Source organism: Callithrix jacchus, chromosome 22, assembly GCF_049354715.1.
Source record: "Callithrix jacchus isolate 240 chromosome 22, calJac240_pri, whole genome shotgun sequence".
Taxonomy (NCBI): domain Eukaryota; kingdom Metazoa; phylum Chordata; class Mammalia; order Primates; family Cebidae; genus Callithrix; species Callithrix jacchus.
The window spans coordinates 2,816,004-2,949,632 of record NC_133523.1 but is presented as its reverse complement, the minus strand read 5'-3'; the positions used below and the strand labels follow the sequence as shown (position 1 = coordinate 2,949,632).

The 133,629-nt window shown below is 56.7% G+C and overlaps 5 protein-coding genes and 2 long non-coding RNA genes across 11 annotated transcripts; 2 read left to right on the top strand and 5 right to left on the bottom strand.

Annotated features, from left to right (window-relative positions):
* Positions 1-3,598: 3,598 nt before the first annotated feature.
* S1PR4 (sphingosine-1-phosphate receptor 4) lies at positions 3,599-5,168 on the bottom strand. Its single transcript, XM_078361477.1, has one exon. It carries the CDS (start codon positions 5,145-5,147, stop codon positions 3,993-3,995), a length of 1,155 nt encoding a protein of 384 aa, XP_078217603.1. The 5' UTR covers positions 5,148-5,168; the 3' UTR covers positions 3,599-3,992.
* Positions 5,169-12,572: 7,404 nt separating this feature from the next.
* GNA15 (G protein subunit alpha 15) lies at positions 12,573-42,151 on the bottom strand. Of its 2 annotated transcripts, XR_001909002.4 has the most exons (8): positions 41,797-42,151; positions 30,014-30,198; positions 28,080-28,234; positions 26,536-26,664; positions 23,724-23,853; positions 20,522-20,675; positions 13,033-13,558; positions 12,573-12,613 (listed from the first exon to the last, which is right to left on the bottom strand). XR_001909002.4 is itself a non-coding variant. In XM_017968181.4 (7 exons), the coding sequence occupies exons 1-7, from the start codon at positions 41,939-41,941 to the stop codon at positions 13,332-13,334; spliced, it is 1,125 nt and encodes a 374-aa protein (XP_017823670.1). In that variant the 5' UTR covers positions 41,942-42,151; the 3' UTR covers positions 12,573-13,331. The 2 variants fall into 2 exon arrangements, 1 of the variants encoding a protein (XP_017823670.1); XM_017968181.4 differs by having other exon boundaries at positions 12,573-13,558.
* On the top strand, positions 12,869-14,836 carry LOC118151052 (uncharacterized). The gene is made up of 2 exons (XR_008478464.2): positions 12,869-13,890; positions 14,468-14,836. It is a non-coding gene; the product is annotated as an uncharacterized LOC118151052 (long non-coding RNA).
* Positions 42,152-44,272: 2,121 nt separating the features above from the next.
* Positions 44,273-50,009, bottom strand: LOC118151051 (uncharacterized). The gene is made up of 3 exons (XR_004739196.3): positions 48,471-50,009; positions 45,414-45,595; positions 44,273-45,268 (listed from the first exon to the last, which is right to left on the bottom strand). It is a non-coding gene; the product is annotated as an uncharacterized LOC118151051 (long non-coding RNA).
* Positions 50,010-52,307: 2,298 nt separating this feature from the next.
* GNA11 (G protein subunit alpha 11) lies at positions 52,308-84,170 on the bottom strand. 4 transcript variants are annotated; one of them, XM_002761572.7, is made up of 7 exons: positions 83,727-84,170; positions 65,087-65,271; positions 62,032-62,186; positions 60,714-60,842; positions 56,554-56,683; positions 56,265-56,418; positions 52,308-55,098 (listed from the first exon to the last, which is right to left on the bottom strand). In XM_002761572.7, the coding sequence occupies exons 1-7, from the start codon at positions 83,860-83,862 to the stop codon at positions 54,908-54,910; spliced, it is 1,080 nt and encodes a 359-aa protein (XP_002761618.1). In that variant the 5' UTR covers positions 83,863-84,170; the 3' UTR covers positions 52,308-54,907. The 4 variants fall into 4 exon arrangements, with proteins under 4 accessions (XP_002761618.1, XP_035146054.1, XP_078217601.1 ...); XM_035290163.3 differs by lacking the exon at positions 83,727-84,170 and adding an exon at positions 81,683-81,905; XM_078361475.1 differs by lacking the exon at positions 83,727-84,170 and adding an exon at positions 81,777-81,905.
* A 19,883-nt stretch (positions 84,171-104,053) lies between these two features.
* On the bottom strand, positions 104,054-110,377 carry LOC128930549 (uncharacterized). Its single transcript, XM_078361472.1, has 3 exons — positions 109,487-110,377; positions 108,391-108,483; positions 104,054-104,191 (listed from the first exon to the last, which is right to left on the bottom strand). The coding sequence occupies exon 1, from the start codon at positions 110,349-110,351 to the stop codon at positions 109,536-109,538; it is 816 nt and encodes a 271-aa protein (XP_078217598.1). The 5' UTR covers positions 110,352-110,377; the 3' UTR covers positions 104,054-104,191; positions 108,391-108,483; positions 109,487-109,535.
* On the top strand, positions 109,984-120,925 carry TLE5 (TLE family member 5, transcriptional modulator). The gene is made up of 7 exons (XM_054250548.2): positions 109,984-110,376; positions 111,219-111,316; positions 115,245-115,308; positions 116,656-116,700; positions 117,624-117,686; positions 119,639-119,713; positions 119,791-120,925. Exons 1-7 carry the CDS (start codon positions 110,350-110,352, stop codon positions 120,010-120,012), a joined length of 594 nt encoding a protein of 197 aa, XP_054106523.2. The 5' UTR covers positions 109,984-110,349; the 3' UTR covers positions 120,013-120,925.
* The last annotated feature ends 12,704 nt before the right edge of the window (positions 120,926-133,629 follow it).

Here is a 133,629-nt window from a genome sequence, read left to right as displayed (position 1 = left end):
AGGGGCGAAAGTTGGGGGGGCGGGTGGGAAACAAGACGTGACCTTGCGACCTGGAAAAAAACTGAGGATAAAAGGAAAAGGAAGTGCCTGTCTAGCGCGCTAGGTCTTCTGGGGGTTGTAGTCCCATCAAACAAACACAAAGTGTCACGGGAACTGTAGTCTTCCTGGCAGAAATTGCTGAGAAAAACAAAAATCACTTAAACTCCCCCAAGATATAGATGTGAAAGTCCACGAGGGCAAATACTTACGTCTGTTTCGTGCATATGATGTATCCCCGGCACCTAGCACAAGACTTGGCGCACGACGGGTGGCCTGTGCCATTTTTGAATGAATGAATGAAAAATAGAAAGTCATGATAGTCAGTTCCTAAGGCAGGACGCAGTGGGTTATGGGACTTGTAGTCTGGAGCCTGCGGTTTATGCAGGGGTTTGTTGCAGGCTTATTTATATCTATTCACATTTGGGGCATATTTGTAGTAAAAAGGTATTCGTTGTTCACCAGAAATTTAAAGTTAATTTCTGGGTATTCCACGTTGGTTTTTCTCTAACCTGCCAACCCTAAGACCCCAGTGTCTCAGGACTGGAGGTACCTAAGGAACGGTCCCTTTGTACAGATGGGAAGACTGAGCCCCAAGGTTCAGCAGACAGTAGCCCTGAATCGCAGCATCCCAGGCTCTAGACGGTGGCCTAAGGAGTCGGGGCTTCCTTCCTGTCCCAAGTGAGAAGTGGTATTTGTGCTGATTAAGAGCCTTGGCTAAAGTCCCAACTCCTCCGTTTCCCAGCTGCGTGGCTTTCGGCAAGTGGCTTCACCTCTCTGAGCCTCAGTTTCCTCTGATATAATGATACAGAATCAAGCTCTCCCCGCCGTTGGCATGTGAGAATTCTATTTAATTCGTTTATTATTATTATATTATTTTTAGAGACGTGGTCTCCGTCACCCAGGCTGGAGCGCAGCAGCTCCATGTCAGCCCACTGCAAACTTCGCCTCCCGGATTCAAGCGATTCCTGCGCCTCAGCCTCCGGAGTAGCTGTAATTACAGGCGTGAACCACCGCGCCCAGCTGGAAAGGGGGTTTTTGAGCGTGGTGCTGGGTCACCGAGCACTTACTGTGTGCCAGGCCATGTGCTGGGTGCTGGGGACAGAGCCGGGACCCCAACAAAGCCACAATATCCACCGACACGGAGCTCGAAGTCCGAAGGAGGTGATGGATGTGTGACCAGGGGCGATGGGAGCTGCGATAGAGGACACACAGGCAGCTGTGGGAAGCCCAGAGGAGACCTAGGGAGGCGAGGAAATCAGGGGGGTGGCTTTCTGGAGGAAGTGACACTTGAGCTGAAACTCTAAAGATAAGCTGGAGCAGTTGAGTGAAGAATGAGGGAACGCTGTGCCCAGTAAAAGCAGAGCTGTCATGCAGGAAACACAGGCAGCCGTGGGCGTCTAGCGGAGACCTAGGGAGGAGAAATCAAAGAAGGCTTCCTGGACGAGGTGACACTAAAGCTAAGGCACAAAAATGAGCAGACAGAAGTCGAGTGATGAATGAGGGAAGGTGATATCTATCAAGACCAGTCTAACAAGGGCAATAAAGTTTAAATGAAAAACCCCCAGAAGGGAAGGAGCAAGAAATAGTTCAGCTCAGCCAAAGCAGGGCAGAGGGGACAATGGAGTCGGCTTACACAGGCCCAGAAGGCAGACGGAGAGATCCGGGCCTGCCCAGACTCCACTCATCCCAAATTCCACCAACACCCCACCCTGCCTGCCTGCTGTGATCCCCACTAAACACACACAGAACAGGAATCAGGAGCGGACAAGTACCCCCACTCGTCATGCATGCAGAGGGGTGTTTAGGACACGCTGGTGAAGTGGCCAGCCACGGTTCCATCTGTCTGCAATTGGCCGGTCACAGTAGCTCATGCCTGTAGCCCCAACACTTTGGGAGGCTGAGGCGGGAGGATCACTTGAACCCAGGAGATTGAGACCAGCCTGGGCAACATAGCAAGACCCTGTCTCTCTCTCTCTCTCTCTCTCTCTCTCTCTCTCTCTCTCTCTCTCTCTCTCTCTTTTTGTGTTGGAGTCTTGCTGTGTCACCCAGGCTGCAGTGCAGTGGCAGGAACTCGGCCCACTGCCACCTCCACCTCCCGGGTTCAAGCGATTCTCCTGTCAGCATCCTGAGTACTGGGATTACAGGTGAGCGCTGCCACACTTGGCTAATTTTTGTTTTAGTAGAGACGGGGTTTCTCCATGTTGGTCAGGCTGGTCTTGAATTCCTGACCTCAGGTAATCCACCCGCCTCAGCCTCCCAAAGTGCTGGGACTACAGGCGTGAGCCACCGCGCCCGGCAATTTCCATGAATTTTCAATAGCCACGCATGGCTCACGGCTGCTGTGTTAGTGGGTAAATGGCCCGTCCACACCGCATCCCTATCACACGGTGGAGAAGAATTATGTAAAGCAGAGCTGCCTGAGCCCAGGCGGTGGGCGCGGTGGATTCTGACTCTTTGTCCAGACACTGGACTGGGCAGGGTGGCTTGGTCCTGGGAGGAGGAGGGCGAGACCTGTCTGGGAGCTGCAGGTGCCAGAGGCTTCTGGGTTTACATCTGCACCGGAACCACAGCCACCCGCCCCGTGGGGCTACCTAAATATAAACGGATTCAAATTACACACAACCTACACTTCCAAGTCCCGTTCTCCAGTTCACCGTAGCCCCGTGGGGCTGGCGTCTCCCGTACGGAATGCAGTGGAGTTGAACATCTCCACGGAAAGTTGTTTTTTTTTTAATTTTTTTTCTTTTTTTAGAGACGGGGTCTCGCTATGTTGCCCAGGCTGGAGTGCAGTGGCTATTCACAGGCGCGATCCCACTACTGATCAGCACGGGAGTTTTGACCTGCTCCGTTTCCGACCTGGGCCGGTTCACCCCTCCTTAGGCAACCTGGTGGTCCCCGCTCCCGGGAGGTCACCATATTGATGCCGAACTTAGTGCAGACACCCGATCGGCATAGCGCACTACAGCCCAGAACTCCTGGGCTTAGTCGATCCTCCCGCCTCAGCCTCCCGAGTAGCTGGGACCACAGGCACGTGCCGCCACTGTGCCCGGCTCTGCGGGAAGTTTTATGGGACATGGAGTCCCCTGTGGCTGGCCCTGGGCGCTTACCGGAAACCTTGTCCTTCATCTTCAGTGATTAAACCATTGTACAGATGGGGAAAGTCGAGGCCATTCATGCCAAAGGGGACATGAGGGAAGATTTCCCAGGCCAGGAAGCCAAGGCCGCTGCCTCTGCCGGACCCCAGACTGGGTCCCCAAAAGATGCAGAGGCCAGAGCCGGGGTGTGAGCCCTGCCATTTGTAAAGGGGAAGTGAATAAGGAGAGGTGGCATTAACTGTCACTGTCACCCCCACTTCCCGCAATGCCCAGAGGTTGTCCACACACACACACACACACACGCACACACACACACACACGCCACTCTCACAGCCACGCCTCAAGGGCACTGGCCCTTGGCCCTCTCTAGCAAAGACACACCCAGTTGCCCCTGATCCACAGCCCCCCTGAGCCGCGGCCCCCACATGTGCACGCACCGCGGAATAAGAGGCTGTGACATCATGTACCACGATGGAACTTCAATGTTGCCAGGGCACGCACCCTACGGCCCACCCCTCGCAGTCTGGGAGCCCTACTGAGGCCCAGAGAGGGGGCGGGACTTCCCCAGGATCACCCAGAAGTGGGGGCGTGGGGAACCCACTTGCCCCCACATCAGGGCGCTTCTCTGCTCCTACGGGGAGCGGGGGGTGCCTCCTTGCCCAGGGTGACCACAGGAAGCCCACTCAGTGTCAGAAGCCCTGACAGGCCACCGGGAAGGCCAGGGGGGCCTGCCCCGTCCTCTGCTCCCCATGCAGGCGGAGCTGCTTGCACATAGCTTCCTGCCCCCCAGGAGGGCCTGCCTGGCGCACACCGGCGGCTGCCCCGTCCGCTGCCCTGTCCGTCCACAAGGCTGCAGGCTCACATGCTCCGCACGCTGGAGATGCTGGATAGGGGCTCCCGCATCCGAAAGCTGAGCGACCGGGAGCCCCGAAAGCTGTCCCTCGGCCTGAGCGAGCTGTCAGTGGTGGAGGCTGTGGAGTGAGCCTCGACGGCCCGGGCCAGGCAATCCCCGGGGCCTCGCATGCCCAGCTGGAGACACCCGCAGCAGAGGAAGCTGAGCACCGCCTGGCACACCTCCCTGCTGCGGAAGGAGTAGATGACGGGGTTGACCGCCGAGTTGAGGACGGCCAGCGCCAGGATCCAGTCCATGCCCCGCAGGTACTCCTGGGCCCAGAGGTTGGAGCCGAAGACGTCGGCCAGCAGCAGCCCGAAGAGCGGGCCCCAGCACACCAGGAAGGCCAGCAGGATCATCAGCACCGTCTTGAGCAGGCGGCGGGCTTTGCGGCGGGCGGCGGGGCGTGGGGCTTTCTGCCCGCTGGCCTGCACCAGGCGGAAGATGGCCCCGTAGAGGGCCATGATGGTGGCCAGGACGCCGGCGAAGATCACCAGGCAGAAGAGGATGTAGCGCTTGGAGTAGAGGGGCAGGAGGCTGGAGCAGCGCTGGAAGGCGCACAGGCAGTTCCAGCCCAGCAAGGGCAGCAGCCCCAGCAGCGCGGCCAGCAGCCAGCACAGGCCGATGAAGCCGTAGACGCGGCCCGTCTTGGTGGCCCCGCTCTCGGCCACCGGCCGCACCATGGTGGCGAAGCGCTCCCCGGCGGTGAACAGCAGGCTGAAGGTGGACGCGGCCAGGGCGGTGAAGAGCAGCCCCTCGCGCAGGAACCAGTGCACGGGTGCCAGGCGGAAGGTGCGGGCCCCCGACAGCAGCACGTTGGCCAGGTAGGCAGCGCCCGTCAGCAGGTCGCTCAGCGTGATGTTCACCAGGCAGTAGTAGACCCAGCGCCGTGAACGCATGTGGCTCGCGATGGCCGCCAGCACCAGCAGGTTCTCCAGCACCACCAGGCAGCCGGCGGCCACCGACAGCCCCCGCAGCGCCCCCAGGCCGCCGTCCTCCGGCCCCCCGCGCCCGGCCAGACGGCCCGAGTGGTTGTAGTGCAGGACGATGAGCCGGCTGTGCCCGCCGGCCACCAGCTGTTGGCAGGACTCGGGGGCCACCGGGGTCCCCGTGGCGTTCATGGCCTCCCCCGGGGGCTGACTGAGGCCCCGGGGGAGGGTGGAGCCACCCGCCTTGCTGGTCTTGGTTTCCTGTTATTTGAAATTTCCTGTTATGTTCAAGGTACCCTCCGGGGTGGAGGTAAGGCCGAGGGCAGGGAGGGGCACCTCAACGGTCGGCCCCCACCCCGGCTCCCGGAGGCAACGCACTGGGGCTGCCCCGGCTGTGAGGCCCCCACCCCGGCCCCAGCGGCCCCCTTCCTGTCCTCGAAAGCCGGAGACACGCAGGGAGTCTGGGAGCTGTCAGTCACTGAGAGGCAATGGGCCCCCACGTGGGACGGCCACCCCTCTCCAGCGGGACGACTCCTCCCCGCCAGCCCCGATCACCCCCAAAGACCCGTCTGCTCCACTGCGGTCTCGCCAAATGCCAAGCACGCTCAGCACACAGCAGGGTGCTTAATAAATGTCCAGGGCCTCCACGCCCCTGAGCACGGACTCATCACACTTTACCCCCTCAGTAGAGCCTGATGCATTATGCTCCTTTACAGAAGGGGAAACTGAGGCCTGGAGAGGTGGCCTGAGGCTGACTTTCCGCCCTCGGGAGGACACGCACCTCCAGGGAGAGGGACACCCAGGGACAGGCTTGTAGGGTTTCGGGGCCGGCCCGGGTCCTGGGAGTCCTGGTTGCCTCTCCCGCCCCTGAGCTCACCCTGCTGGGAGCGGACCTGCTGGACCCACAATGGGATTGCAGTGCACCCGGAAAAGCAGGGACTGCTCACCCCACCCCCACAGCCCTGCTGACACCCGCTCACAGTGACTCAGCCTGAGGTGAGGTGGCTGCGGGTCTGAGGGGGGAGACCCACCCTGTCTTGGGTCTGAGGGGGGAGGCTCAGCCTTGCCCTGGGGCCTCAGGGGGGAGGCAAGTCCCTGTCCTGGGTCTGGGGGAGAGGCTCAGCCTTTTCCTGGGGCCTGATGGGGGAGGGTTGGCTTTGTCCTGGGGTCTGAGGGGGAGGCTCAGCCTTGCCCTGGGGTCTGAGGCATGTGGGGGCGTGGACATCACCTGTCATGGACAGAGGGTGGGGTCTCTGCTCTCCACCTCCCCCAGTGTCTGTGACTCCCACTTGTCCACACCCAGAAGGCCTTGGGGTGTGGAGCTGTTTGGGAAATAGTGCAGAACCAGAGGTGTGAGCAGGACCCAGGATAAGTCCCTGCTGCGTGCCTCATCCCACCCACAATCACCCCTAGGCCGGGCCAGCTGACCACCAAGGAGGGTCCTGAGGGTCCCCACCTGCCCCTCACCCCCAGGAGCCTGTGGTCTTCAGCCTTCCAGAGACAATGGTGTCCTTAGCCTCAGGGTGAGGACAGCTGCACTCATTCTACCAGCCAGGTGTCCTGGAGGGGTCACAGGTGTACCATGTGGCACAAGCCTCTCATTAGGAGTACAGGCCTCGCAAGAGGGCACAGGCCTCCCATGAGGGGTACAAGCATCCCCTGAGGGCACGGGCCTCCCATGAGGGGTACAAGCGTCCCATGAGGGGCACAGGCGTCCCATGAGGGGCACAGTATCGGTCCTGAGAAGTGGAGGCACCCCAGGGAGGGCAGGGCTGGCAGAGACAGGGGCTGAGGGCGGAGGTGCTGGGCCCCATGGCCTGTCCCTTTGCTTACAGTTCAGCTCTGAAGCAGGACAGTGACGGGAGGCTCCATGTGAGGCATGGCCTGAGGACGCAGCTGCCTTTTGTCCCTGGAGGACACCGAGCAGAAAGGGATCTGAAGAGGGATGTGGGGCTTGAGGAGGAGGGGCCGGCAGCTGGGACGTGAGGCCAGGAGGGGACAAGCGCCCAGGTCTTTCCCAGCGCTACCCTGCCCAGTCAGTAGACAACCGAGCCTCAGTTCATCCCACATGACTCAGGCACCTACACAGAGAGACACTGTGTGTTCTGAGGCTGAGTACCCCATGACAGACTAAACCCTGATCCCAGGCTCAGTCCCCTATGCTTGACTGAGCCCTGATCCTAGGCCCAGCCCCCGAGTCTGCACTGAACACTGATCCCAGGCTCGGCCCACATCCTAAACTGAGTCCTGATCCCAGGCCCAGTCCCCATCCTAGACTGAGCCCTAATCCCAGAACTGAGCCCTTGTCCCAGGCTCAGCTTCCTATCCTGGACTATGAACGTCAGGTCCCAAGCCCAGCCTCCATCCTAGACTGATCCCTGACCCCAGGCTCAGCTCAGACACCAAGCTGAGCCCTGCTCCCGGTTGAGCCCCAGTCCTGGCCTGAGCCCAGATCCCTGGCTGAACCCCGACCCTGACTGAGCCCGGATCCCTGGCTGGACCGTGACCCTGACTGAGCCCTGCCCCTGGTTGAGCCCCAATCCTGGCCTGAGCCCGGATCCCTGGCTGAACCCTGACCCTGACTGAGCCCGGCGGATCCCTGGCTGAACCCCGACCCTGACTGAGCCCTGCCCCTGGTTGAGCCCCAATCCTGGACAGAGCCTGGATCCCTGGGTGAACCCCGACCCTGACTGAGCCCTGCCCCCGGTAGAGCCACAATCCTGGACAGAGCCTGGATCCCTGGCTGAACCCTGACCCTGACTGAGCCCTGCCCCTGGTTGAGCCCCAATCCTGGACAGAGCCTGGATCCCTGGCTGAACCCTGACCCTGACTGAGCCTATGAAGATGGACAAACCCAGTCCCTGAAACCAGATCCTGGTTAGAACTTGCTCCTGGCCTGGACCAGGCACAGTGGCTCACGCCTGCAATCCCAGCACTTTGGGAGGCCGACAATGGCAGATCACTTGAGGCCAGGAGTCGGAAACCAGCCTGGCCAATGTGGTGAAGCCCCATCTCTACCGAAAATACAAGAAAAGTAGCCAGATATGGCACAAGCCTATGATCCCAGCTACCCGGGAGGCTGAGGCAGGAGAATTGCCTGAACCCAGGAGGCGGAGGTTGCGGTGAGACGAGATCGCACCATTGCACTCCAGCCTGGGCGAGAGAATCCATTTTAAAAAAAAAAAAAAGAGGGAGAGGGAGAGGGAGGGAGGGAGTGGGAGGAAGGAAGAGAGAGAGAGAGGAGAGAGAGAGAAAGAGAAGAGAGAGAGAGAAAGAAAGAGAAGAGAGAGAGAGAAAGAGAGAGAGAGGGAAAGAGAGAGAGAGGAAAAGAGAGAGAGAGAAAGAGAGGGAAAGAGAGAGAGAAAGAGAGAGAGAGGGAAAGAGAGAGAGGGGGAAAGAGAGAAAGAGAGAGGAAAAGAGAGAGAGAAAGAGAGAGAGGAAAAGAGAGAGAGGGAAAGAGAGAGAGGGAAAAGAGAGAGAGAGAAAGAGAGGGAAAGAGAGAGAGAAAGAGAGAGAGAGGGAAAGAGAGAGAGGGGGAAAGAGAGAAAGAGAGAGGAAAAGAGAGAGAGAGGGAAAGAGAGAGAGGGGGAAAGAGAGAAAGAGAGAGGAAAAGAGAGAGAGAAAGAGAGAGAGAGGGAAAGAGAGAGAGGGGGAAAGAGAGAAAGAGAGAGAGAAAGAGAGAGAGGAAAAGAGAGAGAGAAAGAGAGGGAAAGAGAGAGAGAAAGAGAGAGAGAGGGAAAGAGAGAGAGGGGGAAAGAGAGAAAGAGAGAGGAAAAGAGAGAGAGAAAGAGAGAGAGAGGGAAAGAGAGAGGGGGGGAAAGAGAGAAAGAGAGAGGAAGAGAGAGAGGAAAAGAGAGAGAGGGAAAAGAGAGAGAGAGAAAGAGAGGGAAAGAGAGAGAGAAAGAGAGAGAGAGGGAAAGAGAGAGAGGGGGAAAGAGAGAAAGAGAGAGGAAAAGAGAGAGAGAAAGAGAGAGAGGGAAAGAGAGAGAGGGGGAAAGAGAAAGAGAGAGGAAAAGAGAGAGAGAAAGAGAGAGAGGAAAAGAGAGAGAGGGAAAGAGAGGGAAAAGAGAGAGAGAGAAAGAGAAGAGAGAGAGGGAAAGAGAGAGAGAAAGAGAGAGAGAGGGAAAAGAGAGAGAGAGAAAGAGAGGGAAAGAGAGAGAGAAAGAGAGAGAGAGGGAAAGAGAGAGAGGGGGAAAGAGAGAAAGAGAGAGGAAAAGAGAGAGAGAAAGAGAGAGAGAGGGAAAGAGAGAGAGGGAAAGAGAGAGAGGGAAAAGAGAGAGAGAAAGAGAGGGAAAGAGAGAGAGAAAGAGAGAGAGAGGGAAAGAGAGAGAGGGGGAAAGAGAGAAAGAGAGAGGAAAAGAGAGAGAGAAAGAGAGAGAGAGGGAAAGAGAGAGAGGGGGAAAGAGAGAAAGAGAGAGGAAAAGAGAGAGAGAAAGAGAGAGAGGAAAAGAGAGAGAGGGAAAGAGAGAGAGGGAAAAGAGAGAGAGAGAAAGAGAGGGAAAGAGAGAGAGAAAGAGAGAGAGAGGGAAAGAGAGAGAGGGGGAAAGAGAGAAAGAGAGAGGAAAAGAGAGAGAGAGGGAAAGAGAGAGAGGGGGAAAGAGAGAAAGAGAGAGGAAAAGAGAGAGAGAAAGAGAGAGAGGAAAAGAGAGAGAGGGAAAGAGAGAGAGGGAAAAGAGAGAGAGAGAAAGAGAAGAGAGGGAAAGAGAGAGAGAAAGAGAGAGGGAAAGAGAGAGAGGGAAAAGAGGAAGAGAGAGAGAAAGAAAAGAGAAAGAGAGAGGGGGAAAGAGAGAGAGAAAGAGAGAGAGAGGGAAAGAGAGAGAGAGGGAAAAGAGAGAGAAAGAGAGAGGGAAAGAGAGAGAGAGGGAGAAATAATTGCAAAAAAGCTTTGACCTTATCTTAGCGCCTTTGCCACTGGGGAACCTAAGGGTGTAGCAATTTTGAAACTACCATGTGTCTCACAGGACTAAGCAGAGTAGCAAATACAGAGATATTATTAGGAAGTAGCGTCTTTGCTGGGCGAGAAAGATGTAAATATGACCCGGGAGAATGCAACAAAGAACGCTGCAGGGGTGGGACAAGACTGCAAGTTTCCCAGGCTGGGCAACACAGCAAGACCCCATCTCTACCAAAACCCAAAATGAAATAACCCGGGTGTGGTGGCATGTGGCTGTGATCTTAGCTACCCAGGAGGCTGAGGCAGGAGGATCGCTTGAGGCTGCGAGGTGGAGGCTGTGCTGAGCCATCCACTACTGCACTGCAGCCTGGGTGACAGAGCCAGATCCCGTCTCTTAAAAAAAAAGGCTGAAGGCTGGCTGCGGTGGCTCAAGCCTGTAATCCCAGCACTTTGGGAAACTGAGGTGGGTGGATCACGAGGTCAGGAGCTCAAGACCAGCCTGGCCAAGATGGTGAAACCCTGTCTTTACTAAAAACACTAAAATTAGCCGGGCCTGCTGGCACAAGTCTGTAGTCTCAGCTACTCGGGAGGCTGCAGCAGGAGGCAGAGGTTGCAGTGAACTGAGATGGCACCACTGCACTCCAGCCTGGGCGACAGAGCAAGACTTCATCTCGGCCGGGCGCGGTGGCTCGAGCCTGTAATCCCAGGAGGCTGAGGCGGGTGGATCACGAGGTCGGCAGATCGAGACCATCCTGGTCAACATGGTGAAACCCCGTCTCTACTAAAAATACAAAAAATTAGCTGGGCATGGTGGCACGTGCCTGTAATCCCAGCTACTCACAGGACTAAGCAGAGTAGCAAATACAGAGATATTATCAGGAAGTAGCGTCTGCAGGAGGCTGAGGCAGGAGAATTGCCTGAACCCAGGGGGCGGAGGTTGCGGTGAGCCGAGATCGCGCCATTGCACTCCAGCCTGGGGAACAAGAGCGAAACTCCGTCTCAAAAAAAAAAAAAAAAAAAGACTTCATCTCAAAAAGAAAAGAAAAAATTAGCCAGGCATGGTGGCAGGCACCTGTAATCCCAGCTACTTGGGAGGCTGAGGCAGGAGGCTCACTTGATCCCAGGAAGTGGAGGTTGCAGTGACCTGAGATCACGCCACCGCACTCCAGCCTGGGTGACAGAGCGAGAGTCTGTCTCAAAAAATATAACACAGAAGAATCCCGACACTTAAATCAGCTCCAGGGACACAAGCTGGCCTGATGGGGAAGCTGGAAAACTCTACACGACTGGCCTGGTTTCTTCAAAAAATAAACACAAGGCAAAGAAGAAAAGAGACACAGCACCCAGCCAGGTGCAGTGGGGCACGCCTGTAATCCCAGCACTTTGGGAGGCCGAGGCGGGTGGATCACGAGGTCAGGAGTTCAAGACCAGCCTGGCCAATATGTTGAAACCCCATCTCTACCAAAAAATTACAAAATCAGCCGGGTGTGGTGGCAGGCACCTGTAATCTCAGCTACTCGGATGACTGAGGCAGGAGAATCGCTTGAACCCGGGAGGCGGAGGTTGCGGTGAGCGGAGATCGCACCATTGCACTCCAGCCTGGGCGACAAGAGCAAAACTCTGTCTCAAAAATAAAAAAAAAAGCCGGGCGCGGTGGCTCCCGCCTGTAATCCCAGCACTTTGGGAGGCCGAGGTGGGTAGATCACCTGAGATCAGGAGTTCAGGATTGCTCTGGCCAGCATGGTGAAACCCCATCTTAAAAAAAAAAAAAAAAAGGACTCGTCACCCAAGTGCCACCCATGGGCTTGGTCTGGGTCCTGACTCCAACCAGCGGTGAAAGGACATCCAAGATGTGTGACCACCAGGAATGAGACATTTTGTGATGAACCTGATCGGGTGACGCCCGAGATGTCTCCGTCATCCCTTTCTGTCACGAGCAAACCTCACACCAACCCAGTCTGAGGAACGGCTCAGAAATGACCAAGCAGAACTCCTCCAACGTGTCATGAAGGAAACTGAGGCACCGTCCCGGAGGAGAGGAAGGCCGCTCGAGGGGGTCCAGGGTCCGGGATTGGATCCTGGCCCGGAGAAGGAAGATGGGAGTGAGAACCCGCCACATTCTAATATAAGGTCGACACACAGGTTTGCTCATAGGATGCTGGCCCAGGTTCATTTCCTGGCCTGAACCCTAGGGTTACATAAGAGGGAAGAGGAAGCTGGGTGGAGGGGGTGTGGGAACTGTGTGGGACTTCCGCAACTCTCCTGAGTCTCAAATTATTACAAAACATCAAGAACACATTCTTACAAATTATCTTCTTAGTGTTTTTATTTTTTTGGAGACAGTCTCGCCGTGTCGCCAGGCCGGAGTGCAGTGGCGCGATCTCAGCTCACTGCAACCTCCACCTTCAGGGTTCAAGGGATTCTCCTGCCTCAGCCTCCCGAGTAGCTGGGATTACAGGTGCTCGCCACCACACCTGGCTAATTTTTGTATTTTTAGTAGAGATGGGGTTTCACTGTGTTGGCCAGAGCGGTCTCGATCACTTGACCTCGTGATCCACTCGCCTAGGCCTCCCAAAGTGCTGGGATGATAGGCAAGAAGTAAAACTTTTTTCCTTTCTACTCCACGTTGCTCCCCGGTCCCCCCCAACGGTAACCACTGCCCCCCTGGGACAGGTAACCCGAGAAGGGAATGCAGAGGGGAGAAACAGGACACTGGCGACACAGCCTCTTAGAAATGTTTAATGTCCTCCACGCCGCACGGGGCCTGCAGAGGGTGACGGAATAAATACAAAAGGTTAAGATGCGGCACGTCCAGCCCCGAGCCTGCGAACCATGGGGGGGGATGCTTGTGCGCCGCGATTTCCCTCGTCTGCAAACCGGGGCGGGACGCGCTGTGAGCCTCGAACCTCCGAAAGGAACAGCGTTTCCCAGCGGTCTGTTAACCCCTTGCAAAGGGGAGTCCCTGCACTCCCGCTGCGCTCCGGGAAGGCGTTCCTTCTCCTGTCCACCAGAGCGCGCCAGAGTCCACGCAAGAAGGCGCCAGAAGGACCCACTCGCCCCGTCCCAGGGTGTGCGTCACCCAACAGAGGGTCCCAGACCCCTGCCCAGGAAGTGACACGCCCGGAGATGGGGCTCCTGAGAGACGCCCACCCACCCAAGTCCTCAATCCCCCGGTGTCTTCACCTTTTCATCCACCCTGGCATCCCAAATGGCCGTTTTGCTCCTTCCCTTTCAAAGGAGGTAAACTGAGTCAAGCAAGGGAAGGCGCGCACCCTGGGCGGCGGGGTGGGTGGGGGGGTGGGGGGGGCTGTCCTGGTGAGAGGCCGAGAAGAGGGCGGCCGACAGCGGGCTTTCCATCCCCGGACTCACTCGCGTGTGGGCTGAGGCTGGAGAGAGAGAGACCAGGGACACTAGGGGTCCCCTGCAGCCACCCCGTCCTCCCACCCGCCCGCCGGTGCCGCCTGCCTCAGGTGGGGCCTGGGTCACAGCAAGTTGATCTCGTCCAGGTAGCGGGCGAGCACCGAGTCCCGCACATCCTTGAAGACCTTGCGGATGTTCTGTGTGTCCGTGGCGCATGTGTAGTGGCTGAAGAGGCGTCGGGAACGCGCGCCCGTCTTGCTGCCCCCGGGGCCGTCCACGCAGCCCGCGTACATCCTCGTGTACATGTCCAGGATGAACCTCTTGGCTGCCTCCGCGTCCTGCTTGGGGCCTGGGGAAACAGAGTGCGGGAAGGGGGTCAGGACCTTCCCTCTTTGGACCTAGGGGGCCAGAGCTGAAAGCTCCCCCAGGAATCGCGCCGGTCATTTCGTCCGCGGATTGGCGCCATCTTTTGTGGACCTCGCTGGTCACATGACTCAGGCCCTGCCAATGGGAACGCAGGAGAGAGGCTCGCAAGAGTCATGTGACCTGAAATGGACCAATGAGACCCAGCCCTGGGACTTGCGGCGGAACTGTTGAAGAGAGACAGTCTGCCAGGCGCCGTGGCTCACGCCTGTCATCTCGACACGGCGGAGGCAGGGGCGGAGGCGGGTGGATCACGAGGTCAGGAGTTTGAGACCAGCCTGGGCAACAGGGAGAAACCCCGGTCTCTACTAAAATACAAGAAATTAGTGGGGCGTGGTTGCGGGCGCCTGTAATCCTAGCTAGTCGGGAGGCTGAGTTGGGAGAATTGCTTGAACCCAGGAGGCAGAGGTTGCAGCCAGCCCAGATTGTGCCACTGCCCTCCAGCCTGGGCTACAGAGCAAGACTCCATCTCCAAAGGGAAAAAAAAAAAAAAACCGAAGCTCGGTGGCTCACGCCTGTAATCCCAGCACTTTGGGAGGCCGAGGCGGGTGGATCACGAGGTCAACAGATCGAGACCATCTTGGTCAACATGGTGAAACCCCGTCTCTACTAAAATTACAAAAAATTAGCTGGGCACGGTGGTGCGTGCCTGTAATCCCAGCTGCTCGGGAGGCTGAGGCAGGAGAATTGCCTGAACCCAGGAGGCGGAGGTTGTGGTGAGCCGAGATCGCGCCATTGCACTCCAGCCTGGGTAGCAAGAGCGAAACTCCGTCTCAAAAAAAAAAAAAAAAAAAAAAAAAAAAAAAAAAAAAACCGAAGCTGTCTTGCTTTGCAGCGGATGGAGTTGGAAGACTGCAGAGACAAATATCCCGGGAATGTGCAGCTGGGGGACCCAAGGCCAAAGAAGAGGAAGAGAGTCCCTGGAGTCAGCCTGGGTGGCTGCTCTGATACGTCGTGTCACAGTGCTCCACGCCTGTGTGCTCAGAGCACTGTGAATTATGAGTTTGGGAGCCCTAGACTTGGCTCTGCTACTCTCTCCCTGGTGGGTTATCTATAATAGTATTTTAATCCCTGCAACCTCTCTGAGCCTCAGTTTCCTCATTTGTAAGATGGGGATCAGAACAGTCTTGGGCCTCACAGAGCTGTCTCGACGTTGTAACATTATGTAGAAGGATCAGTGCTTAATGAACAGAAGACTTCACGATTTTCACCTATCAATGTATTTTCAGAAGGACCAGGTAGTAGCAGCATGGTTAAGTGCAGAGGTTCTGGCTCTGGGTCTGGACAGCCCGGACTCAAACCCTGCCTGTGCTGCTAACTGGTTGTGTGGCTGTTGGCAAGAGACCGCATCACTCTGTGCCTCAGTTTCCCCATCTCTATAACAGCTAGATGAATAGGTCTGCCACGTAGATGTTTGTTTTTGTTTGTTTGTTTTTGAGATGGAGACCTGCTCTGTCGCCCAGGCTGGAGTGCAATGGCGCGGTCTCGGCTCACGACATCCTCCACCTCCCAGGGTCAAGCGATTCTCCTGCCTCGAGTAACTGGGATCACAGGCCCCCATCACCAGGCCCAGCTAATTTTTGTATTTTTAGTAGAGATGGGGTTTTGCCATGTTGGCCAGGCTGGTCTCGAACTCCTGACCTCAGGTGATCTGCCCACCTCAGCCTCCCAAAGTGTGGTTTATTATTATTATTTTTTTTTAAGATGGGGTTTCATCATGATGGCCAGGCTGGTCTTGAACTCCCGACCTCAGGTGATCCGCCCACCTCGGCCTCCCAAAGTGCTGTGATTACAGGCGTGAGCCACCGCACCCAGCCTCGGTGTATTATTATTGTCCCATATATTATTTAGTACAGAGGAGGGAAGGGCAGAGTCTGCACAGGGTGCTCCAGCCACTTGAGCTGGGAGGCAAGGAGGAGTCATGGGAGGTTCCCCTTGACCTGAATGAAAAAATATCCACCTTATCCTGTTCCCAAATTCTCTAAGCTACAATCTGATTCCCAGGCCTGCTCGGCAGGGAAGAGGGGCTGTCCAGGCCACCATCCGGGAACAACTTGACCTCTATGTCCCAGACCCTGAGTCTTGTGGGCACGATTGGCCAAAATTGGCCTCATGAGCTCTGAGACATGACAAGGCCGGGGTCAAATCCCGGTGACTTCAGCAAAGCTTGTGTTTGCTGGCTGTGGACCTGGCGTTGAGCGTGTACCAAGGACTTCATCTTCTATGGCTGCTTGTATATTGAGGTGAACAGTGTTCCCCAAAATTCACGTCCACCCGAAACCTCTGAATATGGCTTTACTTAGAAATGAGATCTAGGGACCGGGTGCGGTGGCTCACGCCTGTAATCCCAGCACTTTGGGAGGCCGAGGTGGGCGGATCACAAAGTCAGGAGTTTGAGACTAGCCTGACCAACACAGTAAAACCCCCATCTCTGCTAAAAATACAAAAATTAGCCAGGTGTGGTGGCACACGCCTGTAATCCCAGCTATTGAGGAGGCTGAGGCAGGAGAATCACTTGAACCCAGGGGTGGAGGTTGCAGTGAGCCAAGATCACACCACTGCATTCCAACCTGGATGACAAACTGAGACTCTGTCTCAAAAGAAAAGAAAAGAAAAGAAATCAGATCTTTGGCCAGGTGTGGTTGGCTCACGCCTGTGATCCCAGCACTTTGGGAGTCTGAGGCAGGCGATCACAGGGTCAGGAGATAGAGACCATCCTGGCCTTGGTGAAACCCCGTCTCTACTAAAATACAAAAAATTAGCCGGGTGTGGTGGCATGTGCCTGTAGTCCCAGCTACTCAGGAGGCTGAGGCGGGGGAATCACTTGAACCCAGGAGGCGGAGGTTGCAGTGAGCCAAGATCATGCCGCCACACTCCAGCCTGGTGACAGAGCAAGACTGCGCCTCAAAAAATAAATAAATAAATAAAAAATAAATCTGATCTTTGCAGATGTAATTAGGTAAGCTAAATTAGGTCATGGCCAGGCACGATGGCTCACGCCTGTAATCCTAACACTCTGGGAGGCCAGGGCAGGTGGATGACAGATGTGTGCTTGGGCCCAGGAGTTCCAGATCAGCCTGGGCAACATGGAGAAACCACAGCTCTACAGAAATATACAAAAATTAGCCAGCTGTGGTGGTGCGTGCCTGTAGTCCCGGCAACGCAGGAGGCTGAAGTGGGAGGATCACCTGAGCCCGGGAGGGTCACCTGTGCCCGGGAGGATCACCTGAGCCCAGAAAGATCACCGGAGCCCGGAAGGATCACCTGTGCCCGGGAGGATCACCTGTGCCCGGAAGGATCATGTGTGCCCGGGAGGATCACCTGAGCCCGGAAGGATCACCTGTGCCCGGGAGGATCACCTGAGCCCGGAAGGATCACCTGTGCCCAGGAGGATCACCTGAGTCCGGGAGGATCACCTGAGCCCGGGAGGGTCACCTGTGCCCGGGAGGATCACCTGAGCCTGGGAGGATCACCTGTGCCCGGGAGGATCACCTGAGCCCGGGAGGATCACCAAAGGCTGCAGTGAACTGTGGTCACGTCACTGCACTCCAGCCTGGGCAACAGAGCAAGACCTTGTCTCAAAAATAAATAAATTAATTGATTAAGGTCATACAAAGTATGGGCTGTAAACAATGATTGGTGGCCTTCTAAGAACAGGAGGGGATACATAAAGACATTGTGAGAAGCCACCCATGTGAACATGGAGGCAGAGATGGGAGTGATACGTCCACGAGCCAAGGGCTGCTGGCCACCGTCACAAGCTGAGAGAGAAGCATTGAATAGATTTTCCCTCAGAGCCTCCAGAAGGTACCAACCCTGCCAGTACCTTATCTGTGGACTTCTGGCCTCCTGAACCATTGTTTTCCGTGGTTTTAAGCAGCTCTGTTTGTGGCACTTTGTTAGGGCATCCCCAGTTAATGAAGGCAGCTATCTCCAAGATGGCTGCTGTCACTTCCTTCCCTCCCTGTATACACGTGTCATTCCTCCATCAACAGGTGGAGCCTCTTTCTTTTGAATTCAGGCTGATATGAACGGTGTGCTTGGTAAACAGAATGTGGCAGACGTACCATCTGACACTTCTGAGGCTATCGTGAGAAGTAGCTTCCACCTGGGCTGAGGTCAGTCTACCCTGAGGCAGCCATATTGTGAGTAAGCTCAAACCATGTAAGGAGGCTATGGATTATGAGGCACCAGATGAACAGAGAGAGAACAGAGGAGGTGGAAAAGGGAGAGAGAGAGACAGAGAGACTGGAAGAAAGGGGAGGAGAGAGACATGAGATGGGAGAGGGAGTCAGGGAGAGACAGAAAGAGAGGCCAAGAGCACCAAGGCACCAGACATGTGGGGGAAGAAGCCATCTTGGAAGTGTATCTCCAATCCCAGGCAGCCCAGCTGATGCCACATGGATCAGAGATGAGCTTACCCAGCTCAACCCTTTTTGAATTCCTGACCCACAAAGTCATATGCAAAGGAAAACGGCCGGTTTAAGTCACTACGTTTTGGGGTGGTTTTTTTCTCAGCAGTATCTGTGGGAAGTAGAAAAGTTCCTCTTCAAAGTTTCCTTTCTTGTTAAAGGATAGTAACAATAATGATAATAATAATAAATGTTAGAAATAATAGTCTCTTTGAAGGACTTTCTGCAAAGCCTTCTTGCTTTTTCCTCGTGACTCTGTTAAGCCCTATGCTACGTAGCTGTTAAACGTGCTCACGGGCACGTAGTACATTCTGTGTCCTCGTACTTTAACTGAGATATCCGTGCTGGACATGCTCACAGGCATGTCCGTGCTCACAGCCTATGCCCGTTCCTTATTTGGATTTCCTTTTTTGTTCTCCACTGCTTTTTACCTGTTTAGGAAAGTTGTAAGTGGTCAGCCAATCAGGTTTTAGTTTAGATTGTGAGGTCTGGCTCCAGCCAATGGAGATCAGACAGGGCAGGAAGGACCACCCCAAATGTGTAAGGGATAAATCTGTCTGCTTTTCCTTTGTGTGTTGTACTCTCATGTCAAGATGGCTAACGAGGGGCACCCTTTCTGCAGAAAGTAGAGATTGCCTTGCTGAGAGATCCTCTGTCTCGGTGCTGATTTTTCTTTGTGGCACGAAGCCCGTTTCCAACAGTAGCTAAGCAGGACACTTCTCCCACCACGCTCTAGCCTCACAGTGGTGTTCGGGGAAAATGCTGGTAAACACACACCTTCCCCACATCGGCCCCTGGATTAACCCCACAGCTTTGCCTCCCCTTTGTAAAACCGACTAAGACGTGCCCAACACTTGATGGTGTTTCTCTGCAGTTGCCCTGGCCTTTTGACTCTCTGGATGTGCTCACAGTTTGTTCCCAAACCTGTCTGTCCCACTTGTACATGTCTTGATTAATATACCGTTAAAATAAGGATTATGCAAACCTAGAGCTGTAAGTGCCACACGAAAGGAGGTCGTTATATTTATAAGAACTAGGCTGTGTGCTTCGGAAAGATTGTTCAAGCCTCTGCTTTTAAAAATAGAAGAAAAAGCCGGGAGTGGTGGCTCGAGCCTGTAATCCCAGCACTTTGGAAGGGCGAGGCGGGTGGATCACGAGGTCAAGAGATCGAGACCATCCTCGTCAACATGGTGAAACCCCGTCTCTACTAAAAATACAAAAAATTAGCTGGGCATGGTGGCACGTGCCTGTAATCCCAGCTCCTCGGGAGGCTGAGGCAGGGGAATTGCCTGAACCCAGGAGGCGGAGGTTGCCGTGAGCCGAGATCGCGCCATTGCACTCCAGCCTGGGTAACAAGAGCGAAACTCCGTCTCAAAAAAAAATAATAATAATAATGGATTTAAAAAAATAGAAATTTCTATCCAATTAGGTATAGATGAGATGAGTATGAAAGATTTAAAAAAAAATTCAGGCCAGGCACGGTGGCTCACGCCTGTAATCCCAACACTTTGGGAGGCTGAGGTGGGCGGATCACCTGAGGTCAGGAGTTTGAGACCAGCCTGGCCAACATGGTGAAACCCGGTCTCTACTAAAAATACAAAAATTTAGCTGGGCGTGGTGGTGCGCGCCTGTAATCCCAGCTACTCAGGAGTCTGAGGCAGGAAAATCCCTTGAACCCGGGAGGCGGAGGTTGTAGTGAGCCAAGATCGCACCACTGCACTCCAGCCTGGGTGACAGCGTGGGACCCTGTCTCAAAAAGAAAAAGAAACATTCTTGCTGGGCGTGGTGGCTCACGCCTGTAATCCCAGCACTTTGGGAGGCCAAGGCGGGCGGATCACGAGGTCAGAAAATCGAGACCATCCTGGATAACACGATGAAACCCTGTCTCTTTAAAATTAAAAATTAAAAATAAATAAATAAAAATTAGAAAAAAGAAACATTCTTCAAACCTGAAGTCTCACTTTGTCACCCAGGCTGGAGTGCAGTGGTGCGATCTCGGCTCACTGCAACCTCTGCCTCCCAGGTTGAAGTGATTCCCCTGTCTCAGCCTCCCGAATAGCTGGGATTACAGGCACCCACCACCACGCCCAGCTAAATTTTTGTATTTTTAGTAGAGACCGGGTTTCACCATGTTGGCCAGGCTGGTCTCGAACTCCTGGCCTCAGGTGATTCACCCGCCTCAGTCTCCCAAAGCGCTTGGATTACAGGCGTGAGCCGCTGCACCCGGCAAAATAAATTTTAAGGTACACATGATGTGCTGGTCTTTTTAGAATTCCTCAGTTTACTCAGTTGCGAGGGCCTCTGCCCTTTCATTCCATTCCACAGAGCGGGAAACGGATTCGGAGAGGTTTGCGGTGCGTGGAGCAGAGTCTAGAAATCGGGTCTGATTCTGTGGAACTTTCCAGTGACTGCAGGAGAGCCTAGATCAGCAGCTCCGAAGAGAGGGGAAGGGTATAGAAGGTTCTAGAACTACTTACCCTGGAAGCTGGGGAAGTAGGTAGCCAGGTGGGAGGTGGGGATTTTCTCCTCCAGGATGTCCGTTTTGTTGAGGAAGAGGATGACGGACGTGTTCTTGAACCAAGGCAGTTCCAGGATGGTACCAAACAGGGCGAGGCTCTCCTTCATGCGGTTCTGTGTTGGGGGCAGAAGCGGTCGGTTGCTTCGGCCAGCAGCTCCGAAGGGGTGCTGGGGTGCTGTTGGCTACCGTCCAGGGGCGTGGCTCACCCCTACCTGCCTGGCTGGGGCTGAGCGGGCTGTGCCCATGTGTCTTCGTGGACATGGTTTTGTGCCTGTGCTGGTTTAAAGGGTGTCCTCCCAAAACTCATGTCCACCCACAACTTCAGAGCGTGACGTTATCTGAAGAGAGGGTCTTGAACTCCTGGCCTCCCAGTGTCCTGGGATTGCAGGCATGAACTACTGCACCTGGCCTGGAGGTAGGGTCTTTGAAGGGGTCGTTCCGGTGAGAATAAGGTGGGCATCCAAGTCTGTGACTGGCGTTTTTATAAGAAGAAAGACCTGGCCGGGCGCGGTGGCTCACGCCTGTAATCCCAGCACTTTAGGAGGCTGAGGCAGGTGGATCACCTGAGGTCAGGAGTTCGAAACCAGCCTTGCCAAAATTGTGAAACCCCCCACTCTACTAAAAATACAAAAATTAGCCGGGCATGGTGGCTCATGCCTATAATCCCAGCTACTTGGGAGGCTGAGGCAGGAGAATGGCTTGAATCCAGGAGGCGGAGGTTGCGGTGAGTTGAGATCGCACCATTGCCCTCCAGCCTGGGCAACAAAAGTGAAACTCTGTCTCAAAAAAAAAAAAAAAGAAAAAGAAGAGGGAGTGTAGGTGTGGTGGCTCACGCCTGTAATCCCAGCGTTTTCGGAGGCCGAGACAGGCGGATCACTTGAGGTCAGGAGTTGGAGACCAGCCTGGCCAACATGGTAAAACCTCTTCTAAAAATACAAAAATTAGCTGGGCATGGTGGCTCATGCCTACGGTCCCAGCTACTTGGGAAGCTGAGGCAGGAGAATCGCTGGAACCCAGGGGGCTGAGGTTGCAGTGAGCTGAGGTGGCACCACTGCACTCCAGCCTGGGCAACAGACTGAGACTCCATCTCAAAAAATCAAAAAGGCGCAGGGGCTCGTACCTGTTGTCCCAACACTTTGGGAGTCCGAGGCAGGAGGATCACTTGAGCCCAGGAGTTCGAGACCAGCCTGAGCAACATAGTGAGACCCCATCTCTACAAGAAGTTTTTTTAAATTATTCGGGCATGGTGGCACACACCTGTAGTCTCAGCTACTCAGGAGGCTGAGGTGAGAGGATTGCTTGAGTCCAGGAGTTCGAGGCTGCAGTGAGCTATAATCACACCACTGAACTCCAGCCTGGGCAAGACTCTGTCTCCAAATAAAAACGAGGAAATTTACACACAGACGTGCACACAGACAGGATGGTGTGTGTGAGGTGGAGGCAGAGATCAGGGTGAGCCACTACAAGCAAGGATCACCAGCCACCACTAGGACCCAGGAGAGGCCTGGGACAGATTCTGAGGTGGACCCAGCCCTGCCTCCACGTCCCTGTGTGACTCCTGGCCTCTGGAACTATGGAGAAGAAATATCTGTTGTTGAAGCTGTCTGGTCTGCGCAGCTTTCTTACCAAAGCCCTGGGAAACAAGTCAGTTTCGTGTGGCTGGACAAGCAGTATCAGGGTGACCTAAAATGCATTCCGTCTAATTCAGTCTGAAAGTCAAAATTATATCGTCTGACCCTCAGGTCCCCAGACTGTGTGGGTGAAACCTCAACCCCTACAGTCACGCCTTGCGGGTAATAACGCCCCCGACCCTTGGGCTCAGGGATTAAGTGGGAAGAAAGTTCACATTCCCAAAAGCAGGAGCGGCCTCGGGCCTTCCTGAACCAAAGCAGAACGGCGCGCCTGCGGGGAGACCTGCTCTCCTGCGCCTGCATGTGTGCAGGCGGCCATGTCTGTCTCGGGCTCGAGTGTTCCTCGGGGGCGGGCTGTGCATCCATGTGTGACTGACTCAAGGATGTGTCTGTGAAGTGTGTGACAGAAGCCCTGGGGTTCCGTGGTGTGGCCAGAGCATGGACAGGAATTTCCATGTGTGTATGTGCACGTGTGTGAGCAGGCGTGTGCATGTGCATGTGTGCACGTGTGTGAGCAGGCGTGTGCACGTGCATGTGTTGTGTGCATAGGTGCATGTTTATGTGTATGTACGGTGCATGCATGTGTATGTGCACGGTGTGAGCAGGTGTGTGCACGTGCATGTGTTGTGTGCATAGGTGCATGTTTATGTGTATGTACAGTGCATGCATGTGTATGTGCACGTGTGTGAGCAGGCGTGTGCATGTGTATGTGTGCACGTGTGGGCAGGCATGTGTACGTGCATGTGTGTGCACGTGTGTGAGCAGGTGTGTGCATGTGTGTACACGTGTGTAAGCAGGTGTGTGCATGTGTGTGCACATGTGAGCAGTCGTGTGTGTGCATGTGTGAGCAGGCGTGTGTATGTGCATGTATGTATGCACGTGTGTGAGCAGGCGTGTGCATGTGCATGTGTGTGCACGTGTGTGAGCAGGCGTGTGTATGTGCATGTGTGCACGTGTGTGCATGTGCATGTATTGTGTGCATAGGTGCATGTTTATGTATATGTACGGTGCATGCATGTGCGTTTGTGTGCGTGTGCGTGTGTGTAGTGCCTGTGTTCCTGTGCACGTGTGTGTGTCGGCACATATTGTGCGTGCCTGTGAACGTATGTGCATGTGTGTGCACATGTGTGCATGTATTGTGTGCGTGTGTGCATGTGTGGTGCATGTGTTCACATGCCATATATTGTGCAGTGCTCGTGTACATGTGCACATGCGTGTGTGTGCATGTGCATGTATCATGCCCATGAGTGTGTGCGTGTGCATGTAGGGTGCATGTGCTTGTGCGTATGTGTGTGCATTGAGTGTGTGCATGTGTGTGTGTGTCTGGGGTCCTGGCCAGACAAATGCTGTGGGTCTGTGTCTTGCCGCGATCTGACCACAAAAGAATGAAAGGTCAAGTTTAAAGCCGTGCTGGGCACACACAGGCCCATTCAAAAGCAGGGACGCTTCGCTTTCTGCACCAGAGCTTCCTGCCCGGATGCGGGTCCCGGGTCAACACGTGGGAAGGTGAAGGAGGCGGGGGCCACGCACCTCCTGGTTGTTCTCCTCCAGGCACTGGTCGTATTCACTCAGTGAGGCCAGGTAGATGAGGGCAATCACGTTCTCGAAACAATGGATCCATTTCTTACGCTCTGACTTCTGGCCTCCGACGTCCACGATCCTACAGGGAACCGGGGCACCCCCTTTCAGAGCTCAGGACCCTGCTCCGTGACACCCCTGACCCCCGTCATGTCTGGGATATGCCAAGATCAATAATGGCAGTAGCAAGAACAGATGCCAGCCTCTGGTGGATTTGCCATGTCATTCACGCGAGGCAGGGATGACTCTTCACGCCCATTTTACAGATGAGGAGACTGAGATGCAGGGAGAAGAGGGGACTTTCCCAGGCTTCTGCTGTGCTGGGCTGCCTGCCCTCTACCCCCACATTAGAGGGCAGCAGGTCGAACAGATCTAGGATGTGCCCTGGTGCTGGCTGGGTGACCCAGCAAGGGAAATTGCCAAACATCTCCAACACTCAGTTTTCCCATCTGTGCCATGGGGGCTCCTGTGCTCAGGCTGGCCATGGGAGTGTCCAGTGGCCACACAGTTGGGAATGAGGTCGGTTCCCAGAGCACATGTCCTCCCCTCCATCTGTGGCTCAGCCCCACATGCCGCAACAAAAGCCTGAGCCCTGCCCCCGCCTTCCTGTTGCCTCTCTTCTGAGAAATGTGGGTCACTGATAATCATCGGTGCGTCATTTCCCTGGGGATGCGACCGTTACTCAGGAAGTGCCAGAGCGGAGGCTTTGGACGAGCCCGGGCCTGAAGCAAGAGGGGACTTGCCCCATTGCACAGGAGGGGAAACCGAGACCGGTGATTAAGCTGTTAGGCTGCCGCTGGCATATGTGTCTCCTGATCCCTGAGACCTGCGCCCCCCCATGTGTTCTCAGAGTCCCTCAAAGCCCACATCCAGAACCAGAAAGGGGCGAGCGGCTGTCGAGAGGGGGCTCTGAGACAGGAGTGGGTCAGCAACTGGCCAGTTGGGTACCGTGGGCATCACCTCCCATCTCGGGACTGTGTCCTCCGAGCCCTCACTCCATTCATCCGCCTCACTCCTGGGCCATACCCGAAAATCACCTCCTTGGCCCAGAATTCCCTGTGATTCCCCAGCCTCTACCTTCACTCCTGAACTTTTACCCATCCACCCACCCATTCATCCATTCATTCACTCATCCCTTCACTCATCCACCCATCCACCCACCCATCTATCCATTCACTCATCCATCCATCCATCATCCACCCACATCTCCACCCATTTACTCAATCCACCCATCCACCCACCCATCTCTCTCTTATCTACTCATCCATCCATCTATGCACCCATCTATCCACTCACTTGTCCTCCCATCTACCCATCCATCCACCCACCAATCCACCCACCCATCCACTCATCCATCTATCCATCACCCACCTGTTCACTCATTTACTCAATTCACCCACCTACCCACCCATCCATCCATCCATCCATTTACTCATCCATCCATCTACCCATCTACCCATCTATCCATCCATCCATCATCCACCCACCTGTCCACCCATTTACTCAATCCACCTACTCACCCACCCACCCGTCTCTCCACGTACTCAGCCACCCATTCATCTACCCACCCATCTATCCACCCATTATCCATCCACCCATCTATCCACTCACTCATCCACCCATCTACCCACACCCCCCCACCCATCCACTTATCCATTCATTCATCCATCCATTCCTCCACTCATCTGTCCATGCTTCACTCACCCACCCACCACCCATCTGCCCATTCATGCATCATTCCTCTACCCATCTACCCATCCATCCACTCATCCATCTTTGCATCCATCCATCCATCCATCCACTCATCCATCTTTGCATCCATCCATCCATCCACTCATCCATCTTTGCATCCATCCATCCATCCACTCATCCATCTTTGCATCCATCCATCCATCCATCCACTCATCCATCTACCCATCCATCCATCCACTCATCCATCTTTGCATCCATCCATCCACTCATCCATCTACCCATCCATCCATCCACTCATCCATCTTTGCATCCATCCATCCATCCATCCACTCATCCATCTTTGCATCCATCCATCCATCCATCCATCCATCCATCCATCCACTCATCCATCTTTCCATCCATCTGTCCACTCATCCATCTTTGCATCCATCCATCCATCCATCCACTCATCCATCTACCCATTCATTCATCTACTCATCCATCTTTGCATCCATCCATCCATCCATCCGTCCATCCATCCACTCATCCATCCATCCATCCACTCATCCATCTTTGCATCCATCCATCCACTCATCCATCTACCCATCCATCCATCCACTCATCCATCTTTGCATCCATCCATCCATCCATCCATCCACTCATCCATCTTTGCATCCATCCATCCATCCATCCACTCATCCATCTTTGCATCCATCCATCCATCCACTCATCCATCTTTCCATCCATCCGTCCACTCATCCATCTTTGCCTCCATCCATCCATCCATCCACTCATCCATCTACCCATTCATTCATCTACTCATCCATCTTTGCATCCATCCATCCATCCGTCCATCCATCCACTCATCCATCCATCCATCCATCCACTCATCCATCTTTGCATCCATCCATCCATCCGTCCATCCATCCACTCATCCATCCATCCACTCATCCATCTTTGCATCCATCCATCCATCCGTCCATCCATCCACTCATCCATCTACCCCTTCATTCATCCACTCATCCAGCTCCTTTACCCCTCCTACAGGAAGCCTTCCCTGCACTCCCAGGCTGGGCCCAGGTGGAACGCTCACCGCAGGTTGGTTTTCTGCACGGAGAAGCAGTATTCGTTGATGCCAGTGGTGGGCATGCGGCTGCGGAGTACGTCCTGCGCCGTGGGGACATAGCCCTCCTCCGTGATGCGCTCCAGGTGGGACAGGTAGCTGCAGAGCAAGGAGTCCTGAGGCCCAGCCTTGCAGCCAGCCTCCCTTTGCTTCCCAGGGCCCTAGAGAAGGCCCAGCGAGAACCCTGCTGGGGCTGCTGGGGGAGGAGAGCTCCCTTGTCGGGGGCCAGGATCCCTGGGGTTGGCAGATGGCCCAGGAATGTCCCCCACCCCAAGGCAATGGAACCTCAAGGAAAGTAGCTTCACACTCAGAGCAGGGCGACCCCACGGATGGCGTGACATGAGGAACGGCCTCACTGGGGAGTGGTGTCCCCCCGGAGAGCTGCTATGCCAGGAGTGGCACTGCCCCAAGAATGCTGGTAGCCTGAGAACAGCCTTCCCAGATGCCAAGTCACCGTGGACATCCATCACGCCTAGAACAGGCTCCCCCCAGGAATAGGGTCACCCTCAGAACAGGGTCTCCCATGGAACAGGGTCCCCCCAGAAGAGGGTCCTCTCAAGAACAGGGTCACCCCCAGAGGAGGATCACCCCCAGAACAGGGTCACTCTGGGAACAGGCTCCCCCCAGGAATAGGGTCACTCCAGGAACATGGTTTTCCAGTAATAGTGTCCCCCAGGAACAAGGTCCCCCCAGGAACAGGGTCACCCCCAGAACAGGGTGGGTCCCCCAGACCAGGGTCTCTCTAGGAACAGCCAGGAATAGGGTCACTCCAGGAATGAGGTCCTCCAGGAATAGGGTCCCTCTAAGAACAAGGTCCTCTCAGGAACAGGGTTCCCCCAAGAATAGTGGCATTCTAGGAATACAGTCCCCCCAAGAATAGGGTCACTCCAGGAAAGGGTCACCCCCAGAACAGGATCCCCCAGGGAACAGGGTCTCCCTGGAAACAGAGTCACTCCCAAGAACAGGGTCCTCCCAGGAACAGGGTCACCTCTGAAACAGGGTCCTGGCAGGAACAGGTTCTTCAGGAATAGGGTTCAGCCAGGAGCAGGGTCTCCCCAAGAACATTACTCTAAAAATACAGTCCCTCCAGCAACAGGGTCACCCCTGAAACAGAGTTCCTGCAGGAACAGGGACCCCCAAGCACAGGGTCACTCTAGGAATGCAGTCCCCCCAGAACAGGGTCTCCCCTAGGAGCTGGATTCCCTCAGAAACAGGGTCACCCCTAGGACAGAGTCCCTATATGAACAGAGTCACTCCAAGAACAAGATCACCCCTGGAACAGAGTCGCCCCCAAGGAACAGGGTCTGCCCAGGAACAAGGTCCCCCCCAGAAAACAGTTACCCCCAGAACAGGGTCCCCCCAGGAATTAGGGATCCCCCCCCGGAAGGACTTCATCCTGGAGCTGGACCATAGCCATCTGTGCCCACAGTATCTCCGGTTGCAGGGAGCCGGCCAGCCTGGCCCCTGCCCTCGACCCCTCCCCACGCACCCATCCCTGCAGACCCCAGACTCACTACACAGCTGAGTCGAGCAGGTGGAATTCCCGCCGCCGCTCATAGCAGGCCCGGATGCCGGCGTCCCTCCACAGCCACTGCATGGCCACAGCGTAGCGCTTCTCAAAGGTGGTCACTTTGTAGGGGTCCTGGCTCATGACCAGGCTGGCGTGGTGCTGGGGAGGGAGGATGGGGGCGGTTAGGGCAGCGTGTCCAAGCGGGGCCTCCCCGGGCATCTCTGCAAGCCCCCCCTCCACCCGCCACGTCCCTCCCTGAAGCACATTCTCTCACACTCCCTTTCTTCTTCCCCGGAGCGCCCTGTGCCTCGGGGTGCTGTCCCGGTTCCTGGGAGAAGAGACCCTGCTCTGGCGGGGATCCAATTCCTAGAGTGACCCTGTTCCTGGAGGGACTGTATTCCTAAAGTGACTGTTCTTGTGGGGACCCTGTTCCTGGGGGACCCTATTCCTGGAGAGCCCTGTTCCTGGGGTGGCCCTGTGCCTTGGGGTCCCTGTTCCTGGGGGATCCTGCTTCAGGGGTGACCCTATTCCAGGGGGACCATATTCCTAGAGTGACCCTGTTCCTGGGGGGACCCTATTCCTGGAGAACCCTGTTCCTGGGGTGGCCCTGTGCCTTGGGGTCCCTGTTCCTGGGGGATCCTGCTTCAGGGGTGACCCTATTCCAGGGGGACCATATTCCTAGAGTGACCCTGTTCCTGGGGGGACCCTATTCCTGGAGAACCCTGTTCCTGGGGTGGCCCTGTGCCTTGGGGTCCCTGTTCCTGGGGGATCCTGCTTCAGGGGTGACCCTATTCCAGGGGGACCATATTCCTAGAGTGACCCTGTTCCTGGGGGGACCCTATTCCTGGAGAACCCTGTTCCTGGGGTGGCCCTGTGCCTTGGGGTCCCTGTTCCTGGGGGATCCTGCTTCAGGGGTGACCCTATTCCAGGGGGACCATATTCCTGGAGTGACCCTGTGCCTCGGGGTCCCTGTTCCTGTGAGGACCCTGATTCCGGAGTGACCCTGTTCCTGGGAGCACCCCACACAGCTCTACTTTGTCCTCCGTCTGTTCCCGGAGGGAAAAGCCCAGGCCGGCACATGAGAGGCTGCAGAGGGCACATGTGCTCGGGCGAGCCCAGGCTCAGGGGGAACAGGGTGCCCAGTCCTGCTCTTTCCACTTGCTGGCTCCCAGGAGGCAAGGCACCAAAGTCCCCCCATTCTACAGATGAGGCGACTGAGGCACAGAGTGCCGAAGCAACCTGCCCCACACAGGCCCCCCGGAGGCGCACGGTCCCCGAGCTGGCCGCCGGGCCCTGGGCTTCCCCGTCTTTTCCCAAACAGCCCTGGCTCCGTCCAGCCACTAGGGCAGTTCAGACCTTTGTGATGGACCCTGTGTTGTGTGTGCATCTCTGTGCACGTGCAAATGTGCTGTGTGTGTACAGATGTACCCATGTGCATGGGTGTGTGGTGTGTGATGTGTGTGGGGCACGCGCATGTATCCTTGGGTGATTTGTGTGTGCATGCAGAGGTGTGCATGTGCTTGTGCGTGCGTGTGCATGAGGGACTATATGGGGGCATGTGTGTATCCTTGTGTGTTTGTGCGTGCATGTGTGTATGTGTGTGCATGTGGGAATTTGCATGCATGCTTCTGTGTGTGTGTATGTCTGTACACGTGCACGGGTGTGTGCATCTGTGTGGTGGCATGTGCAGGTATCCTTGTGTGCATTTGTGTGTGCACATGTGTTCATGTGTGTGCATTTTTGTGTGTATACTTGTATGTGCGTGTGTAAGTATGCACACGTCTGGAGGACATGGCCCTGCCCTGCCCTGGGGTCTAGGGGACCCTGCTCTGCTCCAGGATCTGAGGGACACGACCCTGCCCTGGGGAGTGGGGAACATGGTCCTGCCCCAGGGTCTAGGGAACCCTACCTGGGCCCCTGCCTGCCCCGGGGGCTCACCTTGCTCTCGGGCCTGCTGAAGGGGATCTGCAGCCGCTCCATGGCCTCAATCATGGTCCGCATGGACACGAAGATGTTCTGGTAAACCAGGGCCCGGAAGCCCTTTCGCTCCTCCTCCGAGTAGCCAGTGCCATGGATGATCCGCATCTGCTTAATGAAGGTGCTCTTCCCACTCTCGCCGGGGCCTGGAGACAGAGCAGGGGACTGCTCAGCCTCCACGGGGCTCCCATCCCCGACACCCCCAACCCACACCAGATGCCCCTACCCCATGCCAGGCACCCCCACCCAACCCTATGCCAGGCACCCACAACACCATGCCAGGCACCCCCAATCCCACACCAGGCACCCCCAACCAAACTTCCACCAGGCACCCCCAACTCCATGCCAGACACCCCCAACCCCAGGCCAGGCACCCCTAACCCCATGCCAGGCACCCCACTCAACCCTATGCCAGGTACCCCCAACCCCAGGCCAGGCACCCCCAACCCTATGTCAGGCACCCCCAACCCCAGGCCAGGCACCCCCAACCCAAACCTCCGCCAGGCACCCCCAACCCCACGCCAGGCACCCCACCCAACCCTACACCAGGCACCCCCAATCCCACACCAGGCACCCCCAACCAACCCTACACCAGGCACCCCCAACCCCAGGCCAGGCATCCCCAACCCTATGCCAGGCACCCCCAACCTCAGGCCAGGCACCCCTAACCCAAACCTCTGCCAGGCACCCCCAACCCGCCAGGCACCCCCAATCCCACACCAGGCACCCCAACCAAACCTCCACTAGGTACCCCCAACTCCATGCCAAACACCCCCAACCCCAGGCCAGGCACCCCCAACCCTAAGCCAGGCATCCGCAATCCCACACCAGGCACCCCCAACCCCAGATGTCACTTCCACTGAGAGGCCTTCCCTGCCTGCGTGGCTCTCGTAGTCACGTAATTACTCCTTGCCCTATTTATCCTGTGTTACTTCTTTTGTAAAAGAAATGCTTTTTATAGTTATGGTTCTTATGGGATGTTTTCTGTTTTTTTTTTTTTTTTGAGACAGAGTCTCACTCCATTGCCCAGGCTGGAGTGCAGTGGTGCGATCTCAGCTCACTGCAACCTTCATCTCTGAAGGTTGGAAAGTCGCTCTCAGAAACTTAGCGGGCACACCCGGCGAAGGGAACAGCCCCTACAAAGGCCCTGGAGCAGGGCCACACCTGGAGTGTTGGAGGAACAGCAAGGAGGCCGGTGTGGCTGGAGCAGAGTGAGTGAGTGGGGGAGAGGGAGGAGGGGAGGGGGGAGGGGGGAGGGGGGAGGGGGGAGGGGGGAGGGCAGGCTGTGCAGGGCCTGGTGGGCTGCAGGGAGGTCTTGGGAGCCATGGAGGGCTGCAGGCAGAGGAGGGACGGGCCCTGACTCAGGTGCTCACAGGCGCCCTCTGGTGGTTGCTGCAGGGAGGACAGACTGTGGGGGGCGAGGGTGGGAGCCGGGGACCAGGGTGGAGGGGTCTGTGGTGGTTCAAAGGAGGTTGGGGCGGGAGGGCTGGACCCAGGTGGCTGTCATGGAGCTGGAGAGAAAGGAAGAGAGATTCCGCAGACAGAATCTGACAGATGGTGCAAAATCGGGCAGGGTCCTTGCAGGGCCAGCTGCAGAATTTCTGGGGCTTGGTGCAAGCTGAAACTTCAGGCTCTTTGGAGCCTGGGACCCTGTGGGAGAGTTCAAGCACCTGTCAAGCCGGCCCTGAGTCCGGGATGCGGATGCTGGAATCTTCCAGAGCCTGGGACTAGAGGTCCAAAGAGCCCAGCTCTGCTGCCTGCTGCCTAAGCTCTGACATTCCAAGGCTGTCCTTCCCCTCTCTGCCTCAATGTTCTCTTCAGTAAAATGGGTGTGATCCAGCGGGTGGGAGGTGGGGGGCTGGAGGCTTGCCCAGCATCTCATCTGGCTCCCGGGGGCACCAGCATGGGCCCCTCCCAGCGACGGGTGGGGGATGGGACAGCTTCTTTCTCTCCGGGATGCAGGGTCCAGGCGCAGGTGGCACAGGGTCGGGGGTGGGGGCGCGCAGTGCCAGAAGAACTCGATCAAGCGGGCGGCAGTGGCAGCAAAAGAGGAAGGGGTGGCCTGGCTGGGACTCAGAAAGAGGAAACAGGAGCAGAGGAGCAGGCGGGAGCAGGGAGAAGGGGGGGTTCGACCTCCCATCTCCCCAAGGGGCCATCTGTCTGCATCTCCCACCCTTCAGCTCCACCCTTCACCTGCTCCTCCCGCCTCTCCGATCCTCCGTCTCTCCAGGGGTCACGTCTCTTTGACTCAAAGTCAAGAAACAGGCTTTTCTCGGCTGGGCGTGGTGCCTCACGCCTGTAATCTCAGCACTTTGGGAGGCCAAGGCGACGGATCGCTTGAGGTCAGGAGTTCAAGAACAGCCTGGGCAACATGGTGAAACCTCATCTCTGCTAAAAATACAAAAATTAGCCGGGCGTGGTGGTGCGTGCCTGTAATTCCAGCTATTCAGAAGGCTGGGGCAGGAGAATTACTTGAACCCGGGAGGCAGAGGTTGCAGTGAGCTGAGATCACACCATTGCACTGCAGCCTGGGCAAAAGAGTGAGGATCCATCTCCAAAAAATAAAAGGAATAAGGGGGGGGAGAAAAGGCTTTTCTCTTGCTGTAAAGAACATTTGCACGGAAATTGTGTAAACTGACTAATAATGCATGTTAGCAGAGGGCGCTGAGTCATGCTTTTGATCAAGGTCCCGCGGTTTTTCCTTCTCGTGTAACTGAAAGTTGCTGAGTAATTAGTGAGGGGAAAAGTATCAGGGGCCAGGCGAGGTGGCTCACACCTGTAATCCCAGCACTTTGGGAGGCCGAGGCGGGTGGACTCACCTGAAGTCAGGAGTTCAAGATCAGCCTGGCCAACATGGTGAATGAAACCTCATCTCTACTAAAAATACAAAAATTAGCCGGGCGTGGTGGCGGACACCTGTAATCCCACCTACTCGGGAGGCTGAGGCAGGAGAACTGCTTGAACCCGGGAGGCGGAGGTTGCGGTGAGCCGAGATCATGCCACTGCACTCCAGCCTGGGGTACAGAGTGAGACTCCGCCTCAAAAAAATAAAAATAAAAAAAACACTCAAACGACAATGTCCCCGGGTCCACAGTCTGAAATTCTGGGATGCAGCACGGTGGGAGCTTCAGATTCCAGGATTTGTTGTATGTGAGGATGGGACGTATTCCTGAATGTAGGAATGGAGTCAGTGAAATAAAGCAGTGTCGGGCCGGGCGCGGTGGCTCACGCCTGTAATCCCAGCACTTTGGGAGGCCGAGGCGGATGGATCACGAGGTCAAGAGATCGAGACCGTCCTGGTCAACTTGGTGAAACCCCGTCTCTACTAAAAATACAAAAAATTAGCTGGGCATGGTGGCGCGTGCCTGTAATCCCAGCTACTCGGGAGGCTGAGGCAGGAGAATTGCCTGAACCCAGGAGGCGGAGGTTGCAGTGAGCGGAGATGGCGCCATTGCACTCCAGCCTGGGTAACAAGAGTGAAACTCCGTCTCAAAAAACAAAAAAAAAAAAGAAAGAAAAAGAAAAAGAAACAAATCAGTGTCCTCCCACCAGTTTCTGTGCGTTTCCGCAGACACAGTATGGGGGACAATCCCGTTTTCGGAGCACTGGCCAGTAGCAGAAGGGACTGTGAGTTTGCTTGTCCCTGGTGAGCCAAGGGCTGGAGTCACACCGTCTCTCCTGAGCCTCACCACGACAGGGGGACGACTCGAAGCCCCATTTTCATATGGGGAAACTGAGTCTCGGGTCCGTTGAGGGAATTGCTGTGGGTTGTGCGATTCTCTCGGCCGTCCTGGTGAATGGCAGACTGGGATTCGAACTCAGTTCTGTTTCAGTCCAGAGCCTGTGGGTTTGCATTTTTTGAGGCAGGGTCTCTCTCTGTCACCCAGGCTGGGGTGCAGGGGCGCGATCTCAGCTCACTACCACCTCCGCCTCCCAGGTTCGAGTGATTCTCCTGCCTCAGCCTCCTGAGTGGCTGGGATTACAGGTGGCTGCCACCACGCCTGGCTAATTATAATTTTTGTATTTTTATTTTATTTATTATGCCTGGAGCTTCCTTCACCCTGCCTGAATAATTATAATCATCATAATAAAAATTACAGCAAGCATGATTTAAATCCTACCCTCTTTCCAAGCCCGAGCCAAGAGACTATGTATCCCCGGTTAATCCTCACAGAGCCTATGATTTTCCCCATGTGCAGATGAGACATGGAGGATCAGAGAGGTCAAGTGCCTTGCCTAGAGTCACACAGGAAGTAGCGCAACCTCCGCCTCCCGGGTTCAAGCAATTCTCCTTCCTCAGCCTCCGATGTAGCTGGGACGACAGGCCTGAGCCACCACACCTGGCTAATATTTGTATTTTTACTAGAGACGGGGTTTCACCATGTTGGCCAGGCTGGTCTCGAACTCCTGGCCTCAAGTGATCTGCCCCCTCCTCAGCCTCCCACAGTGCGGGAATAACAGGCCCGAGCCACCGCGCCCATCCAGGACTGGCCCTTTTGAGCTTCTTTCCCCCGACTGTCTTCCAACTCTCAGATCTTGAGTTCCCCCCAGAAGTGCAGAGAACAGACAGAATTGTCACCAGGCAACAGTCGGCCTCATTTTGTTGTCATGAACTGACTTTTTTCCCCTCTTCTGTTTTGTTATAGGAAAAACACGATAATCCCGTTGCCACCCGCAACTTCGTGAGTCAGGAATGGGCCATAGCCCATAACCAGTCTAAAGAGCTGTAACCAGAGACCCCTCTTTGCACCCATGGCTGTCCTGAAGCCACAAAGGATTCTGGGACCTCTCCAGGGCCCTCGTCCCACTACCCCCTGCCAGCCCCCAGCTCCTGGGTAGACATGGCGGGGGTGGGGGGGATCTGTTATGGGACACCCACCGAAGGCTGTGGGGCCCAGACGGGAAGTTCCTGCTTCCTTTGGGGCATGGAGGAGAGGAGGAAGTGGAACCGGTCAGATGCCAGGAAGGAACTGGGTTAACCGTGCCAAGCCCTGGCCCTCACAAGGCAGCTGGGGGCAGCCATGTGCAGAGTCCAGCACCAGCCCTCACAGGACTCGTGGCTGCCAGGGACCTGGGGAGCCCGGCTGGGCAGCCAGAGGGGGCGGGAGGCTCGGCCTCTCAGTCTCGCTCTGGCTCAGGATGGATGTTGATCCCCGATAAATCCTGTTCCCACCTTGGGCCTCATTTTCCCCATCTGGGATGGTGTTCTGTGGTGTTTCTGACCCCAGGGCAGGCGGACAAGGGCAGTCAGGAGCACGGAGTTCGGCACCAGAATTCTAGATGTGAGACCCAGCTGTGTGACCTTCGGCAAGTCGCCCCACCTCTCTGAGCTTCGGCTCACCTTTTGGGGGAAGCTAGCAACACCTGCCTCAAAGTACAAACAACGGCCCAGACGTGGCGGCTGACACCTGTAATCCCGTCACTTTGGGGAGGCCAAGGCAGGTGGATCACGAGGTCAGGAGTTTGAGACCAGCCTGACCAACATGGAGAAATCCCATCTCTACTAAAAATACAAAATTAGCCGGGCCTGGTGGCGGATGCCTGTAATCCCAGTTACTCGGGAGGCTGAGGCAGGAGAATCACTTGAACCCGGGAGGCAGAGGTTGCAGTGAGCCGAGATCGCGCCACCGCACTCCAGCCTGGGGGACAAATTAAGATTCCATCCCCTCCCTAAAAAAATGACAATTTTTGAAAAGCGCTAACAACAGAACGGGTCCCGTCCACAGCTTTATTTTGTTGTTAGCTTTCTTTTTCCTTTTTTTTGTTTTGGTTTTGGTTAGAGACTGGGTCTCGCTGTGTTGTCCAGGCTGAACTCCTGGGCTCAAGCGATCCTCCTGCCTCAGCCTCCCGAGTAACTGGGACTACAGGCACCTGCCACCACGCCCGGCTCACAGCTTCGATCTGACTCTCCCCCCTTGCCCAATATGAGGACAGACCCACCCCCACCCCAGTGCCTTCTGCTCTCTTCCTCAAAAGGAGTAGCCATGTCCAGGAAAAAAACAGCATTTGGATTCAATTCCTGTTTCCAAGAAGGGACAGAGGTCTGGAGGCAGCCCTCAGACCTGCCTCCAGGGACGGGGTGGTTTAAACCACAGTCCGCAGTGCTGCCATCCGTGCCTGGGGACTTGGATGACGTCCCCTGGCCTCCATCAGTAGAAGGGGCTTCCTGCTTTGGGGCTGCCTGAGTAGTGCCCAGAGTGTTACGTGGAAGGGACTTTCCCAGCTCCAGGAAGATATGATACAATGTCTGGGGGAAATCCCCCCAAAAAGGAGTCATTCAGTCATTCATTCATTCATCATTCATTCATTCATAAAGTATTTCTTTTCTTTTCTTTTTTTTTTTTTTTTGAGACAGAGTCTTGTTCTGTCACCAGGCGCCAGGCTGGAGTGCAATGGCGCGATCTCGGCTCACCGAAACCTCCATCTCCCGGGTTCAGGCAATTCTCCTGCCTCGGCCTTCCAAGCAGCTGGGACTACAGGCGCGTGCCATCATGCCGGGCTAATTTTTTGCATTTCAGTAGAAACTGGGTTTCACCCTGTTGGTCAGGCTGCTCTCAAACTCTTGACCTCTTGGTCCGCCCCCCTCGGCCTCCCAAAGTGCTGGGATTACAGGTGTGAGCCACCGCGCCCGGCCTCATACATCTACTACACGGCAGGCTCACTGTACGTCTGTCCTAGACTCTGGAGACACAGGGATGAAGAAGACAGATGCGGTCCCTACCCTTTTGCTGCTTGCCGTATAACTCGAGAGGTAAACAATAAACTGGCCGGGCGCGGTGGCTCACACCTGTAATCCCAGCACTCTGGGAGGCTGAGGCGGGCGGATCACAAGGTCAGGAGTTCGAGACCAGCCTAACCAACATGGTGAAACCCCGTCTCTACTAAAAATACAAAAAATTAGCTGGGTGTGGTGGCGAGCGCCTGTAATCCCAGCTGCTCAGGAGGCTGAGGCAGGAGAATCGCTTGAACCTGGGAGGCAGAGTTTGCAGTGAGCTGAGATTGTGCCACCGCACTGCAGCCTGGACGACAGAGGGAGACTCCATCTCAAAAAAAAAAAAAAAAAACTAAATGAATAGTGAGGGCCAGGAAGAAAATCAAACAGAGGAAGGGGAAGGAGAAGATAGGGTGTCTTGGTAGCTAGGGTAGTCAGGGAAGACTTCTCTGAGGAGGTGACACTTAGGTGAAGGTCTGTGTGGAGTGATAAACACCCAGATTCATAGATGAAGAAAAAATGAGCAAAGGCAGAAATGGAAGATCTCTTGAGCCCAGGAGTCCTGGGCTGTAGCGCGCTGTGCCGATCAGGTGTCTGTACTGAGTTCGGCGTCAGTATGGTGACCTCCCGGGAGCGGGGACCACCAGGTTGCCTGAGGAGGGGTGAACCGGCCCAGGTCGGAAACGGAGCAGGTCAAAACTCCCTGCTGATCAGCAGTGGGATCGCGCCTAGGAACAGACACTGCACTCCAGCCTGGGCAGCATAGCGAGACCCCGTTTCTTAAAAAGAAAAATAAATAAGTAAATAAAGTACACATTGTTTGTAGAAACAGCGTCTCGCTGTGTTGCCCAGGCTGTTCTGATTTCCTGGATATGTCATGTATTATTAATATAATAATAGCCAGTCTATTAAAGACAGCACGCGGAGACAGCCATTAAATACATTAGTCATTGAAAACCTTCCTGGAAACCATGGTCCCGAATGCCACTACCAGTTACCCTCCGTCCTCTGCCTTTAACCCATCCTAGCCCAAGAAGCAACCCCAGCTCAAATGGCCTGACGACACTACCAAACTTGTATTTATTTTTTATTTTTTTTATTTTTTTATTTTTTTTTGAGACGGAGTTTCGCTCTTGTCACCCAGGCTGGAGTGCAATGGCGCGATCTCGGCTCACCGCAACCTCCGCCTCCTGGGTTCAGGCAATTCTCCTGCCTCAGCCTCCCGAGTAGCTGGGATTACAGGCATGCGCCACCATGCCCAGCTAATTTTTTGTATTTTTAGTAGAGACGGGGTTTCACCATGTTGACCAGGATGGTCTCGATCTCTTGACCTCGTGATCCACCCGCCTCGGCCTCCCAAAGTGCTGGGATTACAGGCGTGAGCCACCGCGCCAGGCCTGTATTTATTTATTCATTGAGACATAGCATTGCTCTGAGGCCCAGGCTAGAATGCAATGGCACAATCTCAGCTCACTGCAACCTCCACCTCCCAGGTTCAAGCAGTTCTCCTGCCTCAGCCTCCTGAGTCACTGGGATTACAGGCACGCACCATCATGCCCAGCTAATTTTTGTATTTTTAGTAGAGACAGGGTTTCACCATGTTGGCCAGGCTGGTCTCGAACTCTTGACCTAAAACGGTCCACCCACCTCGGCCTCCCAGAGTGCTGGGATTACAGGCGTGAGCCACCGCGCCGGGCCACTACCAAACATTTAAGGAAAGGAAAAAAGAGGCAAGAAGCTGGGTGGCCAGCGCCAAAGGACCGATTAGGACAGAAAGCAGCAGCAGCCAGGGCAGAGAGGTCAAGGGGGGCCAGGGTTTGGCTTTGACACCATAGCAGATTTTGCCGGAGAAATAAGTGGGTGAAAAAAAAAATCTTTTTTTTTTGAGACAGAGTCAGCTTTGCTCCGACGCACAGGCTGGCGTGCAGTGGCGTGATCAGCTCATTGAAGGCTTGACCTCCCAGGCTCAAGTGATCCTCTTACGTCAGCCTCCCAAGTAGCTGGGACCACGGTGTACCCCACCGTGCCCGGCCAATCGTTTTATCTTTTGTAGAGACAGGATCTTGCTATGTTGCCCAGGCTGGCCTCAAACTCCTGAGCTCAAGCGATTCTCCCATCTAGGCCTCCCAAAGTGCTAAGATTACAGGCATGAGCCACTGCGCCTGGCCAAGGACCCTCTCAACTCTAGCCTCGACCCCTCCTGCTGAACTAGATAAAAGAATATTTCAGGTGGATCACCTGAGGTCAGGAGTTCGAGAGCAGCCTGGCCAACATGGTGAAGCCCCGTCTCTGCTAAAAATACAAAAGTTAGCCAGGCGTGGTGGCGCGTGCCTGTAGTCCCAGTTAGGAGGCTGAGGCCGGAGAATCACTTGAACTGAGGAGACACAGATTTCAGTGAGCTGAGATCGCGCCACTGTGCTCCAGCCTGGGTGTCAAAGCAAAATCCCATCTCTAAAAATAAAAATAAAAATAAGGCCGGGCGCGGTGGCTCACGCCTGTAATGCCAGCACTTTGGGAGGCCAAGGAGGGTGGATCACGAGGTCAGGAGTTCAAGACCAGCCTGGACAAAAAAGTGAAACTCTGTCTCTACTAAAAATACAAAAATTAGCCAGGCGTGGTGGTGCGCACCTGTAATCCCATCTACTCTGGAGGCTGAGGCAGGAGAATCGCTTGAACCCAGAAGGTGGAGGTTGCAGTGATCTGAGATCTCGCCACTGCACTCCAGCCTGGGGGACAGAGATGAGACTCCATCTTAAAAAAATAAAAATAAAAAAAAAGAGGCTGGTTGCTGCGACTCAAGCCTGTGATCCCAGCACTTTGGGAGGCTGAGGTGGGCAGATCACCAGGTCAGGATTTCAAGACCAGCCTGTCCAACATGGTGAAACCCCATCTTTACCAAAAATACAAAAAACTTAGCCAGGCACGGTGGGGGGCTCCTATAATCCCAGGAGCTGAGGCAGAAGAATCACTTGAACCCCAGAGGCGGAGGTTGCAGTGAGCCGAGATCTCGCCACTGCACTCCAGCCTGGGTGACAGAGCAAGACTCCATCTCAAAAATAAAATAAAATAAAATAATAAAAAGAAAGAAAAGAAAAAAGACCCCGTAAAGGGGTAGTTGCCGGCGTCCCCTCCTTCCCACTTGATTTCCTGTCTCTCTCCTCTCCGGCTGCCTCTTCCCCACTGAATGAGGGAAGGATGATGACGCCCATCACAGGATGCCCAGGCTCTTTGCCCGGGACAGACACATGTGAGTCCAGAAGACTTGCCATCTTCTCCAGCCCCCAGCCCAGGGTTCAGGGATCCCAGGAGACCCTCCCACGCTACATCCCTGGCTTCGACCAACAGGGCTGTAATCAGGGAAGGGTGGTTGGGGAAACAAGGTGTAGGAATGAGAAGACCCTGACGTTTCAGAGATCAGAATTTGTTTTTTTTTTTTTTTTGAGATGGAGTTTCGTTCTGGTTGCCCAGGCTGGAGTACAGTGGTGCGGCCTTGGTTCGCTGCAGCCTCCGCCTCCCAGTTTCAAACGATTCTCCTGCCTCAGCCTCCCGAGTAGCTGGAATTACAGGCGCGCGCCACCACACCCAGCTGATTTTTTTTTTTTTTTTAATTTTAGTAGAGACGGGGTTTTGCCATGTTGGCCAGGCTGGTCTTGAACTCCTGGCCATCTGCTCACCTCAACCTCCCAAAGTGCTGGGATTACGGGCCTGATTTTTTTTCTTTCTTTCTTTCTTTTTTTTTTTCTTGAGACAGTCTTGCTCTGCCACCTCGGCTGGAGTGTAATGGCACCATCTCAGTTCACTGCAACCTCTGCCTCCTGGGTTCAAGCAATTCTCATGCCGCAGCCTCCCAAGCAGCTGGCATTACAGGTGGGCACCATCACGCCCGGCTAATTGTTTGTTTTGAGACCGAGTCTCACACTGTCACCCAGGCTGGAGTGCGACGGCGCGATCTCGACTCCCCGCAACCTCCGCCTCCCGGATTCACGCAATTCTGCCTCAGCCTCCTGAGTAGCTGGGACTACAGGCGCACACCACCATACCCGGTTAATTTTTTGTATTTTTAGTAGAGATGGGGCTTCACTATTTGGCCAGGCTGGTCTCAATCCCCTGACATGGTGATCGGCCCACCTCGTCCTCCCAAAGTGCTGGGATTGCAGACGTGAGCCACCATGCCCCACTGATTTTTATAATTTTAGTAGAGATGGGGCATCACCATGTTGGCCTGGCTGTGTCTTGAACTCCTGACCTCTGATCCGCCCACCTCGTCCTCCCAAAGTGCTGGGATCACAGGCTGGAGCCACCGCGCCCGGCCAGAGTTCGGAATCTTGAAGCCTTAGTGACTCCGACTCCCCATCTGAGGCCCCCGCGTGGACGCCATCGCCCCATCTCGTTTTCCCGTAGATATTTTTGTTGCCGGAATTATTTTGTCTGCTCATGAGTTTACAGACTGGAAATGACATCCAGGGAGACAGAAACACCTTTCTCTGCTGGCTGCGGTGTCCCTGGGAGTTACTCAATAGATCTTGAATGAATGAATGAACCAATGAACCAATCAATCCATCCTTTCTGGCCCCCAGACAAGCCCTAGGCAAGCCCTCTCCAGCTGTGGCAGGGAGATTAAACACCAGAAGGAGCTGAGCCCTCCGGAGACGGAGGAGAGGCTGGGGCCGGCCGCTCCCTTGCGGGCGGGCTGGCCAGAACGGGTTGCACACCTGAGCTCATCATTCTCTTGCCGTGACACAGGCAGGTAGGGCGGGCTGGGCCTGCCTGACGAGGGGCCGGCCGAGTCACGTCTGCTGCTGTGTGTGCCCCGTGCAGTGGACGGGCCTGGGCACCGGCGCTGCTGTCACGTTGGACAAGGAACTTGGGCTCTCTGAGCCTCAGTCTTTCTCATCTGGAAAATGGGTTCCCAGGCTCCCGATTCCCTGGGAAGCGGCGCGGCCTCTGTGATGCCTATGTCTGACCTAGCCCGGTCCTCCCCCTTGCCCGGACGCCCTGCCAGCTGCCCACCGCCCACCGGCCCTGGACTCACCCAGAAGCAGCAGCTTGAGCTCCCCGCGGTCCTGCTTCTTCTGCTCCAAGAGGATCCTGTTGATCTCCTGGTCCACCCGGGCGGCGGCCTTCTCATCCTCCGTCAGGCACCATGGGCAGCAGCGCCAGGTCAGCGAGCGCGCCATGGTTCGGTGGCCTCAGACGGCATGGGGTGGCATTGCCCCTGGGTCCCCGCTACCCAGGGCACCCCCAGCCCAGCCGGCCCTGGAGAGGGCCCCGGGCAGCCGGATGCACAGGGGGACTGCCTTCTTCTTGGGGGGCCACCCCCGGGGACCCAGCCTTCCTTTCTGGAACACCCAGGAAGCCCGGCTCGGCGGTGGCAAGCCTCGAGTGCTGGAAACAGGGTGGGGACGGGAGGAGGTGGGGAGGCTCAGGGCTCCCCGCCCACCGCCAGACCTGCCCAGACCCGGCCCAACAGGTTGACGTTGAAGGGTGCCGGGAGAGGGTGAGGTGGGGGCCCCACGGAGGGCGGGGCGGTGGCGGGAAAATCCCCACCACAAACTGGGCCCGGCGAAGCCACGGGGCCTTCTTCCTCCTTTTGGAGAAGGGGCGGCCGCTCCTCCTCGGGCCTCGCCTGGAGCTGTCCCCTCCTCTGAACCAATTAGAAACTGTCAGACCCAGGCTACTGCTGAGATATTTATTTATTGATTGAGACGGAGTCTTGCTCTGTTGCCCAGGCTGGAGTGTAGTGGCACGATCTCGGCTCACTGCAACCTCTGCCTCCCTGGTTCAAGGGATTCTCCTGCCTCAGCCTCCCGAGTAGCTGGGACTACAGGCACCCGCCACCATGCCCGGCTAATTTTGTGCTTTTAGTAGAGATGGGGTTTCTCCATGTTGATCAGGCTGGTCTCGAACTCCCGACCTTGAGTGATCCGCCTGCCTCGGCCTCCGAAAGTGTTGTGATCACAGGCGTGAGCCACCGCGCCCGGCTAATTTTGTATTTTTTAGTAGAGATGGGGCTTCACCATGTTGGTCAGGCTGGTCTCAAACTCCAGACCTCAGGTGATCTGCCCGCCTGGGCCTCCCAAGATACTGGGATTACACGTGTGAGTCACTGTGCCCAGCCCTGCTGATCTATTTTTAAGAAACAGCTGAGGCCAGGCGGCACGGACTCAAGCCCCTGCCCATGGGCTGGTTTTATGCTCCCATCACCCTGCACTTACTGCCGTCATCCCTGTTTGACAGATGAGGAAGTTGAGGCACAGAGCAGGGGAGTGACAGCCAGGGCTGGGACAAGACAGAGCCGGGAGCCCATCCGTCACCTGTGGGGCCCCAGAGTGTAGATGCCCACCAGGCAGATTCCAGGAAGGCCAGCCCTTCACTGTTTGAGCATTCATGGAGCACCAACTGTATGCCAGGCACCGTACAAGAAACACAGGCCGGGCACAGTGGCTCACGCCTGTAATCCCAGCACTGTGGGAGGCCAAGGCAGGTGGATCACGAGGTCAGGAGATCGAGACCATCCTGGCCAACGTGGTGAAACCCCATCTCTACTAAATACAAAAAAAAGCTGGGCGTGGTGGCGGGTGCCTGCAGTCCCAGCTACTCAGGAGGTGGAGGCAGGGGAATCGCTTGAACCCGGGATGCAGAGGTTGAAGCGAGCCAAGATCCCACCACTGTCCTCCAGCCTGGGTGACACAGCAAGACTCCATCTCAAAAAAAAAAAAAAAAAAAGAGAAAGACGGAGACAGATCCCAGACCTCCTTACCTAAGGTTCTACTTGGAGAACAGATAATAAAACAAATTTTAGGCCAGGCGCAGGAGCTCATGCTTCTAATCCCTGCACTTTGGGAGGCCGAGGCAGGTGGATTACCTGAGGTCAGGAGTTCAAGCCCAGCCTGGCCAACATGGCAAAACCCGTCTCTACTATCAATACAAAAATTGGCTGGGCATGGTGACTCACGCTTACAATCCTAGCACTTTGGGAGGCTAAGGCAGGAGGATCATCTGAGGTCAGGAGTTCAAGACCAGCCTGGCCAACATGGTGAAACCCCAATTCTACTAAAAATACAAAAATTAGCTGGGCATGGTGGTGGGAACCTGTAGTCCCAACTACTTGGGAGGCTGAGGCAGGAGGATCACTTGAATCCCGGAGATGGAGGCTGCAGTGAGCCAAGATCACAACACTGCACTCCAGCCTGGGCGATAAAGTGAAACCGTGTCTTCAAAAACAAAACAACGGTGGCTCAAGCCTGTAATCCCAGCACTTTGGGAGGCCGAGGCGGGTGGATCACGAGGTCAAGAGATCGAGACCATCCCGGTCAACATGGTGAAACCCCGTCTCTACTAAAAATACAAAAAATTAGCTGGGCATGGTGGCGCGAGCCTGTAATCCCAGCTACTCGGGAGGCTGAGGCAGGAGAATCGCCTGAACCCGGGAGGCGGAGGTTGCGGCGAGCCGAGATCGCACCATTGCACTCCAGCCTGGGTAACAAGAGCGAAACTCCGTCTCAAAAAAAAAAAATACAAATTTTTTAAAAAGTGTATGTGTGTGTGTATATATATATATACACACACACACACGTACATACACACACATATATTTTTAAAATTTACACATATACACATATATATGCATACACGTGTATTAAATATACATAAAAACATACATATATTTTACACATACATCCGTATACATAGACACATACATATAAAGTCGATGTGTATATGCCTATTTTTACACACCTGAGCCTGCTGGATGGTGGAAAGAGCTGCTTCTGGAGAGGCTCGGGGCCGCCGCTCGGATGGGTCAGCGCAGGTCACACAGACAAGGGGTATTTGGATCAGGAGAAGTCAGACGGGCTGACTGGGTGTGACAGGGACTTTAGGGGTAGACTCGACGGTCCAGGAGACCTTACCAGGGAGGGCCATCAGGCCACGCTGTCCTCATCCCTCTGGGGCGTCGGGGGCCTAGAAGTGAGCTGGCAGTGGCTCGGTGAAAACGCTGCTGCTTCCTAGGTACTCAGAGCCAGAGTGTTTGGGTGAAGATTCCTCACCCCATGGAGAGGCTGTAGAAAATTCTAGAAAGTTCTGGGCCAAAACTCTCCTTTCCAAGAGATACACGTGGTTCGGGGGCCTCCGGTTTCTTTATAGATAAGGCAAGGTTCAGAGAGGGCTAGGACACGCCCAGGGTCACACAGCCTTCGGCAGCCACCGTCCCCGCCTCCTCCCAACACCAGGGCTCGGTGACAGCGGTTGATGAGGCCTCAGCAGCCCAGCACAAACGTGCGGTTTTCTCCGCTGTTGATTCATAACGAATGGCAGATAGGAAGTACGATAGGGCCCCTGTCCGGTCACCGGGCGGGCAGGTGCCGCCTGCACACCCAGCCACCCACCTTCCTGCCCCCAACCGGATGGCAGTGACGAGGGGCACTCCCGCCCGGGACAGGCGAAGAAACGCAGACACAGGTGGCGGCCGTGCAGAACTTCCAGGTGGCTGACACAGAAATGACCTGGCAAAACCGAGGAGGAGGCTGAGTAAGAGGCCCCACAGGGCGAGAGCCCAGGGGACCACCCTGCTGGCGTTTCCAGATGGGATGCCAGCACCCACCATCTTCACAGTCTGGACCAGGGTGGGAGACCCTCTCACTCCAATACCTTCTGTGGCTCCCGTTGGCCTCACAATAAATGAGCCAACTCCCTGGATCCAAGCCCCAGCTCTGCCCATTTCTTCAGCTTCTGGGCAAAGCTCCCTTGTAGTTCCCCCAAACGGGCAAAGCTACTTCCTCGCCACATGCTGCCCGCCGTCCTGGGCATCTGTCGTGTATTATTAGTTCAGTCTGGAACAGCAGGGTGAGCGTGCATGGGTAGAAAAAATATATATTATATATACTATATATATAAAATGGATGTATTTAAAATATATATAAAATACATAAAATAGATATATTTAAAATATATACTATATATATTTAAAATATATACTATATATAATATATATTTTAAAAATATATAAAATAGATATATATAATGCAATATATATAAAATATATATATTTAAAATATATACAATATATAAAATACATATTTAAAATATATATAACATATATATAAAATATATATATTTTATATATCATACAATATATAAAAAATATATATATTATACAATATAAAAAATATATATATTATACAATATATATAAAATATATATATTTAAAATATATACAATATATAAAATACATATTTTAAAAATATATATAATATATAAAATATATATTATACAATATATAAAAATATATATTATATATAAAATATATATAATATAGTATATAATATATACAAAATATATATATATACAATATATATAAAATAGATATATATTTAAAATATATATCAAATATATATTATATATAAAATAGATATTATATAGTATATAATATATACAAAATAGATATAAACAATATATATAAAATGGATATATAAAATATCTATTACATATATAATATCTGTAATATCTATTTTATATAATATATATAATATTTTTTTTTTCCGAGAGAGAGTCTTGCTCTGTCACCCAGGCTCACAAGTGATTCTCCTGCCTCAGCCTCCTGAGTAGCTGGGATTACAGGCACCTCTGGCTAATTTTTGTATTTTTAGTAGAGACAGGGTTTCACCATGCTGGTCAGGCTGGTCTTGAACTCCTGACCTCATGATCCACCTGCCTCGGCCGCCCAAAGTGCTGGGATTACAGGCATGAGCCACCGAGCCCAAACTGTAGAAAATATTTCTTTCAGAAAATGTGTAAAACCTGAAAGTCTTACCTAATAAACTGTCGCAGAGCTGGTGCGCACAGGATCCACTGAGACCAAGAGGAGGGACATCATCAGGCCATGCGCGATTACAGGTGGCTCACGCTATAATCCCAGCACTTTGGGAAACTGAGGCAGCCGGATCACCTGAGGTCAGGAGTTCGAGACCAGCCTGGCCAACATGGTGAAACCCCATCTCTACTAGAAATACAAAACTTAGCCAGGTGTGGTGTGTGGTGGTGCGTGCCTGTAATCCCAGCTACTTAGGAAGCTGAGGCACGAGGTTGCAGTGAGCTGAGAGGACGCCATTGCACTCCAACCTGGGCAACAGAGTGAGAGTGTCTCACACACACACACACACATACACACACACACACACACACAAAGACAGCCGGGCCCGGGGGCTCACGCCTGTAATCCCAGCTACTTAGGAAGCTGAGGCACGAGGTTGCAGTGAGCTGAGAGGACGCCATTGCACTCCAACCTGGGCAACAGAGTGAGACTGTCTCACATACACACACACACACACACACACACACACACACACAAAGACAGCCGGGCCCGGGGGCTCACGCCTGTAATCCCAGCACTTTGGGAGGCCGAGGCAGGTGGATCACGAGGTCAAGAGATCGAGACCAGCCTGGCCAACATGGTAAAACCCGTCTCTACTAAAAATATGAAAATTAGCTGGGAATGGTGGTGCGTGCCTGTAATCCCAGCTACGCAGGAGGCTGAGTCAGGAGAATCTCTTGAACCCGGGAGGCAGACGTTGCAATGAGCTGAGATCAAGCCACTGCACTCCAGCCTGGCGACAGAGCAAGACTCCGTCTCAAATTAAAAAAGAAAAGACATTATCAGCCCCACAAAGACCCCTAGTATTTGCCCCCATAGTGATGGCCACCTTCCGCTCAGCAGTGAGTATCATTCTGACCTCCATGGCATTAACATTTATTTCCAAGTTTGGGAGGTATGTTTTGCTAATCAGATTTATTTCAGCTCTGCATGTTTGCTCACACCTGTAATCAGCGCCTCCGGCACTCTGGGAGGCTGAGGTGGGACCAGTGCTTGAACCCAGGAGTTCAAGACCGGCCTGGGCATCATAGTGAGACCTCACTTCTTTTTTTTTTTTTTGTGGGCGGGGACGCAGTTTCATTCTTGTCGCCCAGGCTGGAGTCCAATGGCACAGTCTTGGTTCACTGCAACCTCTGTCTCCTGGTAAGACCCTATTTCTAAAAAAAAATTGCAAATTAGCCAGGCGTGGTGGCTCTTGCCTGTGGTCTCAGCTACTCTGGAGGCCGAGGTGGGATTGCTTGTCCAGGGAGGTTGAGGCTCCGGTGAGCTCTGATGGAACCACTGCACTCCAGCCTGGGTGACAGAGTGGTGCCCTGGGCTCAGGGGGGGAAAAAAAAGGATTTCTTTTGTTTTTAATTGTTTAAATTTATGTTTATGTAGCATTATATTTACTTTCATTTCTTTTTTCTTTTTTGTTTTTTGAGACAGAGTTTCACTTTTGTTGCCCAGGCTGGAGTGCAGTGGTGTAATCTCAGCTCACCGCAACTTCTGCCTCCCGGGTTCAAGCGATTCTCCTGCCTCAGCCTCCACAATAGCTGCGATTGCGGGCGTGCGCCACCACCCCTGGCTAATTTTGTATTTTTAGTAGAGATGGGGTTTCTCCCCGCTGGTCAGGCTGGTCTCGAGCTTCCGACCCCAGGTGATCCACCTGCCTCGGCCTCCCAAAGTGCTGGGATTACGGGCGTGAGCCATCACTCCCGGCCGGACTTTTTAAATCCTAAAAATCATGGTGAAGTTTTGCCAGCTTTGAACTTTATGCAAACAGAATTACAGAAAATGAATTCGGGTGCGCCTGGCTTCTACCATTTAACATGATGTGTGTGATGAATTCATACCTTGCACGTGGTCATGGTTCGTCACAGACTGTTCCTCTGGGTGAATAAGCTGCAATCTACTCATCCATTCTACTGTTGATGGGCATTTGGTTCAATTTCAGTTTGGGTCTGTAATGAACAGGATAGCTGTGGACATTTGGTACATGTCTTGTGGTTATTTGTATGGCTTTCTGTGACTCAATATCCAGTGGTAGAACTGCTGGGTTATAGAGTATTTCCTAGATATTAACCATCTTTTGCCAAAGTGCGTGGACCAACTTACACTTCTAATAACTCCAAGTTTTTTCTTTTGTTTTTGTTTTGAGACAGTCTTGCTGTGTCACCCAGGCTGGAGGGCAATGGCGCGATCTCGGCTCACTGCAACCTTCGCCTCCCAGGTTCAAGCAGTTCTCCCACCTCAGCCTCCCGTGTAGCTGGGATTACAGGTGCCCGCCAACACATCTGGCTAATTTTTTTTTTTTTTTTTTTTTGTATTTTTAGTAGAGATGGGGTTTCACTATGTTGGCCAGGCTGGTCTCGAACTCCTGACCTTGTGATCTGCCTGCCTTGGCCTCCCAAAGTGCTGGGGTTGCAGGTGTGAGCCACCGCGCCCGGCCAACTCCAAGTTTTTTTATCCTTTTTTTTTTTTTAAGAGTCTCACTCTGTTGCCCAGGATGGAGTGCAATGGCCTCTGCCTCCTGAGTAGCTGGGACTTCAGACGTCCGCCGCCACGCCTGGCTAATTTTTATATTTTTGGTAGAGACAGAGTTTCACCATGTTGACCAGGCTGGCCGCAAACTCCTGACTTCAAGTGGTCCACCCACCTCAGCCTCCCAAAGTGCTGGGATTACAGGCGTGAGCCACCGCGCCCGGCTAATTTTTGTATTTTTAGTAGACAGATATGAGCCACCACACCCGGGCTATTTATTGATTTTGAGGATTCTCAGTCCGTCTCCCAGGCTGGAGGGCAATGGCGCGATCTCGGCTCACTGCAACCTTCGCCTCCCAGGTTCAAGCAACGACTGTGCGTCAGGCTCCCAAGTAGCTGGGACTACAGGCATGCACCACACCTTGCAAATTTTTTGTATTTTTAGTAGAGATGTCGGGTTCGCCAATGTGGCCAGGTTGGTCTCGAACTCCTGACCTCAAATCATCTGCCCGCCTGGACCCCCCAAAGTGCTGAAATGACAGGTGTGAGCAACCGCACCCAGCCTTTTCGGAATTTTTAAACGGGGGCCCTATTTTTTCATTTAGCTCCAGGCCATACAGATTCTGCAGAGGGTGCTGGAGCTGCCTGCCCGGCTGACCAGGCGGGGGCTGGTGTCGAGACCTGGAAAGGGCCGCCCAGCCGTCAGGTTCAAAAGACATGCACCTTCTGTGCCTCTTTCAGGATGGGCAGGGAGGGGACCAGGGGAAGGCAAGGAGCTGTCTGGGGCGACACCTGCTGGCCACTGGGGGCACAACACGCACCTGTGACATCCACGCCAGGCCCAGCTCCCCCCAGCGCTCAACGCCCCTTGGCTGACCCCTCCACCTCTGCTTCTGCCACCTGGTCCACCCCCCATCATTGCCACCTGGTCCACCCCCCATCATTGCCACCTGGTCCACCCCCCATCATTGCCACCTGGTCCACCCCCCCATCATCGCCGCCCGCAGGAGCCCAGTCTCCTGGCTTCCGCCCTTGCCCACCTTTCCTCCCCACGGCAGCCACCAGAGGGCACCTATGAGCACCTAAGTCAGGTCCTGTCCCTGCTCTGTCCGCAGCCCTCCATGGCTCCCACCTTCCTCTGAGGGTAAAAGCCCCGGCCCTTCTCTGCCCTCCACCCCTTCCTCTCTTCTCCTCCCTCTGCGCCAGCCACACAGGCTTCCTCGCTGTTCCTCCAACACACCAGGCGTGGTCCTGCCCCAAGGCCTCACAGGCTGTGCCTCTGCCTGGCTCCCCCTCAGGCCCCAGCATGGCTCCCTCCCTTCCTGTCTCCCAGGATGCTAATCACATATTTCTCAGGCCTTTCCTAAACAGCCTGCCAGAAACAGCCACCATCGGCCGGGTGCGGTGGCTCACGTCTGTAATCCCAGCACTTTCAGAGGCCAAGGTGGGCGGACCACAAGGTCAGGAGTTCGAGACCAGCCTGGCCAACATGGTGAAACCCCGTCTCTACTTAAAATAGAAAAAAAAATAGCTGGGCATGGTGGCGCAGGCACCTGTAGTCCCAGCTACTCAGGAGTCTGAAGCAGGAGAATGGCTTGAACCTCGGAGGCGGAGGTTGCAGTGAGCTGAGAACGCACCACTGCACTCCAGCCTGGGTGACAGAGTGAGACTCCATCTCGAAAAGGAAATAAAAGAGCCATCATCTGCCCCTCCAGTGTCACTTCCCTGCTCCATTTCTCTTCCTAGATGAAGTCACGGTCTCAGTGCCACCTTCTCCGCTGTACTGGAGCATCCAGTGCAGGGTCGGGCACAGCAAAGGTCCTCGAGGCCCATCTGACCGACAGGCCTATCAGACTCAATGAAGCTGAAAGAGGATGTGGGGAAATCACGCCCCTCGTGCACAGCTGATGGGACGGGATGTGGCACAGCTACTACGGAGAACAGTCGGGCGGCTCCCCAAAAAATCAAAATAGAAGGAGCAGGGCCGGGCGTGGTGGCTCACGCCTGTAATCCCAACACTTTGGGGGAAGGCCAAGGCGGGCAGATCACAAGGTCAGGAGATTGAAACCAGCCTGGTCAACATGGTGAAACCCCATCTCTACTAAAAATACAAAAAAAAAAAAAAAAATTAGCTGGGCGTGGTGGCGCGTGCATGTGGTCCCAGCTACTCTGGAGGCTGAGGCAGGAGAATCGCTTGAACCCAGGAGGTGGAGGCTGCAGTGAGCTGAGACTGCGCCATTGCACTCTGGCCTGGCGACAGAGCAAGACTCCATCTCAAAAAAAAAACAAAAAACAAAAAAAACAGGAGCAGAGGGCCTAGTATGCTACCTCTGGATGCACACCCAGAAGGACTGACAGCAGGGACTCAAGCAGAAGCCTGCGCACGCAGGGACACAGTGGCCCAATTCCCAGAAGCCACAAGGTAGAAGCCGCCCGGACGGACATCCATCAACAACGGACAGATCAACACAGCACGGCCCACCTACACTGTGGAGGGTTACTGAGCCGTGAAAACCTGGACACAGGCTGCAGTGTGCATCTTGAGAACACCACGCTCAGTGGGAGATACCAGAGACACAGGACACACCCTGTGGGGTTCCACTCCTAGGAGGTCCCTAGCGCCATCAGACTCACAGAGACGGAGGGTAGGATGGGGGAGTGTCGGGGGTGGGGAGGGTTTCACAGGGTCTGTTTCAGTTTGGGAAGAGAAGGTTCTGGAGAGGATGTGCCTGGGTGCACGAAATGCCACTCAGCTGTGCGCTGAGATGTTTGCTATCTGTATTTTACTATTCACTTTTTTCCAAAAGGAAAAAATAACTGAAGGAAGACTGCAGAGGGCCCACGTCTGCAGCTTACAGAAACGGAGGCCGGGAGGGCAGGACTTCCCCACAGGTGCCCTGGACGGTGGGCGGTCGGCCGGCCCAGGACCTGGGCTCCTCCCCTTCTCACTCCCTAGTCCCCCAAACAAGGCGGCATGTCCCAGGGGGGTTGCTGCGGCCTGGTGCTAGTGAAATGAACCTGAAGCCCGGGATCAAACAAGATGATGGCGGAGAGGCCCCGGGACACCGTTGGGATGCGGCCAGGAGGCTCTCCCAGGGGCAGGAAACACCCTGGGGAGTCCAGGGCTCCTGGGGGCCAGGCCTCTGCACACTCACCCCCAACCCTCTTGGAAGGGTAACAGGAAATTAACCAGAAGGGGGCCGCCAGCATTTAGGAACAAAATTTATTCCAATTTAAAACAGAGTTCATTTCAGGAGAAAGATATGAAAAGTCGACTTCCATCAGTGTCTGGAGGAAGGGTCAGGGCCAGTGGCCACGGGAGGTGACACTGAGCCGCGCCTCAGCCCCTCCTCCCATTCCCCCAATGCGCACAACACATGCATTTCAAATGGTAAAAGGTTTAAAAACAGCATTGTATAGAATATTCTTTTTTAAATAGATTAAGGTTGAAATTGTCTGAAATCAGGATTGTGTAATATACAAGTATCACCGGGTCCCGTCCACCAGGCCGGCCGCAGGACCCGCTGCCACCACTGGGGGACATTGGCACGGGACGCCCCTCTGGAGGAGCCGGGGGACCCAGGGCGTGGGCCTTGCAGTGGCCGGGGACTGCTACCGCCTGGGCGTGACGTGGTCGGAGGTGGTCAGCACTCATGAGAGTGAACCGGCAGGTGAGTCACCAAGGTCAAACACCCCACACGTGGCCCCACATGAGGCAAGGTGGGGGTCAGCTGCCCCTTCCCCAACCCGAGGGTGTCAATGGCACGAGAACCACTGCCTGGGACTCTACTGGGGCAGGCACCCCGCCCGGGCCTGCAGCACCCACCTCTGCTTTTTTGGCGGGAGGGGGATCAGGCACTCGGACCCAGAGGACCCGGGCCAAGATAGTTTGGCGGCCCCAGCCTGGCTCTGGGATGCTTGGCACGGCCCCTCCCCAGGAAAAGCTAATACTTAGCCCAGTGGCATCCCGGCCCGAGTACTGGGCAACTGAACCCTCAGGCCAGGTCTGGGTCCCTTCAGAGATGCCACAAGCCCAGGCCCCAGAGGAGTCCACTTCGGAAATGGGTGTAGCGACTCTGCCAGGGTTGGCCCCATCTGCTCCCCAGGCCACGGCTGGACCCCAGCACCCGCCATGGGGGGCTTCTGGCACCAACCATCTTAGGTAGACACTTGGCACAAAGAAAGGGATGCTTCTGGGAGAGAAAAGAAGAAAAGGGGCACGGGGAAGCTGGGGGTCCCGCCAGCCCTTCTCCCGCTGGGGCTCATCACCAGAAACGTAGCTGCCCTGACCTGCATGCACCCCCTCCATGGGGCGCCCCTGCTTCTCCCCCCAGAAGCCAGCAGACAGCCCTGCGGACAAGGAGGCCGGGGCAGGCCCTACAACGGCGGGCAGGAACTGCTGGTCAGGGTGCTCTGACTTTGGGGCTGTTTCTTTTGTCATCTGTCAAGGCTAGCAGCCGCGGGGCAGAGTCCGCCTCAGGCAGGAAAGGCAGCGGGCGATCCACCCCTGAGCCAGCTGTGCCAGCCCCGCCCCACACAGCACTGTAGTGTTCAGTCAACAGGAAAGGGAAAGCTGCCTCCCAAAACAGTCCCTCGCTCCACAGCTTCGAAGTCTCCAGGGAGAACCAGCCTCGGTGCCTCAGTGCCTAAAGGGACCCCAGGAGGAGGACCCCGGGCTGTGGCTCAGTGCAGGTGGCCTGGCGGGCTCCCCCTCGGGCCATGGCCAGTGAGGCTGGGAAGCTGCCCGGGCCGGTGCCTGCTGCCATCTTCCCCTGGCCCTGGCCAAAGTGCGAGTGCTGGTTCCCGCCCCCTCCCCACCCCTCCCCGCCCCTGGGGGCGGCACGGGGGGCGGGGGGTGCAGGCACAAGTGCTTGGGACAAGGCCACACACGGAGCTGCCAGCCACGTCCCTCTCTCTGCCTCTCGGGTACACACCTGAGAATGTGAAAGTCCCCACCCCACCCTCACTGTTTCCAAATTGGTGACAACACAAAGCGAACCAAGGAAAAGAAATGGCCCAGCCAGGAGGCCTTTCTCCCGGTGTCAGTCACCCAGCCCACGTGGGCCGCAGTGAGGTGCCCAGGGCGGCCCCAAGCGGCCGACGCTGGCCCTGGCGGCACAGCCTGAAGGAGCCCTGAGCCCCCATGGCTCCAGCCTAGGGACCCTCCCAGCCTCTGCAGAGAGACGGGCGACCTGGCCATGAGGGGGCCCAGGGTGTTGCTACAGCCTGTGCAGTCAGGCGTTCTTTTTCCTCAAAAAAAAAAAAAAAAAAAAAAAGGTTAGGCACTTCCCAGGGTGGGCGACTGAGGGAGCCCCCCACCCCCTCTTCAGGGGTCCAGTGGGCAAAACACAGCATTGAGTCGTGAAGAGGGAGGCGCGCTGGGCGTCAATAACTTAAAAAAGGGGAAAACGTCAGTCTCCGAGTCTCCACACCTTCCGTGATGAGGAAGCAGCGGGGGAGAAAGGAAAAGCAGGCGGGTGGGAAGGACAGCGGTGCGGGGACGGGCGGGGCTGCGGGGCGGGGCCCCCACGCGGGCTGCCAGGGGCTCGGCGAGGCCCAGAGTCGCTGGGAGCACAGGGCGCACATGTGTTTCATGTTTCGTAGGGTTTTTTTCTTTTTCTTTTTCTTTTTTTTTAGAAAAAAGCGAGCCATAAGTCAAGGCCAGAAAAAGGCCGCCTTTGCCGCCGATGAAAGGTGAGAAGACGCACGCGGTGCACGGAAAGACGCACATCCCCCGGTACTGTGAAATAAAAACCATGTTAAAAATACGAAAACACTCCTCCCGCGGGCAGAGGCCCGGCCGGCGCCGTCAGACCAGGTTGTACTCCTTGAGGTTGAGCTGAAGGATGGTGTCCTTCACGGCCGCGAACACGAAGCGGATGTTCTCCGTGTCGGTGGCGCAGGTGAAGTGCGAGTAGATGATCTTGTCGCTGTCCGGGTTCAGGTCCACGAACATCTTGAGGATGAACTCCCGCGCCGCCTGGGCGTCCCGCTGGGGCCCTGGGGAGGCGGAAGGGGAGGCTGTGCCCAGCCTGGCCTGGGGCAAAGGACACACGGGCCCCTTTCTCACTCTCGGGGGCCCGGCTCCACCCCAGCCCAGAGCCCACTGTGGCCTCTACCCACTCAGCTCCACAGCCACAGCCTTCCAGACTCCAGCACGGCTGCCCTGTGAGGGCCCAGGGTCAGAGGAGGCCCCCAGGGCTGGGCACAGAGCCCACAGAGCAGGAACAGCGGCCCCCAGCCACCCACACAGTGCCCTGAAGGCTCCAGCAAGGGTGATGTTTCCCACCCACCACCCCTGCTCCGCCACCACCCTGGACTCCTGCCTGCTGGATGCAAAGGCCCTGGGGGTGTCCAGGAGGCTGCCTTGGGGCTGGCAGGACAGGGTCCCACATCCAGGGCCTGGGCTTCCTCCTGCCAGGGCTCCCTGAACCCATGGGACAAGCTGCCAGGCAGGGGCCACGTGCGGCCGGAGCGGGGGCAATAGAGGTAGCAGGGCCGAGGCCACACCATGTGCCAGACCCCTCCCTCCTGTTGCCCCTCCAGAAAATGACACCCGAGACCCGAGACCCACAGGAGTAGCGCTGAGCCGGATGGAAACGAAGGTGCCAGAGCAGCTGGGGCCTCGCTGTGCCGGGCAGTAACAGCTCTGAGTGGTGAGAGCGCTAACGCACCACTGACCGCACAGGCAAGGGCACACCCTCCCTGGCCGCCACCCCCAGGCCCAGAGGGAGGTGGGAGTGTGGAGACCCCAGTGCTCAGTTGCCCTGACACAGCCTGTGAGGCTGGGGCCATGGAGGGAAGGAGGGCTCTGCGGGGGGGGGGGTACCAGGACACAGAAGAGGACACGGGGGCTACCGCCAAGGTCCCCACAGTGTGTGCACAAAGCATTCCTGTGAGACGCCTTCAGAGGGGATTCCTCATACAGAATACCCCACCCAACTGCCCCCATACCAGACCCACCGATACGAGACTTCTCTCCCATGGTGCCCTCCTTGTACAAGACCCCTCCCACCCGAGACCCCTCCCAGCTGAGATCTCCCTGCCTCACAGACTCCTCCAATGGGTATGGGACACCCACGATGGAGAACTCATTCCCGTACAGGAACCCCCTCATGAGACCTGAGACCTCCCTCCCGTGAGCCCAGCCCGGCCGCAGGCCGCACCGTCAAACTCGGGGAAGTAGTCCACCAGGTGTGAGTAGAGGATCTTGTCCTCCAGCAGGTCCTTCTTGTTGAGGAAGAGGATGACGGAGGAGTTCTGGAACCAGGGGTAGGTGATGATGGTCCGGAACAGGGCTTTGCTCTCCTCCATCCGGTTCTGCGGGAGCGAAGGCAGCGGGGCTCAGAGCGGCCCCCACCCCCGGCATGCACCCGCGGACGGCCGAGGGGCCCCGGGCTCAGCGGGCGGGGAAGGCCCAGCCCCCACGCTGGCCCTGCTCAGGGCGGCACCCACCTCGTTGTCCGACTCCACCAGGACTTGGTCGTATTCGCTGAGGGCGACGAGGAACATGATGGACGTGACATTCTCGAAGCAGTGGATCCACTTCCTCCGCTCTGACCGCTGTCCCCCGACGTCCACCATCCTGGAAGGACACGGCACCAGGACTCAGCCACCTGTGGCCCCAAGGCCCAGTCTGCTGTCCAAGGACGGCCCCCAGCCAGGCCCCTCCTGCCACACCAGACTGGACGGCGGCTGCCGCACAAGAGCTCCCAATGTTGAAACCGTCAAGGACGCACCCCGAGAGTGGGCGCACCACCTCCAGGAGTGCCCGCCGCAGGCCCCTCCATCACTGGTAAAGGGTCCCAGAGGCCACAGGGCCCAGGGAAGTGGGTGCCAGGGTGGGGACCTGAGAACCCAGGGGATTCGGGGCATCAGCTGCCACAGGAACCTGCAATGGTACCCTGGGACCCTAGAGCCGGCGTCTGAATGTCAGACATCACCCTAAGCACAGAGGCGATTCCCCTCACTGGGGTCAGGGGCGCAGATTTCACAGGAGTCAACACTGATGCCACAGTCACTCCCCGCAGTGCCCCACGGTGTGCGGCTGCAGAGGGCGGAATTGTCAGCCTCCGCCTGGGGAGAAGGGCCGGCGGAGCCCCCGCCTCACACAGTGAGAAGCTCAACCCCACACTTAGCCACACACAACAGCGGCAGAAAGAACAGCGGCTGAGACGATGTCTGCGGGCGGGCTCCGTCACAGGGGATTCACCTCTTTCCACTTGTGACTTTTCTAAGTTTTCTAGAAAGATACAGGCTGGGCACAGTGGCTCACGCCTATAATCCCAGCACTCTGGAAGGCCAAGGCAGGCAGATCACTTGAGGCTGGGAGTTCAAGACCAACCTGACCAACATGGAGAAACCCCTGTCTCGACTGAAAATACAAAATGAGCTGAGCGTGGTGGTGTATAACTGTAATCTCAGCTGCCCAGGAGGCTGAGGCCAGAAAACCGCTGGAGCCCAGGAGGCTGAGGCCAGAAAACCGCTGGAACCCAGGAGGTGGAGGCCATGCCACTCACTCCAGCCTGGGCAACAAGAGCAAAATTCCATCTCAAAAAAAAAAAAGAAAAAACACAAAGGCAGAATCGGAGAGCCTCAGCCCCAGGCCCCAGGGAGGGCGGGGTCCCTGAATCTCTGCCCAGGATAGCGGGACTGCCCTGGCATGCGAGCGGCAGATTCCGCCTGGTCTGGTCTGTGGGGCGGGGAGACCAGCAGGCACAGGTGGACCACAGACGTGCCAGGTGACTCTAAGGGACAGGAGTAGGCCCTCCTGCACTAGCAGCTGCAGCCAGGCGGGAGAGCGACGGGGAACGAAAGGCCTCCCCTGCACACCTGTGGAGGCTGGCAAGGCTGGGACCCGGGTCCCCAGTGTCTTCTCCCCACCTGAGGGAGCAGGCGCCTCTCCTGGTGCACTGGGGCAATCCCACCAGCCTTCAAGGCCTCCAGGCATAGACCAAGCCACCAGCTTTGTCCCAGAGCACCTGGGCTGCCCTCTGTGGGCTCATGATGGACAGAGGCGGCTGGCAGAGAAACGATGGCAGCGGAGGCGCAGGCTCAGGCCAGGGCTCTGCACTCAGCACAGAGGGCACAGCCGGAGCAGGAGCGGCCCAGGAGATCAAGGGGAGGCAGTGAGCTCGGGGAGGGCAGACATTCCCGACAGATGGCACAGAAGGCCTGCGCTGTGAAGAGGCCAGCGTGAGGCTGCAAAGGGACCCTGAGACACGAGGTGGGGAGGGGACATTCATGCCACATCCTGGCCTGTGCCCAGCTGGCCTCAGTTTTATCCTGGGGTCATGGGCCCCATGTAAAGAAAAAAACCTTTCTCTTAACAATCCACCATCGCCCATGTCCAGAGAGGACGCCACAGCTTCTGAGGCCCAGCGCCTGCTCGGGGCAAGGGAACCACCCCAGGGCTTGGCGTTCCTTGGCCTGAGGCCACATTGCTCCAGCCCTGCCTCTGTCCTCAAGCCGCATCCTCCCTGCCTGCACTGGGAAGCCGGGCTGGAAGGACAGGTGGGGAGAACAAGCGGACGGCAGGGGCGGCACCTCTGGTCCTGGGATAGGTCTCAGGGCAGGGGCCTCAGGGAAACCCAGACTTCCTGGAACCCTCACAGTGGCCTTGGCAGGGCACCAGCTGGAGAGGCCCTCCAGGACAGAGCCGGCTAGCACCCCCACCCATGCTGAAACCTGGGGATCGGGTCTGACCTGGAAACGGTCTGTGCAGATGTCACTGTTTAGGATGGCGCCACACAGAGGCAGGGGGCCCTAGCCAAGGACAGGGTCCTCAGAGAACAGAGGTGACCACATAGGCAGGAAGGACGCCGCGTGACGATGACGGCAGGGTGGGCAACTTGGCCACAAGTCAAGGAACGTCAAGGACATGGCCACCAGCAGGAGCTGGGAGAGGCCTGGGCAGGTCCCCTTGGCCTCAGAAGGACCCGGCCCCACCCACACCTTCACGTCAGCCTTCTGGCCTCCTGCACCGGGTAGGGATCGGGCCTGCGGTTGAAGCCTCACACCCCGAACGGGCAGCCAGGACAGGCACACACAGCCTTGCCCCTCAGCGGCTCCACAGCAGCCAGGACCTCGGTGCTAGAGATGGTATGCAGGGCCAAGAGCCACACGGGCAGGGCCCACATTCCCAGGGACGGCAGAATCCAGCAGCTGTGCAGCCTCCCAGCACTGAGGGTCCCCAGGGAGAACACTGCTCTGCTGACCGGCAGCCACATCGGACCCTGGAGCCCCAGAAGCCCGTTGGGATCTGCAGGGGCAGCCCACGAAGAACAGAATCCATGTCACCCAGCTCCTCCCCAGCCTGGAGCCCCTCCCCTCACAGCCTCCGTCCCCATGACCCTCCCTTCACAGCCTCCGTCCCCGTGACCCCCTCCCCTCACAGCCTCCGTCCCCGTGACCCCCTCCCCTCACAGCCTCCGTCCCCGTGACCCCCTCCCTTCACAGCCTCCGTCCCCGTGACCCCCTCCCCTCACAGCCTCCGTCCCCGTGACCCCCTCCCCTCACAGCCTCCGTCCCCGTGACCCCCTCCCCTCACAGCCTCCGTCCCCGTGACCCCCTCCCCTCACAGCCTCCGTCCCCGTGACCCCCTCCCCTCACAGCCTCGGTCCCCGTGACCCCCTCCCCTCACAGCCTCGGTCCCCGTGACCCCCTCCCCTCACAGCCTCCGTCCCCGTGACCCCCACCCTCACAGTCTCCGTCCCCGTGACCCCCTCCCCTCACAGCCTCCGTCCCCGTGACCCCCTCCCCTCACAGTCTCCGTCCCCGTGACCCCCTCCCCTCACAGCCTCCGTCCCCGTGACCCCCTCCCCTCACAGCCTCCGTCCCCGTGACCCCCACCCTCACAGTCTCCGTCCCCGTGACCCCCTCCCCTCACAACCTCCGTCCCCGTGACCCCCTCCCCTCACAGTCTCCGTCCCCGTGACCCCCTCCCCTCACAGCCTCCGTCCCCGTGACCCCCTCCCCTCACAGCCTCCGTCCCCGTGACCTCCCCTCACAGCCTCCGTCCCTGTGACCCTCCCCTCACAGCCTCCGTCCCTGTGACCCTCCCCTCACAGCCTCCATGCCTATGGCCCCTCCGGCACCCTGCAGCGGGCCCCCAGCCCCACACTCACTCCATCCGACCCGGGCCCCTCCTTGGTGGTGCTGGCTCACACACACTGAGAGATAAACCCTGTCTCCTGACCTGCTCGAACAGCCTGAGGATGAAGACCAACGGCTTTCTGCATTTACTGAGACGAGACAGGGTCTCCCGCGTCACCCAGGCTAGAGTCCATGGTGTGATCATGGCTCACTTCAGCCTCGACCTCCCGGGCTCAAGCGATTCATCCGCCTCAGCCTCCCGAGTAGCTGGGCCCACAGGCACAGCACCACGCCCGGCTAATTTTTAAAATGCTTTTTGTAGAGATGAGGTCTTGCTATGTTGCCCAGGGTGGTCTCAAACTCCTGGGCTCAGGCGATCCCCCTGCCTTGGCCTCCTAAGGCGCCGGGTGTGCAGGTGTGTCCGGACACTGGGAAAATGAGCGTCTCAACATCCCCTGCAGCTGGGGGCCTGGTGTCTGGGGAACGAGGTGCCCTCCCCGCCAGCAGTGGCCAGGTGGTACCTGAAGATGATGTTCTCCAGGTCGAAAGGGTACTCGATGATGCCGGTGGTGGGCACGCGGACCCGCAGCACGTCCTGCTGGGTGGGTAGGTAGCCCAAGGTGGCGATTCGGTCAACATCGGTCAGGTAGCTGCAACATGGGGGTCAAGGGGGGGCCCTCAGGCTGGCTGCGGGGTGGGGGGACAGGACGAATGGGGACACAGCATGCAAACCAGCAGGGGGACGGGAAGCCACAGGGAGGGTGCGGCCCGTGCACCGCGCCACCCACAGCAGGGTCTGAAGCAGCTGCAGGGAGACCCTGGTGTTGGGTGCGAGCCTCTCAGCTCTATCTGAGCAAGAGGCGCGGGTTCCTCTGTGTCCTTGGGGGACGGAAAATGACCCAGCACAAGAGAAACTCCCAGGACGAGGACTCCAGCTAGTCTAGGGCCTTGTCCTGGAGCTGCCCAGAGACGGCCACCAAGCGGGAGATGGTGCCCCAGGGCAGGTCACGCGTGGGCTGCCCCAGGCTTGAGGCTTCACAAGTAAGCGCACAGAGGAGAGTGGCGGCTGCAGAGGCCCCGGCAGATCCCCGCGCCCGTCTCCCTGCTGCTCCCTGCACTTGGGCGCAGCACCCACCATGAGCAGTGAGCCAGCATCTTCAGAGTGCAGCCACTCAAGCCCATACTTGATTCTAGCTTCCTCAGTTTCCCCTCATGCCCTCGCAACCCCACTCTGGGACCCCACACGGCGTTCAGCTGCGGCATCTCCTGAGGCCCTGTGGGCTCTGACAGTTTCCCATTTCTGATGCCGTGGGCAGTCCCAAGTGGTCTCCCTGGTGGGGCTGTGAGAGGCCGGGGAGGCTGCAGCCCACCTTCCAGTTCTGCCCGAAGGCCCTGGCATTTGGTTCCAAGTGCTTGGTGATCTGGGCCCTCCTACAGCCCCCCAGAGGCAGGGAACACAGAGAGGACAGGCAGGAGGGGTGGGGGATGGGCCTATCCCTGTCCCCTTAGGGTCTCCCCCAGTGCTGGGGAGGGCCAGGTGCTCAGTCCCACCCGGGGAGGGTGGCAGGGACAGGAGCTCAGTCCCACCCGGGGAGGGCGGCAGGGCCAGGTGCGCAGGGAGGCCAGGGCTACACCAGAGTCCACAGGCTCCCGATAAGGTGTCGCCCGTCCTGGTCTGCTCTGGTCCCTCCATCCGGCAAGGTGGCCGGGTCCCACCACGTCCGTGCCCTAGGCTGGTGGGCAGGGGGCACCACAGGGGCTACAGAGGGCTTCCCGAAGGGTCCGCAGTGCCAGCCTGCAGCCGCTGTCCCCCTCCCGCAGACGCACGGCCACACTCACTACTTGGCAGAGTCAGAGAGCTGGTACTCGCGCCTGCGGTCATAGCACTCCTGGATGCCGGGGTCGTCCCACAGGGTCTTGATGGCACTGACGTACTGATGCTCGAACGTGGTCACCTTTTCCACGTCCACTTCCCGGATCAGGAGCGCATTGGCCTGTGAGGGCGGGAGGGGAAGAGGCCAAGGGCTTCAGAGGTCATGGAGCCACCAGAAAGCTGGTGGCCCCTCTTCCAGGCCTCACTGGACCAGCAGCATTCTGCAGGCTGCACACTCAGGACCAATGACAGTTTCGTGTGAACACGCGTCAGGAAAACACCAGGCCGCCTCGCCATGCGGTTCCTACCAGCAGGGCGGTTTGCAGGCGGCTGGGAGGCCAGGCTTCCACTGGCTTCTCAGAGGTGGGAGGGGATGGCATGGGGAACACACTTCAAACCCAAGCAAGGGGAGGACCCACAGGAGGGCGGGACGGTGCCAAGCATGACCACAGGACAGACGGCGACGGGGGGCGGGGAGCGGGCGATACCCCAGCACTCACTGCCTCGGATTCTCCAGACGCCGGGAGGTGGGAAGCCGAGTCACAGGCCACTGCAGCTCCAGACTCGGTTTCCGCCCTGCCTGGCTTCTCTCTTGGATCCGAAAAATGCTTATCAAAGACCATCAAGAGCAGGCACCACACCTGGCGCTGAGGACAGGTGGCCCCGAGCCACTGCACTCAATGGCTGATACCGTGCCCAGCGCATGAGCCGCCCAGCTAATTTTTTAATGTTTTTTGTAGAGATGAGGTCTTGCTATGTTGCCCAGCGTGGTCTCGAACTCCTGGACTCAGGCGATCCCCCTGCCTTGGTCTCTGAAAGTGCCGGGTGTGCAGGTGTCAGCAGACACTGGGAAAATAAGCGTCTGAGCGTCCCCTGCAGCCGCGCGCCTGGTGTCTGGGGAACAAGGTGCGCCTTCTACAGGTTTGCTGCCCCATCTACAAAAGAAGGCTGACCAAACACACGCACACACACAACACACATGTTCACACACGTGCTCACACACACACCCCCTTCAGGGGCAGACGCTGGGAAGGCTATTCGCCTCCTGCTGCTCTGAGTGCCTGTCCAGGGGCGCACAGGACTACACAACCAGCCACTGGGGAGAGGACCCAATGGGTGGGACCCAAGATGGGGAAGAAGGGAGTCCCTGGGCTCCCAGAGTGGAGACTCTGCCCTTGTCGTCCCCTGTGAACAACACTCCCTGGCCCCAACTCCAGCTTCAGCCCTCCCCTAGCCCTGCCCCAGCTTCTCAATCTGAGCTAAGCACACCTTGGGGGACTTGGAAAAAGAGACACAAACACCAAAAATCCCACTCCCTGGAAACTTCCAGGTTCAGGACCAGCAACCTGCTTCTGCAGAGGGCCAGAGAGCGTGCCCAGCTTTGCCGACCACACGGATGGCCTCCAGCACTCAGCTCTGCCGCCGCTGCCAAAGCACCACGGGCAACATGGCAGAAATGGGCATGTGCCAATAAAACTTTATCGACAACATCAGTCTGCAGCCTGCAGGTGCCTGTTTCAGATGCTGATGGAATCTAAGCCCACATGTGAACCTGGACTCGGAGAGGCCACCGCTGGAAGGGATCACAGCAGAGGCAGGGCAAGTGGTAAACTGGGATCCAAAAGCAACAGACCCACCCAGGAAAACAGGGCTACAGAAGTGGCATCAGTGGCTCCGTGGCTGGAGGGGCCCAGAGAGACCACTGGCAGGAACCACGGTGGCACGGCGGCTGGGCCTGCCCCTAAAGTGGCCACGGGGGAGGCTTCTCAGAGGGCAATTCCACTACCGGGTGTACAACTGAGGGAAGGGAGCACGCTGTCCGCACACATGCACGTCTACAGACCGTCACAGCAGCTCCGTTCCCAAAAGCCCACACAGGAAGACGCTCAAATGTCCACCAGGGAATAAATGGGCAAACACCCAGTCCCTCCACGCACTGGAATGGGACTCAGCCACAAACAGGGACATGGTTCTGAGGCCGGTCGCCACGCGGATGCGCCCTGACAACGCCACACTCAGTGAGAGCCGCCAGACGAAGGCCATGCTGTGTGACCCCATTCCTATGAAATGGCCAGGACAGGCCCATCCACAGAGGCAGGAAGGGGATGTGTGGGTGCCGGGCTGGAGGACGGGGATGGGGCTTCCTTTGGGAAGATGAATGTTCTGGAATCAGGCAGTGGTGGAGGCTGCACAACTATGTAAATATGTCGAGAGCCGCCAGATTAGACACTCGAGCAAGTGACGCGCACAGAATGCGGATTAGAGCTCGATAAAGTCACTGAAAAACAGGGCATCAAACCACTTCTACTTTGTTAAAGGAAAAACACTAGGGCGAAGGCCGGGCACAGTGGCTCATACCTGTAATCCCAGCACTTTGAGAGGCCAAAGCAGGAGGACTGCTTGAGCCCAGGAGTTCAAGACCAGCCTGGGCAACAAGGTGAAACCCCATCTCTACAAAAAACACGACAGTCAGCTGGGCATGGTGACTGCAGGGGAGGCTGAGGTGGAATCACCTGAGCGCAGGGGTCCAGGCTGCCATGAGCCCTGACCGGTCCACTGCACTCCAGCCTGGGTGACAGAGCGAGACCACTTCAACGAATAAAAACCCCAGGGCGAGAAGGTGAAGTGCAGCCCCATGGGTTGACCGTGTGGGCCGACCCCAGGTGTCCGGTGGGCTGCTCAGCCCAGGGAAGGCCCCGCAACCAGGGGCTCGTGCTGCTTATTCCCGAGGCGGCCCGGGCGAGCAGCTCACCTCGCAGGCCTCAGCTTCCCCACCCGCAGGGTGCAGCGCCCACAGAGGCTTGGGGGGAAGTGTGCCGCTGGGCCAGGCGATGCCCATCTTAACTCTCAGTCGCCCCCAGGAAGACAGCGGTCGCTGTTTCCACGTCCACGACAGGAACAAACATGAGTAAGGGTAACCCAGCTGGCCAGGACCCCGCACAGCCCCAGCCTGGCAGGCCGGCTGCACACACCAGCAGCCCAGGGCTGCCCAGGTGCGCTCCCCCCACGCCTGTGGCTCACCTTGTTCTGCTCGTACTTGTAGAGAATCTTGAGCGTCTCCATGGCGCGGATCATGGCCTGCATGGCGGTGAAGATATTCTGGTACACGAGCTTGGTGAAGCCGCGCTTGTCCTCCTCGGAGTAGCCAGCGCCATGGATGATGCGCATCTGCTTGATGAAGGTGCTCTTCCCGCTCTCGCCCGTGCCTGCGGGGTGGGGCACATGAGGATAGGCCGAGCCGGGGGCCTGGCTCTCCTGCTGCCGCCCCTCCTACCCAGACCCCGCTGCGCTGCGCACCCAGCACGGAAACCAAGGTGCGTGAGGCTGACCATCTCCACCAGACGCCTCAGGAAGAGTTTACAAAGCGCCCTTCCCACCCATCCTCCACCAAGCCAGGGTCTTAGTGGAGCCACCTTTCCCAGAAGTTCTGCAAGAACACACTTTCCTGGGGCCAATAGTTTGGTATTTACATCAAAGACCTCGAGGTCTCAAGCCAAATCACGTCGCAGGGCACCGGCCCACAGCTGGGACTGTGCCACTCTACCATGGTCACGACAGGTCAGGAGCAACATCCGCTGGAGGGACAGCGCACAGACGTGGCGGCAGCGCCCTGCCGCATGGGCTCACCCCAAGGGAATGTCTTAGCACCACCCCAAGGGCTCGGCGCCCCCCTCCCCAGAGCTTTCTCAGCACCACAGCCTCACCACCCACTGTGCGCCAGGCGCCCACAAGGCTCTCCCCTCTCCCTCCTGGTGTTGTGGCGAGGTCAACTAGGACAGCTGTGCCTGCCGTGGGTGGTCCTGAGCACGTCCCTGAACCACTTCGTGCCTCCATGCCAGCCATGACCTTGCTAATACCCACAGCCCTTCCAGACACGAGCACAACTACCGCCCCATCTCAGAGATGGGTGCACTGAGGCTCCCGGGGCCCCAGAGGATCGAAAGGATCAGCAAGTCAGCCTGGAAAACTATGGGGAAAGGGCCCAGCAGCCGCTGTCTCTTCACCCCAGCCTCCAGATGAGCCCCCAGACGAGCCCCCCAGGCATTCTTGGTGACACGGGGTCCTCATTTCAGCCCCCTCCTACCTCGGCCTCTCACTGCCCGGTCAGCCCCAGGGCAGACTCTGTTCCCCCTCCTCCTTCACGCTCACAAGCCGGGGCCACTGCTGGGTTTTCAACATGCCCACAGATCTCTGATGCTCTTTCTTTCCAATACAGCCTATTTCCCTCCCTGAGCACGGGCTGGACTTCTAGTGACCTTCTAGCAAACAGAACGTGACAGAAGTGGCAGTGCGCCATCTCCAACGCTAGCTCACAAAGGCACAGCGCATCCTCCTGGCTCTCACTCGTGGGCCAGGGGCTCTGGAGCAGGCAGCTGCCATGTTGTGAGGCCCCTCAGGCAGCTTCACGGAGAGGCCCGTGGGCTGAGGAACTGAAGCCTCCCACCCACAGCCACTAGAGGGGCCAGGTCTCGAGGGCGCCCCCAGCCCCGCTCCAGCCGCCAGATGATGGGGCCCTGGCTGGCGGTTATCTTGACTACAGCTTCTGAGACCCCAGTCCAGGACCACCCAACAAGGTGCTCCCAAATTCCCAACCTTCAGAAACTATCTGAAATAAGTTGCTAATTTAAGGTACAAAGTTTTGGGGTGACCTCATTACACAGCAGTAGTTAACTTGTACTTTCTAAAAAGTGACTGCCTCAACTCCCTCCTCAAGTCCTAAGCCATCATGCCCCGCTGGCCTAGACGCCGCCTCAACTCCCTCCTCAAGTCCTAACCCATCATGCCCCGCTGGCCTAGACGCCGCCTCAACTCCCTCCTCAAGTCCTAACCCATCATGCCCCGCTGGCCTAGACGCCGCCTCAACTCCCTCCTCAAGTCCTAACCCATCATGCCCCGCTGGCCTAGACGCCGCCTCAACTCCCTCCTCAAGTCCTAACCCATCATGCCCCGCTGGCCTAGACACTCGCAACGTGCCCCCACCCTCTTCTCCAGGCTGGCCTTCGGCACCCGCTGTCTCTGAATCTTCCGGCACCTCCCCGCCTCCGCACATGTCGTCCTGAGCTGGGCCCTCTGCCCACAGTGCTGTCGCAATCCCGGCTGTCTAAAGGCTGCATGGTGCTGGGGCCCAGCTCACCTCCTCTCACAGCCTCTGCTGCAGAAAGCCTGCGAGCCCCAACACCACTCGCCCATACTTTCTGGAACCTTCCTTGCTGCCCACAGTAGACGTCTTTGTGCAAGATGCCTGTCGCAGGTCCCCTCTCCTGGCAGCTCCTGGAGAAGGGACAGGCTCCCTGTGGGAGGTCACTATCTGAGAGCCCCAGGGCCGATGCCTCCCCGTCACTTCCCACTACCACCCTCGTCCTTTCAGAACAAAGAAGTTGACTTGGATGCTGCCTCAGGTGGCCCTCCGCCCTCCAGCCTCACCTCATACCAAAAGCTCCAGGACAGGAGGGAGGAGGCTGAGGGTGCAGCTGACACCGCCTTCTCCTGAGGGCTCCCCACAGCCCCTTCCCTCACCACACCCTGAGGGAAAAGTGGTGGCACAGAGGGGATGCAATTTGAGGACTCAGCTCTACTGACGGGTGCTGAACCCCAGGCCCTGCGGGTGCTCAGCGGCATCCCTGGCCCCCACCCACTCCAACCAGGAGCACCGCCCCTGAACTATGACAACCATAGATGTCCCCAGACACTGCCAGTGTCCCCTGTGGGTCAGGACTGACCCCTGGTGAGATTTTTTTTTTTTTTTTTTGAGACAGAGTCTCGCTCTGTCAACAGGCTGGAGTGCAGTGGTGCGATCTCAGCTCCCTGCAACCTACACCTCCCGGGTTCAAGTGATTCTTCTGCCTCAGCCTCCCAAGTAGCTGGGATTACAGGCGTGCGCCCCCACGCCCAGCTAACTTTTGTATTTTCAGTAGAGATGGGGTTTCACCATGTTGGCCAGGCTGGTCTCGATCTCTTGACCTCATGATCCACCCTCCTCGGCCTCCCAAAGCGATGGGGTTACAGATGTGAGCCACCGCACCTGGCTGAGACTATTTTTAACAAAACGCTATTATAAAAGATGGCCGCTCTATGGGTTTGTTTGGAAAGGTGCAGCCCCTGGAAATAGCAAACAGCACCCGCAGAAAGCCACAAGAACAGCACACTGGAAGCCTGTACCTGGCACAGGCCCCGAACGTGCTTAACGCTACCCCCGGCACAGGCCCAGCTCGCACGTCAAGCCTGCACCCCGGCACAGGCCTCACACAGCAGCAGGAGGCGAGCAGGGCCCTGCACTTGGGTCAGAAGCCACCACCCCTTGGTAACTCTGCACCCAAGTCACAAGGCCCCTCAGGCCATAAACCCCCAAACAATGAAACGAACGAGCAAGCGTCAGCACCCGGGACGGTCAGGAAGGAGTCTGGAAAGCCACGGGTCACTGACCGGATGAGGACTGGCCGGGTACTACTGTTTGCGGATTTCGTGGGCTTGTTTCGAGACAGAGTTTCACTCTTGTTGCCCAGGCTGGAATGCCACAGTGCAGTCTTGGCTCATCAAAACCTCCGCCTCCTGGGTTCAAGCAATTCTCCGGCCTCAGCCTCCCAAGTACCAAGGATTACAGGCGCCCACCACCATGATCGGCTCATTTTGTATTTTTAGTAGTGATGAGGTTTCTCCATGTTGATCAGGCTGGTCTTGAACTCCCAACCTCAGGTGATCCACCTGCCTCGGCCTCCCACAGTGCTGGGATTGCAGCAACGAGCCGCTGCATCTGGCCTTTTTTGCTTTTTTCCTAGGAAGGCAAAAATGACAACTGCAGCCAAGGACCTCATGGAGCTCTGCAGAGGCGATCGGGGACACTGATGGGGGAGGGAGGGGACACTGATGGGGGAGGGAGGGGACACTGATGGGGGAGGGAGGGGACACTGATGGGGGAGGGAGGGGACACTGATGGGGGAGGGAGGGGACACTGATGGCGGAGGGAGGCGGCTCACACCTACAAACCCCTGCGCACATACACACACACACCTGTGTACACCACGCACATGTCTGCAGAGGCGATCGGGGACACTGATGGGGGAGGGAGGCGGCTCACACCTACACACCCCTGCGCACACATACACACACACACACACCTGTGTACACCACGCACGTGTCTGCAGAGGCGATCGGGGACACTGATGGGGGAGGGAGGCGGCTCACACCTACACACCCCTGCGCACACATACACACACACACACACCTGTGTACACCACGCACGTGTCTGCAGAGGCGATCGGGGACACTGATGGGGGAGGGAGGCGGCTCACACCTACACACCCCTGCGCGCACATACACACACACACACATACCTGTGTACACCACGCACATGTCTGCAGAGGCGATCGGGGACACTGATGGGGGAGGGAGGCGGCTCACACCTACACACCCCTGCGCACACATACACACACACACACCTGTGTACACCACACACGTGTCTGCAGAGGCGATCGGGGACACTGATGGGGGAGGGAGGCGGCTCACACCTACACACCCCTGCGCACACATACACACACACACACCTGTGTACACCACACACGTGTCTGCAGAGGCGATCGGGGACACTGATGGGGGAGGGAGGCGGCTCACACCTACACACCCCTGCGCACACATACACACACACACGCCTGTGTACACCACACACGCATGAATGCACATACATACACACGTGCACGCTGCATGCACACACGAACACACAGGCATGCACATGGGCACACGTATGCAGCACCTGCACAGGTGGGTGGCTGCGTGTTAACTCGTGTGCACCACCCCAGCTGGGTGGAAGCCACCCGTGTCTCCTGCATAACTCACCAAGCCAGGAGAGGCTGCAGAGGGAGGCAGGGGCTCTGGGCCCGAGAAGCCGAGCCAGGCCCAGGTGGCCCAGGGCCTCTGGCGGCTGTGAGGTGCTGGCCACTGCTTGGCCCAGCCATTGGGGGGCCTAGGGCGAGGCTTGGGACAGCACTCAAGCCAGGCAAGGTGACGAGGTGTGGTTTTGCAAGACGCTTTGGTCCCAGCCTGCTTTTCAGGTCACCCTGCCTCCCCTGCCAACTCAGCTGCTGCCACATCCTGTCACACAGCGCTGTGGAGCTGGGACGCAGGGGTCCTCACACCGCAGACCCAATGTCTGGATGCCTGGTTACCCTGAGACCTCACATCCCGCAGCTGGGGCTCCACATCTGGGGTGCTGGTCGGCAGAGGCTCCCTCCTATCCAACCAGCCGCCATGTGGCCCCAACGTGGCAGGGCCCAGCTCAAACCTCAGCCCACATGGCCCCGCCCTGACCCAGCCGGCCCCACCCACAACCACACTCCTCCTGAAAGACAACTGAGCTGCGACGCTGTTTGGGCTCCAAAACCTTCAACAGCTGCCCACTGGGGAGAAAAGCCAGCCCACTCTTCCACAGACAGCATGTGAGCCCCTTGGAGATTCCGCCTCACTCTGGACTCGTCCACAGGCCCCTGCCAGCCCTCATCTCCCAACTCAGGCCACGGAAGGGCACCCACCAGGACAGAGCCTTCTGTCCACTACTCACCACACACTGAGCCCCATGGCAGCATTATTCCTAAAAGCCAAAAAGCTGAAGCCCCAGTGGCCCTTCAGCAGGTGCACAGGCACAGAGACCCACACAGAGAATGCTGCTCAGCGCCGGAGAGGAAGGGACCGCCGACCGCGCCACCACGGTGAGGGCCACACACCGAGTGACCCCACCCATAACACTGAATGTCTGGGATTCCCCTGAAGTTCCTATGCTGAAATCCTTACCCATAAGATGATGTTGTGAGGTGGGGCCTCGGGCGGTGATAAGGGGGGTGCCTGGGGTAGGATCGAACCCTTCTGCCACAGAGTTCAGGGGGCACTTGCATGAGGGCACTCATGATCCCAGGAGAAATCACTTCCACAAGAGGACACGGCAAGAAGCTGATGTCTATGAGACACGACCTCCCTCCACCAAATCCACAGCACCATCTATGAGACACGACCTCCCTCCACCAAATCCACAGCACCATCTATGAAACACAACCTCCCTCCACCAAATCCACACCATCATCTATGAGACACAACCTCCCTCCACCAAATCCACAGCATCATCTATGAAACACAACCTCCCTCCACCAAATCCACACCATCATCTATGAGACACAACCTCCCTCCACCAAATCCACAGCATCATCTATGAAACACAACCTCCCTACACCAAATCCACAGCACCATCTATGAAACACAACCTCCCTCCACCAAATCCACAGCACCATCTATGAAACACAACCTCCCTCCACCAAATCCACAGCACCATCTATGAAACACAACCTCCCTCCACCAAATCCACAGCACCATCTATGAAACACAACCTCCCTCCACCAAATCCACAGCACCATCATCTATGAGACACAACCTCCCTACACCAAATCCACAGCACCATCGTCTATGAGACACAACCTCCCTCCACCAAATCCACAGCACCATCTATGAAACACAACCTCCCTCCACCAAATCCACAGCACCATCTATGAAACACAACCTCCCTCCACCAAATCCACAGCACCATCTATGAAACACGACCTCCCTACACCAAATCCACAGCACCGTCTATGAAACACAACCTCCCTCCACCAAATCCACAGCACCATCTATGAAACACGACCTCCCTACACCAAATCCACAGCACCGTCTATGAAACACGACCTCCCTACACCAAATCCACAGCACCGTCTATGAAACACAACCTCCCTACACCAAATCCACAGCACCATCTATGAAACACAACCTCCCTCCACCAAATCCACAGCACCATCTATGAAACAGGACCTCCCTACACCAAATCCACAGCACCGTCTATGAAACACGACCTCCCTACACCAAATCCACAGCACCGTCTATGAAACACAACCTCCCTCCACCAAATCCACAGCACCATCTATGAAACACAACCTCCCTACACCAAATCCACAGCACCATCTATGAAACACAACCTCCCTCCACCAAATCCACAGCACCATCTATGAAACAGGACCTCCCTACACCAAATCCACAGCACCGTCTATGAAACACGACCTCCCTACACCAAATCCACAGCACCGTCTATGAAACACAACCTCCCTCCACCAAATCCACAGCATCATCTATGAAACACAACCTCCCTACACCAAATCCACACCATCATCTATGAAACACAACCTCCCTACACCAAATCCACACCATCATCTATGAAACACAACCTCCCTACACCAAATCCACAGCACCGTCTATGAAACACGACCTCCCTACACCAAATCCACAGCACCATCTATTAAATACAACCTCCCTACACCAAATCCCCAGCACCGTCTATTAAATACAACCTCCCTGAACCAAATCCACAGCACCATCATCTATGAAACACAACCTCCCTACACCAAATCCACACCATCATCTATGAAACACAACCTCCCTACACCAAATCCACAGCACCGTCTATGAAACACAACCTCCCTACACCAAATCCACACCATCATCTATGAAACACAACCTCCCTACACCAAATCCACACCATCATCTATGAAACACAACCTCCCTACACCAAATCCACAGCACCGTCTATGAAACACGACCTCCCTACACCAAATCCACAGCACCATCTATTAAATACAACCTCCCTACACCAAATCCCCAGCACCGTCTATTAAATACAACCTCCCTGAACCAAATCCACAGCACCATCATCTATGAAACACAACCTCCCTACACCAAATCCACAGCATCATCTATGAAACACAACCTCCCTCCACCAAATCCACAGCACCATCTATTAAATACAACCTCCCTACACCAAATCCACAGCACCATCTATGAAACACAACCTCCCTCCACCAAATCCACAGCACCATCTATGAAACACAACCTCCCTCCACCAAATCCACAGCACCATCTATGAAACACAACCTCCCTCCACCAAATCCACAGCACCGTCTATGAAACACAACCTCCCTCCACCAAATCCACAGCATCATCTATGAAACACAACCTCCCTACACCAAATCCACAGCACCGTCTATTAAATACAACCTCCCTGAACCAAATCCACAGCACCATCATCTATGAAACACAACCTCCCTACACCAAATCCCCAGCACCACCGTCCAGGTACCAGGAAACGCGACCCCACCCCCACACCGAGTCCGCAGAACCTTGATCTTGCACATCCAGCCTCCAGAGCTCCCGAGCTGTCAGAGACAAAGTCTGGTTGTTTGTAAGTCACTGTGCCAGCCGACTTGTCACAGCAGCCAGAGCTAAGACAGTGACAAAATGTTAGGAAAAGAGGACACCGGGGGAAGCCAGGGATCGGCATGAAAGGGCAGCTCAGAGGGTCCTGGGTGCAGACGCTGCCTGGCCTCTGCCTGTGTCGGGGGAGCACGCACTGCACAGGAGTCCAGTCACACCCAACTTCAATGGGCTCCTCCCTCCCCACAACCAGGCTGCACCCACCCCCGGGTCACGCTGTGAGATCCCTGGTTTCCTTTCCTTAGGTGTCCTTGCTTCATGCTGGGCCCAGAGCTGGTAAGCTCAGCCTCCCAGGAGGCCGTCGAGGGCCCCGGCAGCTGTATGCGACCATTGCTTCCTCACCAGAGTTGAATATAAACTACCCCTTTCATCGGGTCCTTCCCGTTCCCTAAAGCCCCGGAACTCCCGCTGCAGAAATCCAGAGGCTGGGCCAGGTGCAGTGGCTCACACCTGTAATCCCAGCACTCTGGGTGGCCAAGGCAGACAGATCTCAGACAAGGTCAAGAGATCAAGACCATCCTGTGGTGAAACACCGCCTCTACTAAAAATACAAAAATTAGCTGGGCGTGGTGGCATGTTTGTAGTCCCAGCTACTCGGGAGGCTGAGGCAGGAGAATCGCTTGAACCTGGGAGGCGGAGGGAGGTTGCAGTGAGCTGAGATCGTGCCATTGCACTCCAGCCTGGACTACAAGAGGGAAACTCAGTCTCAAAAAAAAAAAAGAGAAAGAAAGAAAAACAAGAAGTCCCGGTGTTCACCCTCGCAGCAGGGCCCTCCTTGGTGAGGTGTGGCTGTCCCCATCCACAGCCCGCCTCAGCTGCTTCCCCAGCACAGGGCTCTGGCTGCCCCGCCCACCTGTGTCCCCAGGCCCTAAGCAGAAGGTGCTGCGTACACGTTTCCTAAGCAAACTCAGGGAACCTGGCCCTGGTCCAGGGTGCTGGATCCCTCAGTTCTCCATCAGGATCCCCACACTCCAGAGCCCCTCAGGATGGACCTGGCTGCGTGTTCACCAGCCACGGCTCCTCGGAGAATGGGGCTCAGATTTCCCACAGCTGGGGGAGCCTAGGTGTCCAGGAGGCCAGGTGCTTTGCCTCTGCAAGCCTGGTTCCCAGTGGGCTTGTGGACCCTAGTTGCTGGGGAGCCTGTGGGACGCACACTAGTGGGTCCGCCACTAGGGGGGGCCAGAGTCCGCTCACTGCTGCCACTGAGCTGGCTGCCAGAGAAAACCACCCTCCGAGCTGGACTCTACGGCCAAGATCCACAGAGGCCAACCAGGAGGAACGAAGTCTGTGCCCAGCTCCCGGCAAACATCCCCCAACCACGGGAGAGGAAAGTGGAAGAAAAAGGCTCCAAGTCCAAGAGGGCGCAGCCTGGAGAGCAGAGCCCGGAGGCTCCTCTGATGCTGAAGATTCAAGGCCGGACACCGTGGCTCACCCCTGTAATCCCAGCACTTTGGGAGGCCGAGGCAGGTGGATCACTTCAGGTCAGGGGTTCGAGACCAGCCTGGCCAACATGGTGAAATCCCATCTCTACCAAAAATTTTAAAAAATTTAAAAATTATCCCGGTGCGGTGGTGGGCATCTATAATCCCAGCTACTCAGGAGGGTGAGGCACGAGAATCACTTGAACTCAGGAGGTGGAGGGTGTCGTGAGCAGAGATCGCACCACTGCACTCCAGCCTGGGTGACAAGTGAGACCTTGTCTCCAAAAAAAAAAAAAGATTCAAAACCGGGCACAGTGGCTCACGCCTGTAATCCCAGCACTTTGGGAGGCCGAGGCAGGCAGATCACCTGAGGTCAGAAGTTCGAGACCAGCCTGGCCAATATAGTGAAACTACATCTCTACTAAAAATACAAAAATAGGCCAGGCGTGGTGGCGAGAGCCTGTAGTCCCAGCTACTCAGGAGGCTGAGTCAGGAGAATCACTTGAACCTGGGAGGCAGAGGTGGCAGTGAGCTGAGATGGCGCCACTGCCCTCCAGCCTAAACAACAGAGTGAGACTCCATCTCAAAATGAATAAATAATAAAAATAAAAAACATATAAAGGTTCATGGAAGTAACCCATGACCCCAGGGGCAGGAAGGGGCTGAGACCTGGGCGCAGGTGCCTGGGAGTCAGACATCCAGGGTTCCAGGCTGCTTCCCGTCCACAGCACCCGTGCCGACCTCGTCAGTGCCCAAGACTGTGAGATGTGGGCCAAGAAGCCAGGAAGCCCCCACAGGGCTGCGGGGAGGCCTGGGCCAGCACACACACGGGGAGTGAGGCCAGAGCCACACAGCCCCACCCAGGGGATGGCAACCACTTGTCAGCACCCATGAGAAGGCAGGTCGGCAGCAGCCCGTGGATGTGCACGCGTGTGCCTGTGATCTTGGAAACAGCCCGGCCATCTAACCCTGACCGCAAGCTGTGGCAGCGGGGATGGGATCAAAGCCAGGCCCCAACCTGACACAGGGGCCCGGGAGGGGCAAGCCTCCCGCCGAGGAGGATGGATGCCCTTGACCCGGCTTCACAAGGGGCATCGTGCCTGCTCGCTTCAGTCTCAGAACCCCAGGAGGCAGACAGCACTTCGGCGCCTGATTGACTAGAGGGGAAATTGAGGCGAGGAGCAGTCAGGCTGCCTCCCTGAAGTCACACAGCCCCTACCGGCAGGGCCTGAACAGACTTGGGTCTCCTGGCTCCACGGCTTCTTCCTGGCGGAGCCCTTGACGTGCTCCGTCTCTGCTCCACCTCAAACCCTCAGGCAAAGCCAAGAGGACAAGGCAGTGCCCAGAGAGGAAACGCACCCAGCCGGCCCCTCTGCTAAGGCTGGAAAAAGAGCCGCCCTGAAACTCACTACCCCAAGCGAGGCATGACAGATCACCTCCGCAGGAGAACAGAATCCCAGGTTCACAGCGGCAGAGCTTCCAGGTGCCTCAAAGGTGCTGACCGCCCCTCGCCAGCCAGGGGCCACGCCACACCTTGTTCTATTCCAGCGGAGGCTTCCGTGACACAGGCTCCCACGTGGGAGTGACCCTCCACACTGGAAGTGGTTGGTGTCACTCACCCATATTTTCTTTTCTTTTCTCTTCGAGGTGGAGTCTTGCTCTGTCGCCAGGCTGGAGGGCAGTGGCGCGATCTTGGCTCACTGCAACCTCCGCCCCCTGGGTTCAAGCAATTCTCCTGCCTCCACCTTTTCTTTTCCTTTTTTTTTTTGGAGACAGGGTCTCTCCCTCGGTCACGAAGGCTGGAATGCAGTAGTGCAATCTCGGCTCATGGCAACCACTGCCTCTTGGCTCAAGTGACCCTCCCACCTCAGCATCTCAGGTAGCTGGGACTACAGGCGCATACCACCACATTCGGCTAATTTTTTGCATTTTTAGTAGACACGGGGGTCTCACCATGTTGCAAGGCTGGTCTCGAACTCCTGGACTCAGGCGACCTGCCTGACTTGGCCTTCCAATGTGCTCGGATGACACGCGTGAGCCACTGCACCTGGCCATGCGAGTTTTCTGAGCTCCCTATCCCCACATGCTGGGTCTTACCACAGCCCTTACAGAAGCCCCTGAGAGCCTGGGAGACTGGGCCCCAGTCTTGCCCAACCCATCCAACCCAGCTGTGGGCACAGGCCTGGATACTGCCACCTGGGGAACAAGGACAGACCCCGCCTGTCCAGCTCTGACTATCATCAGGGAGTCTGGGATGAGATCGCTGACGGGGGAGGAGACATCTGGAGGCCCAGACCTGCTCTCCAGACACCTGCCCAGGCCACCAGCGGGGGACCTAACCAGTCAACCCTCGTCCCATCCAGTGGGACGAAGGCCAGCTCACTGCAACCTCTGCAAACAGCGAACTGGCGCCGCTGGAGGGTCAGGTGCTTCCACCACCTCATCCACCCCACAGCAGGGACCCAGCACCGCCACAGGCCCTGGGGACCGGGACAGGTAACAGAACAGCCACATCTCCACAGGCCACACAAGTCCCGTGCGGTGGTGGGGCCCAGTGCCCATCAGTGGACACGGCTAACAATGGCAACACAGTGCCCTCCAGCTCGACCACACCCTTCAGCCCCCACCTGCTCCAACCCTGCAGGGACCCTGAAACCTCAGTGTCACCACACGGGTCTGAAGAAGAGAACACGGAGGCTGGGGCGCCAGACAATGCAGTGCGCAGAGCACCAACTCTGCAGTCAGGCGGAGAGAGAAACCTGCACCAGGACCTCCCTCCTGAGCCTCCCAGGCTTGGAGTCCCCATGTGGACGCCATCGGGGCACCGTTGCCAAGGGTTACTCGGCAGCTTTTTGGTATGCACAGAGCGGCCAGCAGGAAGGGAGGTCACAGGGGACACGAGGGCTCCCTCCCTGCTGTCTGCTGCGCTGGTCACCTCATTTAATCCTTCAACAATCCTACTGTGGGATGGACATCTTTCCCACGTGACCAATGGGGAAACTGAGGCTGGAAGAGGGAAGTGACTCGCCCGTGGCTCCCTCCCCCAGAGTGAGCCCCCACTGCCCAGGGCAGCCTGGGCCACAGGCAGGACTCTGGAAGGAGCCTCTGAGGAGCCAGCTGTATGCTGTCCCCAGGGGCCCCTCTGCCTGGTGCACAGGCCCACAGCAGGTGGCCACAGAGCCTGCCCCCACAGAAACCCCTGGCATGCAGCAGGCCAGCCTGAAGAGTGTCAAGGCGTGCCGTGCATGATCTGCCTTCAGTGAGCCAACGACAGTCACTCGGCAAGCATCTTTGAGGCCAGCACAGCTCAGTGCCATGGGCAAGGAGGCAGGGGACCAAGGACACATGGCTGACCGACGGCCACAAGAAGGGAAGAGGCTCCTAAGACAAGCAGGTCAGGAGTCCTGACCCCAGGGAACACTGGGCCACGTCTGGGGACATCTGTGGTTGTCACGACCAGGGGGAGCTCCTGGCCTGGAGCGAGTGGAGGCCAGGGACGCTGCTCAGCACTCTGTAGGGCCCAGGACAGCCCCTCCCCGGAGAATGACCCAGTGCAAAACATCCATGGAGCTGAGGTTGGGGAAACCCGATCAAGGCATCTGTGGGCCGATCCCAGATCCAAGATCCCAGGGTAGGATCCCCCACGGAGCAGGTTCTCACGGAGCACCCACTGTGTGCCACACATGCCAGGTGCTGTGGACACGACAAGATACCATCATGCCGGCAGCAGCCAGCATTCAGTGGGTGCCCACCTGCGGCGGGATGGGGATCACCACCGAGTCCTCACCCCACCGCCCCGAGGAAACTGAGGCAAAGACCCACAGTCTCACCGTTACAAGCAGCAGGGGTGGGCTCTGCACAAGTCTCCCAAGGCCACGTACCTAACCCAGACCCCGCACTGCTCCCAGGCCCTGCGGATGGCCCAAGGCCCCGCGCACCCCTGCTGTACTGAGTTTGCCTGGCAGCCGCAGGAGGCCTGGCTGGACCAGAAACCCTGGTAGCAGAGAGCAACGAGGCCTTCTGACCCACAGGCAGGGAGTGGGGGTGGAGGGCAGGAGACTGGACCACTGACATCCTGACGGGTGAAGTGGACAGGCCCAGGTGACAGTGAGAGTCTGGATCCAGGGCGGCCAATTCCAGACAGCCCAGAAGACCCGCCAGGTGCCCTATGGAGGACAGACGCGGTGGGAGGTCCCGGGGAGAAAACACTCCACGCAGGGCCTGGAGGCACGAGCTACTTGGATCTGCACCAGCCCGAAGCCAGCAACCCAGCGCTGAGGATCCCGGTTTGCCAAAGGACTTGACTTCTGCCAATAACGACCTCGCACGTGGGCCTTCCTAGAGCCCTTGGCTGAGCCAGTGGTATTCACCGCTTTCAATCACCCAGGCGGGCAAGCCACACGAGGCTTCCCATCCTCCACTCACAAGCTGGGGCACCAGAAGGGGCACTGGGTCCCCGCTTTGTCCACAGGGTAGGGCTGAGCGGGCCCGCGACCGCCCCTCTAAGGCCCAGAGGACTTTGCCGCACACCCCTTCAAGCTCCCGACGCCAGGGCATCTTCCCCATGCTGCCCAGGGTCCCCATCCCAGAAGGAGCGGGCTCCGCCACAAGACTCAGAAAGTGAAACCTCTCGTGGTTAAATCTCGGAGGGAGGCACTTCCTCCACTCTCACCGCGGTACGAGGCTCAGGAGGAGGGGAGCTTCACGGACCACGCCTGGAAAAGCACAGGACGCGAGACCAAGTCCCCACATCTCCCAGCCTGGGCTGGGGCTCGGGGAGTCAAAGCTGGACGAGGCCATCCAAGGGCGCTTCCTGCTCCCGGAGTCTTCTGGGACACGGCACAGCCACCCTGCCAGGCGCCAGAGGCCACGCTCCACGCCTCCCAACACTGGGCCAACAGAGGCCCAGCCCTTCCCGTGGGGCCACCGCGCCCCATGCTGGATCCCGGGCCTTGTCACTGCCCGTGGGGGCCGGCGCAGGCAGGACAGGAAGCTTCCGGAACCAACCATCCAGCTTTATTTAGAAAGCCTGGAGCCACTCCGGCTCAGCCCCGCTAGCAGCCTCAGGCCTCCAGGAGCAGGCTTCCCATGAAGTCCTCACATTTCCAATCACAAACCTGCCTCGAGGAACTGCCCGGGGTCCTCCATAGTTCACCAGTGAGACGGAAATGTAACAGCCAAGAACTGCCCTGCGAGAGGAAGAGGCCCAGCCGGCCTGGGGAACGCTGCCCCGGGATGATGGCTGCGCCGCACAGCGGCGGAGCAGCACGTATGCTAAGCACAAGGTACGTGACCTCACTCCCATCCCCACCCACAGCTGTCCCCACCATCACAAGAACACACCTGGAACACCACTGGTAGAAAACCACGTACGTATACACAGCCACACACATGCTGAGAAGCGACCTCACGCACACGCGGCTTGGACCGTACACAGAGAGATGCTCAAGGCCGGGCGCGGCGGCTCACACCTGTAATCCCAGCGCTTTAGGAGGCCGAGGCGGGTGGCTCACAAGGTCAGGAGATTGAGACCATCCTGGCTAACACGGTGAAACAGTCCCTACCAAAAATACTGAAAAACGAGCCAGGCAAGGTGGCACATGCCTGTAGTCCCAGCTAGTCCGAAGGCTGAGGCAGGAGAATTGCTTGAACCGGGGAGGCTGAGGTTGTAGTGAGCTTAGATTGCGCCACTGCACTCAGGCTTAGGTAACAGAGTGAGACTCTGTCTCAAAAAAAAAAAAAACTCTCTAAGCACTCATGAAAACTTCTAAGAAAATTATTTGCGCCGATTATCCCTCAGCTTTGCCACGAGCATCTTACGTTGTACGCTACCACTCGGCAGAGTCTCAACCGGGGCAATGTGCGCCCCAGGGACGATCAGCCCCGTCTGGAGACATCATGGTTATCATGACTTCGGGGAGCTCCTGGCACAGAGTGGGTGGTGACCTGGGATGCTGATCAGCGCCCTGCGGTGCCCAGGGCAGCCCCACCCCACTGTGCACAGGGCCGTGGGAGACCTGCTGTGTGTAACGGAGAGGCCGTCGGAGGCGTGGACAGCACATGGGAACCAGTGCGGGAGAGGAGGCACGGCTGCTAGAGCCCCGTCCAGCTCCAGGGCTCCAGACGGTCCCTCCACACCCAGAAATAGGGCATGGAAAGTCCTCACAGGCCGTGTGCAGCCCCGTAAGGCAGCTGACGAGAGCTCGTGGACACCTCGCTCTTGCAGAACACGCTCCTCCTGGTTGCAAACCCAGGCATCAGGCAGGACCCTAGAGCCCTGCGGGCCCGAGCCTGGAAGGAACCAGCACCACCCACACACACGAGACCCTCCCGGGGCCCAGATGCCACAGGGTGGCAGGCCCCTGCCTCCCCAACATCCACTCCACAGCGCAGCACCGGAGCCACCCGGGAGAAGGAGGGCTGGAGCCCCACCACAAAGGGGCAGGGGAGGAAAGAATTCCAGGGAGAAGCAGGCCCGGCTGGGCTTGGCCTCCTGCACAGCGCCAGGACCTCCGCCCAAAGGTCTCAACATTCTGTGGGGCGCGGGCGCCATAACCACCTGCTGCGGCCCAACAGCCCTTCCTCCCGGGGAGCCTCGGCCTCACCCTCCAGCTGCTCCCTAAAAAACGGGGCAATTGCAAGCTCGGGGCTGGCGCACTGCGAAAGTGGAGTGAGTTCCCACAGGCAGGCGGGGAGCCTGGCAGAGATCCTCTCCCCTGTACCCGGACCCCAGCCCCACGACATCTGGTGGTCAAAGCCCTCGAAGCCAGGGACTCTCCGGCTGGGATGCAAGGTGGCTTGGATAGGAGTTTCCTGAGGGTCCTCACAGCAGATTCCCAAAGGGCTTCCTGGCCCCACCACGTCAGGTGTGAAGTCTTCCCAACCCCCGGCAGCCCCCGGCCCTCTGCTTGGCACTGACACCTGTCCTTCCTGGGTTGCATGTGAGCTCCCGTCTTCCTCATTGTCCTATCTGCCCCGCCTGGCCTGAGCCTGACAGCAACCTCCCATCTTACAGGCTGATGGGCTCAACTTCCAGGCTCACACAGAGGGGTGGGACGGCGGACATCCCCTGGGCCACAGGTGGGCACCGGACAGAGGATGCAAGATGGGTCCCATTACTCCCAGACTCGCTCCAGGTAGCCAAGGCTGCAGACGTGGGGGCCCCTGACCTTCGTCCTTGAACCTGGTGTCAATCTCAAGTCCAAAGTGCAGGCACAGAAGCCTGGGTGCAGCGGGAAAGGCAGCGGGGGTTCTGGAGGTCACAGAGCCACAGGGCAAGGCCGTCTGGTAAGATCTTTATGACACCAGCAATTCCTAACTCCCCTCCATCTACACAAAGTCCACGACCCACGGCAAAAGCCAGCCAGTGCCACTCTGTCCAAAGTGCCACCATGCAGGCCCCCTGCACACTTCCTCCAAGCATTAGGGACACGGCTCTGCCTACCTGAATCCCCTGGAAAGATGGCCCATTTTAGAACCCTTAGGTAAATCAAAACACAAGTTTGGGGGGGAAAAAATCAGGAAGGTATTTCATTCAAGGCACCTCTCTAACGGGGGACATCGGAGGGTCACGGCAGGAGAGGCAGTCTGCTCCCCGAGAAACAAGTGACCTGTCTCCTTCCTGGAGGGCCCCCTCCTCCTCCATCACCGCTGCTTCTGCATGCATTTCAGACCTTCCCCACCACCCCTCCCGCTCAGGAGCTAACCTAGGAGCTCAGGAGGGCGAGGGTGGGGCCGGGCAAGGGCTATGTTTTGTAAACGACTGCAAGGGCCCTTATTTTGGGTGACAACACTTTACAGCTGGCCTGATTGGCTTCCTGCAGCAGGTGTGCCTTGGGGAGAAGGAGGCACAAGGCGTAAATCCTATCCGGGAAGGTGGGGAGGAGCCGGGATGTAGGGGGCTGCTCCCCACTAGGGCTGCACGTGGCTCCCACCAAGACTCTAAGGAAGGGGGCGGGGGAGGCTGCCGAGGTGGCTGCTTCTGACAAGTCGCAAAGGCTCCCTCAGGTGTCAACCGCCCCACCCTCGGCTGAGCAGAACCCTGAGGAGAGGAAAGACGGTCTTGTTCCCACAGGGCGGATTCCAGCCTAGAGGAGGATGGGATTTCCCGGAGTAGGAAGGCAGGAGGACAGCCCCTAAGGGAATGGGGGATAGGGGCGCGGAGGAGTCTTCGAGGGGGTGGACGGGACCTGCATGGAGGGATCAGGGCTCTGCCTGGTGGGAAGGGTCAACGCGGGACCCTGGGAGGTGAAGGTGGATGAGACCAGTGGGTGACATCCCAAAGCTCTGGCCCTGAGATGCTGGGGGGGCGGGGGTAGCGAGGGGTGGGTAGTCGGCGAGGTAAGATCAGAGAGCTCCTGTGCAGCAAGGGGACTGGTCTCTTGAAAAGGGGCAGAGGGCAAATCCTGAAGGGTCCTGCCCAACGTGGACGGCAAACTGGGAGCTGACCTGGGAGGGATGGGGACCTGATCCCGACATGACAGACAGGGCAGACCCCCCCCCCAAGGTCCCTGCTGCCAACAGGAACGGTGAAGGCACAAAGGAGCGGACCACAAACAATCTGGGCCCCCGAGGCTGACCCCGGAGGGTCCCAGCTGCCGACCTAGACAGCAAAAGCAGGGCTGACCCCGGGAGGGTCCCGGACGGCACAGGCAGGGCTGACCCCGGAGGGTCCCGGACGGCACAGGCAGGGCTGACCCCGGAGGGTCCCGGACGGCACAGGCAGGGCTGACCCCGGAGGGTCCCGGACGGCACAGGCAGGGCTGACCCCGGAGGGTCCCGGACGGCACAGGCAGGGCTGACCCCGGAGGGTCCCGGACGGCACAGGCAGGGCTGACCCCGGAGGGTCCCGGACGGCACAGGCAGGGCTGACCCCGGAGGGTCCCGGACGGCACAGGCAGGGCTGACCCCGGAGGGTCCCGGACGGCACAGGCAGGGCAGGGCAGGCCCGACGCCCCACTCACCGAGGAGCAGCAGCTTGAGCTCGCGCCGGGCGTCGCGCTTGTCCCGCCGCAGCTGCTTCTCGATCTCCGCGTTGATCCGCTTGGACTCCTTCACCTCGTCGCTCAGACAACACGCCATCATGGACTCCAGAGTCATCGTCCCGGCCCCGGCCGCCGCGGCCGCCTGCCCGCCGCCGCCCCCCGGCCCCCAGGCCCCCGGCCCGGCCCTGGCCGGAGCCGCCTCGGCCGCCGTCCGCCTCGGCCCCGCGGCCTCGGCCTCGGCCCCCGGCCCTCCGCCCCGGGCCGGCCCGCCCCGCCTCGCCTCGGCCGCTGCCTGCGAGCTGCCGGGTCCCCGCTCGGGCCGCGCCAGACGCGGACTCCCGCGCGGCCGCACTTAGCCCGCGCCGCCGCCGCAGCCACCGCCAACCGCAGTCGCCGCAACCGAGCGACAGCGCCGGACAACCTAGCAGGCTGGGAGCGCAGCCCGTGACGGGCAGGCGCTGCGGCCAATGGGAGGGGCCGGCGGCCAAGCGCGCCCACCGCTGGGGCGGGAATAACGGCCTGGGCGGGGCGTCAGCGGGCGCGAAAGGGGCGGGGCGGGGCGAGGGCGGGGGGCCCGCGGGTTTGGTTGCGCCGACGTGGGAAGGGGGGACGCGCAGCCGGGAGCCGGGGCGGGGCCGCCCGGGATTGTGGGAATGTGGCGGACTCAGCCGGCCAGGCTCGGCTCTGTTCGGCTCCGTTCGGTCCCGTTCGGCCCCGCTCGGCTCGGCTCGCTCGGTCCAGGCCGGGAAGGAGAGAGGTGCAAGCGGTTGCCGCGCTCTCTGGGTCTCTAGGTTCCTGGGCAGCCGTCGCTGCCCCCGGGAAGCGCCCTCACATTGCCTAACAGGAACCTTCTCTCATCCGTTAAAAAGCGTCAGTGGGGCCGGGCGCGGTGGCTCACGCCTGTAATCCCAGCACTTTGGGAGGCCGAGGTGGGCAGATCACGAGGTCAAGAGATCGAGACCAGCCTGGCCAACATGGTGAAACCCCGTCTCTACCAAAAAAATACAGAAATTCGCTGGGCGTGGTGGTGCTCACCTGTAGTCCCAGCTACTCGGGAGGCTGAGGCAGGAGAACTGCTTGAGCCCGGGAGGCGGAGGCTGCAGTGAGCCGAGATGGCGCCACAGCACTGCAGCCTGGTGCCTGGAGACAGAGCAAGACTCTGTCTCAAAAAAAAAAAAAAAAATTGTTAGTGGGGCACTACTGTGTATCAGGCATTAATGGGATGCCTTCTATATACCGGGCATGGACTAAAAATTAATGGAGCAACAGACACAACCCAGGCATAAATGCAGCACCTGCTTTTACCGTACAGGGTACCAGCATTCATGGAGTGCCTACTGTATACGATGTATGAGCCAGATATGAATGAGGTGCCTGGCATATAGCACATGACCACCCGGGAGGGTCCCAGGTACCAATGTGAACAGCACAGGCGGGGGGACTGACCCCAGAGGGATCCAGGGCACCAGCATTCATGCAGTGCCTACTGTATGCCAGGTATGAACCCGGCATTAATGCAGTGCCTGCTATGTACTAGACACGGACCAAGTATTAATGCAGCACCTGCTGTAGGTCATCCAGGGCACAAGTAATAGTGGAGTTCCTACTGTATATGAGGTATGAGCCAGGCATCAATGCAGCAACTGCTGTGTACCACACAGGGCACAATCATTAGCAACAGAGTACCTACTGTAAGACAGGTATAAATCGGGCATTCCAGCACAGGCACAAGCATTAATGGAATGCCTACTGTATACACCAGGCACTGTTGTAAGCCCGTTAAACTAACTCTACTCAGGGGATTTTTTTTTTTTTTTTTTTTTTGAGATGGACTCTTGCCCTGTCACCCAAGCTGGAGTGCAGGGGGCATGATCTCGGCTCACTGCATCCTCCACCTCCCAGGTTCAAGTGATTCTCCTGCCTCAGCCTCCTGAGTAGCTGGGATTACAGGCATGTGCCACCATACCCTGCTAATTTGTATATTTTTGCTAGAGATGGGGTTTCGCCATGTTGGCCAGGCTGCTCTCGAGCTCCTGACCTCAGGTGATCCACCGCTTCAGCCTCCCAAAGTGCTGGAATTACAGGTGTGAGTCACTGCACCCAACCTAATTTTTATATATATATATATATAAAGATGGGGTTTCACCATGATGGCCAGGCTGGTCTTGAACTCCTGACCTCAGGTGATCCACCCACCTTGGCCTCCCAAAGTGCTAGGACTGCAGGTGTGAGCCACAGCGCCCAGCCAATTTTTTATATTTATAATGGAGACAGGGTTTCCCCATTTTGGCCAGGCTGATCTCTAACTCCTGGCCTCGAGTGATCCTCCCACCTTGACCTCCCGCAGTGCTGGGATTACAGACATGAGCCACCGCGCCTGGCCACGTCTTCATCCTTATTTTTTGCAGGTGAAATGGAAGTGACCACCGGAATTTGTAAAGACAAGTGTGTTCCGACCACCTTGCTGACTACGGGAAACGCTTTTCTCTCTCTGGCATCCTTGGCAAACCTCTGGGTATCCTCTTCGTTTTGGTTCAAACATCAGCTCCTCAGGGAGACTTCTCCTGACTCCTCAGACCAAGCCAGATACTTCCTCTTGAGCCACAATGTGAAATTGAAATTGTGTATTCAGGCCGGGCGCGGTGGCTCACGCCTATAATCCCAGCACTTTGGGAGGCCGAGGCGGGTGGATCACTAGGTCAAGAGACTGAGACCATCCTGGTCAACATGGTGAAACCCCATCTCTACTAAAAATACAAAACTTAACTGGGCACAGTGGCGCGTGCCTGTAATCCCAGCTACTCAGGAGGCTGAGGCAGGAGAATTGCCTGAACCCAGGAGACGGAGGTTGCGGTGAGCCGAGATCGCGCCATTGCACTCCAGCCTGGGTAACAAGAGCGAAACTCCATCTCAAAAAAAAATTTTTTAATAAAAAATAAATAAATAAAAAGAAAAAAAGAAAAAGGAAATTGTGTATTCTGGCCAGACACAGTGGCTCACACCCGTACTCCCGGAACTTTGGGGAGACCAAGGTAGGTGCATCACTTGAGCCCAGGAGTTCAAGATCAGCCTGAATAACATGGTGAAACCCCATCTCTACTAAAAATACAAAGAGCTAAAGATAAAGACAAAAAAAAAAAAAAAAGAAAAAAATACAAAAAGTTAGCTGGGCATGGTGATACATGCCTGTAATCCCAGCTGCTAAGGAGGCCGAGGTGAGAGGATCACTTCAGCCCAGGAGGTGGAAGCTGCAGTGAGCCAAGATCCAGCTACCGCACTCCAGCCTCGGAAATGAGAGTGAGACCCTGTATCAAAAAAAAAAAAAGGCCGAGCACAATGGCTCATGCCGCTAATCCCAGCACTTTGGGAAGCTGAGACAGGCGGATCACCTGAGGTCAGGAGTTCGAGACCAGCCTGGCCAACATGGTGAAACCCCGTCCTACTAAAAATACAAAAATGAGCCAGGTCTGGGGGCAGGTGCCTGTAATCCCAGCTACTCAGGAGGCTGAGGCAGGAGAATCACTTGAACCCAGGAGCGGAGGTTGCAATGAGCCAGGATTGTGCCACTGCGCTCCAGCCTGGGCAACAGAGCAAAAAAAAAAAGGAAATGAAAAATGGCAGGAGCGGTGGCTCGTGCATGTAATCCTAGCACTTTGGAAGGCCAAGGCAGGCAGATCACTTGAGGTGAGCAGTCTGAGGCCAGGCTGGCCAACATAACAAAACCCCATCTCTATTAAAAATACAAAAAAAAAAAATTAGTGAATGCCTGTAATCCCAGCTTTTCAGGAGGCTGAGGCAGGAGAATCGCTCGAACGCAGGAGGTGGAGGTTGCAGTGAGCAGAGATCAGGCTACTGCACTCCATCCTGGGTGACAAGACTGAAACACCATCTCCAAAAAAAAAAAAAAAGTATATATTCTTCTGGGTGTCTCTCTGTAGACTCAGTTTCCCCAACTGATCATCAGCTCCATGAGGTCAGAGCCTGCCTGGTTCACCGAGGACAAAGACTGGGAAGCCACGACCCTCTGTCAAATCTAACCGGCCACCTGGTTTTCATGTGGTCTCTAAGCTCAGAATGGCTTTTACATTTTTTAAATAATTTTTTATTTTCTCAAGATGGGAGTCCTGCTCTGTCACCCAGCCGGAGTGCAGTGGGGCGATCTCGGCTCACTGCAACCTCTGCCCCCTGAGTTCAAGCAATTCTCCTGCCTCAGCGTCCTGAGTAGCTGGGATTACAGGTCTGTGCCACCACGCCTAGCTAATTTTTAATTTTTGGTAGAGATGAGGTTTCACCATCTTGGCCAGGCTGGTCTCGAACTCCTGACCTCATGGTCCGCCTGCCTCGGCCTCCCAAAATGCTGCGATTACAGGCTTGAGCCACCACGCCCGGTCTAAACGGTTTTAAAAAATCAAAAGAAAGCAATATTTCGGGACACATAAATATTATATGGAACCCAAATTTCAATGTCCAGGTTTTGTTGGAAGCCAGCCACATCCATTGATTTCCAAACTGAGCGTGGCTACTTGTACCCCATAGGGGAGCGTTACAAGGACTCCTACACCGCCCCTTACAGAAGGAGACCCAGAATGAGACCGTAACACGCCACAGGTGCTCATCCACGTGTTTGGAATGATGAGAAAGAAAGAAAAGAGCCTGGTCTGGGCGCGGTGGCTCATATCTGTAACCCCAGCACTTTGGGAGGCCGAGGCGGGTGGATCACGAGGTCAAGAGATCGAGACCATCCTGGTCAACAAGGTGAAACCCCGTCTCTACTAAAAATACAAAAAATTAGCTGGGCATGGTGGCGCGCGCCTGTAATCCCAGCTACTCGGGAGGCTGAGGCAGGAGAATTGCCTGAACCCAGGAGGCGGAGGTTGCGGTGAGCCGAGATCACGCCATTGCACTCCAGCCTGGGTAAGGAGAGCGAAACTCAGTCTCAAAAAAAAAAAAAAAAAAAAAAAATACAAAAGGTAACCAGGTGTGGTGGTGTGTACCTGTAGTTCCAGCTTCTCAGGAGGCTGAGGCAGGAAAAATGCTCGAACCCGGGAGGTGGCGGTTGCAGTGAACCAAGATCGCACCACTGCACTCCAGTTTGGGCAACAGAGTGAGACTCCGTCTCAAATAATAAAATAAAATTAGCCAGATGTGGTATCGTGTCCCTGTAGTCCCAGCTATTCAGGAAGCCAAGGCAGGAAGATCACTTGAGCCCAGGAGGTCAAGGCTGCTGGGAGCCATGATTGCACCACTGCGCTCCAGCCTGGGTGACAGAACAAGACCCTGTCTCAAAAACTGAAATTAAGGCAGGTGTGGTGGCTCACGCCTATAATCCCAGCACTTTGGGAGGCCAAGACAGGAGGACCACTTGATCCCAGGAGTTGAAGACCAGCCTGGGCAATATAGTGAGACCCCATCTCAACAACAAAAAAAAAAAAGAAAAAAATTAAAAAATGAATACTAGAGACTGGACTGTCCTTGGAGCTGGAAATCCATTTACAGAGGAGGAAACTGAGGCAACGCTGCACATGACTTCCCTCCCTACAGCACCTGCCCATCCCCTGACCGGTGTGACCTCATGCCACCTCCCTCTACCTTGCCCTTTCCAGGTTCCAAAGGATACGCGCCCATCCCTCATCTTACAGCAGTGGCTTGATGTACCTTTCTTGCCTGTCTTGAGATAAGAGGATCCAGGGAGGGTCAAAGTCTCCGTTTATCAGTTCCCTGGGTGTGTGGGAAGATTAGCACCTCTTTCTTTTGGGTGGGGTGGTCGAAGTCTCTCTCCAGTTGCCCAGGCGTGCAGTCAACGGCGTGATCTCGACTCACTGCAACCTCCGCCTCCCAGGTTCAAGCGATTCTCCCGCCTCAGCCTCTTGAGTAGCTGGGATGACAGGCACGCACCACCATGCCGACTAAATTTTGTATTTTTTTGTAGAGACGGGGTATCACCATGTTGGCCAGACTGGTCTTGAACTCCTGACCTGAAGTGATCCACCTGCCTCGGCCCCTCAAAGCGCTGGGATTACAGGCATGAGCCGCCTCGCCTGGCCGAAAGTCACTCCTTGAAAAGCTCATCTTCTGGGCTTCCAACCCCAGCTCAGCTGCCTCTGAATAGATCAAATCTCCATCTGCATGTGAGACTTACAACCGGAGGGTAAATTGTGACCAAAACCGTTGTCACTCACTTGGCTGGGCACAGTGGCTCCTGCTTCGCATCCCAACGCTTTGGGAAGCCCGGGAGTTAGAGACCAGCCTGGACAATATAGTGAGATCCTGTCTCTGTTACAGGTGGGGGCTCACGCCTGTAATCCCAGCACTTTGGGAGGCCGAGGCAGGCGGATCATGAGGTCAGGAGTTCGAGACCAGCCTGGCCAACATGGGGTAACCCCGTCTCTACTAAAAATACAAAAATTAGCCAGGCGTGGTGGTTCATGCCTGTAATCCCAGCTGCTCAGGAGGCTGAGGCAGGAGAATCGCTCCCGAGAGAGAGAGGTTGCGGTGAGCTGAGATTGCACCACTGCATTCCAGCCTGGGCAACAGAGTGAGACCCCTTCTCGAAAAAAAAAAGAAAAGAAAGAAAAGAAAAGGCCGGGCTCAGTGGCTCACACCTATAGTCCCAGCTCTTTGGGAGGCCAAGGCAGGCAGATCACCTGAGGTGAGGAGTTTGAGACCAGCCTGACCAACATGGTGAAACCCCATCTCTACTAAAAATACAAAAAAAATTAGCCAGATGTGGTGGCAGACACCTGTAATCCCAGCTACTCAGGAGGCTGTGGTTGGAGAATGTCTTGAACCTGAGAGGCGGAGGTTGAGGTGAGCTGAGAAGGCGCCATTGCATGCCAGCCTGGGCAGCAGAGTGGGACTCCCTCAAAAGAAAAGAAAAGAGGCTGAGTGCAGTGGCTCACGCCTGTAATCCAAGCACTTTGGAGGCCAAGGCGGGCGGATCACCTGAGGTCTGGAGTTCAAGACCAGCCTGACCAACATGGTGAAACCCCATCTCTACTAAAAATACAAAAAAAACTAGCCAGATGTGGTGGCAGACACCTGTAATCCCAGCTACTCAGGAGGCTGTGGTTGGAGAATGTCTTGAACCTGAGAGGCGGAGGTTGAGGTGAGCTGAGAAGGCGCCATTGCATGCCAGCCTGGGCAGCAGAGTGGGACTCCCTCAAAAGAAAAGAAAAGAGGCTGAGTGCAGTGGCTCACGCCTGTAATCCAAGCACTTTGGAGGCCAAGGCGGGCGGATCACCTGAGGTCTGGAGTTCAAGACCAGCCTGACCAACATGGTGAAACCCTGTCTTTAAAAAAAAAAAGAAGGGCCGGGTGCGGTGGCTCAAGCCTGTAATCCCAGCACTTTGGGAGGCCGAGGCGGGTGGATCACAAGGTCAAGAGATCGAGACCATCCCGGTCAACATGGTGAAACCCCATCTCTACTAAAAATACAAAAATTAGCTGGGCATGGTGGCGCGTGCCTGTAATCCCAGCTACTCGGGAGGCTGAGGCAGGAGAATTGCCTGAACCCAGGAGGCGGAGGTTGCGGTGAGCCTAGATCGCGCCATTGCACTCCAGCCTGGGTGACAAGAGTGAAACTCCGTCTCAAAAAAAAAAAAAAAGTAAAGAAAAAAAAAGGAAAAGAAAAAGAAGGGAAGGGAAGAGGGAAAAAACGAGAGGAGAGAAGGGGAGAGACAGAGAGAGGAGAGAAAGAACCAGGGGAAAAAAGAAAAGGAACACACTCCGCACAGGACTGACGTCTGTAATCCCAGCACTCTGGGAGGCTGAGGCGGGCGGATCACCAGGTCAGAAGTTCCAGACCGGCCTGGCCAACACAGTAAAACCCCGTTTCTAATAAAAATACAAACAAAATCGCTGAACGTGGAGGTGGGCACCTGTAATCCCACCAACTCGGGAGGCTGAGGCTGGAGAATCTCTTGAACCTGAGAGGCAGAGGTCGCAGTGATCCGAGATCGCGCCACTGCACTCAAGCCTGGGCGGCAGAGTGAGACTCCTCTAAAAAAAGAAAAAGACAGAGAAAGAAAGAACCAGGGAAAGAAAGACAGAAACTAAACAACAGAACAACAGGGCTATTTTCTCGGTGCCCGCTGTGTGCCAGGAACCAGGCAGGACCTAGAAAGACTCCAGTGGGTAAGATGGGGAAACTGAGGCCTATGGAGAGACGGGGAGTTGGCCCAGGGCCCAACCCGGAGCTGAACAGACTCCAGCATCCCCACCCAGAGGCCCAGAGTGGCAAAGTCCACACTCACTGCCTTCATGGCCTTGGAGGCCCCTCCCTCCCTCCCTCCCCAGCTCCCCACGGCCTCCTCCCTTCCTTGCTGCCTTGGCCTCCTGGATCTTGAGGACCTGGATTTTATGAGGGGTCCGGGCGGAGAACAAGGCCATTTCCTGGCACAGAGTTGCGAGTGAGGACAAAGGTGACGGGGACCCAGGCTGAGGACAGGCAGGGTGAAGGAGGACCTGTTGCCAGAACAGGAGCTCCGGAGTCAGGGGGCAGGGCCCTCCACGCCCAAATGCCAGCCCCCTCCAGGCCCCAGGGTGGAAAATGAGTAGGCATTGCCTGCCATAAAGAAAATCATCAGATCAGGCAGGGCAAGGTGGCTCACGCCTGTCATCCCAGCACTTCAGGAGACCGAGGCAGACGGAACACTTGAGTTCAGTTCAAGACCAGCCTGGCCAATATGATGAGACCCCATCTTTACTCAAAATAATAAATGAGCCGGGCACGGTGGCTCACGCCTGTCATCCCAACACTTTGGGAGGCCAAGACGGGTGGATCACGAGGTCAGGAGTTCGAGACCAGCCTGGTCAACATGGTGAAACCCGATCTCTACTAAAAATACAAAAAATTAGCTGGGCGCGGTGGCACGTGCCTGTAATCCCAGCTACTCGGGAGGCTGAGGCAGGAGAATTGCCTGAACCCAGGAGGCGGAGGCTGCAGTGAGCAGATGCCACCACCACTCCGGTCTGGGCAACAGGGTGAGACTGTGTCTCCAAATATAAAAGAAAAGTTCCTTTCTAATACCATCTGTCCTTGAATTCTCTGCTGGGTGAAGCCAAGAACCCTCCTGGGCTAAACCCTCACATACCCGGCATCAAGGGGACTAGAGCAGACAGGACTTGGCTGGACAAGGTGAGGGAGGATGGGGCTGGACCCAGGTGGAGACTGTCATGGGGAAAAGTGTCAACACAGACCCCTGCACCCACAATCCCTGGTTTCAATCCCAGCTCTCAGCCAGTCACAGTGGCTCCTGCCTGTAATCCCAGCACTTTGGGAGGCCGGGGCAGGTGGATCGCCTGAGGTCACGAGTTCAAGACCAGCCTGGACAAAATGGAGAAACCCCATCTCTACTAAAAATACAAAATTAGCTGAGCACGGTGGCTCATGCCTGTAGTCCCAGCTACTCAGAAGGCTGAGGCAGGAGCATCACTTGAACCGGGGAGGCAGAGGTTGCAGTGAGCCGAGATTGAGCCATTGCACTCCAGCCTGGGCAACAGTAGTGAAACTCTGTCTCAAAAAAAAAAAAAAAAAATCCCAGCTCTCCCTCCCAGCTTCATGACGTTGAGCTGTGATCTTGAACCAGGGACTCAGCCTCTCTCAGCCTCCATTTTGGGGGATATGAGAGTTACCTGAGGCGTGGTGGCTCATGCCTGTAATCCCAGCACTCTGGGAGGCCGAGGTGGGCAGGTCACCTGAGGTTGGGAGTTCAAGACCAGCCTGACCAACATGGAGAAACTCCGTCTCTACTAAAAATACAAAATTAGCTGGGTGTGGTGGCACGTGCCTGTAATCCCAGGTACTCGGGAGGCTGAGGCAGGAGAATCACTTGAACCCAGGAGACGGAGGTTTCAGTGAGCCGAGATCGTGCCATTGCACTCCAGCCTGGGTAACAAGAGCAAAACTTGGTCTCAAAAAAAAAAATAATAAAGAATTCCGTGTGGCCAGGCGTGGTGGCTCACACCTGTGATCCCTACACATTGGGAGGCTGAGGCAGGCAGATCACCTGAGGTCAGGAGTGTGAGACCAGCCTGGCCAACATAGTGAAACCCGGTCTCTACTAAAATTACAAAAATTAGCCGGGCTTGGTGGTGGGTACCTGTAATCCCATCTACTCAGGAGGCTGATACATGATAATTACTCGAACCTGGGAGGCAGAGGTTGCAGCGAGCTGAGGTCGCATGACTGCACTCCAGCCCGGGCAACAGAGCGAGACTGCATCTCGAATATGTATATTAACTATGGCAGGGCGCCGCAGTGCACACCTGTAATCCCAGCTATTCAGGAGGCTGAGGAGGGAGGAGCACTTGAGCCCAGGAGGCCGAGGCTGCAGTGAGGGACGATCGCCCCACTGCACTCCCGCCCAGGCGAGAGAGCGAGACCCTGCCTCTCAGAAAATAGAAAGAAATGCACTAAATCTGAACGAATGAATGAATGTTTCGGTTAAGCTCCCTGATTATCCCAATTCTGGCTCCAGGCAAATAACTGAGCCAAGACTTTCTGTTTTAGAAAAACAAACATTAGAAACCATTTCCTCCTGTGAGCAGGTTGAGTTTCTTATTCCCAAGTAAGGGCAAAACAGAATACACCCCCGGCTGCAGGCTCCGGCCACGCACGGCCTCCTACAAAGCTTCTGCCCCCGCCAGACTCATCTGATCTTATGATTTGGGCAACACCCAGGACACGGGGTCACAGCGCGGACTCTGCCCCGCCTTTGCCGAATCAGACTGTGCAGAGTCAGCCCCGGGAAGCTGCGTTTGAAACAAGCCCGTTCTGAGCCCAGGGAGGTCTGCACATCCACAGACAACCCCACGCACAGCCAGGGACAGCTCCTGCCCGATTTCTGCCGGCGTGGATTTAGCGGAGAAGCCTCTTCACGTCAAATTCACCCTGAATTCTTTTTTTTTTTTTTTTTTTAGACAGAGTTTCGCTCTTGTTACCCAGGCTGGAGTGCAATGGCGCGACCTCGGCTCACCGCAACCTCCGCCTCCTGGGTTCAGGCAATTCTCCTGCCTCAGCCTCCCGAGTAGCTGGGATTACAGGCACGTGCCACCATGCCCAGCTAATTTTTTGTCATTTTTAGTAGAGACGGGGTTTCACCACATTGACCAGGATGGTCTCATGATCCACTTCGTGATCCACCCGCCTCGGCCTCCCAAAGTGCTGGGATTACAGGATTGAGCCACCGCGCCCGGCCTCACACTGAATTCTTTTTAGTTATTTATTTATGAGATGGAGTCTCACCCTGTCGCCCAGGCTGGAGTGCAGTGGTGCAATGTCAGCTCACTGCAACCTCTGCCTCCCAGGTTCGAGTGATCCTCCCACCTCAGCCTCCCAAAGTGCTGGGATTACAGGCATGAGCCTCCATGCCTAGGTACCATTAACTAATTTATTTATTACTATGTATTTATTACTATGTATTTATCCATGTATTTATTTATTACTATGTATTTATCCATGTAATTTATTACTTTTGACTTTCCTTCTTGTGGCCGAGGCTGGGATGTAGTGGCATGATCTCAGCTCACTGCAACCTCTGCCACCCGGGTTCAAGCGATTCTCTCGTTTCCGCCTTCCAAGTAGCTGGGATTACAGGCACGCACCGCCACGCCAAGCTAATTTTTATACTTTTGGTAAAGATGTATTTTCACCATGTTGGCTATGCTGGTCTTGAACTCCTGACCTCAGGTGATCGGCTTGTCTCAGCCTCCCAAAGTACTGGGATTATAGGCGTGAGCCACCGCACCCGGCCCACAACTTTTATTAGAATTATGCATATCTTTTTTTCTTTTTTTTGAGATAGAGTCTCGCTCTTGTTGCCCAGGCTGGAGTGAAATGGTGCGATCTCGGCTCACCACAACCTCTGTCTCCTGGGTTCAAGCAAACCTCCTGTCTCAGCCTCCTGAGTAGCTGGAATTACAGATGTGCGCCACCACACCCAGCTATTTTTTTTGTACTTTTAGTGGAGACGAGGTTTCTCCATGTTGGCCCGGCTGGTCTCGAACTCCCAACCTCAGGTGACCCGCCCGTCTCGGTCTCCCAAAGTTCCGGGATTACAGGCGTGAGCCACCATGCCCAACCCTGCACAACTTTTATTGTGGTTAGGCATGCACTTAAACCGCCGTCCTGAGCATGAGTATTTTGGAGGCTGAGGTGGGAGGATCACCTGAGGCCAGGAGTTCGAGACCAGTCTGGCCAAGGTGGCGAAGCCCCGTCTCTACTTAAAAAAACAAAAATTAGCCAGGCGTGGTGGTGGCACATGCCTGTAATCCCAGCTACTCGGGAGGCTGAGGCAGGAGAATCGCTTTTACCTGGGTGGAGATGTTATGGTCAAGAAAAGTTTAGAGGCCCCTCACCTCATATACCTGCTTATGTCATAATTTAAATGCTTATACGTGTGACGAGTTCATTCACTAGAAAGGAACTGAATTCTCAGGTGGGGGTGATTTTGCACCCTCGGATCGAGAGACAGACAGCAGTGTCTGGGGACATTTCCGGTTGTCAGGATCGCCACTCAGCACAGCACCCTGCAGTGCCCAAGACGGCCTCACCCCAGAGAACGATCCAGCCCTGAATGGCCACAGTGCCTACAGTGGGGAGCTGTTGGTTAATTATTTGGGGGAAAAAATAGACTCTGCTCCCTGCTCACACCAGACAGTGGAATAAACTCCTAGTGAGGCAGATGGAACAATCCAGGGGGCCCAGCGCCAGGCATTCACCTTCTCTCTCCTCCCCACTCAGGGTGGGATTTCGACCTGTGCAGCCTCCTGGGACCTCAGTGGGGCAGAAGATCTTGGGCTGCAGAGTCTCCTGGGGGCTCATGGAACCCCTAACGCAGGGGGTCACACCTGGAGTGTGATTCTGCTCCCATGGGACACTGGGTGATGTCTGGGGACGTCGGTGATTGTCACGACGGGGGCGTGCTTCTGGCATGGAGCGGGTGGGGGCCAGGGACACGCTGCTCGGCACCCTGCAGTGCCCAGGATGGCCCCACCCCGAGAACCATCCCTCCTATAAGGTACACAGTGAGCGTGTGGGGAAGGCCTGGATGAGACTCTCTGATCTACTGAGCCGTCCCAGCACACGCCCTGGCACACAGGAGGTGCTCGCCAAGACTTTGCAAGCCGAGGGGCTGATGTCTCCAAACGCATAGTGGCCCCGCTCACCGTCCCTGGGGAGAGGGGCAGACAGGTGTAGGCGACCCCAGCCGAGGTGCGCGGGATCCTGGTGACACACTGCCCCCGTGTGGGCATCCGTGGAACCGCGGCCGGCGGCACCTGCGCCGCGCGGGTGGGGGCGGGGAGCGCCGCCTGCCCCGGGGAGGTCTCTCTGCAGCGCCGCCCACTGGAACTTTCTGCCACAACGCCTACATTCTGCTTCCGTGGCATCCCACGTGGTGGCCACTGGTGGCTGCTGAGCCCCTGAACCGTGGCCAGGGCCACTGAGGAAATGCATCTTTCATCTCTTTTGTTTTTTTTGAGACGGAGTTTCGCTCTTGTTACCCAGGCTGGAGTGCAATGGCGCGATCTCGGCTCACCGCAACCTCCGCCTCCTGGGTTCAGGCAATTCTCCTGCCTCAGCCTCCCGAGTAGCTGGGATTACAGGCACGTGCCACCATACCCAGCTAATTTTTTGTATTTTTAGTAGAGACGGGGTTTCACCATGTTGCCCAGGATGGTCTCTATCGCTTGACCTCGTGATCCACCCGCCTGGGCCTCCCAAAGTGCTGGGATTACAGGCGTGAGCCACCATCTCGTTTTTATCCTTTTTTCTTTTTCTAGAGACAGCATGTCACTGCTCTCCAGGCTGGAGTGCAGAGCCGCGATCATAGCTCTCTGCAGCCTCGACCTCCTGGGTTCAATCAGTCCTCCCGCCTCGACCTCCCAAAGCGCTGGGGTTCATTACAGCCTGGCCCGTTTTCATCCATCTCAGTGTAAATGTAAGTAACCGTGCATGGTGGGTGGCCATGGAGCTCTGGAGTGAGGTCTCTCCCCTGGGTGCTGTGGACATTTGGAGCCAGATTGGTCTCTGTGGGGAAGCTGTCCTGGGCACTTCGGGGTGCTCAGCAGCGTCCCTGGCCTCCACCCACCCCATGCCGAGAGCACCCCCCATTATGACAACCACAAATGTCCCCAGACATCACCCAGTGCCCCCTGGGAGCAGAATTACCCTGGTTGAGATCCCCTGAGTCAGGGGATCCCACGGACCCCCAAGAGACTCTGTGTCCCATGATTCTCTGCCTTGCTGAGGTCCCAGGAGGCTGCACACATTGAAACCCACACCCTGAGTGAGGAGGGAGAGAGGAGCTGAGTCCCAGGAGCTGGGGTCCCTGGTTTATGCTGTCTGCCCCATTGGGAGAGTTTATCCTGGTGTCTGGTGTCAGCAAAGATTGGACTCAATCTTATCCCAAATAATCAACACTGGGTCTGCCGGGCGCCGTGGCTCATGCCTGTAATCCTAGCACTTCGGAACGCCAAGGCAGGCGGATCATTTGAAGTCAGGGGTTCAAAACCAGCCTGGCCAACATGGTGAAACCCCGTCACTACTGAAAATACAAAAATTAGCAGGGTGTGGTGGTGCGCGGCTGTAATCCCAGCTACCAGGGAGGCAGAGGTTGCAGTGAGCAGAGACTCACCATTGCAGTCCAGCCTTGGTGGCAGAGCGAGACTCAGTATCTGGGAAAAAAAAAAAGAAAAAGAAAACAGTGTCTCCCTCAGGCACTGCGGACATTGGTGCCCGATGGTTCTCCAGGGTGGGGCCATCCTGGGCACAGCAGCGTGCTGAGCAGCGACCCTGGCCTGCACCCACCCCATTCCAGGAGACCGACAACCACAGACGTCCCCAGACGTCACCCAGTGTTTCCTGGAGGGAAAATAGGCATCTCTGGCAGAGAAGCCTTGTCCCCAAGGGTGCAGGGTGACAGTGCTGTTGGCCGAGCGTCCTCCCATGACGGACTGTCCATTATGGAGACCACGGGCCGCACGTGGCTTCCGAGCACTTGAAAGCTGCCTGGTGCAACTGAGGAAGTGAATTTTTATTTCATTTCATTTCAGTGAATTTAAATGTTAATGGGCCAGGCTGGTGGCTCACGCCTGTAATCCCAGCACTTTGGGAGGACAAGGTGGGTGGATCACTTGAGGCCTGGGGTTCGAGACCAGTGTGGCCAATATGGAGAAACCCCGTCTCTACTAAAAATACAAAATTAGCCGGGCATGGTGGCGCGTGCCTGTAGTCCCAGCTGCTCAGGAGGCTGAGGCAGGAGAATTGCTTGAACCTGGGAGGCGGAGGTTTCAGTGAGCCAAGATCGTGCCATTGTACTCCAGCCTGGGTAACAAGAGCGAAACTCCATTTCAAAAAAAAAAAAGAAAGAAATCAGCCAGGTGTGGTGGCACACGCCTGTAGTCCCAGCTACTAGGGAGGCTGGGGCAAGAGAATCGCTTGAACCCTGGAGGCAGAGGTTGCAGTGAGCCAAGATCACACCACTGCACTCCAGCCTGGGCGACAGAGAGAGACTCCGTCTCAAAAAAAAAAGCAGTGAGAATTGTGCCTACTCTGAGGGCCTGGACCGGTGCTGGGGCTCGGGGGAGTCTGCTAAACCTCAGCCATTTCTGATAAAGGGGATGATCATTTTGTCGGGAGGAGGGGTTAGAGGTACCTGAGCACCAGTGAACAAGAATAATGGCTCGGAGTCCTGCAGGACCGCAGCCCACTAGGTAGACGGGACCAGAGAGGGACAGCCACTTGTCCAGAGACACACAGCCCAGCCGTCGCAAAGCTGAGGCTGGCACTTGCCCCTTGGGTGTCTATGGGGAGGCAGTGCGGCCTCTGGAGGGCAGGCCAGGTGGGCAGCCATACCTCCCCGGTCCCCACAGTCCCCAGGTACCCCGGGAGACATATCCGCTGAATCAACCCTACTAATCACCTAATTAGCACTCAGCCCCTGGGAAACACTGGGAACACCTTTTAAAGGTCCTTAAACTCCCCAATAGCGACTCAGTCCTGCCAACGCCAGGCTCCGAAGGGCAGCGGCTGGGGACACTGGGGACAGTGAAAAGCACAAGAACAAAATACATTTGTCCCAGCGTGGTAGCTCATGCCTATAATCACGACACTTTGGGCGGCTTGAGTCCAGGAGTTCGAGACCAGCCTGGGCGACATAACAAGACCCTGTCTCTAAAAACCACAACAGGCCGGGCGCGGTGGCTCACATCTGTAATCCCAGCACTTTGGGAGGCCAAGGAGGGCAGGTCGCGAGGTCAAGAGATTGAGACCATCCGGGTCAACATGGTGAAACCCTGTGTCTACTAAAAATACAAAAAATTGGGTGGGTGTGATGCGCGCCTGTACTCCCAGCTACTCAGGAGGTTGAGGCAAGAGAATCACTTGAACCCGGGAGGCAGAGGTTGCGGTGAGCCGAGATTGCACTCCGGCACTCCAGCCTGGCGACAGGGCAAGACTCTTATCTCAAACAAACAAAAAAACCCAGAAAGAACAAGGAAGCGCCTGTCGTATGCGAGCATTGCTTCAGGAGGCCTAGCCCAGGCCCGGGTGACGAGCTGCCCATCAGGAATGCTTCCCTCCCGCCCCCAGCACTTTCACCCCGGGCAGGAAGGCCACGGTGTGCTGCGGGCTGTGAGCAGAAAAAGCCCTCAACTCTGTGGGGGAACATTTCCTCTCCCAGCCAGGCGGTAATGACCGCGGTAGCACTGACCCACGGGAAGGGGACAAAGGGTCTTCACACCAGCCAGGACTACACAACTCAGAGCAAATCCCATTAAAAAAAAAAAAAAAAAGGGGGGCCGGGCGTGGTGGCTCACACCTGTAATCCCAGCACTTTGGGAGGCCGAGGCGGGTGGATCACGAGGTCAAGAGATCGAGACCATCCTGGTCAACGTGGTGAAACCTGTCTCTACTAAAAATACAAAAATTAGCTGGGCATGGTGGCGCGTGCCTGTAATCCCAGCTACTCGGGAGGCTGAGGCAGGAGAATCGCTCGAACCTGGGAGGTGGACGTTGCAATGAGCCGAGATGGTGCCACCGCACTCCAGCCTGGGCAACAGAGCAAGACTGTGTCCCCCAAAAAAACCAAACAACAAAAAAACCCCACAAAATTTAGCCAGGTACAGTGGCTCACACCTGTGATCCCAACAATTTGGGAGGCCGAGGCGGGTGGATCGATTGGGCCCAGGATTTCAAAATCAGTCTGGGTAACACAGGGAGACCCCTTTCTTTACAGAGAATTTTATTTATTTTATCTTATTTGAGACAAATAAAATAAAATGTTTTTAATTTTATTTGAGGAGTTTTGCTCTTGTTGCCCAGGCTGGAGTGCAATGGCACGATCTCGGCTCACCTCAACCTCCGCCTCCCAGGTTGAAGCGATTCTCCTGCCTCAGCCTCCCAAGTAGCTGGAATTACAGGCAGGCACCACCATGCCCGGCTAATTTTGTGTTTTAAGTAAAGACGGGGGTTTCGCCATGTTGGACAGGCTGGTTTCGAACTCCTGACCTCAAGGGATCCACCCACCTCGTCCTCCCAAGGTGCTGGGATTACAGGCGTGAGCCACCGTGCCCGGCCCAGAGAATTTTAAAATTAGCCAGGTGTGGTGGTATGCACCTGTAGTCCCGGCTACTCTGCTCCTATTTCACAGAAGGGGAAACTGAGGCCGGGAGACGCGTCCACAGCTGTTCAGAGGATGCCCATGCAGAATCCTGCCTGGACAGCCGGCTGCCCGAGCGTCCAGGGGCACCTGGAGGCAGAAAAAATGACGACGCCCCCCCCGCCCCAATGTGCCACAAATGTCTGTGGCCTCCCACTGACGAACACGTCCGTGTTCACACTCACCCTCAAGTGTGCCACTGGGACCGACCCCACGCCCTTAGTAAAAAAAAATGGCTTCAACAAAGTCATGTGATTCCATCCTGGCCAATCAGAACACTTCCTTGTAGGCCAGTGACGTGGAAAAGTCATGTGACTCAAGATTGGCCAATCAGGGTATTCCAGTCAGACCACAGGGATTAAACCAGGGCCGTCATGTAACCTAAGCCTGGCCAATGAGAATGAGTCCTAAGACACGCTGCAATTAAGAGGCAGGAATTGGCCGGGCGCGGTGGCTCAAGCCTGTAATCCCAGCACTTTGGGAGGCCGAGACGGGTGGATCACGAGGTCGAGAGATCGAGACCATCCCGGTCAACACGGTGAAACCCCGTCTCTACTAAAAATACAAAAAATTAGCTGGGCATGGTGGCGCGTGCCTGTAATCCCAGCTACTCGGGAGGCTGAGGCAGGAGAATTGCCTGAACCCAGGAGGCGGAGGTGGCGGTGAGCCGAGATCGCTCCATTGCACTCCAGCCTGGGTAACAAGAGCGAAACTCCATCTCAAAAAAAAAAAAAAAAAAAGAGGAAGGAATTGGCTGGAGTTGCCGAGCTGGGAGGATGCCAGGCTACAGCTGTTGGGAAACTGTGTTTGTTTGCTGCCACGGGAGACAAGTATTCCAGCTATGCACAGTGACACAAGATCCGGATACCATTGGAGCACCTGGATCCAGCCATGCCTGAAGTCAGACCTAATGTTGTAAATGTTCAGTTCCATGCACTTAAGCCATTCCGGGTTTTTTTTTGTTGTTGTTATTGCTGTTGTCATGTGCACCCAAAACATCCTACCTGAGATGAGAGATTGCTGCACTGAGCAAGTTGATGGGGACGGCAGCCAGGCTGGTAACCCTATAGTTGGTGGGAATTTTTTTTTTTAACTTTTTTTTTTTTTTTTAAAAGATGGGGTTTCACCATTATGGCCAGGCTGGCCTTGAACTCCTGACCTCAAGCGATCTGCCCATCTCGGCCTCCCAAAGTGCTGGGATTACAGGCCTGAGCCACCGTGCCCGGCCCAACCCGGTTTATAATACGTGCTCAGCTTGTAATTTATCCAGTCTTATTCCGTCTTTCTCCTGCCAGGCCTGGAAATACAAGGCATTTTGTAAACAAACGAAGCTGGGAGGACTAAAAAATAATAATGTAATAATAATCATCACTCATTTCCTCGTTTAGTGAATTTGGAAAATCATATCATCAAAACCTGGCCAATCAGAGCATCTATTGAGACCATAAAACCTTTTTTCTTTTTTCTCCTCTGGGCAAAATGGGTCGGGATGACAGGTGTAAGCCATTGTACCTGGCCAATTTTTTTTTTTTTTTTTGAGACGGAGTTTCGCTCTTGTTACCCGGGCTGGAGTGCAATGGTGCGATCTCGGCTCACCGCAACCTCCGCCTCCTGGGTTCAGGCAATTCTCCTGCCTCAGCCTCCCGAGTAGCTGGGATTACAGGCACGTGCCACCATGCCCAGCTAATTTTTTGTATTTTTAGTAGAGACGGGGTTTCACCATGTTGACCAGGACTGTCTCGATCTCTTGACCTCGTGATCCACCCGCCTCGGCCTCCCAAAGTGCTGGGATTACAGGCGTGAGCCACCGCGCCCGGCCTCATTGTGGACTTTTTCCCTTAATTTCGATTTGTTAAAATATTGTTGGCCAGGCGCCGTGGCTCACGCCTGTAATCCCAGGACTTTGGGAGGGGAAGGCGCGCAGATCACAGAGGCTGCAGGGAGTGGAAACGGCGCCACTGCACTCCAGCGACAGAGCCAGACTCCGTCTCAAAAGAATAAAAAATAGGCCGGGTATTTTTTATTCTTTTGCAATCCTCCCACCTCAGCCTCCTGATTTGCTGGGATGACAGGCAGGTGCCACCACTCCCGGCTGTATTCTGTTTGCTCTTTGTAGAGATGGGGCTTCACCGTGTCACCCAGGCTGGCCTTGAACTCCTGGGGTCAAGCAGTCTGCCCTCCTTGGCCTCCCAAGCGCTGAGATTAGAGGCAGGAGCCACCTTCCCCCGCCTCTTTTACCCCCCGCCTCTTTTTCCCCCCCACCTCTTTTTCCCCCACGCCTCTTTTTTTCCCCCCACGCCTCTTTTCCCCCCCGCCTTTCCCCCCCACCTCTTTTCCCCCCCCTTTTCCCCCCCCGCCTCTCCCCCCTCCCCGTTTCTTTTAAGTTTTATGGCTGAAGAATGGACCTCACTCACAAGTATGCTCACCCTGGTCATAGCCCTGCCTCAAATAGGAGAGTCAAAGGCAGTTTCATTGACAGAGTGGCATTTAAATCAAGACGGGGATCAGGTGCGAGGGCCCGACCTGTGATCCCAGCACTTTGGGAGGCCGAGGTGGGTGGATCGCCTGAGGTCAGGAGTTCGAGACCAGCCTGGGCAACATGGTGAAAACCCATCTCTACTAAAAATACAACAGTTTGTCCAGGTGTAGCGACCGACATCTGTAGTCCCAGCTGCTCGGGAGGCTGAGGCAGGAGAATGGCTTGAACTTGGAAGGCAGAGGTTGCGATGAGCCAAGGTCGCACTGTTGCACTCCAGCCTGGGCGACAAGAGCGAAACTCCATCTCTGAAATAAATAATAAATAAATCGGTCGGGCGCAGTGGCTCGCGCCTGTAATCCCAGCATCTGGAAGGTCGAGGCGGGCAGATCATGAGGTCGGGAGTGGAGACCAGCCAGTTGGAGACCAGCCTGGCCAACATGGCGAAACCCCGTCTCTACTAAAAATACAAAAGTTAGCTGGGCATGGTGGCACGTGCCTGTAATCCCAGCTACTCGGGAGGCTGAGGTAGGAGCATTGCTTCAACCCTGGAGGCGGAGGTCGCAGGGAGCCGAGATCGCACCATTGCACTCCAGCCTGGGCAACAAGAGCGAAACTCCGTCTCAAGATAAATAAATAAAAGTTTTAGGTTTATGAGCTCCAAAAAGGAGAGGGGGATTCCTCTCCTCCTTCGTCACTGCTCCGAACCTCCGCTCACAACCATGACACACAGTAAGTGCTAAGTATTTGCTAACTGCATTTGGGAGGGGGCTTGGGGGCAAACTAAGGCCTGGAGCAGTCGGCTCGAAAGGCCCCACGTCACCCGGCCAGGTAGCGGCAATGCAGCGGCTCAACTCCAGGGCTGGGCAGCTGAGCCCCACCTCCGCCTGGGCCTACCGGAGGGAGGTCCCCTTGCCTGCACGGCGGCCACCTGTTTCCTCCCTGGCCTGTGATTAATGGCCATGCAGCCCCATCCATCACGTACCAGCGCCGGGCTCTGCCCTGGAGGCCGACGGGCCCAGCGCTCATTTGTAACCGGGTCTTGAGGCTGGTCTCAGAGAGTTGTATCCCTGAGACAGATCCCCCACCCCGCCTTGGCCCCAGATGTGGCCCTGAGAATCCCAGGGAGAGGAAGCACCATGAGGTGGACACGTGGAGTCAGGGATGGAGGGGGGGCAGTGGCAGCCATCCAGTGTGACGCGCCGAAACCCCCGTTCTCCCCAATTAATTACACGTTCCTTCCTGCGTCGAGCTGTCTGCCCTTCCTCACCCACGCCGCCTGCTGCGTTCTGTTCTTGCTACACCCCCAAAGCAGGTCTTTGCAGTGGGTCCAGCCCAGGCTGCCCGTCTCTCACCTGATCTTCCTCCCATCACTCTACCACAGAGGAGCTGCCCTGTCTCTTCCATGCTTTAAGCCAGGGGTTCTCATTCTGGTGTCATTGTGCCCCCGACCATGGGACACTGGGCAATGTCTGGGGGCATCTGTGGGGGGAACACCTCACGGGTGCTCCTGGCATGGAGTGATGAGAGGCCAGGGACACGGCTCAGCACCCTGCAGTGCCCAGGATACCCCCTGCCTCCCCCAGAGAATGAATTAACTGGGCCAGAATGTCCAAAAACCAGATTTTCCTTTCTTTTTTTTTTTTTTAAAGAGATGGGGTCTCGCTATGTTGTCCAGGCTGGAGTGCAGTGGCTATTCACAGGCGCGATCCCACTAATGATCAGCACGAGAGTTTTGACCTGCTCCGTTTCCGACCTGGGCCGGTTCACCCCTCCTTAGGCAACCTGGTGGTCCCCGCTCCCGGGAGGTCACTATACTGATGGTGAATTTGGTGCAGACACCCGATCAGCATACCGCACCACAGCCCAGAACTCCTGGGCTCAAGCGATCCTCCCACCTCAGCCTCCCGAGTAGCCGGGACCACAGGCACGCGCCACCACGTTCGGCAAAACCAGATTTTCCTATTTGATTCAGGCAGAGGTGGACCAGGGAGGGTGTACTCGGGAGTGAGTTCCTTTCTTCAGGCGTAAAACTGAAGACAGACAGGGCACGGTGACTCACACCTGTAATCCCAGCACTTTGGGAGGCTAAGGCGGGAAGGTCGCTTGCATCCAGAAGTTCAAGACCAGCCTGGGTAACATGGCGAGACCCCATTTCTACAAAAAACAAACAAAAATTAGCCAAGCGTGTGTGTCCCACACGCCTGTCGTCCCAGATACTCGGGAAGCTGAGGCGGGCGGACTGCTTGAGCCCAGGAGGTCGAGGCTTGGGTGAGCAGAAGCCACACCACCGCACCTAATAAAAAATAAAAAGTTAAGGGGGTGCCAAATACCTAAGTCATCAGGATAAACACTATTTTGGACAATCTTTTTTTTGAGATGGCATCTCTGTCACCCAAGGTGGAGTGCAGTGGCGCTAACTGAAAAATGCTGGTGCTCTCGTGGCAACGCTGCCGGCGAGTGGCACCCCTCCTGCAGGAAGTAAAAATAAATAAGTAAATAAGCTGGGCGCGGCGGCTCAGGCCTGTAATCCAAGCATTTTGGAGGCCAAGGTGGGCGGATCACCTGAGGTCGGGAGTTCAAGACGAGCCTGACCAACATGGTGAAACCCCGTCTTTAAAAAAAGAAAGAAAGAAAGAAACATCTTGCTCTAAACCCTCCCATGGCTCCCCAGTGCCCTCCAGGTAAAATCCCAGCTCCCCAATCCAGCAGCACGTGCCCTGCCAAAAGCCACACTGAGTAGTGGTCAAAGGCCCAGGGTCAAGGTCAACGGCCTGGGATTACATCTAGTGTGATTTCCGCCAAGCCACTTCAGCTCTCTGTGACCCGACTGGGGAGAACCTTTCCCCGTCTCTTTTTTGTTTCATGTTTATTTTATTTATCTTTTTCTTGAGACGGAGTTTCGCTCTTGTTACCCAGGCTGGAGTGCAATGGCGCGATCTCGGCTCTCCGCAACCTCCGCCTCCTGGGTTCAGGCAATTCTCCTGCCTCAGCCTCCCGAGTAGCTGGGATTACAGGCACGCGCCACCACGTCTGGCTCATTTTCATATTTTTTGTAGAGACAGGATTTTGCCATGTTGGCCAGGCTGGTCTTGAACCCCTGACCTCAAGTGATCCACCTGCCTCAGCCTCCTAAAGTGCTGGGATTACAGGCGTGAGCCACCGCGCTGGCCGGTTTCCTCGTGTCTAAAACGGGCGTGAGCACAGTCCCTAAAGGTTAAAGTGCGTAAGACCCTTGGGGTGTAGAAAAAACACACAGGCCTGGGTCGGTTGGCTGATTATTTATAGTGAGGCCCACAATTCTGGGCCTCCCTCTCGGAAGGAAAACAAACAAAAACAAATCAAAAAAAACTGTTTTGGAAAAATGATTCTTTCACAATGACTCTCTCCTTCACAGGCCCAGGTCCCTCTGGGTGGCCCCACCCTGACCTCACCGCTGAAGGTATCTGTGTCCAGCTCCGCTTCCCCCGAAAGTGTAGGGGCTTCGAAAATGGGAGTGTTTGCCGGGCGCGGTGTCTCACGCCTGTAATCCCAGCACTTTGGGAGGCCGAGGCGGGTGGATCACGAGGTCAAGAGATCGAGACCATCCTGGTCAACATGGTGAAACCCCGTCTCTACTAAAAATACAAAAATTATCTGGGCACAGTGGTGCCCGCCTGTAATCCCAGCTACTCGGGAGGCTGAGGCAGGAGAATTGCCTGAACCCAGGAGGCGGAGGTTGCGGTGAGCCGAGATCGCGCCATTGCACTCCAGCCTGGGTAACAAGAGCGAAACTCCGTCTCAAAAAAAAAAAAGAAAAGAAAATGGGAGTGTTTGGTCCCCGGCGCACTGATACTGGAAGGCACCTGCGTACATAAACCCTGGCAGGTGGCCTCCCAGGAGAGAGGGCGTCTGGTCCCCACGGCGGTGGGGGCGGGGCAGCAGGGTTTTGCTGGTGGCAGCAAAAACATGGGCTTTGTGGTTGGCTGAAGGCCTGACTCTTAACAAGTAGTAAGTATTCATCTTAAAAACCCACGGCGGGTGCGGCGGCTCACACCTGTAACCCCAACAGTCTGGGAGACTAAGGAGGGCAGATCGGAGATCGAGACCATCCCAGCCAACATGGTGAAACCCTGTCTCTAATAAAAATACAAAAATTAGCTGGGTGTGCTGGCGCACGCCTGTGGTCCCAGCTGCTTGGGAGGCTGCGGCAGGGGTATCACTTGACCCCCGGAGGCAGTGGTTGCAGTGAGCTGAGATCACGCCACTGCACTCCAGCCTGAACACAGAATGAGAGTCCGTCTCAAAAAAAAGTAAGTCCAAAATCCTAATCTTTGTTCCTTCCTCCTTTATTTATTTTTATTTTTATTATTTTTTTTAAGATGGGGTTTCAGCATGTTGGTCAGGCTGGTCTTGAACTCCCAACCTCAGGTGATCCGCCCGCCTTGGCCTCCAAAGTGTCTGGATTACAGGTGTGAGCCACCGCGCCCGGCCAAGATAATTAATCTTGATCACGGACGGCTCTCACCTTTATCTGCCAAGGTAAGGAGCCTTGGGTTCCAGATCCATTTTACAGCTGAGCACAGTCGAGGCCAACCATTCATCCGAGGGGGCAGGGTGCCTAGTGGGTGATGACGATGAAGAGACTGTACTTAGCACCTGCCAGAGGAAGACCCTGAAGTCACAGCCTTATTTCAGCACCTCTTTGGGACCTGTTCTCCGCATGGCAGAGAGAGGGATCCTTTCATAACTGCCACCAGGTCTGCTCCCTCCTCTTCCCACGGCCCTCCAGGGATTCCCACCTCACTCAGAGCAAAAGCACCTGTAATCCCAGCTCTCTGGGAGGAGGAGGAGGCGGGAGGATCACCTGACGTCAGGAGTTCGAGACCACCGTGGCCAACATGTGAAACCCCATCTCTACTAAAAATATAAAAATTAGGTGGGCGTGGTGGTGGGTGCCTGTAGTCCCAGCTACCCAGGAGGCTGAGGCAGGAGAATCGCTTGAACCCAGGAGGCAGAGGCTGCAGTGAGCCAAGATCGTGCCACTGCACTCCAGCCTGAGTGACAGAGCAAGACTCCATCTCAAAAAAAAAAAAAAAAAAAAAAAAAAAAAAACCACCAGGTCCTGTCCCTCTTCCTTCCACAGCCCTCCAGGGCTCCCACCTCACTCAGAGCAAGAGCCCTGTACTCCCCGAGGCCCACAAGCCCTTTTGGAACTGGCCTGTGTCACCAGCTACAGAGTTGCAGGGCACAGTACAAAAGAAAACTGAAAGGCCCCTTGTTCGAAAATGATTCGGAATTTCAAAACGCAGCAGTAAAGATTCACCCAGGCAGAAGCCCTGCTGGGGGCAGGGGGCCTGGGCAACAGCATGAAGCCCCAGGCCCAGGCCCTGCCTCCATCCCGGGCATCCTGGTGCCAGGCACAGTCCTGCCCCAGGGCCTTTGCACCTGCTCGTCCTGCCTCTGACTGGCACTGCCCCCATCCCCTGTTCTCGCTCCTTGGGGTCCGTTTGTGGAGGAGGAAGCCCTCTCTGACCCTCCCTGCCCTCTGTTCAACCTTGCACCTTCCTACCCCGCCATTGTCCCAGCCGATTTTCCCCGCAGAGGCGTCCCCACCATCTGACCTGCTGGGAATTCAGCTCCTGAATTTATCTCTGTCTGTCTCCAGGCACCTCACCAGGGCAGGGGCCTTGTACCCCCCCCACCCACCCCAGGGCCCTGGAGCAGCCGGGCCTGGCACACAGGCCCTCCATAAAGGTGTCCAAAGAATGGCTTCCCTGAGGAAGGCGGCATGACCGCTGCCTTTCTGCAGAAGAGGAAACTGAGGCCCGGCGAGAACCACCGCCCAGCCAGAGCCAAGGTCACAGAATACGTCCCTGGCACGCGTCCAGGTCGTGCCACCGCAGGGCCGGCGGCTTCGACCTGGGCAGCCGGGTCCCTTTCTCTGACAGATGGGGAAACCGAGGCCAGGCCGGCCGCCAGGCTGGGGCGGGTGGCGGGGGCCGCGGCCCGGGGCGGGGGCGCGCCGGGCCCAAGGTCACCGCGGCGGGCGGGCCCCGGGGAGGCGGGCCGGGGTGGGGATCCGCAGGCCTCCCCGGGCGCGCGCGTCCCCCCCCTCGGCGGCGCGCACGGGGCACGGGCGGCGGCGGCAGGTGGAGCCGGAGCCTCCGCAGCAGCCGAGCCGCGGCCACCGCCGGCGTCGCCGCCATTAGACAATAGCGGTGGGGCCGGGGAGCGGGGAGGCGGGCGGCGGGGAGGGGCGGGGAGGGGCGCCGGGCGCGCAGGAAGCGGGGCCCGGGGCGCGCCGGGGCCGGGCGCGCGGGGAGGGGGCGCAGGAAGCGGGCGAGGCCGGGCGCGGGAGGCGGCGGCGGCGGCCCCGGGAGCTGCCGATCCGCGCCGGGACAAAGGCGCGGCCGCCCGGCGCCCCGAGCAGCCCGAGCCGGGGCGCACAGCCGGGGCGCAGCCCGCGCCCCCCGCCGCGACTGACATGATGTTTCCACAAAGCAGGCATTCGGTAAGCGGGGCCCGCCCGCCCGGCGCCCCCTCCCCGCGCCCCCGCCCCGCGCCCCCCCAGCTCCCGGGCCCTGGCTTCCCTCTCGGGCTCCGAGCCCCGCGCGACCCCCGTCCTGCCGCCGACCCCCGGACACCCCCTCAGTTCCCGATTCTCCCCCAGCTTCCGGGCCCCGAACCCCCCCCCAGCTCCCGGCTTGGCGCCCCCCCCCCCGCCCGCCGGGACAGGCAGGGCCTCGGACGGCCTTGGCCTCGGGCCTGGGGATCTCCGGGAGCCCCGCCAGGCACCTCCAGCGCGGGGCTCCTTTGGGGGCCTGTGGTGGGGGGGACAATCCGAGGCGTCCCCCCTCCCGGAAGAGAGCGCGTCCCCGAGGAAGGGCGCTGGGATTCTGGGGTGGGCTCCCCCCCGGAAGATTTAGGGCGCCGAGAGAGACCCCCTTCCCCAAGGGGACTTTGCAGGGGGGACTCGCTGCCCCTCAACTTGGGGAGGGGGCTCCCTAGGGCGCGTTTCCACCCCCCTCGGAGGCACCCACTCCCGGCGCTTTGGAGGGGCGGTAGAGGGCGTACCCTGCCCCCCACCTAGGGCGGGCCTTAAAACGCACCCCCCACTGCCTGGGGGTGGCGGGGGACGGGGCGGCTCCGGGCGCACCCACCCCCTCAGCTTCCCCCGGGGAGAGGCGGGGGCAGGAAGCGCGGGTGGGGGCCTTGCCAGGGGCGGTAAACACGGGCCCAGGAAGTGGGGCAGGAGGGGGGGCGCCGCAGCTGCGCGGCCGCTCCCTCCTGGCCCGCCCTTGAGGGGGGCCTGGCCCACGCCTGGGCCTGACCGGGGCGCCCCCCTCCCCACAGGGCTCCTCGCACCTACCCCAGCAACTCAAATTCACCACCTCGGACTCCTGCGACCGCATCAAAGACGAGTTTCAGCTCCTGCAAGCTCAGTACCACAGGTGAGGGGCGGGTCGGGGTCCCTGCGCCCGAGAGGGTGAGCCCCCTTGTTCTGCACGGACGGCAGATTGGGAAAATAACGTGTGCTAGGCTCCGACCGAATCGCTTGACAAATACTGAATTCCTTTCTTTAAACAGCCCCAGTTTGTAGAGGAGGAAACCGAGGCACAAAAAAGTTAAATAATTTGCCCAAAGACCCACCTGTGTGACTTCAGAGTCCCTCCCTCCTCCCCAGTCTCCCCCAAGCCCCCCCCCACCCCCCGCTGGATAAAAGACCTTGCGCCAACCAGCTTAGAGCCTGGACTCACCATCCCCCCAACCCCAAAACACATTTTGTAACCTGGTTATGTCTGTCTTTGGCCAGTTTTGGAGAAAGGGTTCCCAGCGCCCATCACGTTCTCCAAGGTGCTTCTCCTTTCAGAAATCTGACCTTTCTGAAGAGTTTGCCATGTAGCTGGTCTAAGGCGAGGGAACTATTGAGTCCTCTTAAAGAAATGTAAGCCCAGGCCGGGCGGTGGCTCACCCTTATAATCCCAGCACTTTGGGAGGCCGAGGCGGGTGGATCACGAGGTCAAGAGATCGAGCCCATCCTGGTCAACAAGGTGAAACCCCGTCTCTACTAAAAATACAAAATTAGCTGGGCACAGTGGTGCGTGCCTGTAATCCCAGCTACTCGGGAGGCTGAGGCAGGAGAATTGATTGAACCCAGGAGGCGGAGGTTGCGGTGAGCCGAGATCGCGCCATTGCACTCCAGCCTGGGTAACAAGAGTGAGAATCCGTCTCAGAAAAAAAAAAAAAGAAAACAAAAGAAAGAAGCTTAAGCCCAGAGAGGTCAGGGATTTCCTCAGGGTTAGTATCCACAGCACTGAGGAAGGGGCAAGGCTGAGGTGGGCACCAGGTCTCTCTCCTGGTGTAAGGATGCAGATTCCCACGTGCCCTGCTCTGGAGGGGCGCAGCAGACCTGGGAGTCTGGAGGAAGTCAGGCCACGCTGAGGCCCACGTTTCAGCCTGGGGGCCCTCTCCTGACTGCAGTTTGCCCATCCTGGAGGGACCCTGGACTTCCTCCAAGTAGAAAGGGGAATCTCGATTTTGAAACTATCCAAACTTTCGGGGTACTCCCTGTGTGCTAAAGACCATATGTGCTTCCTCGTGAGGTCCGGCTGTCGTGCCCATTCTCAAGATGGGCACACTGAGACCCCGACAGTCAAAAGCACTGGAACCAGCTTTCCAGGAAGGCCCCAGAAACTTCTATTTGGGTCCCTGGAAGCATAGGGTTTGAGACTGCCTGGTGGGCCCTGGGGCTGACCTGATTCCACAGGGAAGAGATCAGATGGCCTTCGCAGTGCTGTGTGACCTCCAGTAAGCCAGACGCCCTCTCTGAGCTTTGGAGTCTCCATCTGCTGGGCCTGGGCTTTCTGCTATCCAGAAAGCCCTGCCATATCAGGCACACACTGGATGTTCAAGGCATAACAGCCCCTGGGTGGCCGGATCAAGTCTCACGCTGTCGCCCAGGCGGGAGTGCAGAGGGGCAATCTCGGCTCACTCCAACCTCCGCCTCCTGGGTCAAGTGATCTCCTGTCTCGGCCTCCCAAGTAGCTGGGATTACAGGCACGCGCCACCACTCTCCTAATTTTTGTATTTTTAGTAGAGACAGGCTTTCGCCATGTTGGCCAGGCTGGTCTTGAACTCCCGATCTCAGGTGATCCACCCGCTCGGCCTCCCAAAGTGCTGGGATTACAGGCGTGAGCCACTTTGCCCAGCCCTGATTTTTTTTTTTTAATGTTAGCAACAAATGCACTTTTTTTTTTTTTGAGACGGAGTTTCACCCTTGTTACCCAGGCTGGAGTGCAATGGCGCGATCTCGGCTCACCGCAACCTCCGCCTCCTGGGTTCAGGCAATTCTCCTGCCTCAGCCTCCCGAGTAGCTGGGATTACAGGCACGCGCCACCATGCCCAGCTAATTTTTTGTATTTTTAGTAGAGACGGGGTTTCACCATGTTGGCCAGGCTGGTCTCGAACTCCTGACCTCAGGTGATCCACCCGCCCCGGCCTCCCAAAGTGCTGGGATTACAGGCGTGAGCCACCGCGCCTGGTCAAGTGCACTAGAGGAAAGCTGGTGGAGGCCAAACATCCCCAACTTGGCACCCTCTTCTCCGGTAGAGCACAGTGCCAGGCTCCCTGGGGGTCATAAGATCCATGGGCATGGGCTGCTACTGGGTTATCAGAACTTACTAACATTAGTATCGCTAAAGTTGGTATACAAGCCCCCACTGCTAAATTTGACTGGCTTTAAAAAAAAATCCCCATGCATTTATGGGGTGCTTGCTGTATGCCGGGTACTGTTCCAGAGCTTTTCTTGTCTGAGTTCATTGAGTCTTCCCCACTGCACCCTGCGAGGTGGGTGGCACCTCACAGAGGAGGAAATGAAGCCCAGAGAAGTAGCGGAGTCTGCCTGGAGTCACACAGCAGGGAAGACGCAGGGCCAAGCTCTCAACCCAGTCCGGGAGGGGCCGGGGCTGGTCGGAGCAGGTCAGCCAGAGCCAGGTCCGCAGGGCCGCTGTGCTGGGTTGGATTTAAATGGGTAAAGGACACGGGCTTGTCCACCTCCCCCACTGCATCACGAGTTCTTTTCCTGGACTGGGAGGCCTTCCTACCCTCTCCCTCCGGCGACGACACCCTCATGGGGGCTTTGAGAAACGCCTGGAAGCTCATCCCTCCCGGGAGGGCCTGTAAGAAGGAAACTGTGGCATAAGCCACCTGGACGGCCCAGGTGGAGTTGGAGAAATGGTGTGTTTTGTCACAGCTAAATAAAAAAGGCTGCCGGGCGGGGTGGCTCACGCGCGTAATCCCAGCACTTTGGGAGGCCGAGGTGGGTGGATCATGAGGTCAAGAGATCGAGACCAGCCTGGCCAACATGGAGAAACCCCGTCTCTACTAAAAACACAAAAATTAGCCGAGCGTCGTGGCGAGCGCCTGTAATCCCAGCTCCTCGGGAGGCTGAGGCAGGAGAATCGCTTGAACCCGGGAGACGGAGGCTGCAGTGAGCCGAGATCGCGCCACTGCATCCCAGGCTGGCGACAGAGCGAGATGCTGTCTCAAAAAGAAAAAAAGACAGGAAGGAATAGAGGGAGCTGAGGGGTCTCCCCAGGAAGCTCAGGCCCCCACGAAGCTAGGGTCCCCTTGGGAAGGCCAGCTGGGAGCTGCCTTGCAGCCCTGGACCCTCTCAGCCTCTTTAAGATTTCTATTTGGGTCTGGAAAATTTTCCCCTGTGGTTGAAAGCTTGGGCTGCTTCTTGGCTGTGTGACCTTGAGCCGATTGCTCGCCCTCTCTGGGTGTCCACTGTGTCATCTATAAAAGGAGCGTGACAATGACGCTGCGGGAACATCCGGATCGTGAGAGGTAAAGGCTTGTGAAAGTCTCTGAGGCCGCGATGCCGAGCGCCCTCCGACTTCTGGTGTTTCTATAATGTCCGTTCTTTCTCCTCCACCAGATCTTCAAGGGGGGTTTCATCACCCCCTCCTTACCGTCAGCGGCCCTGGCGCTCTCCCCTCGCCCCCGAATCACAGGGAGCTCAACTTACCCACTTCCCTTCCCCTCAACTCAATGCCCTCAGCCCCACCAAAGCTCCTGGCTCCCTCGGCCAGGCACAGCAGGTGGCTCCCATCTGTAATCCCAAGCACTTCGGGAGGCCGAGGCAGGAGGATCACTCGAGCCCAGGAGTTTTTGAGACCAGTCTGGGCGACATAGGGAGACCCCCATCTCAATTAAAAAATTAAGAGTTGTTGTCTGACCCTCTGAGAACGGGCTGATTGCGCCCTTTCGGGGGGGTCGAGGCATCTTGGAGCCTCAGTTTCCTCCCCTGGATAACAGAGGGTGGGGGGTCCCGCCCATCTGCCACCAACCACCCGGTCTCCCCCTGTGCCTCCTCAGCCTGAAGCTGGAATGTGACAAGTTGGCCAGCGAGAAGTCGGAGATGCAGCGTCACTACGTGATGGTAAAGTCACTCCACCCCCAGGTCCGGTGCTCGGGGCGGGGACAGGGCCTCCCACACCCCACCGCCCCGCCACGGCCAGCTGCTACCTAAACCCGGGCCACCTCCCCTGGGAATCGTGCGGGCTCAGGGCCTGTTCTCCACTCAGCCGGCCCCTGCTGGGCTGAGCCTGCCTCACTAGCCTGGCAGCTGGCCGAGGAGGTGGCTGAGTTGCCAAGCCGCCGGGTTGCAGACCAGGCCTGCCAGGTCCCCCGGCTGTCCTTGGCAGCGGAGGAGGGAGGAGGAGGAGGAGGAGGAGGAGGCTGTGAAAGCCAACAGCCAGGAACTGACGTGGGGGAGCAGCCGAGGCCCTCCCCACTGCCAAGGGCCCCCCACTTAACCCCTTTGGGCCAAGCTGAGAGAGGAAGCCTGTGGGAGGGGGTCTGAGCCCTACTCATTTCAGGGGGCGGGGGGATCGAGGTGTGACACTGCATTACTGCTGCTAGAATCCTTTGCCTTGTGTTGTAACTGCCAGGTGGCAATTTCTGCATCAGAAATCCCCTCCCTGACCCACCCTGGCCTGACCCTCGAGCAGCGATACTAGGGTCTCAGCCCAGGACCCAGATCTCCCAGACTGTTGGGGGAGGCAGAGCCAGACTCTGACCCTGGCAGTCAGAAGGGATGGAGCCAGGGTCAGAGAGAGGGACCTAGGACCTGGATGAGGAAGACTATATGGAGAAGTGGGGCACGCAGCTGGGCTCTTGCAGGATGAGTAGGAGTTTACCAGGCAGAGAAGGAGAAACCGCGTGAAGGCCTGGGAATGAGCTTGGGTTTCTCCCGACGGGTGACGGGGAGCCACGGGAGGGTTTAGAGCAAGGGAGGGGCAGGGTCAGATCTGGGGCTTGGGATGAGGGGAGCTGCTGGCCCCAGAGCCAGAGCCAGTAGGCTCGTTTGCCCTCACTGTTTATACCCAGGCAGGCAAACATCCCGGAGTTGGGGCCCACCCGCAGTCAAGACATAGAAAGATACAAGATTAGGAGCCCTGGAATGCGTGTTCTCTCCATGCACGCGGAGTGGGGGAGGAGCCAGGCCGGGGCGAGGGACCTAGAGGGCCCCCCAGTCTCCATCCGCAGCCCTAGCGGGCCCCCAGCCCCCTCTCCCGGGCAGGCTGGCTGCCATGCTGGGTGTGGGTGTCTCTCTCTCCTGCACTCCCTCCCTCCCACCTGCCTCTCCCTTTCTTCCTGCTCTCAGCTGTCTCTTGCTGTCTCCCCCACTTGGTCTGTCTCTGTCACTCCCCTGTCTCTTTGTCTCCTCACCCCCCCATCCTTCCCCACCCCCATCTCCTGCTCCCTCTCTCTCTCCCCCAAATAGTACTACGAGATGTCCTACGGCTTGAACATAGAGATGCACAAACAGGTACGCCCTCCTCCTCCTCCCCTCCCCCTCCTCCCCCTCCCCCTCCCCTGCTCCTCCTCCTCCCCCTCCCCTCCCCCCCTCCTCCCCCTCATCCCTTCCTCCCCCTCCCCCCTCCTCCTCCCCCCCTCCCCCTCATCCCCTCCTTCCTTCTCCTCCCCCTCCCCCTCATCCCCTCCTTCCCCCTCCTCCCCCTCCCCCTCATCCCCTCCTTCCCCCTCATCCCCTCCTTCCCCCTCCTCGCCCTCCTCCCCTTCCTCCTCTTCTTCCCTCCCCCACCTCCGCCTCCCCCTTCCCCCTCCCTCTCCTCCTCCCCCTCCCCCTACACTCCCTCCCCCTCCTCCTCCCCTCGTCCTCCTCCTCTCTTCCCTCCTCCTCTCCCCTTTCCCTCCTCCCTCCCCCCTCCTCCCTCCCCCCAACCTCGAGCCCCAAGCCCCGACTTAGGCACCCCCAGGCAGGTAGCAGCAGGCCCTCACTGGGCACAAAGCCAGCCCTGTTATCCAGTTACCTCCCAAGCCCTTCCCAAGCTCCCAACCCCGTTTCTTTTTCAGGCCTCCCTGGAAGTTTTTTCTTCCAGGCGGGGAGGGGCACAGCCCTCCCTACATTCCCACAAGTGCTTACTACCTGCCAGGGTCTGGTCCTCTCAGAGTCACCGAGCCCCAGTGTAGTGTGGCCTCCTGCACCTCGCTGCACCCTAAGCTGTAGGGACCGCCAGCCTCGAGGCCCACCTTTGCCACCGGCTGCCCTCGACCCCAACATGGCTTTGCTCATCCCACCCTCTGGCCCACACGAGGGCCAGACCCAGCTCCTCTCAGAGAGAAGCCCCACGTGGCAGGGCCGGGCCGGGCCCTCGTGTGGGCCTCGTCGGGCTGGCCTCTCCCCACCACCCGCCCAGGACTGGAGCCGGCTTCCTCTGTGTGTTCCAGGCGGAGATCGTGAAGAGGCTGAATGGGATTTGTGCCCAGGTCCTGCCTTACCTCTCCCAAGAGGTAAGAGCCAGGGCCCCGGGAGGCGGTGCCGGAGTGGGGGCCTGCACGTGCCCAGCCCCTGCCCCCCTGCAGCCATCTCAGGTGGTGCGCTGGGCACCCCAGGGCACAGGCCTCCCGGCTCTGGACACCAGAGCCAGCCTGTGCAGAAAAATCCCCAGGCCAGGGAAGGGGTGTGGAGGGCGGGCCTCACCCTGCTCTGGAATTCCCAGCTGGAGTGCGTCATGACATAGGTAGGAATGTCGACGGGAACTGCCCCGGGAAGGTTTTCCTTGTATCTTCCTGCTTTCCCTTCTTCAGACATCCTCCAGGCCCTGCGGGCGGCAGAGGACAGAGGACCTGTGGGTGTGATGGCGGGGGGGGGGGGCACGGGCAGCCACACAGGGACACAGCCACGCAGATGGGCGTCAGCACACGGGAGAGACACACACGCAGACAGTACAGACACAGGCACAGGTGCAGCTACACGTGGGCACACGTGATCCCGCGCACACATTAACACTTGCACACACACACCCAGAGGAACCTGACGCCAGCTCCTTTTTTTTTTTTAAAGTAGAGATGGAGTTTCACCATGTTGGCCAGACTGGTCTCGAACTCCTGATCTCGTGATTCTCCTGCCTCGGCCTCCCAAAGTGCTGGGTTACAGGCACACGCCACCACGCCCGGTCTAATTTTTGTATTTTTTTTAGTAGAGACGGGGTTTCACCATGTTGACCGGGATGGTCTCGATCTCTTGACCTTGTGATCCACCCGCCTCGGCCTCCCAAAGTGCTGGGGTTACAGGCGTGAACCACCGCGCCCGGCCTCCTCTTCTCTTTTCTTGGGTTCTGAGGCTCAGGATGTGAGGCGCCCCTCCCCAGGGCCACGTAAGGCCCGTCTCCTGTTCCCTGCTGGGTTTACTGTCAAAAGCCTGTAATATCCTTTTCAATTCCTGCGTGTGTATCTCCGGATCTTTTGGGTGCCCTGCTTTGCCCAGGGACAAGTCTAGAAGGACCCAATGAAAGCCCTCGAGAGGGACAGGCACGGTGGCTCACGCCTGTAATCCCGGCACTTTGGGAGGCCAAAGTGGGCAGATCATGAGGTCAGGAATTCAAGGTCAGGAGTTCGAGACCATCGCCAACAAGGTGAAACCGCGTCTCTACTAAAGATACGAAAAATTAGCTGGGCGTGGTGGCGTGTGCCTGTAATCCCAGCTACTTGGGAGGCTGAGGCAGGAGAATCGTTTGAACCCTGGGAGGTGGAGGTTGCCGTGAGCTGAGATCGCACCACTGCGCTCCAGCCTGGGCGAAAGGGTGAGACTCCATCTCAAAAAAAGAAAAAAGACAGAAAGCCTTAGAGAAAAGGGCATTTGGAGCCCTTCAGAACAGATGCTTCCTGGTAGCCAAGGCGAAAAGGGAGACTGGTAGATTCTAGTAGCATCTGCTGGCCGCAGAGAGTCAGCTGTTTGGGAAGAGCTGGGGAGGGCATTGCCCAGAACCTGGGCCCATTCCCCGGCTGGCCTCCGCCAGAATTCACTGGGCCTTCCCCAGCCATGGAAGGAGAAGGGCTCAACTTGGCCGACGTCAGGGCAGTGTCGGAGCTCTTAGGACCGACGTCCCTGTACAGTTGGGCAGGTTGCGTACTGCACCGAGATTCTCATCTTTCCCGTCTCTGCACGTGAGAGTGGTCGGCATCCAGGGTTTCTCCCGGGCTCGCTCACAGGCCGTTTCCTGACGACTTCGCACACACACTTTTCATGGTTTTCTGGACTTTTCCGTTCGCCTCTGTTGGCCAGCTGAAGATCAGGCTTGGTGAAGGAAGCAGCTGGAGAGGGAGGGCGCTTTCTGATGGGGCTGACAACCACTGGGAGGAGTGGACATGACCACCCGCTTGGTAGTGGGGCTTTTCCCGGCCTCAGCCCCCCCCTCCACCAGGATCAGAGGAATCACTGCCTCCCCCTCCCCCTCTTCCAGCACCAGCAGCAGGTCTTGGGAGCCATCGAGAGGGCTAAGCAGGTCACCGCCCCTGAGCTGAACTCCATCATCCGAGTACGTATGGGACCTGGGCGGGGGGCGGGGCACAGGTGGGCCCCAGGCAGCTAACGCTCCCCCCCCACGCCCTGCAGCAGCAGCTCCAAGCCCACCAGCTGTCCCAGCTGCAGGCCCTGGCCCTGCCCCTCACCCCACTCCCAGTGGGGCTGCAGCCGCCCTCGCTGCCGGCGGTCAGCGCAGGCACCGGCCTCCTCTCACTGTCGGCGCTGGGCTCCCAGGCCCACCTCTCCAAGGAAGACAAGAACGGGCACGACGGTGACACCCACCAGGAGGACGACGGCGAGAAGTCGGATTAGCAGGGGGCCGGGACGGGGAGGGTGGGAGGGGGGACAGAGGGGAGACAGACACCGAGAGAAGGGAATGTGTAGCACAGACACGGCAGAGCTGGGGATTGGCGAGACTCCCGGAGTATTTGTGGTGGCGCCCCAGCTCGGCTTGCAGGCCAGCCCTAGCTTTCTTCCTACCCCGGTCCCGGCCTCCCTCCTCCTCCCCTGCAGCCCGGATAGGTGGGTACCTGCCCCGACACGCGAGGCAAGCTAAGGCCTGGAGGGTCAGATGGGAGCCCAGGTCCCAAGGGAGCACTTGCTGGCCAAGTCCGGCACCGCTGTCACTTCCCCCATTTTGAACACGTGTCACTGACGGTCTGCCCGGGCCCCTCGGGGCACACGCCACAGCGCGCTCACCCTGGTACTGCATGCACGCAATGCTAGCCGCCCCCTTCCCGTCCTGGGCACCCCGAGTCTCCCCCAACCCCGGGCCCCAGATAGGCTCCCACCTCCACCTCCTGCCCCCCCCCCACCACCTCTGCTAGTTCCAGATGCCTCTATGCCCACCTGGTCCTCTCCCGTCACCCACAAAAGAGGGGGCACGGGGAGGGGAGCAAGCTGAGCTTGAGCTGGGAGGAGCAGGGTGAGGGCGAGCGACCCAGGACTCCCCCTCCCCTTCCCAAATAAAGATGAGGGTACTGAAGTTGTCTTGGTTTTTATTTTCTTATGTTTCTTTTTCCGGTATACTAGCTTGTCTCTTAAGAAGGGGATATTACAACAAAAAAAAAGACAAAAATGTTTTTAAAAAAAGCAACACCCGCACCTGTGTCTGTATATAGTCAGCTTATGATGTGTCCTGTCGTTTGGTCTCTGCAGAGAAGTGGAAGTGCTGTATCAAGGGTGGGCTTAGCTGTGCCTTTCAAATAAAGATATGAGAAGGTTCCGTGCTGTGTTCCTGCCTCTGTGTCGTGGGCTGCCCCGGGGTGGGGGGGCCCATCCAGCGTGAGACACCCTCCTAGAACATCGAGAGTTCCCTGGTGAGGCCGGGCACGGGGGCTCACACCTGTAATCCCAGCGCTTTGGGAGGCCAAGGCAGGTGGATCACTTGAGGCCAGGAGTTCAAGACCAGCCTGGCCAACATGGCGAAACCACGTCTCTAGTGAAAATAAAAAAGTAGTCAGGTGTGCTGGCGCCAGAGCCTGAGGCACAAGCATTGCTTTAACTCGGGAGGTTGCAGTGAGCTAAGATAGCACCTCTGTGCTCCGGCCTGGGTGACAGCAAGAACCTCTCTCAAAAAAATTTAAAAAGGCAAATTAAAGGGCGCAGTGACATGCCTGTAATCCCGGCACTTTGGGAGGCTGAAGCAGGAGGATCATGAGGTCAGGAGTTGGAGACCAGCCTGGCCAACATGGTGAAACCCCACGTCTACTAAAAATACCAAATCCAGCCGGGCGTGGTGATGCGCTCCTGTAATCCCAGCCACTTAGGAGGCTGGGGTAGGAGGATCTGGAACGCAGGAGACGGAGGTTGCAGTGAGCCGAGACTGTGCCACTGCACTCCAGCCTGGGGGACAGATTGAGACCCTGTCTCAAAAAAAGAGCTCCTAGGTGGGTCACACTTCTGCATCTGGCCTACGCTGCTTTGATGCCAAGCACAGAGAGGGCAAACTGGAGACTTCAGGTCACACAGCATGACCCAGGTGCTTGATGTTTAGATAGCTGCTCAAGGGGCCCTGAGAAGGCTAAGGGGTCCCTAAGCTAGAAGGTGGGGAGGCTGAGGTGGGAGAATTTCTTGAAGCCAGGAATACAAGGCCAACCTGGGCAACATAGCAAGACCCTATCTCTCTAAAAAAATTAATTCTTGGCCGGGCGCGGTGGCTCAAGCCTGTAACTGTAATCCCAGCACTTTGGGAGGCCGGGGCGGGTGGACCACGAGGGGTCAAGAGATCGAGACCATCCTGATCAACATGGTGAAACCCCGTCTCTACTAAAAATACAAAAATTAGCTGGGCATGGTGGCGCGTGCCTGTGATCCCGGCTACTCGGGAGGCTGAGGCAGGAGAATTGCCTGAACCCAGGAGGCGGAGGTTGCGGTGAGCCGAGATCGCGCCATTGCACTCCAGCCTGGGTAACAAGAGCGAAACTTCGTCTCAAAAAATAACTAAATAAAATTAATTAATTATTTATTTTTTAAAATAGCGACTAAGTGTCAGAGCCGGCTTCGGCACCGGAGACCTGAGGACCTAAATGACGTTCTTTTCCCTTAGAGAAAGAGGAGGCCCCAGTGCCCACACAGGTATACTTCTTTTTGTTTTTTCCTTTGAGACAGGGTCTCGCTCTGTTGCCCAGGCTGGAGTGCAGCGGTGCGATCACAGCTCACTGCGGCCTCAACTTCCCTGAGCTGAAGCGATCTTCCCACCTCAGGCTCAGCCTCCTGAGCTGGAATGGTGGGCGTGCACCATGATAGCCACATACCTTTTGTGTGTGTGTGTGTGTGTGTGTGTGTGTGTGTGTGTGTATATATATATATATATATATATTTTTTTTTTTTTTTGGTAGAAATGGGGTTTCACCATGATAACCAGGTCTCAAACTCCTGGGCTCAAGCAATCCTCCCGCCTTGGCCTCCCAAAGTGCTGGGGTTACAGCCGTGAGCCGCCGCGCCTGGCCAGTATACTCATGGAGAACATTGACTCCCCCGTAGCTGAGCCTCGGAGCAGCTGGAACTGCCTCACCCAAGCTGGACCAGCCCTGGGAAAGCCGGGAGAAGGGATTGCCACCAGTTCTCCTGTCTTGGCCTCGGCCCCTGGCTGCTCTGGGACTTGGGTCAAGGGAACCTCTTGCTGCCCACCCGGTAAATAGAAGATGGCCATTTCCTGGACTCGGTGGCTCACGCCTATAATCCCAGCACTTTGGGAGGCTGAGGCGGGTGGATCATTTGAGGTCAGGAGTTCAAGAGCAGCCTGACCAACAGGGTGAAACCCTGTCTCTACTCAAAATACAAAAATTAGCTGGATGTGGTGGCAGGCACGTAGTCCCAGCTACTCTGGAGGCTGAGGCAGGAGAATTGCTTGAACCCAGAAGGCAGAGGTTGCGGTGAGCTGAGATTGCGCCACTGCATTCCAGCCTGGGCAACAAGAGCAAGACTCTGTCTTAAAAAAAAAAAAAAAAAAAAGGCTGGATGTGGTGGCTCACGCCTGTAATCCAAGCACTTTGGAGGCCAAGACGGGCGGATCACCTGAGGTTGGGAGTTCAAGACCAGCCTGATCAACATGGTGAAACCCCGTCTTTAAAATAAGAAGAAGAAAGAAGGAGAAGAAGGAGAAAGGAGGAGGAGGAGGGGGAGGGGGAGGGGGAGGGGGAGGGGGAGGGGGAGGGGGGAGGGGGAGGAGGAGGAGGAGGAGGAGGCCATTTCTACTTTGCACTTTGCAGGGACTGCATGGCAGGAGCCTCAGGGAACTGACACAGGTGCAGCTGGACAGCAGACCTCGGGGAAAATGTCTCGTGTTCCCAAGTTGCGGGTCGGGAGTGGAGAGGACAGGGCTGGCTGATCATACCAGCCTCCTGGTGGCTCCCACCGCTCCCCCACTGCAGGCAAAGCAAAGTCCTCTAAAAAGGCAGTTGCAAGGGATCATCCCACTAACATTTATCCCTGCTGAAACCTAAACACGTCTAGGCACGCCGTGGGACAAGGGTACATTCTCACCTCTGCTTCAGAGGGCCGCTTGGCACCACGTAATCCAAGGATTCCCCTCCCGGATCTGTGTCCCAACAGAAATGTCACATGAATGAGTCCATCAGAAACACCTGAACAATTGGTCGGGCGCAGTGGCTCATGCCCATAATCCCAGCACTTTGGGAGGCCGAGGCAGGTGGATCACCCGAGGTCAGGAGTTCAAGACCAGCCTGGCCAACATGGTGAAACCCCATCTCTACTAAAAATACAAAAATTAGTCGGGTATGGTGGCATGCCTGTAGTCCCAGATACTCAGGAGGCTGAGACACAAGAATCGCTTGAACCTGGGAGGCGGAGGTTGCAGGGAACCAAGACCACACCACTGCACTCCAGCCTGAGTGACAGAGCCAGACTCTGACTCAAAAAAAAAAAAAAAAAGATCTGAACAAGAGTGTTTAGAGCTGCTGTAATCTGTCATAACTGCTCCCAAACCAACAGACTGTGACATGGTCACACCGTGGAATACTACATAGCCATGAAAAAGACAGGCTGCTCATGCCTGGAATCCCAACACTTTGGAAGGCCAAGGTGAGAGGATCGGTTGAGGCTTGGGAGTTCAAGACCAGCCTGGACAACATAATGAGACCCTATCTCTACAAAAAATAAGAATTAGCCGGGCATAGTGGCATGTGCCTGTGGTCCCAGCTGCTTGGGAGGCTGAGTGGGGAGGATTGCTTGAATCTGGGAGGTCAAGGTTGTAGTGAACTGTAGGGCCCCACAGGGTTGTGGAGTGTCCCTCACGCTGTGCAGGACCTGAGAAGTAAAGAGACAGGACACTGAAGAGCTGGAAAAGAGCAGCTAGACTCCGGGGGCCCCAGATGCCCAGAAGCGTCGGCAGGGTCGTGAGGGAGCTCATCATCTACAGGCTTAGTAATAGGGCACACATGATCACATGAGTCACAGCGAGGCGGCCACCCCATTATGTCACCTGGGCAGAGAGGTGGGCCGTGCGCAGTAGTAGAGGGTCACGTGCAGAAAAGGGATCCACCCCCGTTAGGTCACCGAGGCAAGGAGGTGGGCTGTGTGCGGCAGGTGTCGTGCGTGACACTTCTTATCTGGGGGCTGGAGACTTCAAAGGGTTTCTAATAGAAGGATACTGTAAGCCAATGCGGTGGGGGCTGACAGACTTGTGCTCTTCTCTTAGAATATTTATGGGAGGATGATTTGAGCCAGCACAGAGGAAAAGGCTGACAGGGTGGACAGCCACCGTGACTGGTCACACCACAGGGGTTCTTCTCCCTCGGTTACTTCCAGGATCTCAGGCCTGAGGCCGACTTTCCACAAGAACTGGATGCAGGTTCTACAGCTCCTCCGTCAGGAGGGGAGGCTCCTGCTCCAGGCCTGTCACACAGCGTGTGCCCTTTCAGGCAGGGACGCCACCGCCTGGGTCTTTGGTTCCTGTCCCGGTCTGGCTGTTTTCCCATGTGCTGCTTCTGCTCTGTGACTGCTCCAGGCATTCCTCCTACTACAAACTACTGTATGGTTCTGTGGAAGGATTCTATAAATCAGCACTGAATGTGTCGGTACAGCTCCGACCACGATACCCGTATGATTATATAGAGAGATTATATAGAACTGAGTACGCTGGACACGTGTGAGCAGTAAGTTACCCTCCAAGCGTGAACTCTGTGAACTAATCTATGACTATATATGAAGGATCATATAAAGGAAATCGCTGAGTAATAACCCTATAAACTCAGATATTCTTCTTTTTTTTTTTTTTCCTTTTTTGTGGAGATCGGGGTCTTGCTATATTGCCCAGGCAGGTCTCAAACTCCCGGGCTTGAGCTATCCTCCCGCCTCTGCCTCCCGAAGAGCTGTGATTACAGGCGTGAGCCACAGCGCCTGGCGCTAAGATATTCTTCATACACTAATTGCTCCTGGGGTCTGGGCAGTCCTTCCTTGGTGCCCACGGCAGGTGTTACCCGCATGCCACTGCACTCCAGCATGGCTGAGAGTCAGATTCCGTCTCAAAAGAAAGACTATCTTTGGCTCTCATTGCCCTTGGAATAAATTCTAAATTCTTCATCTAGGCCCAGGAGACCCTGGCATCCCTCCTTTCCTCTCTACTCAACAGGCTGCAGCCAACGTTAAACATCTTGCCATTCGCTGCCTTGAGGCCTTTGCACATGCTGTTCCCTCTGCCTGGAACAGCATTCTCTTTATTTCCCCCTCCCCAGCATTCTAATTCCCCCAGACTCCCTTAAAGTCACCTTTTTTTAAAGTCACTTTTTAAAAAATTTTTATTTTTCGAGATGGAGTCTCGCTCTGTCACCAGGCTGGAGTGCAGTGTGGTGATCTCAGTTGTCACCTCCACCTCCTGGGTTCAAGCCAGCCATTCTCATGCTTCAGCCTCCTGGGTAGCTGGGACGACCGGCACACACCACCACACCTGGCTAATGTTTGTATTTTTAGTAGAAACGGAGTTTCACCATGTTGGCCAGGATGGTCTCAAACTCCTGACCTCATGATCCGCCCGCTTTGGCCTCCCAGAGTGCTGGGATTATAGGCATGAGCCACCGCGCCCGGCCATAGGAGTCACTTTTCTGAAGGCCTCCTCTGACTCACCCACTAAAAGCAGGGTGGATTTGATGACATCCCTGTCCCAGTTCCCACACAAAGACCCTAAGCCCACCCAGACACACGTAATCCCAGGACTTTAGGAGGCCAAGGTGGGCGGATCACTTGAGGCCAAGAGTTCGAGACCAGCCTGGCCAACATGGCAAAACCCTGTCTCTACTAAAAACACACAAAAAATAGCCAAGGATGGTGGCGTGCACCCATAGTCTCAGCTTTTCAGGAGGCTGAGGAGGGAGGATTGCTTGAACCCAGGAGTTTGAGGCTGCAAGGAGCTTTGATCTCGGCACTCATCTCCAGCCTGGCTAGAGAGCAAGACACTGTCTTTATTAAAAAAACAAAACAAAAAGGCCGGGCGCGGTGGCTCACGCCTGTAATCCCAGAACTTTGGGAGGCCGAGGTGGGTGGATCATGAGGTCAGGAGTTTGAGACCAGCCCGGCCAACATGGTGAAACCCTGTCTTTACTAAAAATACAAAAAAAATAGCTGGGTGTGGTGGCGGGTGCCTGTAATCCCAGCTACTAGGGAGGCTGAGGCAGGAGAATTGCTTGAACCCGGAAGGCGGAGGTTGATGTGAGCTGAGATTCGCCATTGCACTCCAGCCTGGGTAACAAGAGCGAAACTCCATCTCAATTAAAAAAATAATAATAATAAAGACCTGTTATCCCTGCACGTTGGGAGGCCGAGGCGGGTGGATTACCTGAGGTCAGAAGTTCGAGACCAGCCTGGCCAACGTGATGAAACCCCATCTCTATTAAAAATACAAAACATTAGCTGGGCGAGGTAGCAGATGCCTGTAAGGCAGATACTCAGGAGGCTGAGGCAGGAGAATTGCTTAAACCTGGGAGGCGGAGGTTGCAGTGAGCTGAGACCACGCCACTGCACTCCAGCCTGGTCGACAAGAGTGAAACTCGGTCTCCAAAAAAAAAAACAAAAAAAAAACGAAAAAACTGTGAGTCCAAAAGCCATCAGCAGGTGTCACAGAAGTGGCTAGGTGTCCTAGGATGGTCCTCGCCATGGAGTGTCCAGGCTGGGTTTAAATCCTGGCTCTTCTTCCCACGGCTGGTTGATTCAGGCAAGTGGCTTCACGACATTGGGGCTTGGTTTTCCTATCTGTAAAACGGATATAATCACAGACCGGACCCTTGTTAGGAAGACCTCATTTTAATCCATGGAGAGTGCTCACAGCATAGGCTGGCATACTGATTAATTCATTCTTTTTTAATTTTATTATTTGAGACAGATTCTTACTCTGTTGCCCAGGCTGGAGTGCAGTGGTATGATCTCGGCTCATTTCAATCTCCATCTTGCGGGTTCAAGCGATTCTCCTGCCTCAGCCTCCCGAAGAGCTGGGACTAAAATGGGGCACCGCCATGCCCAGCTAATTTTTTTTTAGTTGTCTTGCACTGTCACCCAGGCTGGAGTGCAATGGCGCGATCTCGGCTCACTGCAACCTCCGCCTCCCAGGTTCAAGCGATTCTCCTCCCTCAGCCTCCCAAGTAGCTGAGATGACAGGCACGCACCATCACTGCAGGCTAATTTTTTTGTATTTTTAGTAGAGACAGGGGTTTCACTGTGTTGGCCAGGCTGGTCTCGAACTCCTGACCTCAGGTGATCCGCCCACCTCAGCCTGCCAAAGTGCTGGGATTATAGGCGAGAGACACCGCGCCCGGTCCATTCATTCATGGATTGAGACTCTCCACCCTGAGCCCCAGAGACACAGCAGGGAACAAGCAGAAAGCCCCTCCTCCTCCCGGCCGGGTGAACAGATAAACAAGTAAAATATACAGCGTGTCAGCGGGTGTGTCGATAAAGACTAGGCGGAGAGCGGAGCGTGGGCTGCATTTTTGTGCGTGACATTGACACACAGAAAGAACCGCAGGAATGCCAGCGTATCTATCGGGGGCTCCCCATCTGCGACCCTTTGGGGTGATCTGGGCCAAGTGAAGCCACTTTTCTGATCATTTCTGGGAAATTGTTCTGAGAATGGGCACTCAAGGACTCAAGATAATAATCAACTAGTAATAATGGCAATAATCACAATAATAATAAATATCCCCGATATGACGTTGCTGGCAGCAGAAGGGTTAATAAGGGCAATAATCACAATAGTAATAAATATCCCCGATATGACGTTGCTGGCAGCAGAAGGGTTAATAACGACAATAATCACAATAAATATCCCCGATATTGACGTTGCTGGCAGCAGAAGGGTTAATAAGGGCAATAATCACAATAGTAATAAATATCCCCGATATGACGTTGCTGGCAGCAGAAGGGTTAATAAGGGCAATAATCACAATAATAATAAATATCCCCGATATGACGTTGCTGGCAGCAGAAGGGTTAATAAGGGCAATAATCACAATAGTCATAAATATCCCCGATATGACGTTGCTGGCAGCAGAAGGGCTAATAAGGGCAATAATCACAATAGTCATAAATATCCCCGATATGACGTTGCTGGCAGCAGAAGGGTTAATAAGGGCAATAATCACAATAGTAATAAATATCCCCGATATGACGTTGCTGGCAGCAGAAGGGTTAATAAGGGCAATAATCACAATAGTAATAAATATCCCCGATATGACGTTGCTGGCAGCAGAAGGGTTAATAAGGGCAATAATCACAATAGTCATAAATATCCCCGATATGACGTTGCTGGCAGCAGAAGGGCTAATAAGGGCAATAATCACAATAGTAATAAATATCCCCGATATGACGTTGCTGGCAGCAGAAGGGTTAATAAGGGCAATAATCACAATAGTAATAAATATCCCCGATATGACGTTGCTGGCAGCAGAAGGGCTAATAAGGGCAATAATCACAATAGTAATAAATATCCCCGATATGACGTTGCTGGCAGCAGAAGGGTTAATAAGGGCAATAATCACAATAGTAATAAATATCCCCGATATGACGTTGCTGGCAGCAGAAGGGTTAATAAGGGCAATAATCACAATAGTCATAAATATCCCCGATATGACGTTGCTGGCAGCAGAAGGGCTAATAAGGGCAATAATCACAATAGTAATAAATATCCCCGATATGACGTTGCTGGCAGCAGAAGGGTTAATAAGGGCAATAATCACAATAGTAATAAATATCCCCGATATGACGTTGCTGGCAGCAGAAGGGCTAATAAGGGCAATAATCACAATAGTAATAAATATCCCCGATATGACGTTGCTGGCAGCAGATGGGTGGGGGGCACATGCCCGAAGAAGGGGTCCTGCCCCCTCAGCCACGGCCTGGCCTGCGATCTGGGGGCCTCCGAGACCCCCGCAGGGTTTGGGGTGGGTCCCGGGGCCCGCTGGGGGGCGCTTAGCGGGGGGCGTCCTGGGGGGCGCGCTCGGGGCCTGGAAGCCGGGGCGGGAGGAGACGCGGGCCTGAGCCCCCTCCTCGCTTAACGACTGCGCCGCGGGCGACCTCGGCTAATTGATCCGCTAATGGGCCCCGCGCCGCGGCCGCGCCTAATGAGGCGGAGGACGGGGGAGGGCAGGGGGAGGGGAGGGGAGAGAACAGCGGGGAGGCGGGGAGGGGGGGGAGGGAGAGGGGAAGGAGGAGGGGAGGAGGGGGGAGGGAAGGGCATGGAGGGGGGTCGAGAGGGAGGGGCGTGGGGAGGGGAGGGAGGAGGGCGGGGGGAGGGAAGGGAGGGGAGGAAGAATAGGAGGGTGGGAGAGGAGGTTAGAGGGAAGGAAGGAAGGGGGGAGGAGGAGGAGGAGAGGAGGGAGGAGGGGGAGGAGGAAGAGGGGGAGGAGGAAGAGGGGGAGGAGAGGAGGGGGAGGAGGGGGAGGAGAGGAGGGAGAGGGGAGGAGGAGGGAGAGGGGGAGGCGGAGGGGGAGGAGGGGAGGCACAGGGAAGCTCCCAGCTGCTGGATAAGACGGGATGGGGCAGAGAGGACTGGGGTGAGCCCATATTCCTTTCTGGTTACATCTCCTGCTCTGAGACCCAGTCCCCTCTGGCACCCCCTTCCCCAAGGCTCCCCGCTTCTCCTACCCCACCCTTTTCCCAGCCCCCCTCCCCCATTCTGAGGGACTTTAAGCAGCTGAGGAGCTCCCCTGCCCACTGGGCCTCAATGTCCCCCATCCACACAATGGTTCTGCGTGGAGGGAGGAGGAAGGAGAGTCCCACAGGCCCAGAGGCGTGACTCTGGGGGGGCGTCCCGTCCTGTCCCTCGTTCCTCCACAGACAGCCTGTGGCCTGGGGACGCCAGGGTCTGAAATCCTCCTGTGCCCCCCACACACACACACCCCAAAAGGCCGGGCTCTGGCCTCCAGCAGGGGGGCGAGAGGACTTCTGGAACCTCTGTTTCCCATCCCCAGCCCGGGAGGAAAAATAGCCGGGAAGAGGAGCTGGAGCTAGGACACAGGAGACATTGACACTGAGGCCGGCCAGGTGCCTGCGCTGCCAGGACGGTCTGCAGCGTGGCCTCCGTCCAGGTGAGCCCTTCAGGCCGCCTCGGGGCAGAAAGAAAAGCTGCACCTGGGAAAAGCATCCCAGCAACCCGACCACAGCTGGCCTTCCCTATGACACGCTGCAGGAGGAGCACAAGGTGGCTTTGCTGGGGGCGCCCCACAACCCTGCCACCCCCCCCCACATCCGCAGCGGGACCTCCGTGGGTTCAACATCCTCTGCATGAACTCTGCTGCCTGGGCTTCATGGCGTTTGCCTACTCCGTGAGGTCCAGGGACAGGAAGATGGTTGGTGGGTGACCTGGCCGGGGCCCAGGCCTGCGCCTCCACCGCCAAGTGCCTGAACGTCAGGGCCCTGATTTAGGGCCTCGCCGTGGCCACTCTGCTGATCCTCATCCCAGTACTGATTTTTCAAGCCTATCAGTAGAGCAGGAGGACTCATCCCGGCCACGGGCTCTGCCCCGGGCCTGTGTCCCTCCCTCGTCCTCAGCCCTCCGTTCCTCCACCTGCCCCCGGAGCCGAGGCCTGCATCAGCCCTTTATCCCCACACCCTCTTCTGCCGTGGCCTTCAAAGCGCACGTGTTCCTGAAGGAGAAAAGAGCTGCGTCTGTCCGCAGTGCTGGTGGGATTCGGGACTAGGAACGATCCTGCGCTCTCCCCATTGTGCAGATGGGAACACTGAGGCTCGAGGAGGATCCGGACACCGCTCAGAGGCAGGAACCAGGCAGGGCGGTAGCTAAGCCTCCTGCTGTCGGCTCCCGCACCTCCTTGCCCCCCCCCCGCCCTCACTAGGAAGAACCAGATAGGAAAGCAGAGAAAGCATCAAGGTAACCACGGTTATTCCGGCTGTGACTTCCTGAACATCTCCCCTGCCTCCAGCCTGCTGCAGTGACGCAGGGAGAACTGCATCTCCCCGCCGGGCGCGGGGCTCACACCTGTCGCCCGGCACTTCGGGAGGCTGAGGCCGGTGGATCATTTGAGGTTGGGACTTCAAGAACAGCCTGGCCAACACGGAGAAACCCGGTATCTATTAAAAATCCAAAATTGCCGGGCGCGGTGGCTCACGCCTGTAACCCCAGCACTTTGGGAGGCCGAGGCGGGTGGATCACGAGGTCAAGAGATCGAGACCATCCTGGTCAACATGGTGAAACCCCGTCTCTACTAAAAATACAAAAAATTAGCTGGGCATGGTGGCGCGTGCCTGTAATCCCAGCTACTCGGGAGGCTGAGGCAGGAGAATTGCCTGAACCCAGGAGGCGGAGGTTGCGGTGAGCCGAGATCGCGCCATTGCACTCCAGCCTGGGTAACAAGAGCGAAACTCCGTCTCAAAAAAATACATATATATATTCCGTTTATTTAAATTGTGACGTCAAGTATGAAACCGACTTCCCAGTTCATTCTGGAGACCAGACTTAAGGTGCTTAAGGAGAACAGCTTCTACACAGGGTCCCAGGGACTTGGAGAAAAGGCACAAACCCCTGATAGGAAGCAAACAGAACTTAGGTTTCTTTTTTGAGACGGAGTTTCGCTCTTGTTACCCAGGCTGGAGTGCAATGGCGCGATCTCGGCTCACCGCAACCTCCGCCTCCTGGGTTCAGGCAATTCTCCTGCCTCAGCCTCCCGAGTAGCTGGGATTACAGGCACGCGCCACCATGCCCAGCTAATTTTTTGTATTTTTAGTAGAGATGGGGTTTCACCATGTTGATCAGGATGGTCTCGATCTCTTGACCTCGTGATCCACCCGCCTCGGCCTCCCAAAGTGCTGGGATTACAGGCTTGAGCCACCGCGCCGGGCAGAACTCAGGTTTCAAATGGATTATACAAAAATCTCCCTCGCCTGGCCCCCTCCACCTCGGGGGTCTCTGATGGTTTCCTCTGCCTCCTTCTGCGTTCTCTGGGCTTCTCCCTCCATCCTTCAAAGTCCTCAGCTTGGGTCCCTTCCTTGGGTCTCTTGATTGGTGCCTCCCTACCATCCCGTGTCCCTGCCACCGACCTCCCCCTGCAAACCTCTCCCACCCACCCAGGCCCCCCCACCAGGCTCCCCTCCCCCAACCCCAGTTGCTGGGCGCCTGCCTGGCCTGAAGGCCCACACTGCTAACGCCCCCTCCCTCTCCCTCCACCTCCCCCCCACCCCCTCTCCGCTCCCTCCTCGCCCCCCCTTCCTCCCTGCCCCTCCCTCCACCCAGTCCCTGCACCCGGGCCTCCTTCCCACCCCCTTAGTCCCTCCGTTTCTTCCTCCATTCTCTCCCTCACCCTCTCCCCTTCCCTCCTACACCCCCTCTCGGATCCTGGCCCCACACCCCCTAAGGGGCCTGCCCTGGCCTGCCGCGCCAGCTGAGTGGGGGAAAGGAGGGGGTGAGCGACTCTGCCCTAGGCCTGCCCAACCCTGGGACTCAGCCTCAGCAAAGGCTGCTACAGAGCTCCCACCCTCAAAGTGTGGCTGTGTGACCCTGGGCAGGTCCCTAGGCATCCCTGGGCCTGGCTGCCCCCAAACCCTGACCGCCCGGCAAGTGGATTGGCAGGGAGGGAAGAAAGACCTACTGGGTGCACAGCGGGCCTTTCACTGCAGTGTTGGTTGGGTGCCCACTGTGTGCCAGGCTTGGGTAATAGGGACCTGGCACAGGTGCAGAGCCCCTCTCCACCCTCGTGGAGCCCAGGTACCCATGGGGAAGGAGGCAAACAGGCCAAGACTGTTTCAGACAACACCACGTGCTAGGAAGAAAAATCTGGGCTGGGCACGGTGGCTCACGCCTGAAGCCCCAGCACGATGGGAGGCAGAGGTGGGCAGATCACCTGAGGTCGGGAGTTCGAGACCTGCCTGGCCAACACGAGGAAACCCAGTCTCTACTGGAAATACAAAAATGAGTTGGGCCTGATGGCAGGCACCTGCAGTCCCAGCTCCTGGGGGAGCTGAGGCAGG

Bases quoted from the DNA above. Each gene is read 5' to 3' on its own strand.
- GNA11 (XM_002761572.7), bottom strand. From the start codon at position 83,862: ATGACTCTGGAGTCCATGATGGCGTGTTGTCTGAGCGACGAGGTGAAG. The intron at 60,843-62,031 runs GTGAGTGTGGCC...CCCATGTTGCAG, and splicing joins CTCTCTGACTCTGCCAAGTA to CTACCTGACCGATGTTGACC. The intron at 56,684-60,713 runs GTACCACCTGGC...GTGTCCTTCCAG, and splicing joins CTGGAGAACATCATCTTCAG to GATGGTGGACGTCGGGGGAC.
- GNA15 (XM_017968181.4), bottom strand. From the start codon at position 41,941: ATGGCGCGCTCGCTGACCTGGCGCTGCTGCCCATGGTGCCTGACGGAG. The intron at 23,854-26,535 runs GTGAGCGTTCCA...GGTTCCCTGTAG, and splicing joins GTGCAGAAAACCAACCTGCG to GATCGTGGACGTCGGAGGCC. The intron at 20,676-23,723 runs GTGCGTGGCCCC...CCCCCAACACAG, and splicing joins TGGAGGAGAACAACCAGGAG to AACCGCATGAAGGAGAGCCT.
- S1PR4 (XM_078361477.1), bottom strand. From the start codon at position 5,147: ATGAACGCCACGGGGACCCCGGTGGCCCCCGAGTCCTGCCAACAGCTG.
- LOC128930549 (XM_078361472.1), bottom strand. From the start codon at position 110,351: ATGTCAGTCGCGGCGGGGGGCGCGGGCTGCGCCCCGGCTGTGCGCCCC.
- TLE5 (XM_054250548.2), top strand. From the start codon at position 110,350: ATGATGTTTCCACAAAGCAGGCATTCG. The intron at 110,377-111,218 runs GTAAGCGGGGCC...CCCTCCCCACAG, and splicing joins TTCCACAAAGCAGGCATTCG to GGCTCCTCGCACCTACCCCA. The intron at 119,714-119,790 runs GTACGTATGGGA...CACGCCCTGCAG, and splicing joins AGCTGAACTCCATCATCCGA to CAGCAGCTCCAAGCCCACCA.